This window comes from Mytilus galloprovincialis, chromosome 3 (assembly GCF_965363235.1).
Source record: "Mytilus galloprovincialis chromosome 3, xbMytGall1.hap1.1, whole genome shotgun sequence".
NCBI lineage: Eukaryota > Metazoa > Mollusca > Bivalvia > Mytilida > Mytilidae > Mytilus > Mytilus galloprovincialis.
The window spans coordinates 442,766-560,167 of record NC_134840.1 but is presented as its reverse complement, the minus strand read 5'-3'; the positions used below and the strand labels follow the sequence as shown (position 1 = coordinate 560,167).

The following is a 117,402-nucleotide window of genomic DNA, read 5'->3' as shown; positions in this document are numbered from 1 at the left end:
GACCTACTATCATGATTTTTATACGACCTCAGTACTTGAAATACTGGCAACGTACGCATGACTTACTATCATACGACCTCGGTAATGGAAGTAGTGGTAACGCACGTATGACCTACTAGCATACGACCTCCGTAATGGAATTACTGGTAACGTACGCATGACCTACTATCGTACGACCTCAGTACTTAAAATACTGGCAACGTACGCATGACCTACTAGCATACGACCTCCGTAATGGAAGTACTGGTAACGCACGCATAACCTACTAGCATACGACCTCCGTAATGGAATTACTGGTAACGTACGCATGACCTATTATCATGATTTCTATACGACCTCAGTACTTGAAATACTGGCAACGTACGCATGACTTACTATCATACGACCTCGGTAATGGAAGTAGTGGTAACGTACGCATGACCTACTACCATACGACCTCCGTAATGGAATTGCTGGTAACGTACTCATGACCTACTATCATGATTTTTATACGACCTCAGTAATGGAATTACGGACATGCTCTTTGCTTAATCAAATTTTTATATAACCAATCAAATGTAAGAAATGCCTAAATCCATGTCGGAAGAGCCATTATTTCACCACATAAAGCTGTTATTAATCAATGTCATCAATGAAACCTTCATATTAACATCACACTGACGTCCAGCGACTATTGAGACTATTTAGACCGTCTGCTAAGGAGTAAACAATAATATGGGTGGACAGTTATGAATGGTTTATATATGTTTTTATACTCAATTTGAGAACATGCACCATCGTTGAGGGAAAAGGAAGAGATATAATACAATAATATATTCTACCTTTACATATCCATTGATTAATATAGGTATTCCATCAATTGAACACGTGACATTACTTCCGATTTATGTTTTAATGTAGCTTTAGGCTAGTCAGAACATCGGAAGAAGGCTCTTTTAAGAAAATTACATTTTTTGTTTTTTGAATAAATTTTTGTATTTGTTGTATTTTTTATCCCCCCCCCCCCCCCCAACATTTATTCAAAGATAAAAATATGTCAACAGACTATGTTATTTAGAGTATCATAATTATATAAAACTGTGCGAGAGAAGCAGCTTTAACTGTGATAAGAATATTTCACTTTTCTTTTTTACATGTTATCTAAGATTTAAAGCATACACTTGTTTGTCCTTAAATGTGGTAACTACGTTGTATTCACCAGACAAGGCGTGATAACATGTGTCTTGCTATTATAATTAATGCATAACTTTGATTTAACATTATATAAGGAAATATATTGTAATCACGATGAAAGGAAAGAAGAATTGTTTCAGGTAAATTTTCTTTGCATTAATTTTTGATAATCGATAATTATTTCTCCATAAATGTGAATGAGGGAAAGAGTTTTCCTTCAAAAGATGTGAACTTGATTGTAAGAAGGAAAAGGTCTTTATCAAACTGAAGAAAATATCGTTTTCTTACTTTCTTGTTTCCTAAGACCTCGGTAATCGGACCATCTCTAGCACACGAATGTGTCGTATGGCTACCATCATCAACTTACAGTCACCAAATACTTAAAACATGGCAATATAAAACGGCTAAAGTCATTTTTAATACTAAGATGAATATCCAAAATCTGCTGCTTTCTTAGACTTGGAATGGGAGCCAACAAACAATTTTCTTTATAAACAAAGGGTATCAAATTTTGCTAGGATTTAAGGCCTACCCCCAAGTAAATTATGTCCAATCGTATTTGCAGAGTTAAAGTCACTTACGCTTCAAAGTAGATTGGATTAACCACACTATATGATAAATTTATTTTAAATGGTAGATGTGGATAACTTTTACAATTCCAATATATATTTAAACAGCTCCTTTGAAGGTGTGTTTGTACAAGGGATTTTCTTCTAGTTGTGGCCTGTTATCTTTTTCTTGCATCGATAGATATTTCCAGTATCACGCTTTCTAATCAGGTGATATGAATATTCTTCTATATGGAACACTTTACTGATATGAATAAATACATATTAAGTCCTACCTTTCCAGGTCATAGAGTTTTTGTCAAACAATAAGATTCAATTACTGATACTGGTGATTATTCATTCATATATCAGTAAAAAGAAAATGAACAGTTTTCGTAAAAAATGTTGAACGACATGTACTCTCGCAGACCATTGTTGTACATAATGGTGTTAATTCTTTTAAGTAAGCTGTCTTATTTTATTATAATATATTATTTTTTTTACTCTGATAATGACATAAGAATATCTGTTACTTCTTTGTATATATTCATTGTATATAGTGTTAGACACATTTGTGGATACTCCGTTCGCAAGTTTTAAAGTTGTATATAAGTGGCATGTTTTTTATAACACTGCTATACATCCTTGACAAATGACATGATTTGTATTGACTTAATGCATGTCTAGCTTGTTTAATGACACACCTACACTTTTATACTTAAGTTATGTAATCAATTAGGAAAAAATATATAAATATTCTGTGGTAAATAGTGGTTGACAAACATCTTAATTCACATATTTTGTTCCTATATAATTATGTTTAAAACAAAAAAGTGAAATGAAAATGATTATTTAACTTAAAAACTTGAAAGAACAACGGACTAAAAAAAATGAGTCCATGAAACCCGGAAGAAAGCAATTGAGCTGGTAAAAAATAAAGAATAACTCAACTAATCATAAAAAATAACTACAATATTTTTATTTTATCAGTTGACATTGTATGTGTAAATAAAATAAAACGTTAACAATAAATCAATACCCTTGCTAGGAACGTCGCTAGGCATATATTTTATGAAGGGTAGAGGGAACCTATATTTTATCGAGTATAATTTAGATTAACGATAGTAGTTACAGCCGATTCCATCGAGTGTGTAGGCAGTCCTTGGTTAGCTTGCTTGCTAGCTGAACCGTGAAGTCATTATTAGGTTAGGTAAACTACCCTCCTTTAAGAGTAGACTAGTCCGACAGATAACCAATATATCTGTCTGTAAGACTAGGCTACTTCGACAGGTGGGTAGTATACTTTACCTAATAATAACTTCACGGTTCAGCTAACAAGCAAGCTAACCAAAGATATAACTTTGCCTACACACTCAATGGAATCGACTGTAAATAGCTTGCCGTAATCAATTTTATGAAATACTTTTTATACACTAGTGTGGATCTAGCCGTCGATAGCAGCCGGCGTTAATATTCATGAGGCCAGCCTTCAATAATATTCATGAGCCGGCAATAATATTCATGAGATGACTTGCGTTCGAAGAAGTGTTGTTAGAAACTATGAACGATAACTATGATTAAATAACGTTCCTATTTATATGTGATATTACTTCAAACAGGCATGGCAATGGGTGTCTTCTTCGAGGTCCGCGTTTACTAAATTAACTTTTGGTCTTCTTCAAGGACTTCTAGGTCTGCGTCTTTAAATAACATTGTAAATGTAATAAAAACAATGCAAATGCTTCCATCAATATAAAACAAAGTAATGGTCTTTTAACATTCTGTGATAAGAGAAATAATGTTAACTGAAGCAATAACAAGTTGAAATAAATATAATTAAATATAGAAATTTAATGGGACATTACAACAAACAAATAAAGTAAAAAACAGTTCTTATTAAAATTTTGTGATTGTTGAATTAATGTAAGCTACAATAAATAAAAAAATGATTGAATACTAGTATAGAAATTTAGGAGTTACAGAGAATTGATGGTCATATGGGCATTCCATAATTTGTTCGTTGTTCGTTGTCCAATCATGAAACTAAAACATACAATACAGACAGTATTTCCTATTTAAACAGATCAGAAAAAATAGAAACATAGTTAATTGCAGAAATAAAAACAACAGAAAAATAAAAACTGTCAAGTACTATTTCAATGACATATAATTCTTCAAAATTACGGAGACCAATCTCAGTCATTAATCTTAACATTAACAATTTATATCATTGCCTTTAAAATGGCCCATAGCACTTATGCCCTAAACCCGTACGAGTTAGTCAGGAAAGGATAAGGGGGGGGGGGGGTACCCTGGTATATCACAAATTCGAAAATGAACTATTGCCGGCTGGCCAAACGAAGAGATTCTCCACGTGGCCAATAATACCAGAGGAAGAGTTACTTATTGCCTTTAAAATGGCTCTTAGCACTTGTACCCTAGACCCATACGAGTTTGTCAGTAGAGGGTTAAAAGGGGGGATATGGTATTCCGGTTTACAACGAATTCGAAATGAACTATTGCCGGCTGGCCAAACTAAGAGATTCTCCACATCGACCATCATACCAGAGGTAGAGGTTGGTATTGCCTATAAAATGGCCCAGAGCACTTATGCCCTAGACCCGTACGAGTTAGTCTGGAAAGGATAAGGGGGGTACTCTGGTATATCACAAATTCTAAAATGAACTATTGCGGCTGGCCAAATAAAGAGATTCTCCACGTGGGCAATGATACCAGAGGAAGAGGTACTTATTGCCTTTAAAATGGCTCATAGCACTTGTACCCTAGACCCGTACGAGTTTGTCAGTAGAGGGTTAAAAGGGGGGATATGGTATTCCGGTTTACAACGAATTTGAACTGAACTATTGCCGGCTGGTCAAACTAAGAGATTCTCCACATCAACCATCATACCAGAGGTAGAGGTTGGTATTGCCTATAAAATGGCTTATAGCACTTATGCCCTAGACCCGTACGAGTTAGTCAGGAAAGGATAAGGGGGGTACCCTGGTATATCACAAATTCTAAAATGAACTATTGCCGGCTGGCCAAACGAAGAGATTCTTCACGTGGGCAATGATACCAGAGGAAGAGGTACTTATTGCCTTTAAAATGGCCCAAAGCACTTGTACCCTAGACCCGTACGAGTTTGTCAGTAGAAGGTTAAAAGGGGGGATATGGTATTCCGGTTTACAACGAATTCGAACTGAACTATTGCCGACTGGCCAAACTAAGAGATTCTCCACATCAACCATCATACCAGAGGTAGAGGTTGGTATTGCCTATAAAATGGCTCATAGCACTTATGCCCTAGACCCGTACGAGTTAGTCAGGAAAGGATAAAAGGGGTACCCTGGTATATCACAAATTCGAAAATGAACTATTGCCGGCTGGTCAAACGAAGACATTCTCCACGTGGGCAATGATACCAGAGGAAGAGGTACTTATTACCTTTAAAATGGCTCATAGCACTTGTACCCTAGACCCGTACGAGTTTGTCAGTAGAAGGCTAAAAGGGGGGATATGGTATTCCGGTTTACAACGAATTCGAACTGAACTATTGCCGGCTGGCCAAACTAAGAGATTCTCCACATCGACCATCATACCAGAGGTAGAGGTTGGTATTGTCTATAAAATGGCTCAGAGCACTTATGCCCTAGACCCGTACGAATTAGTCAGAAAAGGATAAGGGGGGTACCCTAGTATATCACAAATTCGAAAATGAACTATTGCCGGCTGGCCAAACGAAGAGATTCTCCACGTGGGCAATGATACCAGAGAAAGAGGTACTTATTGCCTTTAAAATGGCCTATAGCACTTGTACCCTAGACCCGTACGAGTTTGTCAGTAGAGGGTTCAAAGGGGGGGATATGGTATCCCGGATACAACGAATTCGAACTGAACTATTGCCGGCTGGCCAAACTAAGAGATTCTCCACATCGGCCATTATACTAGAGGTAGAGGTTGGTATTGCCTCTAAAATGGCCCATAGCACTTATGCCCTAGACCCGTACGAGTTAGTCAGAAAAGGATAAGGGGGGTACCCTGGTATATCACAAATTCGAAAATGAACTATTGCCGGCTGGCCAAACGAAGAGATTCTCCACGTGGGCAATGATACCAGAGGAAGAGGTACTTATTGCCTTTAAAATGGCCCATATCACTTATACCCTAGACCCGTACGAGTTTGTCAGTAGAGGGTTCAAAGGGAGGATATGGTATCCCGAATACAACGAATTCGAACTGAACTATTGCCGGCTGGCCAAACTAAGAGATTCTCCACATCGGCCATTATACCAGAGGTAGAGGTTGGTATTGCCTCTAAAATGGCCCATAGCACTTATGCCCTAGACCCGTACGAGTTAGTCAGAAAAGGATAAGGGGGCTACCCTGGTATATCACAAATTCGAAAATCAACTATTGCCGGCTGGCCAAACGAAGAGATTCCCCACGTGGGTAATGATACCAGAGGAAGAGGTACTTATTGCCTTCAAAATGGCCCATAGCACTTATACCCTAGACCCGTACGAGTTTGTCAGTAGAGGGTTCAAAGGGGGGATATGGTATCCCGGATACAACGAATTCGAAAATGAACTATTGCCGGCTGGCCAAACTAAGAGATTCTCCACATCGGCCATTATACCAGAGGTAGAGGTTGGTATTGCCTCTAAAATGGCCCATAGCACTTATGCCCTAGACCCGTACGAGTTAGTCAGAAAAGGATAAGGGGGGTACCCTGGTATATCACAAATTCTAAAATGAACTATTTCCGGCTGGCCAAACGAAGAGATTCTCCACGTGGGCAATGATACTAGAGGAAGAGGTACTTATTGCCTTTAAAATGGCCTATAGGACTTATACCCTAGACCCGTACGAGTTTGTCAGTAGAGGGTTCAAAGGGGGGATATGGTATCCCGGATACAACGAATTCGAACTGAACTATTGCCGGCTGGCCAAACTAAGAGATTTTCAACATCGGCCATTATACCAGAGGTAGAGGTTGGTATTGCCTCTAAAATGGCTCATAGCACTTATGCCCAAGACCCGTACGAGTTAGTCAGAAAAGGATAAGGGGGGTACCCTGGTATATCACAAATTCAAAAATGAACTATTGCCGGCTGGCCAAACGAAGAGATTTTCCACGTGGGCAATGATACCAGAGGAAGAGGTACTTATTGCCTTTAAAATGGCCCATAGCACTTATACCCTAGACCCGTACGAGTTTGTCAGTAGAGGGTTCAAAGGGGGGATATGGTATCCCGGATACAACGAATTCGAACTGAACTATTGCCGGCTGGCCAAACTAAGAAATTCTCCACATCGACCATTATACCAGAGGTAGAGGTTGGTATTGCCTCTAAAATGGCCAATAGCACTTATGCCCTAGACCCGTACGACTTAGACAGAAAAGGATAAAGGGGGTACCCTGGTATATCACAAATTCGAAAATGAACTATTGCCGGCTGGTCAAACGAAGAGATTCTCCACGTGGCCAATGATACCAGAGGAAGAGGTACTTATTGCCTTTAAAATGGCCCATAGCACTTATACCCTAGACCCGTACGAGTTTGTCAGTAGAGGGTTCAAAGGGGGGATATGGTATCCCGGATACAACGAATTCGAACTGAACTATTGCCGGCTGGCCAAACTAAGAGATTCTCCACATCGGCCATTATACCAGAGGTAGAGGTTGGTATTGCCTCTAAAATGGTCCATAGCACTTATGCCCTTGACCCGTACGAGTTAGTCAGAAAAGGATAAGGGGGCTACCCTGGTATATCACAAATTCGAAAATGAACTATTGCCGGCTGGCCAAACGAAGAGATTCTCCACGTGAGCAATGATACCAGAGGAAGAGGTAATTATTGCCTTTAAAATGGCCCATAACACTTATACCCTAGACCCGTACGAGTTTGTCAGTAGAGGGTTCAAAGGGGGGATATGGTATCCCTGATACAACAAATTCGAACTGAACTATTGCCGGCTGGCCAAACTAAGAGATTCTCCACATCGACCATTATACCAGAGGTAGAGGTTGGTATTGCCTCTAAAATGGCCCATAGCACTTATGCCTTAGACCCGTACGAGTTAGTCAGAAAAGGATAAGGGGGGTACCCTGGTATATCACAAATTCGAAAATGAACTATTGCCGGCTGGCCAAACGAAGAGATTCTCCACGTGAGCAATGATACCAGAGGAAGAGGTACTTATTGCCTTTAAAATGGCCCATAGCACTTGTACCCTAGACCCGTACGAGTTTGTCAGTAGAGGGTTCAAAGGGGGGATATGGTATCTCGGATACAACGAATTCGAACTGAACTATTGCCGGCTGGCCAAACTAAGAGATTCTCCACATCGGCCATTATACCAGAGGTAGAGGTTGGTAATGCCTCTAAAATGGCCCATAGCACTTATGCCCTAGACCCGTACGAGTTAGTCAGAAAAGGATAAGGGGGTACCCTGGTATATCACAAATTCGAAAATGAACTATTGCCGGCTGGCCAAAGGAAGAGATTCTCCACGTGGGCAATGATACCAGAGGAAGAAGTATTTATTGTCTTTAAAATGGCCCATAGCACTTATACCCTAGACCCGTACGAGTTTGTCAGTAGAGGGTTCAAAGGGGGGGGGATATGGTATCCCGGATACAACGAATTCGAACTGAACTATTGCCGGCTGGCCAAACTAAGAGATTCTCCACATCGACCATTATACCAGAGGTAGAGGTTGGTATTGCCTCTAAAATGGCTCAGAGCACTTATGCCCTAGACCCGTACCAGTTAGTCAGAAAAGGATAAGGGGGTACCCTGGTATATCACCAATTCGAAAATGAACTATTGCCGGCTGGCCAAACGAAGAGATTCTCCACGTGGGCAATGATACCAGAGGAAGAGGTACTTATTGCCTTTAAAATGGACCATAGCACTTGTACCCTAGACCCGTACGAGTTTATCAGTAGAGGGTTCAAAGGGGGGATATGGTATCCCGGATACAACGAATTCGAACTGAACTATTGCCGGCTGGCCAAACTAAGAGATTCTCCACATCGGCCATTATACCAGAGGTAGAGGTTGGTATTGCCTCTAAAATGGTCCATAGCACTTATGCCCTTGACCCGTACGAGTTAGTCAGAAAAGGATAAGGGGGCTACCCTGGTATATCACAAATTCGAAAATGAACTATTGCCGGCTGGCCAAACGAAGAGATTCTCCACGTGAGCAATGATACCAGAGGAAGAGGTAATTATTGCCTTTAAAATGGCCCATAACACTTATACCCTAGACCCGTACGAGTTTGTCAGTAGAGGGTTCAAAGGGGGGATATGGTATCCCTGATACAACAAATTCGAACTGAACTATTGCCGGCTGGCCAAACTAAGAGATTCTCCACATCGACCATTATACCAGAGGTAGAGGTTGGTATTGCCTCTAAAATGGCCCATAGCACTTATGCCCTAGACCCGTACGAGTTAGTCAGAAAAGGATAAGGGGGGTACCCTGGTATATCACAAATTCGAAAATGAACTATTGCCGGCTGGCCAAACGAAGAGATTCCCCACGTGGGCAATGATACCAGAGGAAGAGGTACTTATTGCCTTTAAAATGGCCCATAGCACTTGTACCCTAGACCCGTACGAGTTTGTCAGTAGAGGGTTCAAAGGGGGGATATGGTATCTCGGATACAACGAATTCGAACTAAACTATTGCCGGCTTGCCAAACTAAGAGATTCTCCACATCGGCCATTATACCAGAGGTAGAGGTTGGTATTGCCTCTAAAATGGCCCATAGCACTTATGCCCTAGACCCGTACGAGTTAGTCAGAAAAGGATAAGGGGGTACCCTGGTATATCACAAATTCGAAAATGAACTATTGCCGGCTGGCCAAAGGAAGAGATTCTCCACGTGGGCAATGATACCAGATCTAGAGGAAGAAGTATTTATTGTCTTTAAAATGGCCCATAGCACTTATACCCTAGACCCGTACGAGTTTGTCAGTAGAGGGTTCAAAGGGGGGGGATATGGTATCCCGGATACAACGAATTCGAACTGAACTATTGCCGGCTGGCCAAACTAACAGATTCTCCACATCGACCATTATACCAGAGGTAGAGGTTGGTATTGCCTCTAAAATGGCTCAGAGCACTTATGCCCTAGACCCGTACGAGTTAGTCAGAAAAGGATAAGGGGGTACCCTGGTATATCACCAATTCGAAAATGAACTATTGCCGGCTGGCCAAACGAAGAGATTCTCCACGTGGGCAATGATACCAGAGGAAGAGGTACTTATTGCCTTTAAAATGGCCCATAGCACTTATACCCTAGACCCGTACGAGTTTGTCAGTAGAGGGTTCAAAGGGGGGATATGGTATCCCGGATACAACGAATTCGAACTGAACTATTGCCGGCTGGCCAAATTAAGAGATTCTCCACATCGACCATTATACCAGAGGTAGAGGTTGGTATTGCCTCTAAAATAGCTCAGAGCACTTATGCCCTAGACCCGTACGAGTTAGTCAGGAAAGGATAAGGGGGGTACCCTGGTATATCACAAATTCGAAAATGAACTATTGCCGGCTGGCCAAACAAAGAGATTCTTCACGTGGGCAATGATACCAGAGGAAGACGTACTTATTGCCTTTAAAATGGCCCATAGCACTTGTACCCTAGACCCGTACGAGTTTGTCAGTGGAAGGTTAAAAGGGGGGATATGGTATTCCGGTGTACAACGAATTCGAACTAAACTATTGCCGGCTGGCCAAACTAAGAGATTCTCCACATCGACCATCTTACCAGAGGTAGAGGTTGGTATGGCCTATAAAGTGGCCCATAGCACTTATGCCCTAGACCCGTACGAGTTAGTCTTGAAAGGATAAGGGGTGTTCCGTGGTATATCACAAATTCGAAAATGAACTATTGCCGGCTGACCAAACGAAGAGATTCTCCACGTGGGCAATGATACCACAGGAAGAGGTACTTATTGCCTTTAAAATGGCTCTGAGCACTTGTACCCTAGACCCGTACGAGTTTGTCAGTAGAGGGTTAAAAGGGGGGATATGGTATTCCGGTTTACAACGAATTCGAACTGAACTATTGCCTGCTGGCCAAACTAAGAGATTCTCCACATCGACCATCATACCAGAGGTAGAGGTTGGTATTGCCTATAAAATGGCTCCTAGCACGTATGCCCTAGACCCGTACGAGTTAGTCAGGAAAGGATAAGGGGGTACCCTGGTTTATCACAAATTCGAAAATGAACTATTGCCGGCTGGCCAAACGAAGAGATTCTCCACGTGGGCAATGATACCAGAGGAAGAGGTACTTATTGCCTTTAAAATGGCCCATAGCACTGGTACCCTAGACCCATACGAGTTTTTCAGTAGAGGGTTAAAAGGGGGGATATGGTATTCCGGTTTACAACGAATTCGAACTGAACTATTGCCGGCTGGCCAAAATAAGAGATTCACCACATCGACCATCATACCAGAGGTAGAGGTTGGGATGGCCTATAAAATGGCCCATAGCACTTATGCCCTAGACCCGTACGAGTTAGTCTTGAATGGATAAGGGGGGTACCCTGATATATCACAAATTCGAAAATGAACTATTGGCGGATGGCCAAATGAAGAGATTCTCCACGTGGGCAATGATACCAGAGGAAGAGGTACTTATTGCCTTAAAAATGGCTCCAAGCACTTGTACCCTAGACCCGTACGAGTTTGTCAGTAGAGGGTTAAAAGGGGGATATGGTATTCCGGTTTACAACGAATTCGAACTGAACTATTGCCGGCTGGCCAAACTAAAAGATTCTCAACATCGACCATTATACCAGAGGTAGAGGTTGGTACTGCCTCTGAAATGGCCTATAGCACTTATGCCCTAGACCCGTACGAGTTAGTCAGGAAAGGATAAGGAGGGGGTACCCAAGTATATCACAAATTCGAAATGAATTATTGCCGGCTGGCCAAACGAAGATATTGTCCCCGTAGGCAATGATACCAGAGGAAGAGGTACTTATTGACTTTAAAATAACCCATAGCACTTATACCCTAGACCCGTATGAGTAAGTAAGTAGAGGGTTAAAAGTGGGGAAATGGGATGCCGGTTTACAACAAATTCGAACTGAACTATTGCCGGCTGGCCAAGCTAAGAGATTCTCCACATCGACAATTATACCAGCGGTAGAAGTTGATATTGACTCTAAAATGACCCATAACACTTATGCCCTAGACCCGTACGAGTCAGTCAGCAAAGGGAAAGGGGTTTATTGAACTATTGCCGACTAGCAAAACTAAAAGATTCTCCACTAGGGCCACGATAACAGGGACAAAGGTAGTTATTACCTTTAAAATGGATAAAAGCACTGATGCCTTAGACCCGTAAGATTTTTCAGAAGAGGGTTAAAAATGAAAATTAACTATTGTTGACTGGCCATACTAAGAGATTCTCCACGTTAGCCATTATTGGTTAACCTATCGCGGGAGCATAACGTCCGATTTATTGTACTTGTTCATTGTCGACGTCGTACTGTCAGTGACTTCGCCTTGGAATACGAATATGTATATTTAATGTACTGGCTGAACAGTTGTTGTAGTACATATTGCCTTAACTATCATCTTTATTTATGATACCGTGACCCGGATCTCGAAAAAATGAAATCAGTCAGATCGGAGAACAGAAGACAGAAGCGCTGTTACCAGACTATTCCGAAATAGAATTACCGGAGAAATAATATCTCGGAAATACGTTGTGTGTCGCTTTCTCAAAGTCGCTTGCTACAGTAATCCTTAGAGTTTTCCGAAACGTGTTTATCCCAATTCAATCCACTTTTCCATAGATCCTGTATGAGCTTCTTTGTTCGTATTGTGACCGGGCTAAGTATTCTAAGTGGATCGTATTTTTTCGAAGAATTTTCAAAATCTCACTTTTTGTTACAATGTCTAGTATTGGAATATCACATTTAGTCCGGCGGCCACAAGTATATTTCAGACGAGTTGTGCACATCCTGATATAAGCATGAACATTGGCATAGACCTTCCTGAAATATTACTCTTTTATTTCAGATAAGAAGGCATTTGAAAAAAATGTCTCACTGCCGGTTAAATAAAAAATGGCGGACATCATACTTTAATCGGCCCAATATAGAAGGCTAGTACTGTGGATTCATTTATTTTCGTGGGTACCAATTTTCGTGGATTCAGGGAAACTTACATATTCGTGGATATTTGATTTCGTGGTTTTACCGAAGTCTGCATACTAGTACAAGCCTTTGTGAAATTTGTCATTCGTTGAACATCAAATTTCGTGGTTTGCCTGTACCAACGAAATCCACGAGAAATTGGTATCCCACGAATAATAATGAATCCACAGTATGTGAAAAGGATCTATCAGCATGCTGCTATAATAATATTTTGTACAAACCTTTGTTATGTAATACTTTTGGATATATTATATAGATAAAATGTCTCTAAAAACCCTACTTTCGGTAGAATCCAATATGGCGGACATTGACTAAAATAAGCTTATTTTTTAGGGAGAGGGATTGAAATGTGTTTTAACGTATTGTTACTATCATTAAATTGTACATTAACATTTCTTTGATGCTTCCAAGGGATACAATGTATAAGATATATGTCTTAAAAATCCTTTCTTCCGGTAATATTCAAAATGGAGGACATAAATATGTCATTTTTTTATTTTGATATTTTTTTTTTTTTCAAAATGTGAAGAAGTTTTTTTTTGTGGTGGTCATCAACTTTAGGCTTTAAATTATCCTCTAAACCACTTATCATATTCTGTAGTTAATATTTAAATACAAAGTTAACACTTCCGGTAAAAAAAAAACCAATATGGCGTAAATGTCAAAGATGAGTCCTCACTCCATATGTTCGATGTAGAGCTTTGGATAGATTGATTTAATCAAAATAAAATCACTTAAGTACTAAACCTTTTAAAAATTACCACTATTTGGCAAAACAAACTTGTAAATTCCCAGTTACCACCACATGCACAAGACGCAGGGCACGGGAGACTTGATTTTCCTCATAAAAACAACCGTGACAACCTTTCTTACATCCACAATGTGCAAGCTTCTGACAACATGATGAGCCCTCAGAAAGAGTTTTTTAAAAGTGATCCTCTTTGTCCCGTCGTCATCCATTAGCGCCTGGACTTGGTAGCATACGAGCCAATTTCAGGCTCGTCCAGGCTCGTCCCCTAAACACGTGTCTTAGCTATAGTATATTATACATTTTGCATGCTGGAAAAGACTAGACTTAGTTGATAACCTCAATTAACCTACCCTTTTGCGTAAATAGATATTTCTTGCTTTGTTAACCATGCTAATCCCATATGATTATTTTTTGCTATCTTACAGTAAACACCGGTGATTTAGGCGGATCAATTATCATTCTTTAAGTTAAAGTCACATCTTCAAATGCTATCAATGTCTCCCAAACAGTCTTTTCCCCTCTTTTCAAGAAAACAGAGAACCGTATCACAACCGGAAAATGGATCACAATATTTGTGTGTGATCCCTAATCGCGAGTGCATTTGGAAGGTCATTTATATATATTTATCCAAAGCTTTTCCTCCTCTTAAACACAATCCATAGTTCGTCTACCCCTATGTCACGGAATAGCGAAACAGTAATGACAGCATCATCAGTAACAACTGTTCGAATAATGACTTGTTTAATTTTGTGTTTCACTGCATCAGACACATGCACCGCATGATTCTAGTGTCAGCCTTTTAATACATATGTATTAATATGGTGTTTAACTTGAAACGCATCACGTCGGTAAAGATAGAATATCCTGAACATGTGTTGCTACAACTGTCATATGCATCCAAGACTTTATCATAATAGTTTCATGCTTTTTAAGATAAGGGCATAATACCCTATCAGCATACTCGTTATGAAACAACTTGAAACTGTAACAGTGGATGAATGCATATATAGACAATACCGGTAGTTTGAATGCTGCCACAAGAAAAAAGAAATACACTTAGGGGTAAGAGAATACAAAGACGAATCCAGAGTCGAAACAAATCTCAAAATTGGTAAAGTTTTCTGAGAGATGACGACATTAAGAAAGAACTTTTTAGTTTTTATTCACAGGCACTTGCTCAATCGATTTTGAGGAAGAGTTAGTTGTAGCAACAAATGCTGAGGATGTTTTGTGTTATTCACCACATGATGGTGTTTCAAGTTTAGCCCCATGTTAAAATGAATAGGCTTATACTATAGAATCAATATAAAAAAAAAACATGTGTCTGATGCAGTGATTCACAGACTTAACTGACTCATGACTTGAACAGTCGATACTGATGCTGCTGTCATTGCTGTGTCATTATTCCGTGACATGGGGGCAGATGAACTTTGGCTTGTATTTGGAAGTGGAAAAAGCCTTAGATGTAATCTATCCGTGACCTTTCAAGTGCACGTTTACTTGAAAGGAAACTTCGTTGTTGACATGGATGGCGTTTGAAGATGTGACTTAATGATTTAGAATGATGATTGATCAGCCAACATCACCAGATATGGATTTGATAATGCCATTGATAAAACGATACGTGGTTTTGTAGTAAGATCGAACAAACTTATCAGATAGGGTTTACGAAGCAAGAAAACATGTTTTTGAAAGTGGAAAGACTTATTGATGATATTTGAACGACTCGGTCTAATGTTTTTCATCATGTAAAACGTGCAATATACCATGGCGGGTGTGGATGAGTAACAAGCTTGAGATTTGGTTTCTATGCTTACTATTCCAGACGCTTATAATGGCGGGGAAAATATGAAACATTGGAACCCCTTTGGACAACTCTTTGTGAGGCCTCTTCACCTTATCAGGAGCTTGTACATTATTGATGTAAAAACCAATACCGCCGCTGTCTTAGTAAATGAGGAAAATCAGCTTTCCGATTGTGAATATTTGCGGCCATAAATGATCTGTACTTTTAAAGATGTTTTAGTACTACAGTGATTTTATCTTATTTTCATCAATCTATCCAAATAAAAGCTCTATTTCGAAGATATGGACTGAGGACTCATCTTTGAAATTTACTCCAAATTGGTTTTATATACCGAAAGTGTTAGCTTTATATTTAATCATTATCTATAGAATACAATAGGTGGTTTAGAAGATAACTTAAAGCCAAAACCAAATGGTAACTGACCAGCACAAAAAAAAACCCAGTTTCTTTACATTTTGAAATTAAGTTGAATATTAAAGTAAAATAATGATGTTTCATGTCCGCCAGTTTGACTATAACCGGAAGTAATGCTTTTAAAGACATATGTCTTATGTATTGTATCCATTAGCAGCATCAAAGAAAGGTTCCTGAACAATTTAATGATAGTAGCAATACCCTCCTTTAAAAATAAGCTTATTTTAGTACAATGTCCGCCATGTCGGATTTTAACGAAAGTAGGGTTTTAAAAGACATCTAATCTATATAAAATATCCAAAAGTAGTACATAACAAAGGTTTGTTCCAAATATTATTATATCAGCATGATAAAAACCGCTTTTCACACACTTACACTAGCCTCTGATATTTGAATGATTTAAGTATGATGTCGGCCATTTAAGATTTTTACCGGATGTGAGACATTTTTTTCAAATGCCTCCTTATCTTGAATAAAAGAGTAACAGCTGAGCTGAGTCTATGCCAAATTTTATTCCTGTAGCATGATTTGCACAATTTTTCACAAAGCGGCCGTATTAATTTCTGGTACATCAGATCATCGAATCAGCTATTCCATAACATACCAAGTACTTTTGTGTTTTGTCCGCATATAGTAGTACTTTTTCCGTTTTAGCTAGCTTACGTATATCCACACGGTTTGACGTCCAGGATCGTAGATAGAATCCAGTTTCCTCCATCATTGATATCCCTTCGTTATAGTCAGCCCACCCTCGTTCTGTAAACTTAACAGAATGTTGTCCACATACAAATCAGTCATTCAAACTTTGAGAATTATGCGATGTCGACAAATGCAGTTGTAAACAATTTTGATAGGCATAGTGCTTGATTCCTTCTGTACAGGATAATAAGGATAATAAGGAATGTTGTGATACTTTTCTTAAGTTCATCTGTTTCATCTACCTTCTCTATGAATCCTCTTCGTTCCTGTTCTTGTATAATGTTCGCGTACTTCTTTAACATATCTGAGTTTTGAGTAAGTCTTTGAAGGACGTTTTCTGTCCTTCTGTTCGTGACTGCTTGATTTATAGGCAATTCATCACGTTTTCAAGGTAACATAGCGGAATATTTGTTTTCTCAGAACTCAATTTATCTGTCCTGATAGACTTAAATATATGCATTGTCGTCTTCGTCTACCTCCCTACTATTTATTCCTATTGAATCTAAATTCCAAAATCTCTCCAGATTGAATTCTTTAACTTTGTGTGATACTAGATAAAATTGAGAATGGAAATGGGGAATGTGTCAAAGATACAACAACCCGACCAAATAAAAAACAACAGCAGAGGGTCACCAACAGGTCTTCAATGTAGCGAGAAATTCCCGCACCCGGAGGCGTCCTTCAGCTGGCCCCTAAACAAATATATACTAGTCCAGTGATAATGAACGCCATACTAATTTCCAAATTGTACACAAGAAACTAAAATTAAAATAATACAAGACTAACAAAGGCCAGAGGCTCCTGACTTGGGACAGGCGCAAAAATGCGGCGGGGTTAAACATGTTTGTGAGATCTCAACCCTCCCCCTATACCTCTAACCAATGTAGAAAAGTAAACGCATAACAATACGCACATTAAAATTCAGTTCAAGAGAAGTCCGAGTCTGATGTCAGAAGATGTAACCAAAGAAAATAAACAAAATGACAATAATACATAAATAACAACAGACTACTAGCAGTTAACTGACATGCCAGCTCCAGACTTCAATTAAACTGACTGAAAGATTATGATTTCATCATATGAACATCAGGCACAATCCTTCCCGTTAGGGGTTTAGTATCATACCATCATAACATATATGAGAAGAACATAACCCGTGTCATGCCAACAACTGTTTTTAGAATAAATGTGTTTAGTTCCGATGCAAGGACCTTATCAGTGACTCAATATTAACGCCAAAATATGCAATTTTTAATGACTTGACAACAGTATCGTAATTATATCCCTTCTTAATAAGTCTATTCAAAGGTTTTGTAAGTTTCTGAGGTGAATACTGACACCTTTGTGCTTTATAAAGAATATTTCCATAAAAAATTGGATGTGAAATACCTGAACGTATTAGAAGTCTGCATGTTGAGCTATATTTACGAATGATGTCTTTATACCGATGATAAAATTTAGTAAATGTTTTGACTAGTTTGTGATATCGAAAACCCTGTTGTAATAATTTTTCAGTAATACATAAATTTCTCTCGTTAAAATCTAAAACATTGTTACATACACGAGCGAATCGTACAAGTTGAGATATATAAACACCGTAAGATGGTGACAAGGGAACGTCACCATCTAAAAACGGATAATTAACGATAGGAAATGAAAAATCATCCCTTTTATCAACATTACACATACTAGTCTTCGACGTGTTTGTTTTCTTATCGTATGTAAGTACCGATAGCATTTATCCGATATTGGATTTCACGGCGGTCGGATCGTTTACACGGACTATATAATCGTTAACAATGTCCCCGTAGTGATATGCGCCTACCAGCAACGATATCTCGAATGAATCGTGCTTTGTCACCGTGTGCGCTATCTTTAAACCACGCAAATAACCGTTCTGTGTATCAATATTACGTATGTGATTCTGTATAGGCATGCCGATCATCTGTACTATCAGTGCTTTGATTGACAATACGTGTCCTACATCGGTTTTGAGATAGATTGTTGACTTTTCTATGTGTCTCACGTTTTTCTCTGCACCTCCAAATGCCGATTAATATATTATTTATGTTCCCGCTATCTGTAAATTTAGTTAAGTTTTGCGTTTCAAAAGATGTTTGCCCTCCTTCGTCAAAAAGAATTATCCGTATCGATAAAGAACTGATTTGAGCCTACTTGTGACACGGCAGTTTTCAAAAGTACATTCGATTGCAATTCTGTCCGTTGAGAATACAAAATAGTAGTATTATGTTCCGTATCATCAATGTCATTCACGAGTTGAACGTTGGGCGAATTCGAAGATAGTGGGTTTAACGTGCATTACATTAGTTTGTGTGGTGTTTCTCATTACAATGTGCGTTTAGATTTACATTCGTTTAGTCTGTGTATACCAAGGTAGTTAAAGATAACAAATTTGTTCATACGGCATTATGTGTCGGCTGTTTTACTGCAATGAGTTGGTGGATGTATTTCGTGACAGTAAACGCTAGGTCTAGTCTTAATATTCTTGTAAGATTTAGATTTCACCAATTTCGGATGTCGACTCTTTTATCCTGTGTCCGGTATAACGATATCGTCTAATATGCTTTCAGGGAGGTCCGTTATACCAACGTTTTTGTTCTATGTCCTCGCGCGAGATATTTTCTGACTTCAACGGGTAATTTGTTGACAATAATGGGAAGAAGTAGTGTGCCGTATGTTTCATGTGTCTTACCCAAAGTGTCTAGACCTTGACGCTACCTCCAATTTGATCGTAAAAAACTTCGTAAGCTTGTTTACTGATTTATAGGCGAAGGAATTTCTAAATCTAGTGCTTCGTGTTCTACTTCATGAGCTTTCAAGCAGTTACACTTTTGTATATTTGTAAGTAACTAGTTAAGATGTACGGACGACTCACATGAGTCCCAGAAGGTTTGCCATTCTGAAATCGTGCCTTCGAAAGTTGGAAGTGTAAGTTTTGGTACGTTACTCTGATTAAAAGTTGCAGGAAATGTACTTTATTGCGTGTTGATTGTAAGAATGGCTTGGGCAAACTGGTTTTCAAACGACAGTGCGTTGTGTAGGTTTGCTATGTTTTGCGTTGAAACAAACGGTATAGTTTTTGGATTTAAAGTGTGCGTTCTAGTACTTTAGTATTTGATTCAATGTGACGGGACTGCAGGATTTTGGACATTTGTATGAACTTACGTACGTGTCAAATCAAGGTTATCATATTAACCGAAAATTCATCTGAATGAAATAATCTAATTTACCACATCTTCCGGTTCCGTTAACTTTAGAATTTGTTCATTCAAGTCCTAAAACAATGTTTGTGTTTGCACAAGTTTTCCTAGTGTTGTAATGACTTCTACTTGATCGAATTTTGTATTCTCCTTTGTTTCATCTAATCTTAGGTATACCTTGAACTACACGCATTTTGCGACTGACTATCTGAACAACGGAACCGAAATTACGTTAGTGATTGCGAAAAGCAGATTAGCGCAAGTGAAAACCCTTACATAACCGCAACTAGAACTTATGGCCGCAGTTATTGGAACTAGACTAGCTTTTCATGTAAAATCGACCTTCTAATGTAAAAACGTGGCTTAGCGCGAGGAATAACAAAATCTACAAAATCAGCATTAATGGAGATATTGCCCAAAAGAATGCAACCCAACCAATCTCTTAACACGAGGAATTGACGTCGATCAATACATCGATAGTGTCCTTTAAAAAAAGACAGAATTAGTTAACGGTATTGACAATTACAGAAAAAAACGAAGACGAGGAATTTCTAAACAATGAAGTTCATACTGATCACTATGATATCAGTAACGTTATAGACAATTGGAAATATTGAAATTTTCAGGAAAGTGATTTGAGTAACTGCTTACGTTCAGCGGTTCATATTTAACTACCAATATACCGATATACCAAACATCTGAGATAAAAACACAAGGCAATATCCTAGCACTAGACAATTGTGACTCTTCATAGATGACGGTAGCTTTTTGAGATGCAATGGAAGGATTCACAGCGAAATCATTTTAGAGAATACCAAATTTCCGTATTTATTACCTGCGAATCATTTACTTACCAAACTGATAGTGACAGACGCACACGAGCGTTCACTTAATTCGGACTCAATGCTACGCTTACTTACGTATTACAATCGTATTGGGTACCGATACTTAGACAATATGTTAAGGAGTAATTGGTCAAGTTTTCGCTGTTGTTAATCATTGTAATGTTACGTAAGTGTCACGTGTTGACAATAGAGTCAAAATAGATATACATACATTCTATTCACTTTTGTTATTGTTAGCTATATAGTTGTCCGATGTAACCTCTTAACGATATTGGTGTCAAGTGACCAGGATGGATTTACAGCTGAAATCGATACTAGCAGGACATAGTAGTGCCGTCTCCGGAATATTCCAGAAATTCGACGAAAGATGGGGAGAGCGGCACAAAACTTGTTGATTCCAATAACCTTCGAAACAGAAATCGTTAACTCTGATGATTATTTATTTAATTTAGAAAACAAATACAGCCAATAGCAAAATTTATCTAAGTACAAACATCAACGCTAAACACAAATGCCACAAGTTCGCAACATCACGCAAACGTACATGAATGCATAATTTTACATACCTTCATACAAGAGCTTACGTTATTTTTTACGACAAAATTGAAACATATGTACGTGGTTTAGAATCCCTTGGTCAGACAGAGAATACATATGACCCATTATTGGTCCCTATCATATTGAAAAAGTTACCGGGGACGTACGCATAAATCTTACAAGACACCATGAATCAAATAGTTGGCAATTAAATGAACTACTACATATAATATCTCAAGAACTCAACATTATGGAGAGAGGCAATTCCTCTGATCATACGGAAACTTAAACCACTACAGCAGCATGTCACACCAATGCAAAGGTACGTACAAAATAAATCAACACAAATAAACGTAAAATCATGTGTACTTTTGTAACGAATCACATTTTCCCGTTAATTGCACTAAGATAATTGATCAAACAGCAAATATTTCTGTTGTTAAACAGCATCGTTTATGTTTTAACTGTCTTTGACCCCCAATATAGCTGATTGCAAATCACACAAAAGTTGCAGGAAATGTAAAATAAAGCAGCATACTAGTTTATGCAAAGACGAGGTTAAAAAGATGAAAAACAGAGTAACACTAATGAATATATTACTAGTAACACAATTCAGTAAACACAACACAACGCGAAGAAAACGGGTACAGTTCTTCACTCACAGACACAGACTAAAAACTGTCGTAGCGCAAGTAAGTTCGGGCATTCAATTTACTTACACAAACACATTATTTGACAAGGGCGCACAGATGCCCTCATCACAGAAAAATAAGCTACAGAGCTTGATTTGACAATTACCAGACAGAAGACCATAAACTTGTCAGGATTTTGTGACACAAGTGATGGCACAGACAACGGCAAATTACCTATCAACGTTTTGATTGTACCAGAAATAGCTGTACCAATGAAGACTTATGTACGTAATATAACAAATTTAAAGTATTTGTTTGGCTTGAAATTAGACCATCCGGTCTCACATGACCCAATGGTTGAAGATTCTCTATTGAATTATATCTAATTCGATTATTACTGGTCAATTGTCGATGATAGAATAGTATGAGGAACAGGACCTACTACCGTCAAGTCGGAAATCCGTAACCTTCTGTCCGGCACAATCAATTGAATACCTGCAAATCCAGATCACACACTTACGTCAATGATGAACATATTAGTAGGTCACAGAGTTGAAGAGTAGAACTTTTATAATGGAGAAATTTATGGAAGTTGAAGCTGCTAGTATAAGTAATAGTGACAACAAATCTGAAAACAGACAATTCCAAGATGTATATAAATCAAATGGTAGAGGTTACCATATGGAAACATAAAGATATGTTGATAAGTTACCTTGTAAGGAGGAACACCACACCTTACTAGACAACAGAAGTATTGAATAACGGAGAACAAAAAATGTCATTAAGCGTCTTAATCGTAAACTTACACTTTTACAGAAAAACGGAAAAATTATTAATGAACAAGAAAAACGTAGATTTATCGAGAGAGTTGATGAACGATCAGCCAAAACAATTGTTCATTCCATACCGCACCATCATTTCCGTAAAAAGTCGTCAACCACGCCAATCAGAATTGTATTTGACTGTAGCTGCAAACCTTCACCTATTAATCTAAGCTTTAATGATTGTTTGATGGATCTTTGGCCAAACTTTAATGATTTAACCGGAATTTTTCTCCGATTTAGAATGCACAAATACGCCGTCTCGACAGGTATAGAAAAAGCCTTACTTATTATGGGCTGGATGAAGAGGATCGTGATGTAACCAGATTCTCTTATGCTTAGTAACCCGGATGACCCAAATAGTCAACTAACCGCAAACAGATTCAAGTCAGTATAATTTGGAGCAACTTTCTCTCCGTTTATCCTAAATGCTGTTATACGTAAACATTTGACTGCAATTCAACAGACTGGACAGCAATGTTAAAGAAATACTTTTATGTTGACAATATTATATCGAGCTTTAATTAACAAAGAGCTTTGTTAGACTTCTTCCATGCATCACGTTTAGTATTTGTAAATGATTTGTATGATGCGAGAGCATAAGAAATTGAACATTTATCAAAATCATCATGTAACCGAGAAGCTTAATCCTTATGGAACAATTTTGTTCGGTGGATGGTGGGAGAGATTGAGAGGAATAACGAAAAACTGAATTAAACGAGCACATATGGACAATAAAACACTCAACACGATAATGACTGAAGTAGAACGTTTACTCAGTGATCGCCCACTAACATACGTTTCATCGGATCAAACGCGGACGACGAACCCCTTACTCCGTCACATTTATTATATTGAAAACGGACCAAGACGCTACCGTATAACGGCCTTAAAGACTGTAGTTTACAACCAGGAACCAAAGACACTACGCATGAACCAGTAACTGGCTAGACAATCGAAGTTTCTTTCATTAATTCTTAAAAACTACATAAAAAGATGGAAGCAGGAATACATAAATTCGCTTAGGAAATATTACCGATACACAGATCAAAACACATAGAACATTAACGTCGGAAATATGTAGTTCAGATTCCGGACTATGTATCTAGAGTAAATTAGACTTTGGCGATCAGTGACAAATTTTTTTACGGGAAAGATGGACTTACACGATCAGCCATAATTCGAACAAAAACTGGTTTGATATCTAGACCAATCATCAAACTTGAATTCTTTGGAACTTGAAAATATAGCAGCTCAGAGTGAGGAAAAGACGAAAATAAAAACATAGACTAACATGTGTTAAATATAAATCGTGAAAAGTTAAATGATAACGTGTGATTAGCATATGGACATTAAAATGAATTTAAACCGTGGGCTGTTAAATATTTTACATATAAATTTAAAATTTTACTAGTAATTTATTTTATTAATAATTAATGTTGTGATCACTTTCATTTATTTTAAAGTAATTCATGTGCGGCCCAAGTATGTTAAGAGCAAAATCACAAACGCAACGTTCTCGCTGCCCATATTCATTGTAACATGTGTGACATGTTGACATTAGAGCTTGAATAGAAAGAATTATTCACACGAGTCATTATATCAGAGGGAGAGGTATCCATTGCCTCAAAAATGACAAAAATCTTTAATGTCCTAGACTCGTACGACTTAGCCAGGAAAGGATAAGGTTGGTACCTTTATATATCACAAAGTCGAAATGAACTATTGCCAGCTGGCCAAACCAAGACATTTTCCATATGGGTCATGACACAAGAGGTATATGTAGTAGTTGTATAATGGCCCATAGTACTTAGACCCGTACGAGTTTGTCAGGAGGGGATAACAAGGGTTGTGGTACTCCGATTCATCACGAAGTCAAAAAAAACTATTGCCGGATGGCCAAATTAAGAAATTCTCCACGTGGGTCATTATATCAGAGGAAGAAATAGGAATTGCCTCTAAAATGACCCATACTACTATACCCTAGACCGTACGACCTAGTCAGCAAAGAGAAAGATGGGCACCTTTATATATCTCAAAGTCGGATTGAACAATTGACGACTTGTCAAACTAAAAGATTCTCCTCGTGGACCATGATACAGAGGTTAAGGTACTAATTACCTTTAAAATGACCAGCAAGTAAAAGTATGTTTGAATATTTTGATATACAAGAGTACTTCCCTTACCCTTTTCCTACCAATACGTACGGATCTATGATATACGATACATGGGCCTTTTTAGAGAAAACACCTACGCTAATCTTTTTGTTAGCCCACAAGGAGAATCTCGTAGTTTGGTCTTTGTGATATACAAGAGTACTTCCCTTTGCTGTTCAACAGGTACGGGTCTAGGACATAAGAACCATGGGTAATTTTCGAGGCAACATTATTCCATACATCTGATATGTTTGACAACGCAATCAGCGTTAGTGCTATGGCCCATCTTAAAGGCAATGGCTACCTCTACCTCTGCTAATATGGTCCACGTTTAGATTATCTTAGTCGGTCAGCTGGCAATATTTCATTTTGACTTCGTTGTACACCGGGATACTATATCCCCCTTTAAACCGTCTGCTGACAAATTTGCACAGGTCTAGGGCATGATTGTTATGGGCCATTTTAGAGGCAATGCCTACCTCTAACACTGGTATAATGGCCCACGTGGAGAATCTCTTAGTTTGGCCAGCCGGCAATAGTTCAGTTCGAATTCGTTGTATCCGGGATACCATATCCCCCCATTTGAACCCTCTACTGACAAATTCGTACAGATCTAGGGTAAAATTTTTATGGGCCATTTTAAAGGCAATAAGTACCTCTTCCTCTGGTATCATTCCCCACGTGGAGAATCTCTTCGTTTGGCCAGCCGGCAATAGTTCATTTTCGAATTTGTGATAAACCAGGGTACCCCCTTATCCTTTCCTGACTAACTCGTACGGGTCTATGGCATACGTGCTATGAGCCATTTTATAGGCAATACCAACCTCTACCTCTGGTATGATGGTTGATGTGGAGAATCTCTTAGTTTGGCCAGCCGGCAATAGTTCAGTTCGAATTCGTTGTAAACCGGAATACCATATCCCCCCTTTTAACCCTCTACTGACAAACTCGTACGGGTCTAGGGTACAAGTGCTCAGAGCCATTTTAAAGGCAATAAGTACCTCTTCCTGTGGTATCATTGCCCACGTGGAGAATCTCTTCGTTTGGTCACCCGGCAATAGTTCATTTTCGAATTTGTGATATACCAGGGTACCCCCCTTATCCTTTCAAGACTAACTCGTACGGGTTTCGGGCATTACTGCTATGGGCCATTTTATAGGCCATACCAACCTCTACCTCTGGTATGATGGTCGATGTGGTGAATCTCTTATTTTGGCCAGCCGACAATAGTTCAGTTCGAATTCGTTGTAAACCGGAATACCATATCCCCCCTTTTAACCTCTACTGACAAACTCGTATGGGTCTAGGGTACCAGTGCTCTGGGCCATTTTAAAGGCAATAATTACCTCTTCCTTTGGTATCATTGCCCACGTGGAGAATCTCTTCGTTTGGCCAGCCTGCAATAGTTCATTTTCGAATTTGTGATAAACCATGGTACCCCCTTATCCTTTCCTGACTAACTCGTACGGGTCTAGGGCATAAATGCTATGGGCCATTTTAGAGGCAATACCAACCTCTACCTCTGGTATAATGGTCGATGTGGAGAATCTCTTAGTTTGGCCAGCCGGCAATAGTTCAGTTCGAATTCGTTGTATCCGGGATACCATATCCCCCCTTTGAACCCTCTACTGACAAACTCGTACGGGTCTAGGGTATAAGTGCTATGAGCCATTTTAAAAGCAATAAGTACCTCTTCCTCTGGTATCATTGCCCACGTGGAGAATCTCTTCGTTTGGCCAGCCGGCAATAGTTCATTTTCGAATTTGTGATATACCAGGGTACCCCCCTTATCCTTTTCTGACTAACTAGTACGGATCAAGGGCATAAGTGCTATGGGCCATTTTAGAGGCAATACCAACCTCTACCTCTGGTATAATGGCCGATGTGGAGAATCTCTTAGTTTGCCCAGCCGGCAATAGTTCAGTTCGAATTCGTTGTATCCGGGATACCATATCCCCCCTTTGAACCCTCTACTGACAAACTCGTACGGGTCTAGGGTATAAGTGCTATGGGCCATTTTAAAGGCAATAAGTACCTCTTCCTCTGGTATCATTGCCCACGTGGAGAATCTCTTCGTTTGGCCAGCCGGCAATAGTTCATTTTCGAATTTGTGATATACCAGGGTACCCCCCTTATCCTTTTCTGACTAACTCGTACGGGTCTAGGGCATAAGTGCTATGGGCCATTTTAGAGGCAATACCAACCTCTACCTCTGGTATAATGGCCGATGTGGAGAATCTCTTAGTTTGGCCAGCCGGCAATAGTTCAGTTCGAATTCGTTGTATCCGGGATACCATATCCTCCCTTTGAACCCTCTACTGACAAACTCGTACGGGTCTAGGGTGTAAGTGCTATGGGCCATTTTAAAGGCAATAAGTACCTCTTCTTCTGGTATCATTGCCCACGTGGAGAATCTCTTCGTTTGGCCAGCCGGCAATAGTTCATTTTCGAATTTGTGATATACCAGGGTACCCCCCTTATCCTTTTCTGACTAACTCGTACGGGTCTAGGGCATAAGTGCTATGGGCCATTTTAGAGGCAATACCAACCTCTACCTCTGGTATAATGGCCGATGTGGAGAATCTCTTAGTTTGGCCAGCCGGCAATAGTTCAGTTCGAATTCGTTGTATCCGGGATACCATATCCCCCCTTTGAACCCTCTACTGACAAACTCGTACGGGTCTAGGGTATAAGTGCTATGGGCCATTTTAAAGGCAATAAGTACCTCTTCCTCTGGTATCATTGCCCACGTGGAGAATCTCTTCGTTTGGCCAGCCGGCAATAGTTCATTTTCGAATTTGTGATATACCAGGGTACCCCCCTTATCCTTTTCTGACTAACTCGTACGGGTCTAGGGCATAAGTGCTATGGGCCATTTTAGAGGCAATACCAACCTCTACCTCTGGTATAATGGCCGATGTGGAGAATCTCTTAGTTTGCCCAGCCGGCAATAGTTCAGTTCGAATTCGTTGTATCCGGGATACCATATCCCCCCTTTGAACCCTCTACTGACAAACTCGTACGGGTCTAGGGTATAAGTGCTATGGGCCATTTTAAAGGCAATAAGTACCTCTTCCTCTGGTATCATTGCCCACGTGGAGAATCTCTTCGTTTGGCCAGCCGGCAATAGTTCATTTTCGAATTTGTGATATACCAGGGTACCCCCCTTATCCTTTTCTGACTAACTCGTACGGGTCTAGGGCATAAGTGCTATGGGCCATTTTAGAGGCAATACCAACCTCTACCTCTGGTATAATGGCCGATGTGGAGAATCTCTTAGTTTGGCCAGCCGGCAATAGTTCAGTTCGAATTCGTTGTATCCGGGATACCATATCCTCCCTTTGAACCCTCTACTGACAAACTCGTACGGGTCTAGGGTGTAAGTGCTATGGGCCATTTTAAAGGCAATAAGTACCTCTTCCTCTGGTATCATTGCCCACGTGGAGAATCTCTTCGTTTGGCCAGCCGGCAATAGTTCATTTTCGAATTTGTGGTATACCAGGGTACCCACCTTATCCTTTTCTGACTAACTCGTACGGGTCTAGGGCATAAGTGCTATGGGCCATTTTAGAGGCAATACTAACCTCTACCTCTGGTATAATGGCCGATGTGGAGAATCTCTTAGTTTGGCCAGCCGGCAATAGTTCAGTTCGAATTCGTTGTATCCGGGATACCATATCCCCCCTTTGAACCCTCTACTGACAAACTCGTACGGGTCTAGGGTATAAGTGCTATGGGCCATTTTAAAGGCAATAAGTACCTCTTTCTCTGGTATCATTGCCCACGTGGAGAATCTCTTCGTTTGGCCAGCCGGCAATAGTTCATTTTCGAATTTGTGATATACCAGGGTACCCCCCTTATCCTTTTCTGACTAACTCGTACGGGTCTAGGGCATAAGTGCTATGGGCCATTTTAGAGGCAATACCAACCTCTACCTCTGGTATAATGGCCGATGTGGAGAATCTTTTAGTTTGCCCAGCCGGCAATAGTTCAGTTCGAATTCGTTGTATCCGGGATACCATATCCCCCCTTTGAACCCTCTACTGACCAACTCGTACGGGTCTAGGGTATAAGTGCTATGGGCCATTTTAAAGGCAATAAGTACCTCTTCCTCTGGTATCATTGCCCACGTGGAGAATCTCTTCGTTTGGCCAGCCGGCAATAGTTCATTTTCGAATTTGTGATATACCAGGGTACCCCCCTTATCCTTTTCTGACTAACTCGTACGGGTCTAGGGCATAAGTGCTATGGGCCATTTTAGAGGCAATACCAACCTCTACCTCTGGTATAATGGCCGATGTGGAGAATCTCTTAGTTTGGCCAGCCGGCAATAGTTCAGTTCGAATTCGTTGTATCCGGGATACCATATCCTCCCTTTGAACCCTCTACTGACAAACTCGTACGGGTCTAGGGTGTAAGTGCTATGGGCCATTTTAAAGGCAATAAGTACCTCTTCCTCTGGTATCATTGCCCACGTGGAGAATCTCTTCGTTTGGCCAGCCGGCAATAGTTCATTTTCGAATTTGTGGTATACCAGGGTACCCACCTTATCCTTTTCTGACTAACTCGTACGGGTCTAGGGCATAAGTGCTATGGGCCATTTTAGAGGCAATACTAACCTCTACCTCTGGTATAATGGCCGATGTGGAGAATCTCTTAGTTTGGCCAGCCGGCAATAGTTCAGTTCGAATTCGTTGTATCCGGGATACCATATCCCCCCTTTGAACCCTCTACTGACAAACTCGTACGGGTCTAGGGTATAAGTGCTATGGGCCATTTTAAAGGCAATAAGTACCTCTTCCTCTGGTATCATTGCCCACGTGGAGAATCTCTTCGTTTGGCCAGCCGGCAATAGTTCATTTTCGAATTTGTGATATACCAGGGTACCCCCCTTATCCTTTTCTGACTAACTCGTACGGGTCTAGGGCATAAGTGCTATGGGCCATTTTAGAGGCAATACTAACCTCTACCTCTGGTATAATGGCCGATGTGGAGAATCTCTTAGTTTGGCCAGCCGGCAATAGTTCAGTTCGAATTCGTTGTATCCGGGATACCATATCCTCCCTTTGAACCCTCTACTGACAAACTCGTACGGGTCTAGGGTGTAAGTGCTATGGGCCATTTTAAAGGCAATAAGTACCTCTTCCTCTGGTTTCATTGCCCACGTGGAGAATCTTTTCGTTTGGCCAGCCGGCAATAGTTCATTTTCGAATTTGTGGTATACCAGGGTACCCCCCTTATCCTTTTCTGACTAACTCGTACGGGTCTAGGGCATAAGTGCTATGGGCCATTTTAGAGGCAATACTAACCTCTACCTCTGGTATAATGGCCGATGTGGAGAATCTCTTAGTTTGGCCAGCTGGCAATAGTTCAGTTCGAATTCGTTGTATCCGGGATACCATATCCCCCCTTTGAACCCTCTACTGACAAACTCGTACGGGTCTAGGGTATAAGTGCTATGGGCCATTTTAAAGGCAATAAGTACCTCTTCCTCTGGTATCATTGCCCACGTGGAGAATCTCTTCGTTTGGCCAGCCGGCAATAGTTCATTTTCGAATTTGTGATATACCAGGGTACCCCCTTATCCTTTTCTGACTAACTCGTACGGGTCTAGGGCATAAGTGCTATGGGACATTTTAGAGGCAATTAAATGGACTGGTAATGTTGAGATTAAAGACTCTTATTGATCTCCGTAATTTTGAAGAATTATGTCATTGAAATAGTAATTGACAGTTTCTGTTTTTCTGTTTATTATATTCCTTCAACAAACTATGTTTCTTGTTTTTCTGATCTTTTTAATTGTGTGATACTATCGTATGTATTGTATATTTTAGTTTTAGAATTGGACTATATTTGTAGACAACGAACAGATTATGGAATGCCCATATGACAATCAATTCCATTTAATTACCCTATATTTAATCATCTTGTTTTAATTACTATAGTTTACATTGATTCAATAATAACAACATTTTAATGTTCATAATTGTTTTGTGTTGTGTGAGGCAATGCAATTAAACTTTTCATTTACTTTCATTTTAAATGACGCGGACCTTGCAGAAGACACCTATTGGCTTACTATTTCCTAATTACTTTATATTGCTATAAATAGCATAACCATATTGGATATTAACAGCAAAAGTTATTTTATTGTCACAATCTAATAACTACCCAAAACATTTCATCGAACGCGGTTTTGATCTCATGAATATTATTGACGGCTAGCCTCATGAATATTAACGCCGGCTAGATCCACACTAGTTTTTTATACCATATAGGTACTCTTGTGATGCAATACAATGCTTTGTACAAGACCGACACACTGAGTTGGCTAATGTGCTTGTTCACAAGGCAACAGTACGCAGGAAGACATATAATCTTGCTCGGACACGTTATTCTGATTACGGTCTTTTAAAACACTTAAGACGTAATTGACTATTAAATAACTACTAGCCTACCTATGCATATAAAAAAAGAAGATGTGGTATGATTGCCAATGAGAAAACTCTTCACAAGAGACCAAAGTGACACAGAAATTAACAACTATAGGTCACCGTACATGTCTTTAAAACTGAAAATAATTAAAAATAACTACAGGCCAACCTATAGTCTATAGAATATAATTTAGTAAATATAAGATTTTTACCCTAGTACAATTCAGATACATGGGAAATTTTAAAAGGGACCATTAATCTTTTAAAAAAGAAACATTTAAGGCACAAAGATACGAGATTATTCAGTCTGATGTCTTTTCATAAAGTAAACATATTTTGGCTCATATGATAAAGTATGGCCATTAACACCTGACTTGGGACAGGCAAATAGGAATTTTAACACAAAGATACGAGATTATTCAGTCCGATGTCTAATCGTAAAGCTTAGACATACTTTTGCTCATTCGATAAAGTATGCACATTTGTACATCTGAACTCTTACGTGTAATTAGATGATCGATTAATTGACATTCTTTTCCATATATAATTGTAAATTGTCATTTTCGTTTGATAAATGCATTTTCCGCAAATTAGTTTCAAATGAGAATGTGTTCTTGACAATTTCTCTATTCTTATCAGCGTTAACATATGTTAAGTATAAGAAGAATTAAAAAAAAAAGAATGAATAAGGAACAAATATGTGAATTATTTCAGAAAAGGCCTTCAACAATGAGTAAAACTAATAAAATTGTAAAAATCTTTCAAAATGTCCAAGATGAAAAAAAATTAGAAAAAAAATCCAACAACTTGTAAATTACAAAAACACAAAAACAAAACAAAAAACAAACAAGAAAGCAAACACTTAATAATGGAAATCAACATTCAGTTCGATAACAAGGATTGGAACAGGCAGGTATGAATATAGCGAGGACAAACAAAAGACAGTACTGGTATTAACACTGATGCTTAGCTTTCCTAACTTGAGGAATGATAATTATTTGTTAATATCAGACTATTTTAGTATTTTCCCGAATAGTATGTCTAAATATAAATTAAGTTCAAGGTTATTTTCGGTCTTTAAAGAGGATTGTACGCAAAGTTCAAGCTGTTTATTGAAAGGTTTTATATAGCAAAAAAGAGAATCACATTTTAATGCCGACCGAAATGGAACTAAAAATATTACTTGATCGATTTTTGGTGTTTTAACGCCACTTTTAAGCACCGCATTTAGACTATTTCGTGGCGGCCAGTTTTTATTGGAGGAGGAAGCCGGAGTTCTCGGAGGAAACCACCGACCTTCGATATGAAAACTGACAATCCTAGTCAATTAAGATTGGAGTCGAGTGCACCCACACGAACGGGGTTCGAACTCACAACCTCAGTGTTGACTATCGAGTGATTACAGTAGTAACTACTTTTCTTGATAAATTTTTATTCAAACAGTACATTGAAAATTCACTAGACAGTACCTGGTGTCACACACAGACATTTACATATCAACTATTTTAGTTAAAAATTAATACAATATTTCTGCATGGTTATCTGTAACTTTGATAACAGGATTGTCCGATATAAAATATTTTTCTAATAAGAACTGTTCTTTTTTCTGATTTAAAAGATAAAAATAGTGAGAGATGTATAATCCTATCAATGTTTTAAAACAGTCTACTATATTGAGTTTAACTTGAGGATTCAACAATACGAATTTCAAAATCAAGCGTATTTACAAAGGTATCATCAACATTACACATTTAGTATTTAGTAAAAAATCCTTCAGAAAATCAGTGAATTGTGACAAATTGACACAATTAATAAACATATCACTCATATGTTCTAAATCAACTCTAGATTGTGCACACACTGGACAAGTGTCATTATCAGACATGTAACATTTTAAAAGTTTAACTTTAGTATCTATTTAGAACACTTGGCCATCGAGGTCCCCTCCGGAACTAAAAATAGACTAGATAGTAATTTCAGATATTTCCAAGTACACCGAATGCCTAAAAAAAGCCCTTTATCATATGGGTTTCTTAACGTGCAAAAAAGGGGACAAGAAAAAGACAGATCGGCATAGAACGTGTTTTACGCATGAACGAAGTGGTAAAATTACATGAAAATAAATGCTTAACTTATGAATATTTCAAGGGTTGTAAAGTCCTTTTCCATTTACTGACATGAAGTAGATAAGATCAGTATCGGGGTCTTCTGCAAATACCAGAAATTTGAAGCCTGTATATGTTTATATAACAGACGTTTTGCACGTATCTATATCCCACAAAAATATATAATCACTTAATTTTATTCCTTTTGTACACGTTTAATTTAATTTAACTTTTAACGGACAGAATAAAGAAGGCGTTTCTCAAACCACACCTCTTTTGGGGAGATATATGATATTCTTAGGTAATTTCATTTGTTTTGTTGACACACTGGTTCCCATATAATAAAATATGTTCTAATAGAGACATAACTTGGAACTGTTACCAGTATAAAAACATACTATTACGGTGAAAAATGAATTCCGAAGTAGGCAAAAAGTAAAGTTTGGGGTAGTACACAATTTTAGTATAAGTTAAAACACTTACAAGTTCAGGGCATAAATGTTGAAAATATGCCGCACAGCCTCATGTTTTGAACTTTGAATAAAATAGTAGCGCATATCAAATTTCTATTCTAGGATATATTTTTTCACGAAACTTCAGAGTAAAATTGTCCCAGTTTTAGCCCCAAAGGGAGTTCCTATGGAAATTGCATGGTCTTTATTTACAGAAATGCAACCTATAGACATACATATTTTCTCCATTAGTTATGTATTTTGGTATCGGTATACCAGTTTCCAATCCATAGATCTCAGTTGTCGACTTTTACACGAAATCCATGATTTGACGTCCTTGCTTTGTCCTTTCTGATGTTTAACGTGTTTGCATACGACCTTCTGATGAAAAGGTATATAAATCTAGACATTGCATTGAGGTTTTAGCCTGCAGGAAGGGTAGTGTACAATCTAGTAAACTAAGAAATTAGATAAGCCAGTCACTGCACTATTTTACATTTAACAAGATAAATCACCCTTGGTAAGACAGAAAAAAATCGTTATAATAAGTTGTAACAAGTATTTACAATACAAAATGAATTGGTTTTCTCTAACAATCAATTATAATGATTTATGACGTTGTTTGTTGAATTTTGATTTACAGTCTAATCAAACCAACTATTTAATCAACTATTTTTAAAGACTGGCCAAACAATTACACTGTTTGTCCTTCAAACCGGCATCACACATCAGCGTATAGCTCCGACGTATGCAGGGCGTGTTAAAAAAATATGTACGCTGCCAATACGCTAGTAATTTTGGATGCATTCAACCTGTCAGTCATATATATAACGTGTGCATAACGAGCTATAAGCGGGAATTGGGCGTACGAGAAGCCTACTTAAGCGTTTATTGGGCGTTAGTTTAGTTTAAACATATTTTATTTGCAAAAGTAGCAAAAGGGATTGGACACAAGTTATAACAACATTAGAGACGTCCTCTCCCAAGGGTTAGGGTATTGGGCGTTCAAGAAACGTATGGTTGCGCATGCCTGGCGTTTGTCTAATGTAGATGGAATGCACGCTACGAAGAAAAAAAAGTTTCTTGAACGTATTTGAGACGCGTCCCGGTGTTATATAGCCATTCTTCCCCCATGCCAGTTTTTCCCCCGGAGGACAAACTGGCATGAACCAATTCTTCTCCAAATTTTGGATCATTGCCATTCTTCCCCCGCGGAAATTTGGCAATACGTATACAATTGTCACTTTTCCCCCATGCCAATCATTCCCCCATAGAATAGATTTCACTATACCGGTAGTATTCATATCAGTCTGAAAATCAAACCCAACAGAGTTGGAATTAGATTTTTATTTCCAAAAGTACATTTTCATCGGTCTGTCTATGTGTCTACTTGTCTGTCTGCATCATGGTTTAACAGTCTGAGTTCATATTCACCTGTCCGTCTATGTCTAATATTATGTCTACAGGTCCACCCGTCTGTCTCCGTGTTGACTAATCTATCTACATGTTTACAAGTCAGTTTACGTTTACACCAGTACTAGTGTGTCTTCATCTCTACTAGTCAGTGCATGTGTCCACCAGTCTGTCTACATGTCTACCAGTCGGTCTATATCTCAATCTGTCTGTCTTCATGTTCATCAGTCCGTCTATATTTTTTTTTTGCCGTCTGTAATTGCATTTTTTTGGGTATTATTTTGTCTGATCGTCCGAATCTTTAATATGCTGACATTTACATGCATTCTTTTGACCTGGCAACTTACAACTTATTTTTGTTATTTTTATTTTTTACAAGGTGTATACTCCATACTAATACCATAATCCTTTGAACTGCCAGCAAGTTTCCATACCATATCTTCTTATATCTATTATCATTCTCGGGGGAGGTAGGGTGGGAGTGGGGGAGGGGGTAGGAAGGGTCCTGATTCGGAAATCCCGGGCTTAAAAACACGAAATCCCGCGGAAATAAATTTAAATCCTGACACCCCGAAATTCGAAAAAAGAATTCCCGGATCCCGAAAGGGTAAATCCCGAAATCCCGAGCTTAAAAACACCCGAAATATATATCAAATGAATATTGATACGATGAAGGTTTGGTAAACTAATAAAAAAAAGTTACTATTCTTTTTTTTTGGATAAATATTTATAAAATAACATTATATTTCAAGGGGGAAAATTTAGCTTCTCGTCCTATAAGGGGGGAAAATTGGCCTGATCCTGGTTTTCCCCCAATCTCACTAAGGGGGAAAAGTTGGATCATGCCAATTTTTCCGGGGGGGAAAATTGGATCGATCCAGTTTTTCCCTCCGGAAAAAATGGCATGGGGGAAGAATGGCTATAGGACACCGGTCGTATCTTAGACGTTCTATTTATATGGGGTGTTTGTTACACCCGCATACGTTTTAGTTAAAGTCGAACGATCTCGTAGCGTATGTATAACGTGCGTGTAGCGTACAGGTATACGTTAGACACACGCTTGAGCAGGCTGAAAATTTTTAAGCTGCATAAAAAATTTCTCGAATTGTAGCGTTCACCAGGCGTATACCTTTGTATTTCGACGTACTTCAAACTTATGCAACGCGCGTTTAACGATTGCTTAGCGTTCCTCAGGTGTGCAACTAACGTATACCGACTTTGTCAATTTTCCCTGTACGTTTGGTGCACGCCTGTCTATACGCCAATGTGTGACGCCGATATGAGGTTGACTGTAATATGACCGTAGGTATTGATTTACCCTTTTTTGTTTTTATGGTTCTACAATGAGCATCGTTTATGTATTCGGTCGACTACTGAAAACTACTATCTATTTTTTTTATGAAAATTACCCGAATCTCTTATATCAACATAGCAAAATATTGTTTGCCAACATTGCATACTAAATACTGAGCTGTAATATAGTGTAATTATTACATAATATGCTTAACCCTTCATCGATGATTTATCTGTAATCAAGTACACTAAGTTGATCGATCATCTTAATGCAAAGAATTCAAATCGAACGTACTTTTGTTTAAGGAAATTTTACACAGCACTGATTTACAAGCAGATCATATCTCCAATATAACAATACACAAGTTGATTTGAATAATTAAAAATTAAAAAGCATATGTTAAGGAAGTTTCTTAAGAGTATGCAAATTTGTTACAAATGTAAAATTTTAAAATAATATATCATAGAATACATGATAGTGACAACTGATAACTTTCATGCATATTATACTATATATACAGGACATACCAGATAATAATTCGAATCAAACATTGAAGCACGAATAAGTAACATTTATGATATATTGTAGGTTAGGATGAGTGACTAAATTATATACTGATGGGACTAAAACAAAGCAGCAATAGAACGAACTTCTAGTCATTGTACTGTTACCAAGTAGCAATTAAATGATCTAAAGTGATGTGGCCAAACAAAGTATAATTTATAGTGACTGTGAACATGATTTCTGTGAACATAAGCGATGCCCGAACACTGGAATACAAAAACAACTTAACTTGTGAAATATCCGTCGATAGTGTTTACTTATTTATTATCATAGGAATTGAATCCTTTCTGTTGCTTTTATCGTTATCTTTTTCAATCGGAATATGCTGCAAACAATGCAACAGAAAAAAGACTTCATCGTTTGATCCGCCATTACCGAACCGAATTAGCCAATATTCTTCCGCAGACACGTTGCCAAGACTTGTAGTGTATGAAAGTCTTGGAGGACAAGAACAACATGTAGAACAGGACAATGTTTACGAAACATTTAACTGTGATCCTGTTTATGCCAATGAACAGAGGTTTAGGAAAAATATTGTTTTTTCTATTTATGCAAATCAAGTGACATTGACAGACATGCTACAAGGAGACGAAGATGCTTAACTTTTATTACAGATACATGACAGACATGCTACAAGGAGACGAAGATGCTTAACTTTTATTACAGATACATGTATATCAGTTTACTATAGACATTGACAGACATGCTACAAGGAGACGAAGATGCTTAACTTTTATTACATGTATATCAGTTACAAGGAGACGAAGATGCTTAACTTTTATTACAGATACATGTATATCAGTTTACTATAGTCACTGACAGACATGCTACAAGGAGACGAAGATGCTTAACTTTTATTACAGATACATGTATATCAGTTTACTATAGACACTGACAGACATGCTACAAGGAGACGAAGATGCTTAACTTTTATTACAGATACATGTATATCAGTTTACTATACACCATTTTCATATAACCGTCTTTTGACTCCGGAAATTATATTTTGTTGACAGGGTACCTTTAAAAATTTATACATACAAACCATTGAAATTTCACCCTACCACACCTTCAATATAGTTGGAAATCCTGGTACTCGGTCAAACAAGAGCAACAGAAATAAGTTAATTCAAGATTTTAATCGGTACAATTTGAGAGAAATTTAACAGTTTAATGCTTTCTTTAAATGACTTAATTATCAGAAAACATTAAACTTTCCCACCAAATTGCACCGTATATGTATTTGATTTTACTTCTTTGGTTGCTCTTGATTGGCTCATGATTACCAGGATGTCTTATCACAGAGTAAATAAAAAAATATAGAACCCGGAGTAAAAAGTCGATAATATGAAAATAGACTATTGAACGTAATAATTACACAATGTTGTTTTATAATCAATGCTACTTTGTAACATTGTGTTAGAAGTTATTATCACACAATGCTGTATTATTAACCAATACGACTTTGTAGATTTAAATAGAAGTTATTATCACACAATGATGTATTACTGTTTAGTCTGTTTTTTATGATTCAATAAGACTACTTTTTCTGTTTAGTCTGTTTTTTATGATTCAATAAGACTACTTTTTCTGTTTAGTCTGTTTTTTATGATTCAATAAGACTACTTTTTCTGTTTAGTCTGTTTTTTATGATATACATTTGACGTGAAACTGTACTTATGTATCCCGTCATACTTTGAACCACACCATTATTTTATTTATTATTTTTACTGTAAGTCTGTTTTTTGTTATATCTACTTTACGTGAGTCTGCATTTATGTATGCCGTCATACGACAAAATTATTTTTATGTCTACCTGTGCGAATTTCAAACGCGCAATTTTACACCAGTAATGAAAACCTTCTATCATTTATGGGTAGACTTTACATAGATAAATTCAGCCGTATTTGACGTGAAACTGTACTTATGTGTCCCGTCATACTTTGAACCACACCATTATTTTATTTATTATTTTTACTGTAAGTCTGTTTTTTGTTATATCTACTTTACGTGAGTCTGCATTTATGTATGCCGTCATACGACAAAATTATTTTTATGTCTACCTGTGCGAATTTCAAACGCGCAATTTTACACCAGTAATGAAAACCTTCTTTCATTTATGGGTAGACTTTACATAGATAAATTCAGCCGTATAGGAAAAGCAAAATGAGAATGTTAAATTTGATGTATGCCTTTTTGTGCTACTTTGTTACATTTGTTGTTTATGTAGTGATATTAAGATGATAACACAATATTGACTGTTGTACCCCTATTTTTGACATTTTTACTCTTTGAGTATGTTTGTTTTGTTCATGCATCGTTGACAATGTAATGGGATTTGATGCGACTGTCATACAAGTGAGAGGTGTAGCTAGCTATAAAACCAGGTTCAATCCACCATTTTCTACATTAGAAAATGCCTGTACCAAGTCAGGAATATGACAGTTGTTATCCATTCGTTTGATGTGTTTGGACTTTTGATTTTGCCTTTTGATTTTTGATTTTCCTTTTTGAATTTTCCTCGGAGTTCAGTATTTTTGTGTTTTTACTTTTTATTAACCAATACGACTTTGTAGATTTTAAATAGAAGTTATTATCACACAATGATGTTTTATTAACCAATACGACTTTGTAGATTTAAATAGAAGTTATTATCACACAATGATGTATTATTAACCAATACGACTTTGTAAATTTTAAATAGAAGTAATTATCACACATTGCTGTTTTATTAACCAATAATATTTCTAGTAGACATTATTACATTGAACTTTTTTGTATCACACATGTGTATATCAGAGAAAGCGCCGATAAAAATATTTAACCCAAACCATATTGTTCATTTGCCTTTAAAAGAAGGAAGAAAGATACAAGATGGACAGTCAAACTCATTGATCGAAAATAACCTAACAACACATAAAAAGAAAAAGAGAAATAGACAAAACATAGTACACTACAAGACGAAGCAACACGAACCCCATCAAAAACTTGGGGTAATCTTAGGTGATCCGGAAGGGTAAGCAGATACTGCTCCACATGTGGCACCCGTCGTGTCGATCATGTATATAAACCCGGTAAATAGGCTTATTTGGTACGTCACATTCGTGATGTGGAAGGGGATTGTAGTTACGACATAAGGACCATATCCGATATCATCTGTGAAACGGTGATTTCTTAACGATCAACACTCGTGATGGCGTCCGTAAAATTTACGAAGGAATCAATTCAACTTCACTAATTGGAACTCTTGGTTTAAAAGATTTCTTGTGAGCGGCAATCCTCTATCAAAGAAATCATGATAGGAAATACAAGCCCGAGAATATCGAATATATGTTATATGTAAGTCAGTGGCTGTTTGTCATATAGAAATAATGAGACGTGGTACAAATACTAATTACTATCCAGCAGAGTTCAAATAACGTAAATGTAAGAAACTTCAGATCACAGTTCTGTCTTCTGCAGTGAGCAAAACTTGTACCTTATTGTCAGCTTTGAATCTTTTACTAATTCTAGTATGTTTGTTTTTTATTCAATAGATTGATGAATAATTCATTAAATGTGATTTTTGATTTCTTACGATTAAATGCATTTCTATATTAGGAAAAAGAGCATAGAATATTGTTTACTTTTATTAGAATACTAAAATTGTTTTATTCTGCTCATCTTTAAACAAATGACAACAAAAGCATGGTGTAATTCGATATGAATCAAAAGTATGAAACGACTGGATCGGATATATCATTCATTGAATAGTTATATTTGATACGTTTTGTAACACGATTCGATGGTACAATAAAGTTTATTTCAGTAGCAGTTTCGTCCTTTATCGCTGATGAAAATGGCAATAGCACCAACCCAGAGAGAACAAGGATTGACATTCCAAGATAGAATGGAATTCCTCCATCACCAAAATTATCTTGTAAGAAAGCTACAAAAAATATCATTATATGATCATTGATTTACCATTGACATCACATTATAGTAACTAGCATTGTTCCTGGTGTTTACATTGCGACTGATAGAAGTTAATTTATGAGTTCATACACTTTATCTGACATAAGTTATTGTACGTTACAGACATTGCATAAACGCAACAGTAGTTAACCGATATTCACATCTCATATAAAGAAGACAAAATACAGTTGGGTGCAATCGTTACATGTACTACTATTCAACTTGATGACTAAACTTTGTTTCACATTTGTCATTTCGGGGCCTTTTATAGCTGACTATGCTGTATGGGCTTTGCTAATTTTTGAAGGCTGTCCTAGACATATTTCATGTGAACTTGAAAAGTGTGACCTAGGACTGTCCAACAAGTTAACGTTTTGACAGGTCCAATTTTGAAGTTAACTTTGGACAAGATTAACAAATGCCCAACAAAGGGGTTTAAACATGTTTGGTGAGATCACAAACCTCTCCTATACCTCTAGCCAATATAGAATAAAGCAATACACTGCAATACGCACAGTAAAACTCAGTTTAAAAGAAGTCTGAGTACTATGTCAGATCAGGTAACAAAATAAATGAAAAAAATACACGAATTAACAAAGGACATTAGCAGTTACTGACATGCCAGCTCCAGACCTCAATTAAACTGATTGAAAGATTATAATTTCACCATATGAAAATCAAGCACCGGTTAGGTGATAAGTGTCATACTATCATAAAATATATGAGAACAATAATGTGTCCATAGTACACGGATGCCCCATCCGCCCTATCATTTTCTATGTTCAATGGACATCCCTCATTTGGCATTAACATTAGAAAGATCATATCATAAGGAACATGTGTAATAAGTTTCAAGTTGATTGGACTTCAACTTCATCCAAAACTATCTCGACCAAAAACTTTAACCTGAAACGGACAGACGGACAGACGGACGGACGTACGAACGAACGAACGACGGACAGAAAACATAATGCCCATAAATGGGGCATAAAAACAAAACCCGTACAAGGCCAACAACTGGTTTTAGAATAATTTATTCCGATGCAAAGAACCTATGAGTGTATCAATATTAATACCAAAATATGCCATCCTTAATGACCTGACATCATGTCGTAACTATATCCCTAATGAGTAAGTCTTTTAAAAGGTGAATTCCGACATTCTAGTGCTTTGTAAAGAATATTACCATGAAAGATGTGAAATACCTGAATGTATAAGATGTCTGCATGCTGATTTATATTTACAAATGATTCGTCCTTGTACCAATGATAAAATTAAGTAAGTGTTTGTGATATCGTAAAGTTTATAATAGAAATGACTGGTGCAGAGAGTAAATATCGTAAAGTTTATAATATAAATGACTGGTGCAGAGAGTAAATATCGTAAAGTTTATAATATAAATGACTGGTGCAGAAAGTAAAGTTTATAATAGAAATGACTGGTGCAGAGAGTAAAGTTTATGATAGAAATGACTGGTGCAGAGAGTAAAGTTTATAATAGAAATGACTGGTGCAGAGAGTAAAGTTTATAATAGGAATGACTGGTACAGAGAGTAAAGTTTATAATAGAAATGACTGGTGCAGAGAGTAAAGTTTATGATAGAAATGACTGGTGCAGAGAGTAAAGTTTATAATAGAAATGACTGGTACAGAGAGTAAAGTTTATAATAGAAATGACTGGTGCAGAGAGTAAAGTTTATAATAGAAATGACTGGTACAGAGAGTAAAGTTTATAATAGAAATGACTGGTGCAGAGAGTAAAGTTTATGATAGAAATGACTGGTGCAGAGAGTAAAGTTTATAATAGAAATGACTGGTACAGAGAGTAAAGTTTATAATAGAAATGACTGGTGCAGAGAGTAAAGTTTATGATAGAAATGACTGGTGCAGAGAGTAAAGTTTATAATAGAAATGACTGGTGCAGACTAAATATCGTAAAGTTTATAATAGAAATGACTGGTGCAGAGAGTAAAGTGTATAATAGAAATGACTGGTTCAGAGAGTAAAGTTTATAATATAAACGACTGGTGCAGAGAGTTAAGTTTTCTTTATAATAGAAATGACTGGTACAGAGAGTAAAATTTATAATAGAAATGACTGGTGCAGAGAGTAAAGTTTATGATAGAAATGACTGGTGCAGAGAGTAAAGTTTATGATAGAAATGACTGGTGCAGAGAGTAAAGTTTATAATAGAAATGACTGGTGCAGAGAGTAAAGTTTATAATAGAAATGACTGGTACAGAGAGTAAAGTTTATAATAGAAATGACTGGTGCAGACTAAATATCGTAAAGTTTATAATTGAAATGACTGGTGCAGAGAGTAAAGTGTATAATAGAAATGACTGGTTCAGAGAGTAAAGTTTATAATATAAACGACTGGTGCAGAGAGTTAAGTTTTCTTTATAATAGAAATGACTGGTACAGAGAGTAAAATTTATAATAGAAATGACTGGTGCAGAGAGTAAAGTTTATAATAGAAATGACTGGTACCGAGATTAAAGTTTATAATAGAAATGACTGGTGCAGAGAGTAAAGTTTATAATAGAAATGAGTGGTACAGAGAGTAAAGTTTATAATAGAAATGACTGGTACCGAGAGTAAAGTTTTTAATTGAAATGACTGGTGCAGAGAGTAAAGTTTATAATAGAAATGACTGGTGCAGAGAGAAAAGTTTATAATAGAAATGACTGGTGCAGAGAGTAAAGTTTATAATAGAAATGACTGGTACAGAGAGTAAAGTTTATAATAGAAATGACTGGTGCAGAGAGTAAAGTTAATAATAGAAATGACTGGTGCAGAGAGTAAAGTTTATAATAGAAATGACTGGTTCAGATAGTAAAGTTTATAATATAAACGACTGGAGCAGAGAGTTAAGTTTTTTTATAATAGAAATGACTGGTGCAGAAAGTAAAGTTTCTAATAGAAATGACTGGTACCGAGAGTAAAGTTTATGATAGAAATGACTGGTGCAGAGAGTAAAGTTTATAATAGAAATGGCTGGTACCGAGAGTAAAGTTTATAATAGAAATGACTGATGCAGAGAGTAAAGTTTATAATAGAAATGACTGGTACCGAGAGTAAAGTTGATAATAGAAATGACTGATGCAGAGAGTAAAGTTTATAATAGAAATGACTGGTGCAGAGAGTAAAGTTTATAATAGAAAGGACTGGTGCATAGAGTAAAGTTTATAATAGAAATGACCGGTGCAGAGAGTAAAGTTTATAATAGAAATGACAGGTACAGAGAGTAAAGTTTATAATAGAAATGACTGGTGCAGAGAGTAAAGTTCACAATAGAAATGACTGGTACAGAGAGTAAAGTTTATAATAGAAATGACTGGTGCAGAGAGTAAATATCGTAAAGTTTATAACAGAAAAGACTGGTGCAGAGAGTAAAGTTTATAATAGAAATGACTGGTTCAGAGAGTAAAGTTTATAATAGAAATGACTGGTGCAGAGAGTAAAGTTTATAATAGAAATGACTGGTTCAGAGAGAAAAGTTTATAATATAAACGACTGGTACAGAGAGTTAAGTTTTTTTTATAATAGAAATGACTGGTGCAGAGAGTAAAGTTTATAATAGAAATGACTGGTGCAGAGAGTAAAGTTTATAATAGAAATGACTGGTGCAGAGAGTAAAGTTTATAATAGAAATGACTGGTACAGAGAGTAAAGTTTATAATAGAAATGACTGGTGCAGAGAGTAAATATCGTAAAGTTTATAATAGAAATGACTGGTGCAGAGAGTAAAGTTTATAATATAAAAGACTGGTTCAGAGAGTAAAGTTTATAATAGAAATGACTGGTGCAGAGAGTAAAGTTTATAATAGAAATGACTGGTACAGAGAGTAAAGTTTATAATAGAAATGACTGGTGCAGAGAGTAAAGTTTATAATAGAAATGAGTGGTACAGAGAGTAAAGTTCACAATAGAAATGACTGGTACAGAGAGTAAAGTTTATAATAGAAATGACTGGTGCAGAGAGTAAATATCGTAAAGTTTATAATAGAAATGACTGGTGCAGAGAGTAAAGTTTATAATAGAAATGACTGGTTCAGAGAGTAAAGTTTATGATAGAAATGACTGGTGCAGAGAGTAAAGTTTACAATACAAATGACTGGTACAGAGAGTAAAGTTTATAATAAAAATGACTGGTGCAGAGAGTAAAGTTTATAATAGAAATGACTGGTTCAGAGAGTAAAGTTTATGATATAAATGACTGGTGCAGAGAGTAAAGTTTACAATAGAAATGACTGGTGCAGAGAGTTAAGTTTTTTTTTTATAATAGAAATGACTGGTGCAGAGATTAAAGTTTATAATAGAAATGACTGGTACCGCGAGTAAAGTTTATGATAGAAATGACTGGTGCAGAGAGTAAAGTTTATAATATAAATGACTGGTGCAGAAAGTAAAGTTTATAATAGAAATGACTGGTGCAGAGAGTAAAGTTTATGATAGAAATGACTGGTGCAGAGAGTAAAGTTTATAATAGAAATGACTGGTACAGAGAGTAAAGTTTATAATAGAAATGACTGGTACAGAGAGTAAAGTTTATAATATAAATGACTGGTGCAGAGTAAATATCGTAAAGTTTATAATAGAAATGACTGGTGCAGAGAGTAAAGTGTATAATAGAAATGACTGGTTCAGAGAGTAAAATTTATAATATAAACGACTGGTGCAGAGAGTTAAGTTTTCTTTATAATAGAAATGACTGGTGCAGAGAGTAAAGTTTATAATAGAAATGACTGGTACAGAGAGTAAAGTTTATAATATAAACGACTGGTGCAGAGAGTTAAGTTTTCTTTATAATAGAAATGACTGGTACAGAGAGTAAAATTTATAATAGAAATGACTGGTGCAGAGAGTAAAGTTTATAATAGAAATGACTGGTACCGAGAGTAAAGTTTATAATAGAAATGACTGGTGCAGAGAGTAAAGTTTATAATAGAAATGACTGGTGCAGAGAGTAAAGTGTATAATAGAAATGACTGGTTCAGAGAGTAAAGTTTATAATATAAACGACTGGTGCAGAGAGTTAAGTTTTCTTTATAATAGAAATGACTGGTACAGAGAGTAAAATTTATAATAGAAATGACTGGTGCAGAGAGTAAAGTTTATAATAGAAATGACTGGTACCGAGAGTAAAGTTTATAATAGAAATGACTGGTGCAGAGAGTAAAGTTTATAATAGAAATGACTGGTGCAGAGAGTAAAGTGTATAATAGAAATGACTGGTTCAGAGAGTAAAGTTTATAATATAAACGACTGGTGCAGAGAGTTAAGTTTTCTTTATAATAGAAATGACTGGTACAGAGAGTAAAATTTATAATAGAAATGACTGGTGCAGAGAGTAAAGTTTATAATAGAAATGACTGGTACCGAGAGTAAAGTTTATAATAGAAATGACTGGTGCAGAGAGTAAAGTTTATAATAGAAATGACTGGTGCAGAGAGTAAAGTGTATAATAGAAATGACTGGTTCAGAGAGTAAAGTTTATAATATAAACGACTGGTGCAGAGAGTTAAGTTTTCTTTATAATAGAAATGACTGGTACAGAGAGTAAAATTTATAATAGAAATGACTGGTGCAGAGAGTAAAGTTTATAATAGAAATGACTGGTACCGAGAGTAAAGTTTATAATAGAAATGACTGGTACCGAGAGTAAAGTTTATAATAGAAATGACTGGTGCAGAGAGTAAAGTTTATAATAGAAATGAGTGGTAGAGAGAGTAAAGTTTATAATAGAAATGACTGGTACCGAGAGTAAAGTTTTTAATTGAAATGACTGGTGCAGAGAGTAAAGTTTATAATAGAAATGACTGGTGCAGAGAGTAAAGTTTATAATAGAAATGAGTGGTAGAGAGAGTAAAGTTTATGATAGAAATGACTGGTACCGAGAATAAAGTTTTTAATTGAAATGACTGGTGCAGAGAGTAAAGTTTATAATAGAAATGACTGGTGCAGAGAGTAAAGTTTATAATAGAAATGACTGGTGCAGAGAGTAAAGTTTATAATAGAAATGACTGGTACAGAGAGTAAAGTTTATAATAGAAATGACTGGTGCAGAGAGTAAAGTTAATAATAGAAATGACTGGTGCAGAGAGTAAAGTTTATAATAGAAATGACTGGTTCAGAGAGTAAAGTTTATAATATAAACGACTGGAGCAGAGAGTTAAGTTTTTTTATAATAGAAATGACTGGTGCAGAAAGTAAAGTTTCTAATAGAAATGACTGGTACCGAGAGTAAAGTTTATGATAGAAATGACTGGTGCAGAGAGTAAAGTTTATAATAGAAATGACTGGTACAGAGAGTAAAGTTTATAATATAAATGACTGGTGCAGAGTAAATATCGTAAAGTTTATAATAGAAATGACTGGTGCAGAGAGTAAAGTGTATAATAGAAATGACTGGTTCAGAGAGTAAAATTTATAATATAAACGACTGGTGCAGAGAGTTAAGTTTTCTTTATAATAGAAATGACTGGTGCAGAGAGTAAAGTTTATAATAGAAATGACTGGTACAGAGAGTAAAGTTTATAATATAAACGACTGGTGCAGAGAGTTAAGTTTTCTTTATAATAAAAATGACTGGTACAGAGAGTAAAATTTATAATAGAAATGACTGGTGCAGAGAGTAAAGTTTATAATAGAAATGACTGGTACCGAGAGTAAAGTTTATAATAGAAATGACTGGTGCAGAGAGTAAAGTTTATAATAGAAATGACTGGTGCAGAGAGTAAAGTGTATAATAGAAATGACTGGTTCAGAGAGTAAAGTTTATAATATAAACGACTGGTGCAGAGAGTTAAGTTTTCTTTATAATAGAAATGACTGGTACAGAGAGTAAAATTTATAATAGAAATGACTGGTGCAGAGAGTAAAGTTTATAATAGAAATGACTGGTACCGAGAGTAAAGTTTATAATAGAAATGACTGGTGCAGAGAGTAAAGTTTATAATAGAAATGAGTGGTAGAGAGAGTAAAGTTTATAATAGAAATGACTGGTACCGAGAGTAAAGTTTTTAATTGAAATGACTGGTGCAGAGAGTAAAGTTTATAATAGAAATGACTGGTGCAGAGAGTAAAGTTTATAATAGAAATGACTGGTGCAGAGAGTAAAGTTTATAATAGAAATGACTGGTACAGAGAGTAAAGTTTATAATAGAAATGACTGGTGCAGAGAGTAAAGTTAATAATAGAAATGACTGGTGCAGAGAGTAAAGTTTATAATAGAAATGACTGGTTCAGAGAGTAAAGTTTATAATATAAACGACTGGAGCAGAGAGTTAAGTTTTTTTATAATAGAAATGACTGGTGCAGAAAGTAAAGTTTCTAATAGAAATGACTGGTACCGAGAGTAAAGTTTATGATAGAAATGACTGGTGCAGAGAGTAAAGTTTATAATAGAAATGGCTGGTACCGAGAGTAAAGTTTAAAATAGAAATCACTGATGCAGAGAGTAAAGTTTATAATAGAAATGACTGGTACCGAGAGTAAAGTTTATAATAGAAATGACTGATGCAGAGAGTAAAGTTTATAATAGAAATGACTGGTGCAGAGACTAAAGTTTATAATAGAAAGGACTGGTGCATAGAGTAAAGTTTATAATAGAAATGACCGGTGCAGAGAGTAAAGTTTATAATAGAAATGACAGGTACAGAGAGTAAAGTTTATAATAGAAATGACTGGTGCAGAGAGTAAAGTTCACAATAGAAATGACTGGTTCTGAGAGTAAAGTTTATAATAGAAATGACTGGTGCAGAGAGTAAAGTTTATAATAGAAATGACTGGTGCAGAGAGTAAAGTTTATAATAGAAATGAATGGTACAGAGAGTAAAGTTTATAATAGAAATGACTGGTGCAGAGAGTAAAGTTCACAATAGAAATGACTGGTACAGAGAGTAAAGTTTATAATAGAAATGACTGGTGCAGAGAGTAAATATCGTAAAGTTTATAATAGAAATGACTGGTGCAGAGAGTAAAGTTTATAATAGAAATGACTGGTTCAGAGAGTAAAGTTTATGATATAAATGACTGGTGCAGAGAGTAAAGTTTACAATACAAATGACTGGTACAGAGAGTAAAGTTTATAATAGAAATGACTGGTGCAGAGAGTAAAGTTTATAATAGAAATGACTGGTTCAGAGAGTAAAGTTTATGATATAAATGACTGGTGCAGAGAGTAAAGTTTACAATAGAAATGACTGGTGCAGAGAGTTAAGTTTTTTTTTATAATAGAAATGACTGGTGCAGAGATTAAAGTTTATAATAGAAATGACTGGTACCCCGAGTAAAGTTTATGATAGAAATGAATGGTGCAGAGAGTAAAGTTTATAATATAAATGACTGGTGCAGAAAGTAAAGTTTATTATAGAAATGACTGGTGCAGAGAGTAAAGTTTATGATAGAAATGACTGGTGCAGAGAGTAAAGTTTATAATAGAAATGACTGGTGCAGAGAGTAAAGTTTATAACAGAAATGACTGGTACAGAGAGTAAAGTTTATAATAGAAATGACTGGTGCAGAGAGTAAAGTTTATAATAGAAAGGACTGGTGCATAGAGTAAAGTTTATGATAGAAATGACTGGAGGAGAGAGTAAAGTTTATAATAGAAATGACTGGTGCAGAGAGTAAAGTTTATAACAGAAAGGACTGGTACAGAGAGTAAAGTTTATAATAGAAATGACTGGTGCAGAGAGTAAATATCGTAAAGTGTATAATAGAAATGACTGGTGCAGAGAGTAAAGTTTATAATAGAAATGACTGGTGCAGAGAGTAAAGTTTCTAATAGAAATGACTGGTACCCCGTGTAAAGTTTATGATAGAAATGACTGGTGCAGAGAGTAAAGTTTATAATAGAAATGACTGGTGCAGAGAGTTAAGTTTATAATAGAAATGACTGGTGCAGAGTAAATATCGTAAAGTTTATAATAGAAATGACTGGTGCAGAGAGTAAAGTGTATAATAGAAATGACTGGTTCAGAGAGTAAAGTTTATAATATAAACGACTGGTGCAGAGAGTTAAGTTTTCTTTATAATAGAAATGACTGTTACAGAGAGTAAAAGTTATAATAGAAATGACTGGTGCAGAGAGTAAAGTTTATAATAGAAATGACTGGTACAGAGAGTAAAGTTTATAATAGAAATGACTGGTGCAGAGAGTAAAGTGTATAATAGAAATGACTGGTTCAGAGAGTAAAGTTTATAATATAAACGACTGGTGCAGAGAGTTAAGTTTTCTTTATAATAGAAATGACTGGTACAGAGAGTAAAATTTATAATAGAAATGACTGGTGCAGAGAGTAAAGTTTATAATAGAAATGACTGGTACCGAGAGTAAAGTTTATAATAGAAATGACTGGTGCAGAGAGTAAAGTTTATAATAGAAATGAGTGGTAGAGAGAGTAAAGTTTATAATAGAAATGACTGGTACCGAGAGTAAAGTTTTTAATTTTAATGACTGGTGCAGAGAGTAAAGTTTATAATAGAAATGACTGGTGCAGAGAGTAAAGTTTATAATAGAAATGACTGGTGCAGAGAGTAAAGTTTATAATAGAAATGACTGGTACAGAGAGTAAAGTTTATAATAGAAATGACTGGTGCAGAGAGTAAAGTTAATAATAGAAATGACTGGTGCAGAGAGTAAAGTTTATAATAGAAATGACTGGTTCAGAGAGTAAAGTTTATAATATAAACGACTGGAGCAGAGAGTTAAGTTTTTTTATAATAGAAATGACTGGTGCAGAAAGTAAAGTTTCTAATAGAAATGACTGGTACCGAGAGTAAAGTTTATGATAGAAATGACTGGTGCAGAGAGTAAAGTTTATAATAGAAATGGCTGGTACCGAGAGTAAAGTTTATAATAGAAATCACTGATGCAGAGAGTAAAGTTTATAATAGAAATGACTGGTACCGAGAGTAAAGTTTATAATAGAAATGACTGATGCAGAGAGTAAAGTTTATAATAGAAATGACTGGTGCAGAGACTAAAGTTTATAATAGAAAGGACTGGTGCATAGAGTAAAGTTTATAATAGAAATGACCGGTGCAGAGAGTAAAGTTTATAATAGAAATGACAGGTACAGAGAGTAAAGTTTAAAATAGAAATGACTGGTGCAGAGAGTAAAGTTCACAATAGAAATGACTGGTTCTGAGAGTAAAGTTTATAATAGAAATGACTGGTGCAGAGAGTAAAGTTTATAATAGAAATGACTGGTGCAGAGAGTAAAGTTTATAATAGAAATGAATGGTACAGAGAGTAAAGTTTATAATAGAAATGACTGGTGCAGAGAGTAAAGTTCACAATAGAAATGACTGGTACAGAGAGTAAAGTTTATAATATAAATGACTGGTGCAGAGAGTAAATATCGTAAAGTTTATAATAGAAATGACTGGTGCAGAGAGTAAAGTTTATAATAGAAATGACTGGTTCAGAGAGTAAAGTTTATGATATAAATGACTGGTGCAGAGAGTAAAGTTTACAATACAAATGACTGGTACAGAGAGTAAAGTTTATAATAGAAATGACTGGTGCAGAGAGTAAAGTTTATAATAGAAATGACTGGTTCAGAGAGTAAAGTTTATGATATAAATGACTGGTGCAGAGAGTAAAGTTTACAATAGAAATGACTGGTGCAGAGAGTTAAGTTTTTTTTTATAATAGAAATGACTGGTGCAGAGATTAAAGTTTATAATAGAAATGACTGGTACCCCGAGTAAAGTTTATGATAGAAATGAATGGTGCAGAGAGTAAAGTTTATAATATAAATGACTGGTGCAGAAAGTAAAGTTTATAATAGAAATGACTGGTGCAGAGAGTAAAGTTTATGATAGAAATGACTGGTGCAGAGAGTAAAGTTTATAATAGAAATGACTGGTGCAGAGAGTAAAGTTTATAACAGAAATGACTGGTACAGAGAGTAAAGTTTATAATAGAAATGACTGGTGCAGAGAGTAAAGTTTATAATAGAAAGGACTGGTGCATAGAGTAAAGTTTATGATAGAAATGACTGGAGCAGAGAGTAAAGTTTATAATAGAAATGACTGGTGCAGAGAGTAAAGTTTATAACAGAAAGGACTGGTACAGAGAGTAAAGTTTATAATAGAAATGACTGGTGCAGAGAGTAAATATCGTAAAGTGTATAATAGAAATGACTGGTGCAGAGAGTAAAGTTTATAATAGAAATGACTGGTGCAGAGAGTAAAGTTTCTAATAGAAATGACTGGTACCCCGAGTAAAGTTTATGATAGAAATGACTGGTGCAGAGAGTAAAGTTTATAATAGAAATGACTGGTGCAGAGAGTTAAGTTTATAATAGAAATGACTGGTGCAGAGTAAATATCGTAAAGTTTATAATAGAAATGACTGGTGCAGAGAGTAAATATCGTAAAGTTGATAATAGAAATGACTGGTACAGAGAGTAAAGTTTATAATAGAAATGACTGGTGCAGAGAGTAAATATCGTAAAGTTTATAATAGAAATGACTGGTGCAGAGAGTAAAGTTTATAATAGAAATGACTGGTACAGAGAGTAAAGTTTATAATAGAAATGACTGGTGCAGAGAGTAAATATCGTAAAGTTTATAATAGAAATGACTGGTGCAGAGAGTAAAGTTTATAATAGAAATGACTGGTGCAGAGAGTTATGTTTATAATAGAAATGACTGGTGCAGAGAGTTAAGAAGACTAATGTTTACATACATTGTATGAGGAAATCTTGTATGCTCTTTACCGAATCCATTTCGGCCCTGGAATAAGAAGTATCCACGAAACTATGGAGGCTGACTTTGATTGCTGCTGAGTCTGATTTCAAATAGTTTGGAAAGATGTTTTGTGGAGCACCTAGTAGACCTTATCTAGCAAGATAAGGTATTTTGTAAGGACTCATTTGTAATATTGGCACCCTGTACAATGAAGGCAGTTCCAGTACTTCAAATTTAGTTAAAATTCCACTGGAAGACAGAACTGATCTATGATTCTTCTAGATTACTTCTGTTGTACGTTTCTTGATAGTACCGGCTGAGGTTTTAAAAGCAAGTGAATTTTTAATAGCTATTCCGTTATCAGTTATTTATTTGATTTATTCGGGGAAATCATGTTGTTTGGATCTTTACTACAGGAACAATACACATTTGTCATGGATGTATACAGGCGCTAAGCAACATTTTGGATTTAGATTCAGCGATAATTGCATTAGATGTATATTTCAATATGATACGTTATTCTGATTGGCTACACTGCAATCTCGCGTTATTCCTTAATCAACTTCATTACACAATAAAATTTATCATTCATGATGACACGAGGTCTCACAATAAAGTGCACAGGTAAATTAAATAAAAATCGTGTTTTCATGATCCTAGCTAAAAATGTAATTATAAGTATTGAATGCTTCTTTTTGTAACTTCATAGGGTTGTAAAAGCGTTGACCGTGCGCACATTTTTAGAATGAAGTGTTTCCGCGCTTCATACAGAATGTACTTCGGTCAACGCTTTTACACCCCAATGAAATTACAAAAAGAAGCATTCAATTCTTAATTAATTTTAATCAACTTTCAGCCTTAATCCATTTGGAAAGAGTATCCGAGTCTGCTACTTGGTATTTAACTAATTGTCTGGCATTGTCCCAAACAGTATACATTAGCATTTTGAAATTGTGTTTTCAATTAATGGTTTACGCCTTACGGTAAATTTGATTCTTTGGTAAACACATGTCGCTGATACGTACTGTTGACAATGGTCAAATGAATTGTAATAAAATGAACATCTGAATTGTATTTATTACAAGATATACCCTAAAGTAGGGAGATATTTTGGATTGAACTGAATTATTATGATGGGAGTCGTCTACATAGATAGCCTTAAGATCTTTTTTGCAAAGGAAATTTTAGAAATAATCGATCCTAAATAACATCTTTCCAAATACAAATTTGTTTTAATAGTCTGTGGCAATATCAGAGATAGAAGTCTTAAGTTCGTATTGGTTTGAAACAATGGTTTGCAAACAAACATATACAAAGACTGAACCAATGAATTGATAAGTGAAATGTCTAACTGACATAAGTTATTTATAGAAATATCACGATGAGTAAGCGATATTAAATGGTGATGTCAATGTTCATATGGCGAGCGATATCACGATGAGTAGGCGATATCAAATGGTGATGTCAATGTTCATATGGGGAGCGAAACTGAAAATACTTTACATTCACCGAGTCGCAGGCATAGAACATCTTCACATATAACATTGACATTACAACCAAAAGGTTGTCATGTGTTCCAGTCTTAGATTGAAGTAGTCTCATTTTTGTCTACCAACAGCATTCTCTATATTTGCCGATAGTTTGGTATTCTCTAAATATAGGCAATACACTTTCCAATAGGAACTTCTTTCACGGTGAATGAGTTACCAACTAAGTTACCAAGACTCTGTATCAGTTATACAAACCATCAAATGGATTACTTACTAAGTTAGCCAGACTCTGCATCAGTTATACTAACCAGCGAATGGATAACCCACCAAGCTAGCCAGACTCTGTATCAGTTATACTAACCAGCGAATGGATATCCCACTAAGCTTACCAGACTCTGCATCAGTAATACTAACCAGTGGATGGATTACCCACCAAGATATCCATAATCTGTATCAGTAATACTAACAAGCGAATGGATAACCCACCAATCTAGCCAGACTCTGTATTAGTAATGCTAACCAGAGAATGGATTACTCAACACGCTAGCTAGACTGTATCAGTAATACGAACAAGCAAATGGATTATTCACCAAGCTAAACAGACTCTGTGTCAGTTATACTTATCAGACAATGGATTACAAACGAAGTTAGACAGACTCTGTATCAGTAAAACTAACTAGCAAAAGGATTACCCACCACGCTAGCAAGACTCTGTATCAGCAATACTTACCAGCGAATCAATTACCCACTAAGCTAGCCAGACTTTGTAACAGTAATACTAACCAGCGAATGGATTACCAACTAAGCTAGCCAGACTCTGTATCCGTAATACTGACTAGCGAATGAATTACCCACCAAGCTAGCCAGACTCTGCATCAGTAATACTAACCAGCGAATGGATTACCCACCAAGCTAGCCATAATCTGTATCAGTAATACTAACCAGCAAATGGATAACCCACCAATCTAGCCAGGCTCTGTATCAGTAATACTAACCAGTGGATGGATTACCCACCTAGATAGCCATAATCTGTATCAGTAATACTAACCAGCGAAAGGATTACCCACTAAGCTAGCCAGACTCTGCATCAGTAATACTAACCAGCAAATGGATTACCCACCAAGCTAGCCATAATCTGTATCAGTAATACTAACCAGCGAACAGATTACGCACTAAGCTTAGCAGACCCTGCATCAGTAATACTAACCAGTGGATGGATTACCCACCAAGATAGCCATAATCTGTATCAGTAATACTAACCAGCGAATGGATAACCCACCAATCTATCCAGACTCTGTATTAGTAATGCTAACCAGAGAATGGTTTACTCAACACGCTAGCCAGACTGTATCAGTAATACGAACAAGCAAATGGGTTACCCACCAAGCCAGCCAGACTCTGCATCAGTAATACTAACCAGCGAATGGATTACCCACCAAGCTAGCCATAATCTGTATCAGTAATACTAACCAGCGAACGGATTACCCACTAAGCTTACCAGACTCTGCATCAGTAATACTAACCAGTGGATGGATTACCCACCAAGATAGCCATAATCTGTATCAGTAATACTAACCAGTGAATGGATAAACCACCAATCTAGCCAGACTCTGTATTAGTAATGCTAACCAGAGAATGGATTATTCACCACGCTATCCAGACTGTATCAGTAATACGAACAAGCAAATGGATTATTCACCAAGTTAGACAGACTCTGTATTAGTTATACTTGTCAGACAATGGATTACAAACGAAGTTAGACAGATTTTGTATCAGTAAAACTAACAAGCGAATGGATTACTAACCACGCTAGCAAGACTCTGTATCAGTAATGCTAACCAGCGAATGGATTACCCACCACACTATCCAGACTCTGTATCAGTAATACTAACAAGCGAATGGATTAACCACCACACTAGCAAGACTCTGTATCCGTAATACTATCAAGCGAATGGATTAACCACCACGCTATCCAGACTCTTTCAGTGTATCCGTAATACTAACAACCAAATGGATTACCCACCATGCTAGCAAGACTCTGTATCAGTAATACTAACCAGTGGATGGATTACCCACTAACTTATCCAGACTCTGTGTCAGTAATACTAACTAGCCAATGGATTACCCACCACGCTAGCAAGACTCTGTATCAGTGATACTTACCAGCGAATGGAATACCAACACAGCTAGCCAGACTCTGCATCAGTAATACTAACCAGCGAATGGAATAGACACAAAGCTAGCCAGACTCTGTATCAGTAATACTAACCAGAGAATGGATTACCCACGACGCTAGCCAGACTCTGTATCCGTAATACTAACAAGCGAATGGATTAACCACCACGCTAGCAAGACTCTGTATCCGTAATACTAACAAGCGAATGAATTATCCATCACGCTAGCCAGACTCTGCTTCAGTAATGATAACCAGCGAATGGATTGCCCACCACGCTAACCAGACTCTGTATTTGTAATACTAACCAGTGAATGGATTACCAACTAAGTTAGCCAGACTCTGCATTAGTAATACTAACCAGAGAATGGATTGCCCACTAATTAAGCCAGACTCTGTATCAGTAATACTAACCAGCGAATGGATTACCCACTAAGCTTACTAGACTCTGTATCAGTAATACTAACCAACGAATGGATTACCCACTAAGCTAGCCAAACTCTGTATCAGTAATACTAACCAGCGAATGGATTACCTACTAAGCTAGCCAGACTCTGTATCAGTAATACTAACCAGCGAATGGATTACCTACTAAGCTACCCATACTTTGTACATGAATACTAACCAGCGAATGGATTACCCACCAAGCTAGCCAGATTCTGCATCAGTAAGACTAATCAGAGAATGGATTACCAAGTAAGATAGCCAGACTCTTTATCAGTAATACTTACGAGTGAATTAGTTACACACTACGTTAGCCAGACTGTATCAGTAAAACAAACCAGCAAATAGATTACCCACAAAATTATCCAGACTCTGTATCAGTAATTCTAGCCAGTGGATAGATTACCAACTAAGCTAGCAAGACTCTCTATCAGTAATACTAACCAGCGAATGGATTACCCACCACGCTAGCTAGACTCTGCATCAGTAATACTAACCAGTGAATGGATTACCATTTAAGCTAGCAAAACTCTGTATCAGTAATACTAACAAGCGAATGGACTACCCATAAAGCTAACCAGACTCTGTATCAGTAATACTAACCAACGAATGGATTACCCACCAAGCTAGCCAGACTCTGTATCAGTAATACTAGCCAAAAAATGGATTATCACCAAGCTATCCAGACTCTGTATTAGTCATGCTAACCAGCGAATGGATTGCCAACCACGCTAGCCAGACTCTGTATCAGTAATACTAGCCAAAAAATGGATTATCACCAAGCTATCCAGACTCTGTATTAGTCATACTAACCAGCGAATGGATTACTAATTAAGTTAGCCAGACTCTGTATCAGTAATACTAACCAGCGAATGGATTACTAAGTTAGTCAGACTCTGTATCAGTAATACTAACCAGCGAATGGATTACTAAGTTAGTCAGACTCGGTATCAGTAATACTAACCAGCGAATGGATTACCAACTAATCAAGCCAGACTCTGTATCAGTAATACTTTTCAGCGAATGCATTACTAACTAACCTAGTCAGACTCTGCATCAGTAATACTAACCAGCGAATGGATTACCCACCACGCTAGCTAGACTCTGCATCAGTAATACTAACCAGTGAATGGATTACCATTTAAGCTAGCCAAACTCTGTATCAGTAATACTAACCAGCGAATGGATTACCCACTAATCTAGCAAAACTCTGTATCAGTAATACTAATAAGCGAATGGACTACCCACAAAACTAGCCAGACTCTGTATTAGTAATACTAACCAACGAATGGATTACCCACCAAGCTAGCCAGACTCTGTTTCAGTAATACTAGCCAGCAAATGGATTATCACCAAGCTAGCCAGACTCTGTATTAGTAATGCTAACCAGCGAATGGATTGCCAACCACGCTAACCAGACTCTGTATCAGTAATACTAACCAGCGAATGGATTACCCACTAAGCTAGCCAGACTCTGTATCAGTAAGACTAATAAGCGAATGGATTACCAAGTAAGCTAGCCTGACTGTTTATCTGTAGTATTTACGAGCGAATGGATTACCCACTAAATTATCTAGACTCTGTATTAGTAATACTAAACAGCGAATGAAGTTCACGCATCCTTGTAAATATGACGGAATTTGATGAGACTGTCAACAAGGTGAGAGGTTTAGTGCTATAAAATCAGGTTTAATCGACTAGTTACTAGATTTGAAAATGCCTGACTAAAGTCAGGAATATGACAGTTGTTGTCCATTCGTTTTTGATGTGTTTTGTCATTTGATTTTGCCATGTCATTAGATTTTCCTCTTAGCTCAGTATTTTTGTGATTTAACTTTTTACTAGCCACGCTAACCAAACTCTGCATCAGTAATACTAACCAGCGAATTGGTTACTAACCACGCTAGCAAGACTCTGTATCAGTAATACTAACCAGCGAATGGATTACTAATTAAGTTAGCCAGACTCTGTATCAGTAATACTAACCAGCGAATGGATTACTAAGTTAGTCAGACTCTGTATCAGTAATACTTTCCAGCGAATGGATTACTAAGTTAGTCAGACTCGGTATCAGTAATACTAACCAGGGAATGGATTACCAACTAATCAAGCCAGACTCTGTATCAGTAATACTTTCCAGCGAATGCATTACCAACTAACCCAGTCAGACTCTGTATCAGTAATACTAACCAGCAAATGGATTACTAACTAAGTTAGTCAGACTCTGTATCAGTAATACTAACCAGCGAATGGATTACCAACTAATCAAGCCAGCCTCTGTATCAGTAATACTTACCAGCGAATGGATTACCAACTAACCTAGCCAGCCTCTGCATCAGTAATACTAACCAGCGAATGGATTATCCACCAAGTAAGCCAGACTCTGTATTAGTAATACTAAACAGCGAATGAAGTTCACGCATCCTTGTAAATATAACGGAATTTGATGAGACTGTCAACAAGGTGAGAGGTTTAGTGCTATTAAATCAGGTTTAATCGACTATTTACTACATTTGAAAATGCCTGACCAAAGTCAGGAATATGACAGTTGTTGTCCATTCGTTTTTGATGTGTTTTGTCATTTGATTTTGCCATGTGATTAGATTTTCCTCTTAGTTCAGTATTTTTGTGATTTAACTTTTTACTAGCCACGCTAACCAGCGAATGGGTTACTAACCACGCTAGCAAGACTCTGTATCAGCAATACTAACCAGCAAATGGATTACTAATTAAGTTAGCCAGACTCTGTATCAGTAATACTAACCAGCGAATGGATTACTAAGTTAGTCAGACTCGGTATCAGTAATACTAACCTGCGAATGGATTACCAACTAATCAAGCCAAACTCTGTATCAGTAATACTTACCAGCGAATGGATTACCAACTAACCTAGTCAGACTCTGTATCAGTAATACTAACCAGCGAATGGATTACCAACTAATCAAGCCAGACTCTGTATCAGTAATACTTTTCAGCGAATGCATTACCAACTAACCTAGTCAAACTCTGTATCAGTAATACTAACCAGCGAATGGATTACCAACTAATCAAGCCAGACTCTGTATCATTAATACTTACCAGCGAACGGATTACCAACTAACCTAGCCAGCCTCTGTATCAGTAATACCAACCAGCGAATGGATTACCCATCAAGTTAGCCAGACTCTGCATCAGTAATATTAACCAGTGAATGGATTACCAACTAAGATAGCCAGCCTCTGCATCAGTAATACCTACCAGCGAATCGTTTTCCAACTAATATAGCCAGACTCTGCATCAGTAATACTAACCAACGAAAGGATTCTCAACGAAGCTAGCCAGACTCTGTATCAGTAATACTAACCAACGAATGGATTACCTACCTAGCTAGCCAGACTCTGTATCAATAATACTAACCAGCAAATGGATTACCAACTAAGCTAGCTAGACTCTGTATCAGTAATACTAACCAGCGAATGGATTACCCAACAAGTAAGCCAGACTCTGTATTAGTAATACTAAACAGCGAATGAAGTTCCTGCATCCTTGTAAATATAACGGAATTTGATGAGACTGTCAACAAGGTGAGAGGTTTAGTGCTATAAAATCAGGTTTAATCGACTATTTACTACATTTGAAAATGCCTGACCAAGTCAGGAATATGACAGTTGTTGTCCATTCGTTTTTGATGTGTTTTGTCATTTGGTTTTGCCATGTGATAAGATTTTCCTCTTAGTTCAGTATTTTTGTGATTTAACTTTTTACTAGCCACGCTAACCAAACTCTGCATCAGTAATACTAACCAGCGAATGGGTTACTAACCACGCTAGGAAGACTCAGTATCAGTAATACTAACCACCGAATGGATTACTAAGTTAGTCAGACTCGGTATCAGTAATACTAACCAGCGAATGGATTACCAACTAATCAAGCCAGACTCTGTATCTGTAATACTTTCCAGCGAATGCATTACCAACTAACCTAGTCAGACTCTGTATCAGTAATACTAACCAGAGAATGGATTACTAACTAAGTTAGTCAGACTCTGTATCAGTAATACTAACCAGCGAATGGATTACCAACTAATCAAGCCAGACTCTGTATCAGTAATACTTACCAGCGAATGGATTATTAACTAACCTAGCCAGCCTCTGTATCAGTAACAAAAACCAGCGAATGGATTACCCATCAAGTTAGCTAGACTCTGTATCAGTAATACTAACCAGCGAATGGATTACCCACTAAATTATCCAGACTCTGTATCAGTACTACTAATCAGCAAATGGATTACCAAGTAAGATAGCCAGACTCTTTATCAGTAATACTTACGATCGAATGGATTACCCACTAAATTATCCAGACTCTGTATCAGTAATACTAACCAGTGGATGGATTACCAACTAAGCTAGCCAGACTCTGCATCAGTAATACTAACCAGTGAATGGATTACCAACTAAGCTAGCCAGACTCTGTATCAGTAAAACTAACCAGCGAATGGATTACCAACTAATCTAGCAAGACTCTGTATCAGAAATACTAACAAGCGAATGGACTAAACACAAAGCTAGCCAGACTCTGCATCGGTAATACTTACCAGCGAATGGACTAAACACAAAGCTAGCCAGACTCTGAATCAGTAATACCTACCAGCGAATGGATTACCAACTAACCTAGCCAGACGAATCTGTATCAGTCATACTTACCAGTGAATGGATTACCCACCAAGTAAGCCAGACTCTGTATCAGTAATGCTAACCAACGAATGAAGTTTACGCATCATTATAAATATAACGTCATTTGATGAGACTGTCAACAAGGTGAGAGGTTTAGCGGTATAAAATCAGGTTAAATCCACCATTTTCTACATTTGAAAATGCCTGACCCAAGTCAGGAATATGACAGTTCTTGTCCATTCGTTTTTGATGTGTTTTGTCATTTGATTTTGCCATGTGGTTATGGACTTTCCGATTAGATTTTCCTCTGAGTTCAGTATTTTTGTGATTTGACTTTTTACTCACCACGTTAACCAAACTCTGCATCAGTAATACTAACCAGCGAATGGATTATCCACCACGCTAGCCAGACTCTGTATCAGTAGGACTAACCAGTGAATGGATTATCCACCACGCTAGCCAGACTCTGTATCAGTAATACTAACCAGCGAATGGATTACCCACCACGCTAGCCAGACTCTGTATCAGTAGGACTAACCAGTGAATGGATTACCCACCACGCTAGCCAGACTCTGTATCAGTAGGACTAACCAGTGAATGGATTACCCACCACGCTAGCCAGACTCTGCATCATTACCCACCACGCTAGCCTGCCTTTGCATCAGTAATACTAACCAGCGAATGGATTACTAACTAAGGTAGTCAGACTCTGTATCAGTAATACTAACCAGCGAATGGATTACCAACTAAGTTAGTCAGACTCTGTATCAGTAATACTAACCAGCGAATGGATTACCCACCACGCCAGCCTGCCTCTGTATCAGTAATACTAACCAGCGAATGGATTACGCACCACGCTAGTCTGCCTCTGCATCAGTAATACTAACCAGCGAATGGATTACCCACCACGCTAGCCTGCCTCTGCATCAGTAATACTAACCAGCGAATGGATTACAAACTAAGTTAGTCAGACTCTGTATTAGTAATTCTAACCAGCGAATGGATTACTCACCACGCTAGCAAGACTCTCTATCAGTAATACTAACCAGCGAATGGATTACCCACAAAGCTAGCCAGACTCTGTATCAGTAATACTGACCAGCGAATGGATTACCAACTAATAAAGCCAGACTCTGTATCAGTAATACTAACCAGCGAATGGATTACCCACCAAGTAAGCCAGACTCTGTATCAGTAATACAAACGAGCGAATGGATTACACACTAATCTAGCAAGACTCTGTATCAGTAATACAAACAGCGAATGGATTACCTACCAAGTTAGCCAAACTCTGCATCAGTAATACTATCCAGCGAATGGATAACTCAGCAATTTAGCCATACTGTGCATCAGTAATACTAACCCGCGAATGTTATATCAATTAAGCTAGCCAGACTCTGTATCAGTAGTACTAACTAGTGGATGGACTACAAACTAAGATAGCCAGTCTCTGCATCAGTAATACTAACCAGCGAATGGATTACCCACCAAGCTAGCCAGACTCTGCATTAGTAATCCAAATCCAATTCCACGTCCATAATATTTTGGAAGTAATATATTTTTCAAGGTTAAGTTGTAACCAAGATTTACGCCGCCTAAAACGATAGATCAAAACGTATTTTGAGAAAACAAAAAAGATAATTGAATGTGCGAAACAACAAAACGGATAAATTGCAAAATGGATGTTTGGATACTAGATTTTGGTTTTCAATGGAAAGATCTTTTAACAGAATGGTTGATTACTAGCATATACATACTACTTATTGTTTAAGTTTGAAAATCAATTTACAGTTTATTTCACTGTTGATTATACAGATTTATCATACGAATAAAAAACGACATTAATTATTAGTTTTTTAAATGCTTGTCCGACTTTTACATTCATTTATAGCAAAGACGGCACCAATTTTGCTAAACAAGATGCTCATTTCGACAATCACTGTCTATTTCATGATGCTCGAGTCCAAAATACGATAAAATGTAAGACGTGCAAAACTTCAAATTTCTGCTGTAGGTTAAGTAAGACTTCAATTCCTTGTGGCCTTAAATGCATTTCTTGTTTGGGATGTCTAGTGCTTTTTAAACTTGATATAAAATATAGAATTATGGTAATTATCTTTTTTAATTTACAACAAAAAAAATTAAATAATAAAATTTGATGATGACGTCTTTTTAGTATATCGTTTGTTATTATTATGTCTTAAAGGAATATGAAGATGTGGTTATAACCGATGATACAACTCTCTACAAGAGACCAAATGATTTAAAAGTTAACAGATATAGGTCAACATACAGCCTTCATAAATGAGCAAAAATGATATCGCATAGTCATCTATAAAAGGCCTCATTATGACAAAAGTTCAACAATTCAAACGAAAAAAATAAAGCCTCAATAATGTACAACATATTGAATGGAAAACAAATATTATATATTGCAGGGAACTTATGCATCCTTTACAAAGAAAAAGAACACTGAGTACAGATCTGAGAAAAATCGCAGTTACATACAGCTTCTTCAAAATTAATTAATTTATAATAAACAAAAATTATGCATCTAAGATTCAAATATTATGATAATACTTTGTAAATTGTTTGGCAGACAAATTTTAATCAATTACTTGACATTTGCACCAAAGGATTGAATTTGCTTACCAGTGGATATTTCCTTGACTATTTAAAGGAGAGGAAGTAAAAAATAGTCACAATACATTGTTATGATTATTTTGTTTGATGCTATCTATTTGAAGCCAATGTTATACTGCCGTAAGTGTTTTATCACATCCTCCTTACCCTCCACCCCAAAAAAGTATGTTCAAGTTTTAACAAAAGTGTTTAGGCATCTCTTATTTCGTGATTAAAAAAAATCCCAGAACATGGCCACAAATGAATATTTTTGAAAGAGCTACACTTCTAGTTTATATCTATATAGATATTGATAAAATTCATTTGAACCATATTGATTGATTTTTAATCGTCAAAATACAACACGTTTTAATTGATTTGATTTTTATTCCCCTAGAAATCTGACACAAGACAAAATGATTGAACAACACTATCCTAACCTGCTTCGATAAGTTGTTTAAACTAGCAGGTTAACTTAGTTATTTGAAGGTTCAAAACTAAAGGTGTCAAACACCACTATGGTTAAATCGTGCAGGTGAAATCATATATTCACAATAAACTTTAAAAAATCAAGAAGAACATTTGATAAAGGCTTTGAACAATTTTGGATATCTATATTGCTAGTGTAATACTTTTAATATTATTACCTAAGAAAAATCCATTAATTAAACTGAACACTAGATAGTGTATAAATGTAGATGAAAAGGGTATTATACCCATTGGTAGTCCCATTGCTATGATGAAAAAGCAAAATAATTTCGTTGTTTGATTTGGATGTCTATGCGCTATAAACCCAAAAAGAATTCTTCCAAGTATACTGGCAATGCCTCCGATAGAAAATGCTAACGAAATGTCATCAAGACTAACACCTGTGGACAAAGCCGTATTTGGAAGTAGTCCAGGTGGTATATAGTATCCAATAGAAAGAGTAAAATTCGTCACCAGGTAGGCAAGAAACTTTGGATTTTTACAAAACGACATGTCCAGTGGCTCTTTATTTTCATCTACGTTCGTCGTGTCTTCCCTCAACCCTACAATTAGATAAGTCAATAAATGACATACTTGGATTATGTGGTTAATATCGAGTTTTAAATTCAATATTTGATAGATTTTCAGAAATAATAAGAACTTTGCATGTTTAATAGTGCCGTTGACCAGTATAAATGTTTCAAAGTAAATTATACTCATTTGAACAGATCAACTTCACCTAGGATGTGCTCTTTATTGATAAGTTAAACAATTACTGAAACTTCTGGTCAGAACTATTAAGTTGATCTTTACCGCATGAACATATCATATACAGAACACGTTACTGTAGCATCAGAAGTTAAAGTGTTATATCTATAGAATGTAATCGATCTCTCGCCAATTGGTTCATGCAGATTTTGGTATGATATATGTATCTTCTCAGAGGATTTTCATTGAGAGATCAAATGTTTAATCGTTAACGTGTTATGTTTATTCCTGCTAGTCTAATTTTTGCCAAATAACATGTTGAGATATATCATCAGTGTTATGCTACGTCAGTCTTTAAAGACCCAAATGGTGCAAATCACTTGTCCTCCCCCCATGACATCTATGTTGCTGTTCCCGCAGATAAAGCCCTAAGCAACATCGTTTTTGTGTGTAAATCTCATTACGTAAACTGCTTAATTAATGAATTAGGTATTGACAATTCAGTTGGAAACTCATCATATATCCTCATGACTCTTACTAAAGAGAAAATCCTGGATAATTCAAATCAAATCAAATATTTTATTATCATATAAACTTTACAGTTTGTGACCAACATATATTAACACAATAAACACAATAAACATACATATTAAACATACACAATAACAACAGCATCAATTTTTTTTTAACAACAAACAAGTTGTTAAGAGCCCCCTGCCCTCAGTTCTAATGACTTTTTCAAGAAGGATCCTAACTTATTTGTTTGTAAAGGCGATGATGAATTTAGTAAATATTGAATTTTTTCTTCTTCATTTAAATTATTAAAGTTATTATTTTCAGTACATATGTGATGAAAAAAAATCATTTCTTAGAGTTTTATTATACTCACAATAGAGTAAAAAATGTTTCTCATCCTCTAGTATTTTACATTTATGGCAAAGTCGTTCCTCTCTTGGGATTTTAAAATATCTCCCCTTTTCAATCAAAAGGGAGTGATCACTTATTCTTAATTTAGTGATTAATCTCCTTATCTGAAAATTAGATGTATTAAGATAAGATTCTAGTTTGTAATCTTTTTTAATTTTTTTATAAAGAAAAAATTTACTTTTATCATCAATGTTTTGAAATTTATTTTGAATTAAATCTTCATATCTATTTTTCATTTTTAACTTTATATCGTTTTTTATTTTATTTACATCTTTTATGTCCTTACAAGTAGAAAGAATATTAAGGTCAACATTAGTCTCTTTAACAATATTTTTTGCATATGTATACCATGAGTAAGTTCCTGTCAAATCTAGAGACTGTGCTAGAGAAAAAGCTTCCTTTATCAATAGATTAATATTATTATTATATAGTCTAGCTAAATATAAAAGGGTTTGTGTTTTAATAAAACATTCGATAGGTAATCTCCCTAATTCAGCTCTTGCTCCTAAATTGGATGCATTTTTTCTTATTCCTAGAGTAGATTTACAAAATTTAAGATGCATATTTTCAATGGGGGTTTTGTCTATAAAATCAAGTTGATTAATTTCTTTTCCTGAAGATAAGGCTCTGTTATTGGCTCGATGAAAAGAAATATATGTATCCAAATATGTTACTTCTGAATTATAGGTCATAATTGGTTTTCCTAAAGAATCAAAAAGATTATTTGCTACTTTTATAGGTAGATTATTCAATGATTTAGTATAGGATTTTATTGCAAAAAATACTTTTTTTGCCTTTTTTGTCAACTCTAAAGTACTTTGTGATAAATTTCCATTACATTTTATCAACATTCCCAAAAATGAATATTCTGTTACACTCTCTATGGCTTTATTCTCATAGTAAATATGTGATGTTTCACTATTATGTTTTGACTGACTAAAAATCATGGATTTAGTTTTGTTTGTATTCAAAGAGAGTTGCCATTTGTTACAATATAATTTAATATTATTTAAACTGTTTTGAAGACCCTCTTTTGATTCTGACAGGATTAAAAGATCATCTGCAAAAAGGAGGCATCCCACCTTACTATTTATAAGCTTAAGGGGACTTGAATCATTTCCCCCAAAATTTTTTACAATATCATTTAATAAAGACATTAAATAAAGTGGGGCTTAATGTGTCTCCTTGTTTAACCCCTCTAGCAATATTAAAATATTCTGATACATAATCTTTATATTTTAAAGATGATTTAGTATTTAAGTATTGTTGTTTTAAAACTCTATAAAAAGACCTGCCAACTCCCATTTTACATAATTTATAAAGTAAAGCAGTTCTCCATACTGAATCAAAAGCCTTTTTCAGATCTATGAAGCAGGCTAGATAATGATAGGTCTGTTTTATGTTCCTTTGGAATTTCAGCCAAAGATGAATAACTGGATCTTCCATCACAATATCGGATACCTAAACTACATAAGTGTCCTTACAAACAACTGTATATTGCTGTGTCTTCCAAATGCTCCATGAAACCCTTTCTAAATTATTAACTTCTATTTTATCAGCAATCAAAGCCGGGCTTCAAGGTTTTTGTGAAACTGCAAATTTTCTAGAGGTGGCGTGAATCAGATGTGGGTACTAAAAAATCCAAAGATCTTTTATAGTACATACCATCTATTCATCTGGCAATAGCATCAAATAATGGCAACAATAATATACCGCTGTTCGAAATTCATAAATCGATTGAGAAAAAACAATTTCGGGTTACAAACTAAAACTGAGTGAAACACATCAAATATAAGAGGAGAACTACGACACAACAGAAACACAACACTAAAACGTAACAAAAAACAGAAATGACATATGATATAACAATGGGCATTTTTCTGACTTGGTACAGGACATTTTGAGAAAAAATGGGGGGTTTAACCTGTTTTTTTGGCTAGCCAAACCTCCCGCCTTTATGGCAATGTTAAATATTATTAAAATGACAACATTACATGACAGAACTACAATATAAATAAAAAGGAGAACACATAGGACATAAAAACACACACATAATTGCTATCAAAAGGTACCAGGTTTAATTTAATATTTCAGACGCGCGTTACGTCTACTCAAAGACTAATCAGTGACATTAGACAAAAAAAGTTCACAAGCCAAATCAAGTATAAAGTTGAAGAGCATTGAGTCCAAAAGTTCCAAAAGTTGTGCCTAATACGGCTAAGGTTAACTTCCTGGGATAAGAACATCCTTAGTATTTAGAATAATTCATAATTTTGCAAACCGTAAGTTTTTAAAAACTTGATGGGTCAAAGCGACACGAATGGCCTCTACCCGCGGCAAAAAGTTATCATCATCATGAGTAACACACATACCAAAAATCAGCCCAATATCTGAAAGCGTTTAGAAAAAAAGTCCGTATAACTGATTTTCAACAATTTATCAGAGTCCAAAGCCCGCAATTTCGGCAAAAATTGGTGGAGCGGAACAAAACTTAAACTTGATCTGTAACTCATCATGGTTAATTCACATACCAAAAATCAGCCCAATATCTGAAAGAATTTAGAAAAAAATTCCGTATAACTGTGATTTTCAACAATTCATCAAAGTCCAAAGCCTGTAATTTCGGCAAAAACTAGCGGAGCGGAACGAAACTGAAACTTGATCTGTAACTCATCATGGGTAACTCACATACCAAAAATCAGTTCAATATCTGAAAGAGTTTAGATAAAAAGTCTGTATAACTGTGATTTTAACAATTTATCAGAGTGCAAAGCCCGTAATTTCGGGAAAAAATTAATGGAGCGGAACAAAACTTAAACTTGATCTGTAACTGATCATGGTTAACTCACATACCAAAAAATCAGCCCAATATCTGAGGGCGTTTAGAAAAATAAATCCGTATAATGGGTTGTTGCGGAATGACGGAATGACGGAATGACGGAATAACGGAATTTCGGAATTACGGACAAGGGTAAAACTATAAGGCAACTTCGTTGCGGGGCCATAAACAATGACTTTTCAATAGTTATACATGATAACATCGAAGTGGTGACTAACTACAGAATAAAAACTTATACATAAAACAATCTAAACCAGCACATAAAAAATTACAGCCGAGTTAGCCGAAGAGATCAACGCCCAAAGTGACGTCACATTTGAATTTCTAAAAAATTCCAAAACATATTTTAGAATTAGGATAGAATTCAAAATTAGGTTTGTAAAACTGATATAACATTTACTACTAAGAATGAAAATTACAATACTTATAAACATAAAGTTGTGGTAGTAATTAAAAATTAATTGTAATATTTAGCTATGTTGGGTTTTCTTTTAAATCAAACTGTTCATCAAATATATTGTCTAAATTTAATTGACCCAAACTAAAAACTTATAATTGAACTGGGTGATTAATTATCTTTACCATAAACCACGAATACAACAGAAAAAAAAAAGATTTACAACTATAAACGATAAGGCATTTGACAAAATACGATGAGAATAACAAATATAACATCAAAACTAAATATATGAATTTTGGATAGAAAAGTACCGAGACACGTCTTATAGCAATGCGAATTCACATTCAGCAAAACAGTCACAATTGGGAATAAGTCACGTTCGGCAATTGAAATAAACTCATCATAGATACCAGGACTAAATTTTGTATATACGCCAGGCGCGCGTTTCGTCCACAAAAGACTCATCAGTGACGCTCGAATCCAAAAAATTCAAAAAGGCCAAATGAAGTACGAAGTTGAAGAGCATTGAGGATCAGACGACGTAATGACAAACCTCAATTTTACACGTGGTAAAAATGTCCTAAGTTAGTTTGGACAAAGACACATCGTATGGCTCAACCAATTGGTGATGGTGTCCATAAAATTTACGGAGTGTCATTTTTAATCTGTCCTTCTCATAACTTTGTTCGAGCAGTTTTTGCGTTAGGAGGACATTCCTGTATATGAAGTCTGGATAGTGTGAACATGCATGAGCATAACGTTTCCACTGAGATACGTAAACACCATACAAAGGGGCAGAGAGTAAGTTACTGCTGAGAAATGGGAAATTTTGAGAATTGGGAAGTTGAAATAGCTCGATTTTCATAGATTTTCGTGTGAAGTCGTCCATCTGTGTCAATATTGAGGAAAAAATCAAGGTATGCAGCAGTCCTTCTAGTATCAGTAGTATCCTTATTTTCAAGTTCACTTGGATATATGAGATGTTAGTATTGGCTGAAATATGGGTTACTCAATGATAGAACATCATCAATATAGTTTATTCTGGCTATTCCTACATTTTGAATTTTATAGGTAAAATAGGAAAATTTTATGTACAATGTAGGAGTTCCCAGAATTTGTATGTAAACAATGGGATTATGTAGGATTATGTTGTAACAACACTAAACTAATAAACCAATGTAAATCCAGGTAAATCTTGTTGAAAATAAAGAAAAAGAATAATTTCTATTACAATATTTTATAAAATATTAAAAAAGCAAATTTTGGGTAAATAATATTAAAATCCAAAATGAATTTATAGGCTCAATGTAATTCACAAGTATTTGAAATTATTTAGGTGAAAAAACATTAATGTATACAAGAAAATTATATTAATTGCAATACATGTATAAATATATATCAAAATTATAGTATTTTTTTTAACAAAGTACTTAATTTTGAGTTACACTACATATTCATTGAAATAAAGCACCAAAAGTACATTAGATTGACATTAAAGCAGAGCACTTATTCAGTAATAAATTTCACTTAACTAAACACACTGGAGAATACAAAGTCTGAATCAATGTTAAGTATATGAGAAGCAGCATCTACATATTAGATTGGCTCAAGATCATCATTCTGTAACCTTATTTTCATTGTTTGAATTTACAAAAATAAGAAAATGTGGCATGATTCCATATGCGACTGCTCTCCACAAAAGACGAAAAATGAGACAGAAAACTATAATTCACCAGATGACCTTCAACAATGAGCAAAGCCCGTAGCATATAGTCATCTTAAAAAGTCCACGAAATGACAAATGTAAAACAATTCAAACGAGAAAACTAACCAGGAGCCTGTAATTCAGTGTTTATCATTTGTTTATGTGTTACATATTTGTTTTTCGTTCATTTTCTTTATATAAACAAGGCCGTTAGTTTTTTCGTTTAAATTGTTTTACATTGTCATATCGGGGCCTTTTATAGCTGACTATGCGGTATGGGTTTTGATCATTGTTGAAGGCCGTACGGTGACCTATAGTTGTTAATGTCTGTGTCATTTTGGTCTCTTGTGGACAGTTTTCTCATTGGCAATCATACCACATCTTCTTTTTTTATTATCACCTAGTTTATACACAAAATAATGAACAAAAAACAAAACGTTACGCAGCAACAAATGGCAACTACTGAATGGAGACAAGTAAATTCAGGATGTGGTGGTGTTAATCTCGTTTGAAGGCGCCAATCCTACCTCTAACCTGAGAGCACGGAACGCTTCTTCTTGTCTCAACAACTTGATCATGCTGAAGAAGTTTGGGTGTGGTGCATTGACTAACTTCTTCAATTTACAGTGTCAACCTACTAAATGATTTGTTGTGGACCTTCTTTTGTCGTTTAAAAATCATTATTTATTGAAACAATGAAATCAATTAAATATTTGAAGCTAAAGTTGAAATTGTTGATAACTAATAAATGCTATATATACCTTTTCTTATAAACAGTTTCTTCTAGACTTTTAAAAGCCTTTTATAATTTTTTTGATTTTTTTTCTCCAGAATACTGGTTGCTTTTACGACCTTCTCTTTCAATGTTTTTATTTTCAAGAAATTGTATATTAGAAACACTGAATTATAATACTTGATACATGTTTTTCAACTAAAAAAAAAAACAAATTTCTTACATAAATTTCATATAGATAATTATTTTTATTTAATTTCCACAGGTAATTTACGTGGTACCTAAATCATTTGTTATTAGAGACTAATGACTAAATCAAAATATCTTGCAATAACAACATCTTTTGTTCTTCCACTAATCTCCCATGTAGGAATAGCCAGAATATTAAAATACAAAATGTATGATTAGCCAGAAGAACCCATCAATATATCGGAAAGTAAAATTAAAGAATTTTGTAAGGTGCTTTTTCTTTTTGTCTTTTCGTAGGTTCTGAATGAATTCTGCTTTATACGAGTACAAAAACAAATCGGGTAGTAGGGGTTCACAATTAGTACCCATTGGAATACTTACTGTCTGTTGAAATATAAATCCTCCAAACTGAAGAAATATATTGTCGATCAAAAAGTCCAGCATTTTGATAATATCATCATCAATATATTTTCTGATAGTTTCAGTGTGGTTCTTCACAAAATTTGAATTATGTTAACCCAAAAATTTGTATCTACGAGTCCAATATTTATAGAAAAAGCTTTGTTAAATGAGATGGTAAGTCGAACTTTCAAATGAGCATGGGGAATAGTAGTGTAAAGCGTAGTAAAATCAAAAGGCTTTATGTTGCTGCAAAATTGAAAAGATTGTGATCGAAGATTAAGCAGTAGATCTTTCGAATTTTTGAATCCACATCTGGTTAACTGAATATATCTCACCACAATATTTTTGAATCCCGTCTTCAAATGTAGATGGAATAGTAGTCAGTACTTTAGAAAGATATTTAGTCGAACATTTTGATAACCCAGCTATGAATCGTTCTTTATATCGAGTTTTGCGAAGCTTTGGTATCCAGTATAATGACGGCCAATTTTCTTCGTTTTCTTTGATGGTGATACCAAAAGAAAGAAGAACAGATTTGAGATTTTGTAAAATTTCATCCTGGTTAAATGATGTTAAAGAATATGTAAGATTGCCAGTAGTTCTATTTAATCCAAACTTTGTTGTGAGACATTGCAAATAATAGTTTTTACATAATTTTATGAAGACAATATTATTGGAGGCTTTATCTGCTTTTCGACACTTTACACCACTTTACACAAGTATTCCTCATTCCAAACTAAAGGACAGATTAAGACGGTTGGTAATGGTTTATTTCATAAAAAAATTTCGAATGTTGATACAAGTATTTTGTCATAGTGATGACGTTTGGAGGACGTGTTTTTTCAACAGACTGGCGGCATTCCAATGGAAACCAATTGTGCCCCTCTTCTTGCCGACTCGTGTCTTTTTATTATGAGGCTGACTTCAAACAGAAACTTCTTTGGAAGAAAGGTAAGAAGTTAGCAATATTCTTCAACTTTACTTTCCGATATTTAGATGATGTTTTCTCACTTTATGATTCAAAATTTCGTGACTATGTTGAAATAGTCTATCCCATGGAACTAGAGATAAGGGATAAAACAGGTACATTTAAGCCTGTCTCATATCTTGACTTAGAAATTAACAATGAGGGTCTTTTGAAAACAAAACTTTACGACAAAAGAGATGATTTCCACTTCCCAATTGTGAATTTCCCATTTCTATGAAGCAACGTTCAAGCAGCAACTGCATACGGAGTATATATCTCCCAATTGATACGATATTCGCGGGTTTGTATTTCCTACAATGATATTTTTTTTATAGAGGGGTGCTGCTCACAAGAAAGCTATCAATCCAATAGTTCCAAATAGTGAAGTTGAAATCATCACTTCGTAAATTTTACGGAAACCATCACGAGTTGGTTGACTGTTATGGAATAACCGTTTCAAAGATGATATCGCATATGTTCCGTATGTCATAACTACAATCCACTTCCCTTTTCACGAATGTGACCTACTGAATTATACTATTTAACGGATCTGTAATAACAAGAGCAACACGACGGATGCCACATCCGGGGCAAGATCTGCTTACCCTTCCGGACCGGTTGAGACCACCCCAGTTTTTGGTGGGGTTCGTGTTGCTTAGTCTTTAGTTTTCTATGCTGTGTCTTGTGTACTATAATTTGTCTTTTTCTTTTTTCTGCGTTGTCAGTTTATTTTTGATTTATGAGTTTCACTGTCCCTTAGGTATCTTTCACTCCTTTTCTATAAGAACATTGACAAATATCAAGAACTCTTTATCCAATTTAAAAAAAAGACATCAGTTTGCTACTACAAATTACCCGTTTTCTTATTTATGTGAAGTTGTTAGGTGTTTTTTTTCTGTCCCCTGCTTGATATTTTAGAATTTTCTTCTTTTAAAAGTTCATATCAAAATCAACCAATTTATACCCACCAAACTGAGATATTTTATTGGCATCAACTTCCAGGTTGCGATACTATTCCTTATGAATGTACTTAACCAAAATGCTTTCAGAGACATAAATTAACTTTGTATGTCAATAATTTGTATTCTCCGTTCATCGTATAACTTTATCATGGCATTTTATTTTACCTTTTCTGGCTTACCATCCCAGATGTATTCATAGCATTTATTTTCTATATCTTTTTAAATTTCTTTGGAACTATACAAGCATTTGACAAAAAAGTAAAAAGTGGTTAAACTAATGTTTTTATAATAAGAATTTTACCGATTAAAGTCAAATTACGTTTCCCCAATAAATGAAATATTTTATCCATTTCCTCTATGTTTACCATTGAATTGTAACTAATTTTCAGTTTTTATTTTGTTTATTAATCAGAGAAAATTGATATACCTTTTGAAATCACAGGGAAGACAACAGCCCCACATATAACGGTATTAAGCAGGATAGCAGAATGAATCAGCATTGCTCCACGAAAACCATAGGTTTGTAGTAACGTTCGAACAATCAATGGGAAAACAACAGAGGTCACAGAACCACCGAGAGATGTTAGAGTCATTGACAGTGACCGGTTTTTATAGCTGTATTTGTTTACCGAAAGCAAAATGGTAACATAACTAAGTGCGACACCGATTCCTAAAAGATAGGTATAAAAAAAATGCAATAACATAGCCATCAAAGCCGCTACTTCTAGTTTTGTGATAATTACAGTTTAATAATGTCTTAGCAATTGTCAAAACTAGGTGTTTCTTTTACAAAACATTATAATATTTATAGTATTTCAAACGAAAAATTCATACAAATATACATAGAAAAAATTATTAGTTAGGTACATATGAAAGATGTGTACGTGTTTATCTAGGTATTTGCGATAGTTCTTTTAATTGAATGACGAAACATGTCTTGCTAAAAAATCAATAATCAATATGCTAAACACCTGTTCGTAGTCAGGTAACTGTTATTTACTGATTGTGGTTGTTCATATGTGTTTATCGTTTCTCGTTTTATATATAATTTAAACCGTTAGTTTTCCTATTTGAATTGTTTTACAAAATTCGTTTTTGGGCCCTTTATAGCTCCCTATTCGGCGTTAGCGAAGGCTCTGTGTTGAAGACCTTACTTTGACCCCTGTTTGTTTTATACATTGTAACTTGGATGGAGAATTGTCAAATTGTTTCTTTGCTTTCAAGTCTTCATTGACAGTCAGCTGTAGCGGTCATATTGTCGTTTCTAACAACTACCACTGGCCTTAACAGAACACCTAACAAATGTAGTTTTATCGTCTTAAAAATAAGTCAAAACATGTTTTGTTTCATAAGATACTGTATAACTGATCGATTTTTTTATTAGTACATAGTTAAGTGAATAGAGTTCTACAATCTACGAAACACTACTACTTCTTACCATTCACAGGATGAGTATTTAAGTAATATGAATAATAGAAATATAAATACTCTGTTTTCAAAACTTTAATCAAACTCGATAGAAATGCAAATAACATCTCCTTCTGCCCCATTCACAACAAATAGGAATGCAAATAACTACTACTTCTATCAATTCATAATCCATACGAATGCGTAAAACTACAACCTCTTACCAATCACAATCGATAGGAATGCAAATAACTACTACCTCTTACCATTCACAATCGATAGGAATGCAAATAACTTCTACCTCTTATCGTTCATATTCGATAGGAAGGCCACTAACTACTACCTCTTACCGTTGACAATCGATAGAAATGCAGATAATTACTACCTCTAATCATTCACAATCGATGGGAATGCGTATAACTACTAGCTCTTACCATTCACAATCGATAGGAATGCAAATAACTACTGCCTATTACCGTTCAGTCGACACGAAGGCCAATAACTACTGTCTCTAACCGTTAACAATCGATAGGAATGCATATAACTACTACTTCTATCCATTCATAACCGATACGAATGGGTATAGCTACAACCTCTATCCATTTACAATTGAAAGGAATGAAATATCTACTACCTCTTATCGTTCACAATCGATAGGTATGCAAATAACCACTACCTTTTCCAATTCACATTCGATAGAAATGCAGATAATTACTACCTCTTTCCGTTCACAATCGATAGGAATGCAAATAACTACTACCTCTTACCATTCACAATCGATAGGAATGCCAATAACTACAACCTCTCACCATTCACAATCGATAGGAATGCAAATAACTACTACCTCTTACCGTTCACAATCAATAGGAAGGCAAAAAACTACTGCCTCTTACCTTTCACAATCGATAGGAATAAAAGTAACTACTACCTCTTACCATTCACAATCGATAGGAATGCAAATAACTACTACCCCTCACCATTCACAATCGATAGGAATGCAAATAACTACTACCTCTTAAAATTCACAATCGATAGGAATGCGTATAACTGTAGCAGAGTGATTTTTATGATCATTTTATATATTGTATAAATCATCTATTTAATTACTATCTTTATTATAAAAGCTTAATTACATATTTTGAATATTGTATATTCAGTTTAAATTATTACTTGCAAACCTTACTTTTATGTATAGTAATATTCACGTTATTTTCTATGAATATTCATTAGGGATTTACTTAAATCATTGTATCTGATTGGTTGTTTATATTTCGCGGTCAAGTTTAATTTCCTTTGTTTTGTACCTGTACTTTTCCACGGGACGATAGCCATGACAGTCCGTTGAGTTTATATCTGTTTATATTGACCACATATTTTTCACGTAAATGCTATTCTAGTAAAGTTTCTATTTGTCTTGTAACGTTCTCCTCATATCGCATGTATGTAACACAAGTACACGAGATGTACATGATAGTATTTTATTAAGCTATAAGTATTTGATTTTATAATCTACGGTTTATTTGCCACGGTAGAATTGTATTGTTAATTTGCGTACATTACTATTTGATTATTGTCATGAATAGTCTATATTTTATAAATGACGGCTTATTAAGTGAAAGACGGAAAAGTGTTTCCATTTATATAAAGTAATAGTTTTGTAGTAAATAGTTTTTATCAAGTACAAATATGAATGAGTAAAGAATATTTGTTACATTGTATATTCTTATAATTAGAGTCCGAGTATTTATGTTCGTATTTTGGTTTCAGGACTCCATGTAATGTAATTATGTAGAGCACATGATTGTGTGATGTTTATATAATGTGCCGTTAACCGTATCAGTACAACTCACTCCACAAGTGGTAAGATTATATTTATTTATAGTTTAGCATTGTTTATATTGTATTTGTAAACATGACTTACCTCCCGTTAATTTGGGGCTTTTAACAAATCAATAATATTGACATCATAAGTCTTTATGATTATTATATTTGCAACTTTATGATTGTTGTATGATATTATGTAGTTAATCATTATACGTATTATATATTTCAATGAAGTCATTATTAATAAATGTAGATGTAACATTTAGTATATACCGTTTGTAAGGTAAACCAGTATTGAATACAAATAAACAGATACACGTAAATTACATATAACATTTTGAGTTATTGAATAGTCAAAGGTCAAGCATTTGTAAAAGTACACGTGACACCCGATGTCAATTTCATTGAAGGTAAACATTGAACATTTTCTACTTACAATACATTTTACTTGCTACTTAGTTAATAACAGTTAAAGGTATTATTTATTATATTTCTGTACTATATAACCTGTGATATTCGTAAAAGTATATATATTATGTTATATGAAATAGCTTGTTATTTATATATGTTGTATTGCTATTTCAGACTTTTTTCTACATACTGGTACAATAAAGCATCTGAACCTTAAGCTCTCGTTGGTGTTATTCAACGCATAGAAAACACCTACTACAAATGGCTCCCACGTTTCGTTGGATTGATGGCACATACCAGTTTTTGTGGAGACCCAGATGTGATGTCAGTGACCACCATTAGATGTCTCGAGTCCATGTAAGCAGTGACCATGTGTGTTTGTTTACTTCCGTGATGGTACCATGTGATGAACTTTACCACGTGCTTATGTTTACTAACATTTCGACCCATGTGATCATCGTCCACGTGCGTTTGTTTACAGTTTACCGGATGACATTATAGTACCGGATGTTACTTATAGTAACTTAACTTTTTGTTTTTCACTTTTGGAAAACTGAACTTGCATTATTCTATATTGTGTAATATTGTGATTTAATTATACTTTTGCGGAACAGTGTAATTATTGGAATATTTTTCTAGTTTAAGGTAGGATTTATTTATTTACATTATATACTGTATACCACTTTGATACATTGAAACTTAGCATACACTTGAAACATTTACACACTTAAAATTTAATTTTAAAATTTTACATCCACTTTTTGGACTTTTTATTTTTTTTTGACGTCCTACATTTTGACCTTTTCATACTTAAACATTTATACACATTAAAATTTTTTTTTCCCGAGGCTTACATAGATACGGACTTAGTCTGTCAGAGGACATGTACACTTATATTATTTAGGCATTCCTTTATGGTGTACATGTATTGCTGATAGTTATAAACATACTTTGTAGATTACAGTAGCATAGCTACATAGTATATAGCATACACTTTTATATTTTTAATAAATTTTTCGGTATACAATTGTAGTGTATTGTACTTACATTGAACTATAACCCACATGGTATAGGTCAATGCTCAGTTGAATTTAGCAATTATAACACACATTATGTTTTATGTGTAGCATTGCTAGTTGATATTAGATACATAGTATATATATCGTTTTATAAATGTACTTTGTATAGTGACTTGGTACTTAAGTTGATATGAATTAAATTTATTATCATATTATTTACATATTATACTGAGTTAGATAGTATCTAGAATTTGAGATTGTAGATATACATTGTTGATTATTTTTTTAATATTGATTAAAAATTTCCATTTGATCATTTAGTGTGGTGGTGTTGACACTTATTAAATTTGTGCATTATTATTGAACTTGAATTAGGGTGAATGAATTGAATGTTTATAGGTACACTAGTCTACACCGTTAGCCATGTATGAACAACCGAATGAGCCATGTTACAACGCCATGTATGACCAACCCTACAATACTTACGACACCTATAATCCACAGTACTATCCACCACGCAGAAAACGTCGTCGTCACCGGAGACGCAACAAACAACGTCCATACTGGGACCAGATAGAAGCTGCATACCAACCTGCTCCTTCTTCGACTCATGTTTCTCAACCATCCAGAGAACCTGTTATATGCTACAGATGTGGACAACCAGGTCACTATGCCTTTGCCTGCAGAGTTAGACTTGATCACTCCAGGAAAGCCTGCAACTTTCAGCAGATGAACACTCAAGCTAAGATGTACCAACAACGACAGTTACCAGGTGATACAGAAGGATCACTTGGTAGCCCCAATGAAGTCACAGTAGTCATCAATGGAATTCAAGCATCGGCACTACTAGATACTGGTTCTACAGTTAGTACAGTTAGCCAGTCATTCCATCGACAGTACCTTGCTGACAGTCCTATCCAGACACTCAACCAGATACTTAACATCGAATGTGCAGATGGCCAGAACATGCCATACCTTGGTTTCATCTCAGCAGATTTACAGTTACCAGGTACATCTACATCAGCAGATTTTGAGTTATGCTTACTGTTAGTCGTTCCAGACAGTTCTTACAACAAGCTAGTACCACTTCTTCTGGGAACCAACGTTTTGACAGCAGCTATGATTGATGTAAAGCAACGATATGGATCACGCTTTCTACAAACAGCAGATCTATATACACCTTGGTATATTACGTTTAGATGTTTGCTTTTTAGAGATAAAGAACTACAAAAGAGATACAACATACTTGCCATCATCAAGAGTGCTGAAGGAAAGACAATCCGTATACCGCCTAACAAAGATGTCGTTCTACAGGGATACATGGACCATGAACTACCATACCATCCAGTTTGTGGACTCCTACAGTCATCTGATAGAGCAGCAATACCATCTGACTTAGATATAGCTCCAACATTAGTATCATATCAGTATAGAAACAACAGCATCATACCAGTACACATCAGCGATGTAACTACCAGAACAGTGACCGTTTCGCCAAATGCCATCCTGTGCGAACTTCAACCATTTTCAGTCACCGACATTGATGTACCAGACACCTAAGAACAAGATGCATGGCATGAATCTACATTTCCAGATACACTTACTGATGATCAACTACGTAAAGCCAGAGAATTACTTCATCAATTCAGAGATGTATTCAGCACTTCAGATACTGATATAGGCCACATCACCGCCGTACAGCATAAGATAGAACTGATAGATGAAACACCATTCAAACAACGACACCGGTGTATTCCACCTGCCTTATTCGACGAAGTTTAAACTCACCTTCAACAACTTCTTACTGCTGGGATCATTCGTCGTTCACATTCGCCTTGGTCATCGAATGTTGTATTGGTTAGGAAGAAAGACAACAAGCTCAGAATGTGTGTAGATTATAGACAATTGAACCAGCTGACAATTAAAGACTCATATGCTCTTCCTAGAAGCGAAGAAATCCTTGACGCATTAGGAGGAAACAACTACTATACCGTCATGGACATGAAGAGTGGTTATCACCAAGTAGAGGTTGAAGAGACACACAAGGCTAGAACTGCGTTTACAGTCGGCCCACTTGGTTTCTATGAGTTTAACAGACTTCCGTTTGGCCTCGTAAACAGTCCAGCAACTTACCAGCACCTCATGAAACAGATACTGGGAGATCTTCACCTAGATATATTATGCTTTATATACCTTGACGACTTGATCATCTTTTCAGAGACGTATGAAGAACATCTTGAAAGGTTACAGATGGTACTACAACGACTAAGAGAACACACCTTGAAACTTTCTCCCAAGAAATGTGCATTTTTCAAAGACAAAGTCAAGTACATCGGCCACATAGTCTCTAAAGATGGTATTTCACCCGATCCAGATAAACTAGATAAAAGTCACCAACTGGCCTCGACCCACAACGTCAGAAGACCTTCGTCGCTTCCTTGGTTTTGTCGGTTATTACCGCAAGTTTGTCAAAGACTTCTCCAAGATAGCAAGACCGCTCACAGATTTGATGCCTGCACCAAAGAAGTCCAGTAAGCGAAAACTTAAGAAGCCAACAGTTACATCATGGGTTTGGGACAAGCCACAAGAAGATGCCTTCCAGAAGCTCAAAAGTCAACTTGCGATGCCACCTGTTCTTGGTTATCCACGTTACAAGGAACCTTTTGAACTACATACAGACGCATCTATGCTTGGTCTTGGAGCAATACTGTACCAATCACAAGAGGGAAAGAAAAGAGCCATAGCCTATGCCAGTAGAGGACTTAGTAAGACTGAGAGGAACTATCCAGTCCATAAGTTAGAATTCCTTGCTCTTAAATGGTCAGTAACAGAAAAGTTTCATGATTGCCTTCATGGCAACACATTTACCGTGGTTACAGACAACAACCCACTTACTTACGTCTTAACAACAGAGAAGCTTGATGCCACTGGTCATCGTTGGATAGTAAGTTTGTCATCATACAACTTTAATATCGTCTATCGACCTGGCTTCCGGAACTACTTGGTCGTACCAACACCTCCAACATTAGTACAGATTCTGTCAAAGCCGTTTGCCAGTTACAGCACGTACAACCATATGTTCAGACGTTATCGATGACAACACCTAAAGCCACTGATGATCCATACTTACCATCACAACATCTAGTTAACATCAAGATGGAAAAGAAGCAAGATACTTACCTTAAAGATTGGATATATTGGGTTGATGAACATCGCAAGCCACGAAAAGAACAGTTAGAACGTTCACCATGGAACACTTGGTTTTTGAACAACTACGACAAATTGAAAATAGTTGATGGCGTACTCTACCGTATTATCCACGACAATGGGGAACAACATAAACAGCTTGTATTACCCGAAGTCTGCATTGCCAAAGTATTAACAGCATTACATGATGAGATGGGACATCAAGGCAGAGACAAAACAGTATCATTGGTTAGAGATCGTTTTGTTTGGTTTGGAATGAATCGAGATGTTGACAACTGGATATCAAACTGCGACAGATGTATTCGACGAAAGCAACCTGCAAGTCACAGAGCACCACTCATTAGTATCGAGACAACACAACCTCTTGAGTTAGTATGTATGGACTATCTCTCACTTGAAAGATCTACAGGTGGATTTGAGAACATACTAGTCATAACCGACCACTTCACTCGATATGCATTGGCAATACCAACAAGAAACCAGACAGCGAAAACAACTGCAGACGCATTCTTCAACAACTTTGTCGTCCACTATGGTTTGCCAGGAAGAATACATTCCGATCAAGGTGCCAACTTTGGATCCAAAATCATCAAGGAATTATGCAACATCACTGGTATGACTAAGTCAAGAACAACACCGTATCATCCAATGGGAAACGGCATCACTGAACGTTTCAACAGGACATTACTTTGTATGCTTGGGACACTAGAGAACGTCCAGAAGAAAGATTGGAAGTCGCATGTTGCTGGTCTTGTCCATGCTTACAATTGCACTCGTCATACATCAACTGGATTCTCTCCTTACTATCTGATGTTCGGAAGACAACCAAAGCTACCTATCGACATCGCCTTTGGAATTGGAGATGAAGCTGAACCTATAACTACAACTAAGTATGCAAAAGAAATGCAAGAAAGACTTCGTAAGGCATATGACACAGCAACAAGAAACATCTTTGCTGCCCAGAAACGACAAAAGACACACTACGACCAGAAAGTTAAAGGAGCCGTGCTAAAGCCTGGAGATAGAGTCTTAGTTAAGACACTAGCCTTTGATGGAAATCACAAGTTAGTAGATAGGTGGGAAGATGACCCGTACCGGATAAATAGACAACCTAATTTTGGAATACCAGTGTACGTGGTTCAGAAAGAGAATAAAGAAGGAAGAAAGAGGACTCTACATAGGAATCTGTTCTTACCTATTGGAGATCTGCCCAAAGATATTATTGTTAAAGAAAAGAAACGTCATGCGCACAGGCAAAGAAGAAAGAAGCAGCCCGAGGAACAGACGAAATCTGAAGGGAACAGTGAGAACAGGACCACTGATGAAGTATCAGATGAGGAGTCGGAGCAGGAGTATGGATATTGGATACTTGATCAGGATACACAGGACAACACTAACAGTGATGTACCAGTTGTGGACCTACAAGAAGAAGGAACTCTTGGTTGCACTGGTGACGGCCATGATGGAGCTGAGAGTAGTGATCAGCAGGGAACTGGTTTAGGAGGGGACGCTCTTCCTGTGGACATTATTACAGCTGCAGAACCAAACCCTGTGAGTGATGAGGAACACGAAGAAGCGACTGCTCAATCTACTGAAGAACACACTTCTATTGATCAAGACGAGGGTACGCTAACAGACTTGTCACTAGAAGAGGCAGATGAACCCACCATAGCTCCGGAACATTAACGACGAAGAAGACGGATATTACCGACACCACCACGAGACCCACCAGTATCAACTAGACCTCAGAGGGACAGGAAACCACCGAAATACCTTGAGGATTATGTTGTATCCAAGCAAGCCACTACGGTCCAACAGCCAGATTGGCTTCTCAAGATTCACTGGTTGGAGTCAGAAGCACAGAAAGGAAGATTTAAAGGATTGGAGATTGAACTGTCCAGAACTATCCTTGACATCATGCGAAGCAACAACTAATGGTAAATGGCTTGCCGAGAACGTCAACCTTCAGTGAAGGGGGAAACAGACTGGAATGACGTGGAAGTCATTTTCCTACAGCGGGGAGAATGTAGCAGAGTGATTTTTATGATCATTTTATATATTGTAAAAATCATCTATTTAATTACTATCTTTATTATAAAAGCTTAATTACATATTTTGAATATTGTATATTCAGTTTAAATTATTACTTGCAAACCTTACTTTTATGTATAGTAATATTCACGTTATTTTCTATGAATATTCATTAGGGATTTACTTAAATCATTGTATCTGATTGGTTGTTTATATTTCGCGGTCAAGTTTAATTTCCTTTGTTTTGTACCTGTACTTTTCCACGGGACGATAGCCATGACAGTCCGTTGAATTTATATCTGTTTATATTGACCACATATAGTTTACCTGTAAACCTTATAGACACGTTTTTTCAATTATCACCCGTAGTAATAATCTTCGCCGCTGGGCGCGCTATAATCACGTCCGCCATTACAGTAATGATCAAAGCGTAAACAAAGCATTCAATCGTAACGAGAAATATATAAACAAGTTAGTTCATCCTCATCATGTCTACTGAAGTTAAACATTGTGTTAAAAGTTCAATGCCAGATATTTTCAAAGAAATAAAGGACTGGAATGACGATATGAGGAGTTGGCCAAATTTAATGTACGGTGACATTTATAACTACTTGATAAGATCAAAGGCAGTTGATGGGGAAACAATGAAAAACTTTAAGAGCTTACAGAGTTATAATTATTTTCAAAGTGCAAATGTAGACAAAATATTGCATTTCAATGCAACAGATAACAAAATATTTATGAAGGCGAGTGTACAATCATCCCAGACTGTGAGTAGACTTAATGATGCCTATGTTATGTGCACAGGGGAAGGTGCAGTGGAACAAGCCTGGTGTACGTGCATGGCTGGTTTAGGACTTTCATGCAGTCATGTCGGAGCATTATTGTGGAAGATGGAGTATGCTGTGAGAAATAGCATGACTGGAGTAAGTTGCACAGACGAAACTGCCAAGTGGAATAGAGGAACTACCAGGAACATTGAACCAAAGCCCCTTGTCAGTATTCAGCTGAAAAAAAAACAAAACTTGGTGAAAATACGATGGGTAATGAAAATGTCCCTGGACTACGAGATACACCATTTTATGTTTCTAAAGAGGAATTTAAAGAAGCCGTCAATGCCTCACCAATGCTACCTTTATTCGAAATCAAAGGAACAATCATGAACAAAAGCTTTAAAAGTAATCCGTCAGTTCGTACTCAAGAAAGTATTGAACAAGTTCATGGTGAACATAATGATTTGTCATCATGTGCTAAATGTGTGCAGTTTCTTTCTAAATATGTGTTCCTGACAGATTCTCAAGTAGTTAGATTACAGACTAAAACAACACTTCAGTCCAAAAGCTTATTATGGAAAGACTAGAAAGATAAGAATAACTGCCAGCAGTGCTCACAAAGTGCCAGTTAAGGAAACAACAGACAGCACGAACTTTATACGTGAACATTTACACCCAAAATTTGTTGGAAATAAATTCACTAAACATGGCCAGCAGGGAGAAATAGATGCAAAAGTGTATCTGAACTCTAATGGACATCAAGTCCAAGAGAAAGGCATTTGTGTGTCACAACAGGAAAACTGGTTGTCCGCAAGTCCTGATGGAATTTTTGATGGACAAACTCTTCTAGAAATAAAGTGTCCAGTGCCTTCTTCTAGTTGGTCAACATTAGATCAACTATTTGAATCTGGAAAATATGATGTCGGAAAAGATGAAAATGGAGATATTGTTGTAAAGGAAAAAGGGAGCAGAGGAATTTACCTACAAGTTCAGCTCACTATGTATTGTACGGGATTAAAACAGTGCAAGTTGCTTGTATGGCTGGGCGTAGATGAACATAAATATATTGACATTCTGTATAACGAGACTTACGTTAATAACCAAGTCACCAGATTAAAAACTTCTTCCATGTTTAGTTAATGAGATCCAGGATGACCGTCTGATGATGAGCAAATCTTTTGTAAAGTTTATGCATATTTGATAATATATATGAATACATGTACATTTGCTTAATTTGAGCAGTCAGATTTTGAAGGGAATGTATAATTATAAATGAGCACCGATGTATGTGCTTATTTTGTATTGAAAATTATTTTATTTGTTTTAAACTAAAAAAAAAAAATACATTTAAATAATTGTTTCATTTGTTGGTTCATCTGAACATATATACATGTACCTGTATATATATATTATTCGTGAGATGTGGTATGATTGCCAGTGTTCATCCCATTACATCAGTTAAAGAGTAAAATATCTTAAAAGGTTAATCATGAAACCATTTATTGATCAAAAAGGTGTCCAAGTTTAATGTTTTCATTTAAATACCTCCAATGATGTTTTACTCTTTGATTGATGTATTGCGATGAAAGTTTTATTATAAATTATGAATAAGAGGAGATGAGTTGGACAATGTTATACATCAATGCGACAGACACCCAATTACAAAATAAATTTGACCCAAAACTAACACAAACATGACAAAGGTAAATTCAAAAAGGTAGAGTTCATAAAATAACCAAAAGACGTCTAGAGGGAAATATGTCATCCTGAATATGCATAAACTATTTGCCACTGGACGCTAAACAAACAACATAATACAATCATAATGCAATGACCATATATATCAATTACATTATCCAAATGCCTTAAATATACATGTACATGTACAGTGTATATTCCAACTGTTAAAAAATAACAAACTAATTTCACTCATTACTTTCATTAGTATCTCTGATCAGATCTGACCGTAAATTAACCAAAGCAGAGCATACAAGCAAAATGTCATCAAACAGGTTTAAGGATGATACAGGCACAGTCCCACTTATAATTTTGAAGACCTTCAATCGTCGAATTACCCTTTCAACATGTATCCGTACTCTGGCAATCCTTCTTGTGGTTGTCACATCTTCCGCACTTAACTGGGGTTTGTCTTTTGTGAACGCTGGAATGTTCAGCTTAACATGCAATGGAAACAATAAGTCATCTATTGTAAAGCCTCGATCTGCCATTATCTCATCGCCTGGAAGCAAGTAATTTATGAATCCACTTTTGTCTACAATAAATTTATCACTAGCACGACCACCAAAAGCTTTGGATATGAACATAATTTGTCCATGTGGGGATATCCCTACTAAATATTTAGCTGTATTATGGGACTTGTAATTGCTGTATGTTTCACCCCTACTCCTTAAATTAGTTGGTCTCTGAATAAATGTTTCAGCACAGTCAATGATACAGGTAGTTCTGGGATAATTTACCAGTCTCTTATTACTTCTCTAGGGAGCCAAACAATCATGGACTTTAACTTATCTGCCAACACAGGAATCCATGAATTAAATATTTTGCAAGCTAAACCACTTGATATACGAAATCTTCTGCATAGATCGTCAAAAATTAAATTTAACTTAAGTCTCATGAGCACAAGGAGTAATTGATCTGCTACCTCTAATTGAAAACTGAATGTATTGAAAAGAGTAAAACATTTCACCAGCGTGAAAAAGACTTCTTTTGTGACCCCTGTATACAATAAAGCGTCATTGTCCGTTTTTAAGTTTTGAGCAGCAGACATAGTTGCTCCGTCAGATTTACTTTGAACTCCCTTTTCTTCCGTTAAAACTATATTTGTTTGAGAGGATTTAGTCTGAAAATCGGTCCATTTTTTCCCGTACGTGTGATCTTTCTGCGGTAAGAAGTCCGATTCAAGATATTGTGTACTAACAGTAGATGAAGCTTCTATAACATTAAAACTACAAATAGCCTCCGGTAATTTCTCGTACGGCGTACTTGCGCCTGGTAAACTTTCTAAGGTAGTGTCCAATTCTGTTATTTCCATATCGGAATCTGAATCACCAGTTTCCAGTTTTCTTTTTTTCATTGACAATTGATGTTTTAAAATTTTTCTTCTACCCGGAGTTGTCTTATTTTCATACCCCATCTTTAACTTAGGAGAAGGATTTCTATCCGTAGGTTTTCCGTCAATAAAATGTTAAGAGCATACATATACATTTTTTGGAAGATCTTTCCGATTTAAAGCTTTAATCCACTCAAGTCGTATCAATTCTTTGGATGGCATTACATGAAGTCTGTAAGGAATTAAACACGGGCAATGGTCGTGCATTTCACCATGTAATTCACACATTGATTTCTTCAATAAAGTTATTTTTTCCGATTATTGGAACAACCATGAACTGAACATGAGTTCCCACCACCCGTTTTGTATTTATTTTCACTCTCCATAACAAAACGAATAAAAAAATAGTGGAAAACAAAATGTAAACAAAAGATCGATATTGTTGTGATTAAAGCACGTGCGTTATCTATCATTAGTGCTATGGCTGCAGCACCACGTGATAGATCAATGGCAGCGCACATGATAATTAGGTCAGATCTTGAAAAATGTGTCTATATATTTTGGACAACATTATTATAGAATACTGTAAGTTACTTCTTTATTAACATTATTTATATTTTTCACGTAAATGATATTCTAGTAAAGTTTCTATTTGTCTTGTAACGTTCTCCTCATATCGCATGTATGTAACACAAGTACACGAGATGTACATGCTAGTATTTTATTAAGCTATAAGTATATGATTTTATAATCTACAGTTTATTTGCCACGGTAGAATTGTATTGTTAATTTGCGTACATTACTATTTGATTATTGTCATGAATAGTCTATATTTTATAAATGACGGCTTATTAATTGAAAGACGGAAAAGTGTTTCCATTTATATAAAGTAATAGTTTTGTAGTAAATAGTTTTTATCAAGTACAAATATGAATGAGTAAAGAATATTTGTTACATTGTATATTTTTATAATTAGAGTCCGAGTATTTATGTTCGTATTTTGGTTTCAGGACTCCATGTAATGTAATTATGTAGAGCACATGATTGTGTGATGTTTATATGATGTGCCGTTAAGCGTATCAGTACAACTCACTCCACAAGTGGTAAGAGTATATTTATTTATAGTTTAGTATTGTTTATATTGTATTGTAAACATGACTTACCTCCCGTTAATTTGGAGCTTTTAACAAATCAATAATATTGACATCATAAGTCTTTATGATTATTATATTTGCAACTTTATGATTGTTGTATGATATTATGTAGTTAATTATTATACATATTATATATTTTAATGAAGTCATTATTAATAAATGTAGATGTAACATTTATTATATACCGTTTGTAAGGTAAACCAATATTGAATACAAATAAACAGATACACGTAAATTACATATAACATTTTGAGTTATTGAATAGTCAAAGGTCAAGCATTTGTAAAAGTACACGTGACACCCGATGTCAATTTCATTGAATGTAAACATTGAACATTTTCTACTTACAACACATTTTACTTGCTACTTAGTTAATAACAGTTAAAGGTATTATTTATTATATTTCTGTACTATATAACCTGTGATATTCGTAAAAGTATATATATTATGTTATATGAAATAGCTTGTTATTTATATGTGTTGTATTGCTATTTCAGACTTTTTTCTACATACTGGTACAATAAAGCATCTGAACCTTAAGCTCTCGTTGGTGTTATTCAACGCATAAAAAACACCTAACTACTGCCTATTACCGTTCATAGTCGATAGGAAGGCCAATAGCTACCACCTCTTACCGTTAACAATCGATATGAAAGCAAATTAATACTACCTCTTACCGTTCACAATCGATAGGAATGCAAATAACTACTACCTCTTACCATTCACAATCGATAGGAAGGTAAAAAACTACTGCGTCTTACCATTCACAATCGATAGGAAAGCAAATAAATTCTACCTCTTACCGTTCACAATCGATAGGAATGCAAATAACTACTACTTCTTACCATTCACAATCGATAGGACGGCAAATAACTTCTACCTCTTACCATTCACAATCGATAGGAATGCAAATATCTACTACCTCTTACCATTCACAATCGATAGGAATGAAAATAACTACTACCTCTTACCATTCACAATCGATAGGAAGGCAAAAAACTACTGCCTCTTACCATTGACAATCGATAGGAATGCAAATAACAACTACCTCTCACCATTCACAATTGATAGGAATGCAAATAACTACTACCTCTTACCATTCACAATCGATAGGAATGCAAATAACTTCTATCTCTTATCGTTGTCAATCCATAGGAATTCAAATAACTACTACCTCTTACCGTTCACAATCGATAGGAAGGCAAAAAACTACTGCCTCTTACCATTCACAATCGATAGGAATGCAAATAACAACTACCTCTCACCATTCACAATTGATAGGAATGCAAATAACTACTACCTCTTACCATTCACAATCGATAGGAATGCAAATAACTTCTATCTCTTATCGTTGTCAATCGATAGGAATTCAAATAACTACTATCTCTTATCGTTCACAATCGATAGGATTCCAAATAACTACTACCTCTTACCGTTCACAATCGATAGGAAGGCAAAAAACTACTGCCTCTTACCTTTCACAATCGATAGGAATAAAAATAACTACTACCTTTTACCATTCACAATCGATAGGAATGCAAATAACTTCTACCTCTTATCGTTCACAATCGATAGGATTCCAAATAACTACTACCTCTTACCGTTCACAATCGATAGGAAGGCAAAAAACTACTGTCTCTTACCTTTCACAATCGATAGGAATAAAAATAACTACTACCTCTTACAATTCACAATCGATAGGAATCCAAATAACTACTACCTCTTACCATTCACAATCGATAGCAATGCAAATAACTACTACCTCTTACCATTCACAAACGATAGGACGGCAACAAAACACTGCCTCTTACCTTTCACAATCGATAGGACGGCAAATAACTACAATCTCTCACCATTCACAATCGAAAGGAATGCAAATAACTACTACCTCTTACCATTCACAATCGATAGGAATGTAAATAACTACTATCTCTTATCGTTCACAATCGATAGGAATCCAAATAATAACTACTACCTCTCACCATTCACAATCGATAGGAATGCAAATAACTACTACGTCTTACCATTCACAATCAATAGGAATGCAAATAACTTCTCTCTCTTATCGTTCACAATCGACAGAATCCAAATAACTACTACCTCTTACCGTTCACAATCGATAGAACGGCAAATAACTACTACTTCTTACCATTCACAATCAATAGGAATGCAAATAACTACTACCTCTTACCGTTCACAATCGATAGGAATGCAATTATCTACTACCTCTTACCATTCAAAATCGATAGAAATCCAAATAGTAATGTGGACAAGTTCATTTATATTCATATTATCTATCTGATAATATTCCAAACTTTGTATTTAGTTTATATCTATTTTACCCTATACTATAATGATCCTACTATATTGAACATATTTTGTATCATACGGTTCAATGAATTCAAATACTCCATGTAGGTTCTTTGATATTTACTCACCACTGGCTATTGGACAAACTGCTTTACTTAATAGTTGTTTTATCTGGTTTTATCTAGTTTAACAGTTCACCTTTTGACTATATTTATTGTACTTTTTAACTATATTGTCAATGCAGAATAAGTAACACCAGAAACATCATCAAGAGCCGTAGCCAGCATTCTAAGGTATTTACATTAAAGGGTTTTTCAAATTAGTTGATGGTTAAATGTTTTTGACTAAAATATTTTATTTAGTTTCATTTACTTTGCTAATTGTATTTCAAACTTCATATTTTCTTATTAACCTGTAATTAACTTTCAATGTTATATAGTATTTTATATAGTAGTATGGTCAACTTACTATAGTGAACAGTTTTCATTAGCATTGATTTACAAATTGTTTACATTCAGAGTTGTCATTTAACTGTATTTTGAATTATTATTTATTTGCAATTGTGTAATTAAACGTAATATACATTATTTGCTACAAAATGATATATTCATATGCATTTATATGTAAAGTTGTATTTATTTGTCATTATCTGTATATTTCAGATCTGTCGTTGCCTTCTATTCTATGTTTATATTTAATAAAGTATATGAACATTCTGCATTAATTCATCAGAGCCTTATTCCAACTGGTCTACTACCTCTTACCATTCAGAGTTGATAGGAATGCAGATAACTATTACCTCTTACCGTTCACAGTCGATAGGAATGCCAATAACTACTACCTCTTACCGTTCACAGTCGATAGGAATGCAAATAACTACTACCCCTTGCCATTCACAATCAATAGGAATGCAAATAACTACTACCTCTTACAATTCACAATCAATAGGAATGCAAATAACTACTACCTCTTACAATTCACAATCAATAGGAATGCAAATAACTACTATCTCTTATCGTTCACAATCGATAGGAATCCAAATAACTACTACCTCTTACCATCCACAATCGATAGGAATGCAAATAATTACTACCTCTTCTCGTTCACAATCAATAGGAATGCAAATAACTACTACCTCTAACAATTCACAATCAATAGGAATGCAAATAACTACTATCTCTAATCGTTCACAATCGATAGGAATGCAAATAACTATTACCTCTTACAATTCACAATCAATAGGAACGCAAATAACTACTACCTCTTACAATTCACAATCAATAGGAATGCAAATAACTACTATCTATTATCGTTCACAATCGATAGGAATCCAAATAACTACTACCTCTTACCATTCACAATCGATAGGAATGCAAATAATTACTACCTCTTATTGTTCACAATCGATAGGAATCCAAATAACTACTACCTCTTACCGTTCACAATCGATAGGACGGCAAATAACTACTACTTCTTACCATTCACAATCAATAGGAATGCAAATAACTACTACCTCTTACAATTCACAATCAATAGGAATGCAAATAACTACTATCTCTTATCGTTCACAATCGATAGGAATCCAAATAACTACTACCTTTTACCATTCACAATTGATAGGAATGCAATTAACTACTACCTTTTGCCTTTCACAATCGATAGGACGGCAAATAACTACTACCTCTTACCATTCACAATCGATAGGAATGCAAATAACCACTACCTCTTACCATTCACAATCGAAAGGACGGCAAAAAACTACTGCGTCTTACCATTCACAATCGATAGGAATGCAAATTATTACTACCCCTTATCGTTCATAATCGATAGAAATCCAAATAACTACTACCTCTTACCGTTCATAATCGATAGGAATGCAAATTACTTCTACCTCTTATCGTTCACAATCGATAGGAATCCAAATAACTACTACCTCTTTCCATTCACAATCGATAGGAATGCAAATAACTACTACCTCTTGCCGTTCACAATCGATAGGACGGCAAATAACTACTACCTCTTACCATTCACAATCAATAGGAATGCAAATAACTACTATCTCTAATCGTTCACAATCGATAGGAATGCAAATAACTATTACCTCTTACAATTCACAATCAATAGGAACGCAAATAACTACTACCTCTTACAATTCACAATCAATAGGAATGCAAATAACTACTATCTATTATCGTTCACAATCGATAGGAATCCAAATAACTATTACTTCTTACCATTCACAATCGATAGGAATGCAAATAATTACTACCTCTTATTGTTCACAATCGATAGGAATCCAAATAACTACTACCTCTTACCGTTCACAATCGATAGGACGGCAAATAACTACTACTTCTTACCATTCACAATCAATAGGAATGCAAATAACTACTACCTCTTACAATTCACAATCAATAGGAATGCAAATAACTACTATCTCTTATCGTTCACAATCGATAGGAATCCAAATAACTACTACCTTTTACCATTCATAATTGATAGGAATGCAATTAACTACTACCTTTTGCCTTTCACAATCGATAGGACGGCAAATAACTACTACTTCTTACAATTCACAATCAATAGGAATGCAAATAACTTCTATCTCTTATCGTTCACAATCGATAGGAATCCAAATAACTACTACCTCTTACCATTCACAATCGATAGGAATGCAAATAACTACTACCTCTTGCCGTTCACAATCGATAGGACGGCAAATAACTACTACCTCTTACCATTCACAATCAATAGGAATGCAAAAAACTACTATCTCTTATCGTTCACAATCGATAGGAATCCAAATAACTACTACCTCTTACCATTCACAATCGATAGGAATGCAAATAACTAATACCTCTTGCCGTTCACAATCGATAGGACGGCAAATAACTACTACCTCTTACCATTCACAATCGATAGGAATGCAAATAACTACTATCTCTTACCGTTTACAATCGATAGGACGGCAAATAACTACTACCTCTTACCATTCACAATCGATAGAAATGCAAATAACAAAGAAAATGATGGTGCAATTACTACCTCTAACCATTCACAATCGATAGGAATGCAAATAACTACTACCTCTTATCGTTCACAATCGATAGAAATCCAAATAACTACTACCTCTTACCGTTCACAATCGATAGGCATTCAAATAACTACTACCTCTTACCGTCCACAATCGAAAGGAATGCAAATAACTACTACCTCTAACCGTTTACAATCGATAGGAATGCCGATAAATACTACCTCTTACCATTCACAATCGATAGGACGGCAAATAACTACTACCTCTTACCATTCACAATCAATAGGAATGCAAATAACTACTATCTCTTATCGTTCACAATCGATAGGAATCCAAATAACTACTACCTCTTACCATTCACAATCGATAGGAATGCAAATAACTAATACCTCTTGCCGTTCACAATCGATAGGACGGCAAATAACTACTACCTCTTATCATTCACAATCGATAGGAATGCAAATAACTTCTATCTCTTATCGTTCACAATCGACAGATTCCAAATAACTACTACCTCTTACCGTTCACAATCGATAGGACGGCAAATAACTACTACTTCTTACCATTCACAATCAATAGAAATACAAATAACTGCTACCTTTTATCATTCACAATCGATAGGAATGCAAATAACTACTACCTCCTACCGTTCACAATCGATTGAAATCCAAATAACTACTACCTCCTACCGTTCACAATATATAGGAAGGCAAATAAATACTACCTCTTGCCATTCACAACGATAGGACGGCAAATAAAAACTACTTCCTGCCATTCACAATCGATAGGAATCCAAATATCTACTACTTCTTACCATTCACAATCGATAGGAATGCCAAAAAAATACTACTTCTTACCATTAACAATCGATAGGAATCAAAATATCTACTACCTCTTACCATTCACAATCGATAGAAATGCAAATAACAAAGAAAATGATGGTGCAAACGACGAACTAATACAACCAATAAATTGTAGGAATCCACCAAATATCAGAGCGGGTCTTTCGCCAAAACATTCAACAATTCGAACTGCAAACACTCCTAAAACAAAGGAAACATGTGTATTTTAGTTATGTGATGAATATAGAAAAACTTCTCTGTTTTCTTGATTTCACCTAAACAGTTATATCTATAAGAGTAAAATATGCATTCTTTAACTTCTATGAATCATAGATTACAATAGGTGTGTACTGTTTAATTCAAAGATATTTATAACACAACAACTCTAGCAAGATTTGTTTATACTGTTTACTCAACAATTGATTCGGGCGTGTCATGTGTAACTCAATAACAAATCCAGCAATTATCTCTATACTCATTCAATAACAAGTCCCTCAAGGTTATGAAGAACGCCAAGAATGATCACTTTGTACTTCACAAGTTCTATCTTTAAACACAAATAAGTGACAGTGTCTCAGTTTCTTAACTCAAAATGGACATTTGAATTCATAGATAATATATATATACAACTCGTCTAAACATCAGCCCAACAATGTTAGATCTGTAAATTTGCTTTCGCAATTTTTTTGTTTTTCCCTCGCCGGGATTCGAACTCATGCTACTGAGATATCGTGACACCAAATCGCCTGCACTAAATCCGGTGTTATATAGACATTCTTCCCCCATGCCAGTTTTTCCCCAATTTATACAAGTCTGAAAATAAAACCCAACAGGGTATGAATTATATTTTTACGCTGACAAATATTTTTGGTCAATTTACATAAGCACAAGTCTGTTTATACATGTTCATCATTCTGTCTATATAGCAATGTGTCAACTAGTTTGTTTTTCTTTTTATTTCCACCATATCTACTTTTATAATAGTCTGTCTTCATTCTCAACAGTCTGGATTTGTTTCCACAAGTCTGTTTTTGTTCACTAGTCCGTCTAGATTTTCATCGGTCTGTCTATGCATGTTTCCACTAGTATGTATGCATTTTCAATAGTCTGACTTCATATTCACCAGTCTGTCTTTGTGTCTACTATTCTGTCTACATATCCACCAGTCTGTCTCCGTGTTTAATAGTTTATCTACAAGTTTACCAGTCAGTTTACGTATCCACCATTCTGCCTACTATACCAGTCTGTATATGTGCCCACCAGTCTGTCTATACATGTCTACCAGTCGGTATATATGTCTACCATATCATACTGTGTCAACGTGTCCATCTTCTGTCTACATGTTGATCAGTCCGTCTAAAATTGCATTTTGTTGTGTTATTTTGTCGGATATTCCAAATCTTCATTATGCTCACATTCACATGCATTATTTTGACCTGAAAATGTGCTTTAGGTGTATACTCCATACTAATACCCTAATGCTATGAAATGCCAAAAAAAAGTTGTCGTTGGGATTTATCATAAGCCAAGAAACATTTTTAATATGTTTTGTCACAACAATTGACTTAAACTTTGCAGGTTTAGATTTTCAGGCTAGTATTACAAATCAAGCTTAAAAATAAAATAGTCTTATCCAGCTCTGGTTGTCAAACTGTCATTTCACAACCATACTAAATATTCATGGTTTCGCCTAAACAACAACCAGTCTTGGAAAACATGATTATTATTATAGTTGTAATTGGTTTTGAAATAGCTTTCAGAAACCGAGAGTACTCTTACTCCGGTGCTAAGTGATTATTGTGCACCATACCAACATTTTTAGTGAAGTCAATTGTAACTGATATTTCACATGTTTTCTTATGGTGTGGAATGGCTATAGGACGCCGGCGCGCTAGACCACTCGACCATCTTGGCTTCACACATTTTATAAAGCTTTCGGTGGCCGGGTGTTACCTTTCCTCGTCAGTTTTAATCTAGCGTCGTAATACAGTACATGATATATAAGGCATGAAGATGGTATTGTATATATATGTCAACTTAACATAATTTACGGATTTATTTTAAAGTCTCAAGGTTTTAACTACCTCAGGCACTTGTAAAGATCCTAGAAATTTTTTCTTACTATTTCTAAGTGTATTTCATTAAAATCATGATGCATTAAAAAACCCAGTGATAGTTATCGGATTCCTGTTTATATTGTTCAAACAAGATACTGCAAGTGAAAACACTTTTTGATCAGGCATATGGCATGGAATTAATAATACGTCACAAACATATTATGAACGCCACGCTATATACCTCGCTATGAATCATGATTTTCGTTGTTTAAAAATGTACTTGTTTTAATCTCATCGTATATTTTAAGCAAATGTATATGTTGTAACACACATAGAAATGAATTGAAAATAAAATGACACCGAATTTGTATTCACGTTACATGCAAGTTTGAGTGGTTGTTGCCTTCCAAACGTAAAGTTATAAGTGTACATATTGAAGGTCATTAAAAACACATATATTCTGATGAAATAATATTTCAAACATTTTTAAATTCATTAATACTTATTTTTTTACATTCAATATCAGCTTTTTAGTATTCAAACTACAGTGAATTTACACATATAGCAATTTAAAGAAAACCAACGTTGTAAACGAACCTCCTCCTAGGTAAATCGCAGTGTTAGTGGATCCTATAACAGCAGCTGTCGTCAATCCAATATCAAATTCTCCAATTATATATGTATAATATATTCCAATACTGTTCTGAATACTCATTGACAACAGTGTGTTAATGAAACCAGCAAATGTTATCAGATATTCAAAACTACTATCGATATTGCTGGTATTGTCTTCGTCTGAGTTATGTTTTGGAATATCTTTCTGTTGCTGACATTTCATTACCTTTAAATCTTTTTCACGACCGAAATAGTCAACATCTTGAAGAGATTTCATTTCGCCACCGTTTTGCTGAAACATTTTATTGAGTTCACAATTTCTTGTATATTCAGTCTGATGATACTTTCTCAATAAAAGTTTTTTAAAGACATCAACTACACAACTTTGCTTATCATTTGCGGTATTCGAATATTAGTCCTTTTGTTAACTTACACAAACTAAGTATTGTCTAGTTATGTGATACAAATCATCATTACTGTTAAGATCCTGCTTTATCAAAGCATTCAAGTTTATTCTAAAGATAACCTTATTGCGTTATGATTTAACACGATTCAACATTTAAACTGATACCCTTTTGAACTGATGTCCTTGTTAGAATGCAAATTGAAGATATATAAAAGTTATTTTGTGTTTGTTCGTTTGTGCAAATAATCTATTTCATTTTGCGCTAATGCTTCTTCGAAAAAACAAGTTCCAGGTTTTCCCAATTAAAACCAAATTTAAGCAGAAACATGACAATTATTTTTTTTGTCCCATCTTTTTGGAGAAAACTCACATATTTGTTTAGACAATGCGTGAACACTAATGTTAAAAAAAGGAAATGCTCTATCTAAATGATGTATATAAGGTTTATGTTTTATTCAAAATACAAGTGAACATCCGGGTCGATGCAACTGCTAGTGGAGTTTTTATTTCCCGAGGGTATCACCAACCATGTAGTCAGCACTTCTGTGTTGACATGAATTATCATTTATGCATGGTCATAATTATAAATTAACTGTTTACAAAACTTTAAAAAATAGGTATACTAATTATAAAAAAGAAAGATGTGTTATGATTGCCAATGAGACAACTCTCCACAAGAGACTAAAATGACACAGAAATTAACAACTATAGGTCACCGTAGTCTTCTCTACCTCAGGAATAGACTACATAAGCAGTATTTGGCAAAACTTACATTATCAACTAAAGGTCACCGCAGGCTTTTCTACCTCAGGAATAGACTACTTTAACTGTAGTTGGCAAAACTTATATTAAAAATTATAGTTCACCGTGGGCTTTTCTACCTCTGGAATCAACTACCTTAGCAGTATTTGGCAAAACTTACATTAACAACTACAGGTCACCGTAGACTTTTCTACCTCTGGAATAGACTACCTTAGCAGTAGTTGTCGAAACTTACATAAACAACTATAGGCCACCGTAGGCTTTTCTACCTCTGAAATATACTACCTTAGCAGTAGTTGGCAAAACTAACATTTACAACTATAGTTCACCGTGGGCTTTTCTACCACTGGAATAAACTACCTAAGCTGTAGTTGGCAAAACTTACATTAACAACTATAGTTCACCGCAGGGTTTTCTACCTCAGAAATAGACTACCTTAACTGTAGTTGGTAAAAATTACATTAACAACTATATATAGGTCACCGTAGGCTTTTTTTTTTTTATCTCAGGAATAGACTACCTTAGCTGTAGTTTGCAAAAATTAAATTAACAATTATATGTCACCGTTGGCTTTTCTACCTCTGAAATAGACTACCTTAGCTGAAGTTGACAAAACTGACATTAACAACTATAGGTCACCGTAGGCTTTTTTACCTCTGGAATAGACTACTTGAGCTGTAGTTGGCAAAACTAACATTAACAAGAATAGGTCACCGTAGGCTTTTCTACCTCTGGAATAGACTACCTTAGCTGTAGTTGGCAAACTTACATTAACAACTATAGGTCACCATACAATTTTCTACCTCTGGAATAGTCTACCTTAGCAGTAGTTGTCGAAACTTACATAAACAACTATAGGCCACCGTAGGCTTTTCTACCTCTGGAATAGACTACCTTAGCAGTAGTTGGCAAAACTAACATTTACAACTATAGTTCACCATGGGCTTTTCTACCTCTGGAATAAACTACCTAAGCTGTAGTTGGCAAAACTTACATTTACAACTATAGTTCACCGCAGGCTTTTCTACTTCAGGAATTGACTATCTTAGATGTAGTTGGCAAAAAATACATTAACAACTATAGGTCACCGTAGGCTTTTCTACCTCAGGAATAGACTACCTTAGCTGTTGTTGGCAAAACTAACATTAACAACAATAGGTCACTGTAGGCTTTTCTTCCTCTGGAATAGACTACCTGAGCTGTAGTTGGCAAAACTAACATTAACAACTATAGGTCACCGCAGGCTTTTTTACCCCTGGAATAGACTACTTGAGCTGTAGTTGGCAAAACTAACATTAACAACAATAGGTCACTGTAGGCTTTTCTTCCTCTGGAATAGACTACCTGAGCTGTAGTTGGCAAAACTTACATTAACAACTATAGGTCGCAATACAATTTTCTACCTCTGGAATAGACTACCTAAGCTGTAGTCGGCGAAACTTACATTAACAACTATAGGTCACCGTAGATTTCTCTACCTCTGGAATAGACTACCTTAGCAGTAGTTGGCAAAACTAACATTTACAACTATAGTTCACCGTGGGCTTTTCTACCTCTGGAATCAACTACCTAAGCTGTAGTTGGCAAAACTTACATTAACAACTATAGTTCACCGCAGGCTTTTCTACCTCAGGAATAGACTACCTTAGCTGTAGTTGGCAAAAATTACATTAACAACTATAGGTCACCGTAGGCTTTTCTACCTCAGGAAAAACTACCTTAGCTGTAGTTGGCAAAACTTACATTAACAACTATAGGTCACCGTAGGCTTTCTTTTTATCTCAGGAATAGACTACTTGAGCTGTAGTTGGCAAAAATAACATTAACAACTATAGGTCACCGTAGGCTTTTCTACCTCTGACATAGACTACCTTAGCTGTAGTTGGCAAAACTAACATTAACAACTATAGGTCACCGTAGGCTTTTTTTTACCTCTGGAATAGACTACTTGAGCTGTAGTTGGCAAAACTAACATTAACAACAATAGGTCACCGTAGGCTTTTCTACCTCTGGAATAGACTACCTCAGCTGTAGTTGGCAAAACTTACATTAACAACTATAGGTCACCATACACTTTTCAACCTCTGGAATAGACTACCTAAGATGTAGTTGGCGAAAATTACATTAACAACTATAGGTCATCGTAGACTTTTCTACTTCTGGAATAGACTACCTAAGCTGTAGTTGGCAAAACTTACATTAACAACTATAGGTCATTGTATGCTTTCCTACCTCTGGAATAGACTACCTGAGCTGTAGTTGGCAAAACTTACATTAACAACTATAGATTAGTTCACCGTATGCTTTTCTACCTCTGGAATAGACTACAGTAGTGTAGTTGGCGAAACTTAAATTAACAACTATAGGTCACCGTATGCTTTTCTACCTCTGGAATAGACTACATTAGCTGTAGTTGGCAAAACTTACATTAACAACTATAGTTCATCGCAGGCTTTTCTACCTCTGGAATAGACTACATTAGATTGTAGTTTGCAAAACTTACATTAACAACTATAGGTCACCGTAGGCTTTTCTACCTCTGGAATAGACTACCTTAGCAGTATTTGGCGAAATTTACATTAACAACTATAGATCACCGGAGGCTTTTCTACCTCTGGAATAGACTACCTTAGCAGTAGTTGGCGAAACTTGCATTAAGAACAAGAGGTCACAGTAGGCTTTTCTACCTCTGGAATAGACTACCTTTGCTGTAGTTTGCAAAACTTACATTGACAATTATAGGTCACAGTAGGCTTTTCTACCTCTGGAATAGACTACCTTTGCTGTAGTTTGCAAAACTCACATTGACAACTGTAGGTCACCGTAGGCTTTTCTACCTCTGGAATAGACTACATTAGCTGTAGTTGACGAAACATACATTAACAACTATAGGTCACCGTAGGCTTTTCTACCTCTGGAATAGACTACCTTTGCTGTAGTTTGCAAAACTTATATTAACAACTATAGATTACCGCAGGCTTTTCTACCTCTAGAATAAACTACATTAGCTGTAGTTTGCGAAACTTACATTACCAAGTCTAGGTCACCGTAGGCTTTTCTACCTCAGGAATAGACTATCTTTGCTGTAGTTGGCAAAACTTACATTAACAACTTTAGGTCACCGTAGGCTTTTCTACCTCTGAAATAGACTACCTTTGTTGTAGTTTGCAAAACTTCAATTAACAACTATAGGTCACCGCAGGCTTTTCTACCTCTAGAATAGACTACATTAGCTGTAGTTTGCGAAACTTACATTACCAACTTTAGGTCACCGTAGGCTTTTCTATCTCTGGAATAGACTGCCTTAACTGTAGTTGGCAAAACTTATGTTAAAAATTATAGTTCACCGTGGGTTTTTCTACCTCTGGAATAAACTACCTCAGCAGTATTTGGTAAAACTTACATTAACAACTAAAGGTCACCGTAGACTTTTCTACCTCTGGAATAAACTACCTCAGCAGTATTTGGTAAAACTTACATTAACAACTAAAGGTCACCGTAGGCTTTTCTACCTCTGGAATAGACTATGTTAGCTGTAGTTGGCAAAAATAACATTAAAAACTATAGGTCACCGTAGGCTTTTCTACCTCAGGAATAGACTACCTTAGCTGTAGTTGGCAAAATTTACATTAACAACTATAGGTCACCGTAGGCTTTTTTTTTTAATCTCAGGATTAGACTACCTTAGCTGTAGTTGGCAAAACTTATATTAACAACTATAGGTCACCGTAGGCTTTTCTACCTCTGAAATAGACTACCTTAGATGTAGTTGGCAAAACTTACATTAACAACTATAGGTCACCGTAGGCTTTTTTACCTCTGGAATAGACTACTTGCGCTGTAGTTAGTAAAACTAACATTAACAACAATAGGTCACCATAGGCTTTTCTACCTCTGGAATAGACTACCTTAGCTGTTGTTGGCAAAACTTACATTAACAACTGTAGGTCAACGTACAATTTTATACCTCTGGAACAGACTACCTAAGCTGTAGTTGGCAAAACTTACATTAACAACTATAGGTCACCGTAGACTTTTCTACCTCTGGAATAAACTACCTGAGCTGTAGTTGGGAAAACTTACATTAACAACTATAGGTCACCGTATGCTTTTCTACCTCTGAAATAGACTACATTAGCTGTAGTTGGCGAAACTTACATTAACAACTATAGATTAGTTCACCGTATGCTTTTCTACCTCTGGAATAGACTACATTAGCTGTAGTTGGCAAAAGTTACATTAACAACAATAGTTCACCGGAGGCTTTTCTACCTCTGGAATAGACTACCTTAGCTGTAGTTGGCAAAACTTACATTAACAACTATAGGTCACCGTATGCTTTTCTACCTCAGGAATAGGCTATCTTAGCTGTAGTTGTCTAAACTTACATAAACAACTATAGGCCACCGTAGGCTTTTCTACCTCTGGAATAGACTACCTTAGCAGTAGTTTGCAAAACTAACATTTGCAACTATAGTTCACCGTGGGCTTTTCTACCTCTGGAATCAACTACCTTAGCTGTAGTTGGCAAAACTTACATTAACAACTATAGTTCACCGCAGGATTTTCTACCTCAGGAATAGACTACCTTAGCTGTAGTTGGCAAAAATTACATTAACAACTATAGGTCACCGTAGGCTTTTCTACCTCAGGAATAAACTACCTTAGCTGTAGTTGCCAAAACTTACATTAACAACTATAGGTCACCACACAATTGTCAAACTCTGGAATAGACTACCTAAGCTGTAGTTAGCGAAAATTACATTATCAACTATAGGTCACTGTAGACTTTTCTACTTCTGGAATAGACTACCTGAGCTGTAGTTGGCAAAACTTACATTAACAACTATAGATTATTCCACCGTATGCTTTTCTACCTCAGGAATAGACTACAGTAGCTGTAGTTGGCGAAACTTAAATTAACAACTATAGGTCACCGTATGCTTTTCTACCTCTGGAATAGACTACATTAGCTGTAATTGGCGAAACTTACATTAACAACTATAGTTCATCGCAGGCTTTTCTATCTCTGGAATAGACTACATAAGATTGTAGTTTGCGAAACTTACATTAACAACTATAGGTCACCGTAGGCTTTTCTACCTCTGCAATAGACTACCTTAGCAGTATTTGGCGAAACTTACATTAACAACTATAGATCATTGTAGGCTTTTTCTACCTCTGGAATAGACTACCTCAGCAGTAGTTGGCGAAACTTGCATTAACAACAATAGGTCACCAGACGCTTTTCTACCTCTGGAATAGACTACATTAGCTGTAGTTGACAAAACTTACATTAACAACTATAGGTCACAGTAGGCTTTTCTACCTCTGGAATAGACTACCTTTGCTGTAGTTTGCGAAACTTACATTAACAACTATAGGTCACAGTAGGCTTTTCTACCTCAGGAATAGACTACATTAGCTGTAGTTGGCAAAACTTACATTAACAACTATAGGTCACAGTAGGCTTTTCTACCTCAGGAATAGACTACCTTTGCTGTAGTTTGCGAAACTTACATTAACAACTATAGATTACCGCAGGCTGTTCTACCTCTAGAATAGACTACATTAGCTGTAGTTTGCGAAACTTACATTACCAAGTCTAGGTCACCGTAGGCTTTTCTACCTCTGGAATAGACTACATTAGATTGTAGTTTGCGAAACTTACATTAATAACTATAGGTCACCGTAGGCTTTTCTACCTCTGGAATAGACTACCTTAGCAGTATTTGGCGAAACTTACATTAAAAACTATAGGTCACTGTAGGCTTTTCTACCTCAGGAATAGACTACCTTAGCTGTAGTTGGCAAAATTTACATTAACAACTATAGGTCACCGTAGGCTTTTTTTCTAATCTCAGGAATAGACTACCTTAGCTGTAGTTGGCAAAACTTACATTAACAACTATAGGTCACCATACAATTTTCAACCTCTGGAATAGACTACCTAAGCTGTAGTTGGCGAAAATTACATTAACAACTATAGGTCACCGTAGACTTTTCTACTTCTGGAATAGACTACCTAAGCTGTAGTTGGCAGAACTTACATTAACAAGGGTTAGGGTTAGGGTGAGGGTTAGGGTTAGGGGGTTAGGGTTAGGGTTAGGGTTAGGGTTAGGGTTAGGGGTTAGGGTTAGGGTTAGGGTTAGGGTTAGGGTTAGGGTTAGAGTTAGGGTTAGGGGGTTTTTACTAGACTGCAACTGAGTTGCACTAAGGGAGATAATTTGTTTTAAGTACAAACCTGGCTGATATGAAATGAACCCAGAAAATAAATTTCAAGTGACTTTGTTGTATTTGCGCATGTGCATAATACATTTAAGTGTAAAATGGCGATACGATTTGGGAGCTACATGACGTCATAGGACGTAACAAAAATATAAGAAATAACATAAATACATACATGCATACATAAATATATAAATACATACATACATACATACATAATTACATACATACATACATACATACATACATACATACATACATACATACATACATACATACATATAAAAAAGAAGATGTGGTATGATTGCCAGCGAGACAACTATCACAAAAAAACAAAAACATACATGGACTTTTATCTGCAGACGACATAAGCAGAGCGACCCACGCATATAAAGATACATACATACATACATGCATACATACATACATACATTTTTTTTCACATAAATGAGGCCGTCAGTTTTCTCGTTTGAATTGTTTTACATTGTCTTATCGGGACCTTTTATAGCTGACTATACGATATGGGCTTTGCTCATTGTTGAAGGCCGTACGGTTACCTATAGTCGTTAAGGTTTGTGTCATTTTGGTCTTTTGTGGATAGTTGTATATAAATACATACATATATAAGATGTGGTATGATTGCCAATGAGACAACTATCCACAATAGACCAAAATGAAACAGACATTAACAACTATAGGTCACCGTACATAATACTTACATACATACAGACAGACACACAGACTCAAAAACAGACAGACATACATTATCAATTTTATACATACATACATGGACTTATATCTGCAGACGACATAAGCATAGCGGCCTACGCATATACAGAGGCGATTATCATGCGCATTCATGTTATTTGCATAATATATGTTATAAACATTATAATCAAAGAGCAGAGCTACATTAGAAAATGGTTTATAAGATGTATGTGCATTATACATGTCTGAGGTCTGGAGGACATAAGGTGGTGTGGTGGTACGTGCAACGCAAGCGGCTCATACACAGCTACCGTAATTAAGAAATGGGATGTACAGAGTGACCATTTTGAAAACGTTAATGATATCTTTTCATAATGTATATTCTTCAGGTCTGAGTGACATTGTGTACTGATGGAGTTACAAAGAGTCACTGCTTATGCGCATTTATGTCATTTGGTTAATATGATGTGTATATATGCCTTAAACGGTCCGAGTCAGGTATGAACATTGGGTCGATTTTTTTACTTTTATTATTGATGTGTTCATGTGTCTGTGAAAACAAGAGTAAAACCAAATTTGTTAGCTGCATGACATTGAACGACGTAAAATAGTTCTTGGAACCTACACGCATACTCACATATACGCATATAAATATAGATTATAACTTGGCATTTTTCATTTCAGACCTCTTATCAGCCTTAGGTCATGACATCAGCCTAAGAGCCGGGTGGACTGATAGAGGGTCTGATATGAAAAATAATATGTTGTTTTTTTTTATCATAAACGTCAACAGAATACATACTAACAAAGACTAATTATCTTAAAATGCTTTTGTTATAATATATGTTTTGCAGTTTTTAATAGTATAATTTCTTTATACCTAATGATTTCTTTTTATTAAACCTTGTTATGTTTTACACATACAAACGTACCATTTAGGTATATTTTCCGGAATTTACTGAATGACATCAAAATGTCATGCGATACGTTACAGCAACGCATGCGATAATAAGCCGAAGCAGTTGATTTAAAACAGAAGCAGTTGATATAAACAGTAGGCAGTCGATAACAGAAGTCATATCACACGGGTAAGGCAATTCTTCAAATTTGATAAATAAATATATGAACAAATTAGTTTTATCATGGGGTACACTTATACCATTATTTTCTATAAGTATATGATAAACATACAAACATGCATGTAAAATGCACACCTACAAAAAAAATGTATACACATGTAAAAAAAACCATACAAACAAAGACACATACAAACGTACGAACATATACACATACATACACACAGTCAGGAATTCGTCAAATCAATGCGAGACGCAACATCTAGTGTGATCTCATGATGTCATCAAAATTAAAATTTTGATATTGTCATCTCAATCTTACGTATGATCATTGCCGTATGTTTTTACAGAATGCAAGTAGTTAGGTTAGTTAGGCGTGCAGCAGGGACCCAAAGCGTTGTATTGATTTTACTAGCTAGAACGACCATTGTTATGATATTTACACCTGGTTTGAACCTATAACAGAATAAACTTAGTCTATAGGTTAAAATAGTCCTGGGTTAATATGTTAAATATTAGCGTTTTGCTCCTAGATATATAGGGGAGCAGTCGGACAACAATAGTGTTTTAATTTACGATTGTCCAAATAATGGATGTAGGAATCTAACCGGGTACCTTAGCTTTATAATAAGCAATCTCTTATATTTTTGGCACCCCTGCGTGATGCTCACAGAATATCAAACCCTTTAGGGTATTTTGCCATAGGGTGATTTTCTGGCTATTGAAGTTGGTTTATTGGTTTTTTCCTGGCTTATTACTGGTCGAATTATTTTGAGAAGCCTTTCCATAATTAGTCATGGCCTTTTGAATTTTATTTGCAAGGGATTTTTATAAGATGAGGTTACTGTTCAGGTAAAGGTATTAAGTTATTATTTAACCTTAACGTTATTTGATGGTTAGTTGGTGTGTTGACAATTCACATTAAAGGTACAGGTAAATTCAAGGTTAATAAAAACAAGTTCCGGTTAAGGTTAACGTTAAATTAAAGGTGTTTTTAACATTAATGTTCATAGATGATTAATTGATAGTTGAAAATTCAGATGAAAGCTTGCGGTAACGTAGGTTTAGGTTAAGGTTAATGTAAAAATTAAGATTATAGTTGAAGTTAATTGAAAGTTAAAAAATGTCAAAGTTTCAGTTAAGGTTATTGTGTTTGGGTTAGGGTTAGGGTTAGGGTTAGGGTTAGGGTTAGGGTTAGGGTTAGGGTTTAGGGTTAGGGTTAGGGTTAGGGTTAGGGTTAGGGGTTTAGGGGTTAGGGTTAGGGTTAGGGTTAGGGTTAGGGTTAGGGTTAGGGTTAGGGTTGGGTTAGGGTTAGGGTTAGGGTTAGGGTTAGGGTTAGGGTTAGGGTTAGGGTAGTATACTTTGACGAGATTTGTGAGATGACCTTTTTCACTTCTGCGCATGTCTGACCTTTTTTGTGACTGCGCATGCGTGAGAAGGGTTAGGGTTAGGGTTAGTGTTTAGGTTAGGGTAAGTGTTAGTGTTAGTGTTTGGGTTTGGGTTATTTAAAAATATTTCTAAGTACAGAGTATGAAAAGTGCCTTTGACTTCAATCTTCAAACAGATGTAGAATGGATTTGAATAGAGATATCTTCTTAAAGTTAACTGTTCCTAAAAGATGGAAAGGCGATCTATAGGATGAAAACGTATTGGTATCACTGAAGTGTACGGCCGCACTCTCCGACCTCACTGCATGATAATTGAAAGATTATTTTTTTTTTTTTTTTTTTCAAACATCATAACCTGACCCCCATCCCTACACAACTCTTTCTTTTAAGAAGTTCGTGAAAAACTTAATACGAAACTGCAATAGATTATCCTTCTAGACTTACCCGTTCCGAGATAAAGTAAGGCCTCCAAATCAACAATTTTAACACATTTGGGATTTGGGTTAGGGTAAGTGTTTGACCCAAACCCTAACCCAAACACTAACACTAACCCTAACCTAAACACTAACCCAAACCCTAACACTAACCCTAACCTAAACACTAACCCAAACCCTAACCCAAACCCTAACACTAACCCTAACCTAAACACTAACCCAAACCCTAACACTAACACTAACCCTAACTCTAACCTAAACACTAACCCAAACCCTAACCCAAACACTAACACTAACCCTAACCTAAACCCTAACCCTAACCTAAACCCTATATAAGGGTTTGGGTTAGGGTTAACCCTATTTAAGGGTTAGGGTTAGGGTAAGGGTTAGGGTTAGGGTTAGGGTTAGGGTTAGGGTTAGGGTTAGGGTTAGGGTTTAGGGTTAGGGTTAGGGTTAGGGTTAGGGTTAGGGTTAGGGTTAGGGTTAGGGTTAGGGTTAGGGTTAGGGTTTAGGGTTAGGGTTAGGGTTAGGGTTAGGGTTAGGGTTAGGGTTAGGGTTAGGGTTAGGGTTAGGGTTAGGGTTAGGGTTAGGGTTAGGGTTAGGGTTAGGGTTAGGGTTAGGGTTAGGGTTAGGGTTAGGGTTAGGGTTAGGGTTAGGGTTAGGGTTAGGGTTAGGGTTAGGGTTAGGGTTAGGGTTAGGGTTAGGTTAGGGTTAGGGTTAGGGTTAGGGTTAGGGTTAGGGTTAGGGTTAGGGTTAGGGTTAGGGTTAGGGTTAGGGTTAGGGTTAGGGTTAGGGTTAGGGTTAGGGTTAGGGTTAGGGTTAGGGTTAGGGTTAGGGTTAGGGTTAGGGTTAGGGTTAGGGTTAGGGTTAGGGTTAGGGTAGTATACTTTGACGAGATTTGTGAGGTGCCCTTTTTCACTTCTGCGCATGTCTGCCCTTTTCTGTGACTGCGCATGCGTGAGAAGGGTTAGGGTTAGGGTTAGGGTTAGGGTTAGGGTTAGCGTTTAGGTTAGGGTTAGTGTTAGTGTTAGTGTTAGTGTTTGGGTTTGGGTTATTTAAAAATATTTCTAAGTACAGAGTATGAAAATTGCCTTCGACTTCAATCTTCAAACAGATGTAGAATGAATTTGAATAGAGATATCTTCTTAAAGTTAACTGTTCCTAAAAGATGGAAAGGCGATCTAGAGGATGAAAACGTATTGGTATCACTGAAGTGTACGGCCGCACTCTCCGACCTCACTGCATGATAATTGAAAGATTATTTTTTTTTTTTTTTTTTCAAACATCATAACCGGACCCCCATCCATACACAACTCTTTCTTTTAAGAAGTTCGTGAAAAACTTAACACGAAACTGCAATAGGTTATCCTTCTACACTTACCCGTTCCGAGATAAAGTAAGGCCTCCAAATCAACAATTTTAACACATTTGGGATTTGGGTTAGGGTAAGTGTTTGACCCAAACCCTAACCCAAACACTAACCCTAACCCTAACCTTAACACTAACCCAAACCCTAACACTAACCCTAACCTAAACACTAACCCAAACCCTAACCCAAACACTAACACTAACCCTAACCTTAACACTAACCCAAACCCTAACACTAACCCTAACCTAAACACTAACCCAAACCCTAACACTAACCCTAACCTAAACACTAACCCAAACCCTAACCCAAACCCTAACACTAACCCTAACCTAAACACTAACCCAAACCCTAACACTAACCCTAACCTAAACACTAACCCAAACCCTAACACTAACCCTAACCCTAACCCTAACCCTAATTAGGGTTAACCCTAACCCTAACCCTAACCCAAACCCTAACCCAAACACTAACACTAACCCTAACCTAAACCCTAACCCTAACCTAAACCCTATTTAAGGGTTTGGGTTAGGGTTTGGGTTAGGGTTAGGGTTTGGGTTAGGGTTAGGGTTAGGGTTAGGGTTAGGGTTAGGGTTAGGGTTAGGGTTAGGGTTAACCCTAATTAAGGGTTTGGGTTAGGGTTTGGGTCAGGGTTAGGGTTAGGTTTTGAGTAAGGGTCAAGGTCAGGGACATGGTAGTATACTTTGACGAGATTTGTGAGGTGCCCTTTTTCACTTCTGCGCATGTCTGCCCTTTTCTGTGACTGCGCATGCGTGAGAAGGGTTAGGGTTAGGGTTAGGGTTAGGGTTAGGGTTAGCGTTTAGGTTAGGGTTAGTGTTAGTGTTAGTGTTAGTGTTTGGGTTTGGGTTATTTAAAAATATTTCTAAGTACAGAGTATGAAAATTGCCTTCGACTTCAATCTTCAAACAGATGTAGAATGAATTTGAATAGAGATATCTTCTTAAAGTTAACTGTTCCTAAAAGATGGAAAGGCGATCTAGAGGATGAAAACGTATTGGTATCACTGAAGTGTACGGCCGCACTCTCCGACCTCACTGCATGATAATTGAAAGATTATTTTTTTTTTTTTTTTTTCAAACATCATAACCGGACCCCCATCCATACACAACTCTTTCTTTTAAGAAGTTCGTGAAAAACTTAACACGAAACTGCAATAGGTTATCCTTCTACACTTACCCGTTCCGAGATAAAGTAAGGCCTCCAAATCAACAATTTTAACACATTTGGGATTTGGGTTAGGGTAAGTGTTTGACCCAAACCCTAACCCAAACACTAACCCTAACCCTAACCTTAACACTAACCCAAACCCTAACACTAACCCTAACCTAAACACTAACCCAAACCCTAACCCAAACACTAACACTAACCCTAACCTTAACACTAACCCAAACCCTAACACTAACCCTAACCTAAACACTAACCCAAACCCTAACACTAACCCTAACCTAAACACTAACCCAAACCCTAACCCAAACCCTAACACTAACCCTAACCTAAACACTAACCCAAACCCTAACACTAACCCTAACCTAAACACTAACCCAAACCCTAACACTAACCCTAACCCTAACCCTAACCCTAATTAGGGTTAACCCTAACCCTAACCCTAACCCAAACCCTAACCCAAACACTAACACTAACCCTAACCTAAACCCTAACCCTAACCTAAACCCTATTTAAGGGTTTGGGTTAGGGTTTGGGTTAGGGTTAGGGTTTGGGTTAGGGTTAGGGTTAGGGTTAGGGTTAGGGTTAGGGTTAGGGTTAGGGTTAGGGTTAACCCTAATTAAGGGTTTGGGTTAGGGTTTGGGTCAGGGTTAGGGTTAGGTTTTGAGTAAGGGTCAAGGTCAGGGACATGGTAGTATACTTTGACGAGATTTGTGAGGTGCCCTTTTTCACTTCTGCGCATGTCTGCCCTTTTCTGTGACTGCGCATGCGTGAGAAGGGTTAGGGTTAGGGTTAGGGTTAGGGTTAGGGTTAGCGTTTAGGTTAGGGTTAGTGTTAGTGTTAGTGTTAGTGTTTGGGTTTGGGTTATTTAAAAATATTTCTAAGTACAGAGTATGAAAATTGCCTTCGACTTCAATCTTCAAACAGATGTAGAATGAATTTGAATAGAGATATCTTCTTAAAGTTAACTGTTCCTAAAAGATGGAAAGGCGATCTAGAGGATGAAAACGTATTGGTATCACTGAAGTGTACGGCCGCACTCTCCGACCTCACTGCATGATAATTGAAAGATTATTTTTTTTTTTTTTTTTTCAAACATCATAACCGGACCCCCATCCATACACAACTCTTTCTTTTAAGAAGTTCGTGAAAAACTTAACACGAAACTGCAATAGGTTATCCTTCTACACTTACCCGTTCCGAGATAAAGTAAGGCCTCCAAATCAACAATTTTAACACATTTGGGATTTGGGTTAGGGTAAGTGTTTGACCCAAACCCTAACCCAAACACTAACCCTAACCCTAACCTTAACACTAACCCAAACCCTAACACTAACCCTAACCTAAACACTAACCCAAACCCTAACCCAAACACTAACACTAACCCTAACCTTAACACTAACCCAAACCCTAACACTAACCCTAACCTAAACACTAACCCAAACCCTAACACTAACCCTAACCTAAACACTAACCCAAACCCTAACCCAAACCCTAACACTAACCCTAACCTAAACACTAACCCAAACCCTAACACTAACCCTAACCTAAACACTAACCCAAACCCTAACACTAACCCTAACCCTAACCCTAACCCTAATTAGGGTTAACCCTAACCCTAACCCTAACCCAAACCCTAACCCAAACACTAACACTAACCCTAACCTAAACCCTAACCCTAACCTAAACCCTATTTAAGGGTTTGGGTTAGGGTTTGGGTTAGGGTTAGGGTTTGGGTTAGGGTTAGGGTTAGGGTTAGGGTTAGGGTTAGGGTTAGGGTTAGGGTTAGGGTTAACCCTAATTAAGGGTTTGGGTTAGGGTTTGGGTCAGGGTTAGGGTTAGGTTTTGAGTAAGGGTCAAGGTCAGGGACATGGTAGTATACTTTGACGAGATTTGTGAGGTGCCCTTTTTCACTTCTGCGCATGTCTGCCCTTTTCTGTGACTGCGCATGCGTGAGAAGGGTTAGGGTTAGGGTTAGGGTTAGGGTTAGGGTTAGCGTTTAGGTTAGGGTTAGTGTTAGTGTTAGTGTTAGTGTTTGGGTTTGGGTTATTTAAAAATATTTCTAAGTACAGAGTATGAAAATTGCCTTCGACTTCAATCTTCAAACAGATGTAGAATGAATTTGAATAGAGATATCTTCTTAAAGTTAACTGTTCCTAAAAGATGGAAAGGCGATCTAGAGGATGAAAACGTATTGGTATCACTGAAGTGTACGGCCGCACTCTCCGACCTCACTGCATGATAATTGAAAGATTATTTTTTTTTTTTTTTTTTCAAACATCATAACCGGACCCCCATCCATACACAACTCTTTCTTTTAAGAAGTTCGTGAAAAACTTAACACGAAACTGCAATAGGTTATCCTTCTACACTTACCCGTTCCGAGATAAAGTAAGGCCTCCAAATCAACAATTTTAACACATTTGGGATTTGGGTTAGGGTAAGTGTTTGACCCAAACCCTAACCCAAACACTAACCCTAACCCTAACCTTAACACTAACCCAAACCCTAACACTAACCCTAACCTAAACACTAACCCAAACCCTAACCCAAACACTAACACTAACCCTAACCTTAACACTAACCCAAACCCTAACACTAACCCTAACCTAAACACTAACCCAAACCCTAACACTAACCCTAACCTAAACACTAACCCAAACCCTAACCCAAACCCTAACACTAACCCTAACCTAAACACTAACCCAAACCCTAACACTAACCCTAACCTAAACACTAACCCAAACCCTAACACTAACCCTAACCCTAACCCTAACCCTAATTAGGGTTAACCCTAACCCTAACCCTAACCCAAACCCTAACCCAAACACTAACACTAACCCTAACCTAAACCCTAACCCTAACCTAAACCCTATTTAAGGGTTTGGGTTAGGGTTTGGGTTAGGGTTAGGGTTTGGGTTAGGGTTAGGGTTAGGGTTAGGGTTAGGGTTAGGGTTAGGGTTAGGGTTAGGGTTAACCCTAATTAAGGGTTTGGGTTAGGGTTTGGGTCAGGGTTAGGGTTAGGTTTTGAGTAAGGGTCAAGGTCAGGGACATGGTAGTATACTTTGACGAGATTTGTGAGGTGCCCTTTTTCACTTCTGCGCATGTCTGCCCTTTTCTGTGACTGCGCATGCGTGAGAAGGGTTAGGGTTAGGGTTAGGGTTAGGGTTAGGGTTAGCGTTTAGGTTAGGGTTAGTGTTAGTGTTAGTGTTAGTGTTTGGGTTTGGGTTATTTAAAAATATTTCTAAGTACAGAGTATGAAAATTGCCTTCGACTTCAATCTTCAAACAGATGTAGAATGAATTTGAATAGAGATATCTTCTTAAAGTTAACTGTTCCTAAAAGATGGAAAGGCGATCTAGAGGATGAAAACGTATTGGTATCACTGAAGTGTACGGCCGCACTCTCCGACCTCACTGCATGATAATTGAAAGATTATTTTTTTTTTTTTTTTTTCAAACATCATAACCGGACCCCCATCCATACACAACTCTTTCTTTTAAGAAGTTCGTGAAAAACTTAACACGAAACTGCAATAGGTTATCCTTCTACACTTACCCGTTCCGAGATAAAGTAAGGCCTCCAAATCAACAATTTTAACACATTTGGGATTTGGGTTAGGGTAAGTGTTTGACCCAAACCCTAACCCAAACACTAACCCTAACCCTAACCTTAACACTAACCCAAACCCTAACACTAACCCTAACCTAAACACTAACCCAAACCCTAACCCAAACACTAACACTAACCCTAACCTTAACACTAACCCAAACCCTAACACTAACCCTAACCTAAACACTAACCCAAACCCTAACACTAACCCTAACCTAAACACTAACCCAAACCCTAACCCAAACCCTAACACTAACCCTAACCTAAACACTAACCCAAACCCTAACACTAACCCTAACCTAAACACTAACCCAAACCCTAACACTAACCCTAACCCTAACCCTAACCCTAATTAGGGTTAACCCTAACCCTAACCCTAACCCAAACCCTAACCCAAACACTAACACTAACCCTAACCTAAACCCTAACCCTAACCTAAACCCTATTTAAGGGTTTGGGTTAGGGTTTGGGTTAGGGTTAGGGTTTGGGTTAGGGTTAGGGTTAGGGTTAGGGTTAGGGTTAGGGTTAGGGTTAGGGTTAGGGTTAACCCTAATTAAGGGTTTGGGTTAGGGTTTGGGTCAGGGTTAGGGTTAGGTTTTGAGTAAGGGTCAAGGTCAGGGACATGGTAGTATACTTTGACGAGATTTGTGAGGTGCCCTTTTTCACTTCTGCGCATGTCTGCCCTTTTCTGTGACTGCGCATGCGTGAGAAGGGTTAGGGTTAGGGTTAGGGTTAGGGTTAGGGTTAGCGTTTAGGTTAGGGTTAGTGTTAGTGTTAGTGTTAGTGTTTGGGTTTGGGTTATTTAAAAATATTTCTAAGTACAGAGTATGAAAATTGCCTTCGACTTCAATCTTCAAACAGATGTAGAATGAATTTGAATAGAGATATCTTCTTAAAGTTAACTGTTCCTAAAAGATGGAAAGGCGATCTAGAGGATGAAAACGTATTGGTATCACTGAAGTGTACGGCCGCACTCTCCGACCTCACTGCATGATAATTGAAAGATTATTTTTTTTTTTTTTTTTTCAAACATCATAACCGGACCCCCATCCATACACAACTCTTTCTTTTAAGAAGTTCGTGAAAAACTTAACACGAAACTGCAATAGGTTATCCTTCTACACTTACCCGTTCCGAGATAAAGTAAGGCCTCCAAATCAACAATTTTAACACATTTGGGATTTGGGTTAGGGTAAGTGTTTGACCCAAACCCTAACCCAAACACTAACCCTAACCCTAACCTTAACACTAACCCAAACCCTAACACTAACCCTAACCTAAACACTAACCCAAACCCTAACCCAAACACTAACACTAACCCTAACCTTAACACTAACCCAAACCCTAACACTAACCCTAACCTAAACACTAACCCAAACCCTAACACTAACCCTAACCTAAACACTAACCCAAACCCTAACCCAAACCCTAACACTAACCCTAACCTAAACACTAACCCAAACCCTAACACTAACCCTAACCTAAACACTAACCCAAACCCTAACACTAACCCTAACCCTAACCCTAACCCTAATTAGGGTTAACCCTAACCCTAACCCTAACCCAAACCCTAACCCAAACACTAACACTAACCCTAACCTAAACCCTAACCCTAACCTAAACCCTATTTAAGGGTTTGGGTTAGGGTTTGGGTTAGGGTTAGGGTTTGGGTTAGGGTTAGGGTTAGGGTTAGGGTTAGGGTTAGGGTTAGGGTTAGGGTTAGGGTTAACCCTAATTAAGGGTTTGGGTTAGGGTTTGGGTCAGGGTTAGGGTTAGGTTTTGAGTAAGGGTCAAGGTCAGGGACATGGTAGTATACTTTGACGAGATTTGTGAGGTGCCCTTTTTCACTTCTGCGCATGTCTGCCCTTTTCTGTGACTGCGCATGCGTGAGAAGGGTTAGGGTTAGGGTTAGGGTTAGGGTTAGGGTTAGCGTTTAGGTTAGGGTTAGTGTTAGTGTTAGTGTTAGTGTTTGGGTTTGGGTTATTTAAAAATATTTCTAAGTACAGAGTATGAAAATTGCCTTCGACTTCAATCTTCAAACAGATGTAGAATGAATTTGAATAGAGATATCTTCTTAAAGTTA

The 117,402-nt window shown here is 36.3% G+C and overlaps 2 long non-coding RNA genes across 2 annotated transcripts; one reads left to right on the top strand and one right to left on the bottom strand.

Moving 5' to 3' along the window:
• The first annotated feature begins 1,170 nt into the window (after positions 1 to 1,170).
• LOC143066889 (uncharacterized) lies at positions 1,171 to 39,780 on the top strand. Its single transcript, XR_012975775.1, has 2 exons — positions 1,171 to 1,313; positions 37,085 to 39,780. It is a non-coding gene; the product is annotated as an uncharacterized LOC143066889 (long non-coding RNA).
• A 652-nt stretch (positions 39,781 to 40,432) lies between these two features.
• Positions 40,433 to 75,070, bottom strand: LOC143066890 (uncharacterized). Its single transcript, XR_012975776.1, has 4 exons — positions 74,828 to 75,070; positions 64,748 to 65,131; positions 62,948 to 63,073; positions 40,433 to 40,988 (listed from the first exon to the last, which is right to left on the bottom strand). It is a non-coding gene; the product is annotated as an uncharacterized LOC143066890 (long non-coding RNA).
• Positions 75,071 to 117,402: the final 42,332 nt, after the last annotated feature.